General features: G+C 45.6%; 2 protein-coding genes, 1 long non-coding RNA gene and 1 other non-coding gene across 7 annotated transcripts; all 4 read left to right on the top strand.

Annotated features, from left to right (window-relative positions):
* Positions 1-14,228: 14,228 nt before the first annotated feature.
* LOC126497676 (uncharacterized) lies at positions 14,229-23,075 on the top strand. 2 transcript variants are annotated; one of them, XR_007590663.1, is made up of 5 exons: positions 14,229-14,456; positions 15,491-15,726; positions 19,347-19,413; positions 20,864-21,194; positions 21,838-23,075. It is a non-coding gene; the product is annotated as an uncharacterized lncRNA (long non-coding RNA). The 2 variants fall into 2 exon arrangements; XR_007590664.1 differs by lacking the exon at positions 19,347-19,413.
* Positions 23,076-28,382: 5,307 nt separating this feature from the next.
* On the top strand, positions 28,383-28,488 carry LOC126497861 (U6 spliceosomal RNA). Its single transcript, XR_007590702.1, has one exon. It is a non-coding gene; the product is annotated as a U6 spliceosomal RNA (small nuclear RNA).
* A 23,881-nt stretch (positions 28,489-52,369) lies between these two features.
* On the top strand, positions 52,370-61,298 carry Tagap (T cell activation RhoGTPase activating protein). The gene is made up of 10 exons (XM_050135942.1): positions 52,370-52,550; positions 53,260-53,341; positions 53,466-53,519; positions 53,852-53,918; positions 55,197-55,363; positions 55,857-56,018; positions 56,472-56,581; positions 57,847-58,042; positions 58,601-58,715; positions 59,347-61,298. The coding sequence occupies exons 2-10, from the start codon at positions 53,318-53,320 to the stop codon at positions 60,579-60,581; spliced, it is 2,130 nt and encodes a 709-aa protein (XP_049991899.1). The 5' UTR covers positions 52,370-52,550; positions 53,260-53,317; the 3' UTR covers positions 60,582-61,298.
* Positions 61,299-76,332: 15,034 nt separating this feature from the next.
* Rsph3 (radial spoke head 3) lies at positions 76,333-115,351 on the top strand. 3 transcript variants are annotated; one of them, XM_050135854.1, is made up of 9 exons: positions 76,335-77,073; positions 81,363-81,450; positions 87,362-87,503; positions 89,332-89,477; positions 90,108-90,311; positions 92,106-92,268; positions 93,612-93,698; positions 94,237-94,355; positions 115,192-115,351. In XM_050135854.1, exons 1-9 carry the CDS (start codon positions 76,544-76,546, stop codon positions 115,237-115,239), a joined length of 1,527 nt encoding a protein of 508 aa, XP_049991811.1. In that variant the 5' UTR covers positions 76,335-76,543; the 3' UTR covers positions 115,240-115,351. The 3 variants fall into 3 exon arrangements, with proteins under 3 accessions (XP_049991810.1, XP_049991811.1, XP_049991812.1); XM_050135855.1 differs by lacking the exon at positions 115,192-115,351 and adding an exon at positions 113,876-113,894; XM_050135853.1 differs by lacking the exon at positions 115,192-115,351 and having other exon boundaries at positions 76,333-77,073; positions 94,237-94,704.
* Positions 115,352-132,667: the final 17,316 nt, after the last annotated feature.

Below are 132,667 nucleotides of genomic sequence, written 5' to 3'. Positions count from 1 at the left end.
TATTATGTATACAATATTCTGTCTGTGTGTATGTCTGCAGGCCAGAAGAGGGCACCAGATCTCATTACAGGTGGTTGTGAGCCACCATGTGGTTGCTGGGAATTGAACTCAGAACCTTTGGAAGAACAGGCAATGCTCTTAACCACTGAGCCATCTCTCCAGCCCCCTGCACCTTTCTTGATAACTGAATTTTGTGTTTCTTGAGCCTGAATGTTGCAGATGACAACATGGCCAGAGAAGCGGAAAGGTTGGACGTGTGAAACAATCATCCTAGTGTTCAAACTTTCAAAGGATCTGGGGTCTCTGTCAATGCTACACGTGTGTCACAAACTGTTTTGAGGATCCCCTCCCTGGGGAGACACTAATAACAGTCATGTCCCCATCCACAGCCACGTCCACCTCCACCCTCCTCACAAGGGTCTAACCACACTCCAAAGTACGATTCCACCAAAGTCCAGTTCCACCAAAGTCCAGTTCCACCAAAGTCCAATTCCACCAAAGTCCAATTCCACCAAAGTCCGCTCTGTTGCTAAGAAGTAGTCTGGGCTTCCTCACAGAGCACAGGTGAAGAACCTACTGCAGCCACTGAGAATTCTCCACCCAGCAGGGGCGATGCTTTCTTATGGCCACATGGATGGAGCCCCTCCCCCAGCCTAAAGGTTCTACCAACTGCCAAGATCACAGTGCCACTTGTGATTAAAGCAGAATTGCACACCAGTTGCATGGAGGAGCGGTTGGCCTCTCAGGTGAGAGCCAGTGACTCTCCCCTCCTGGGAGGGAATGTCAACGGTCAATGTGCTGGAGTCTTCAAGCTGCACAGCTGGTAAGCTAACACCGCAGCAGGGGAGAGGCGAATTGAGAAGTCCAGTGACTTCGAAGAAGTCACGCGACATTTAAATTATCTATCCAGCTGTTGCTTCTGGAGGTGGGACTCAGTGCCTGGACCCGTAGCCAAGCTCGGACCCACCAAGCATCAGGTGCAGTTTATAGACGGTAGAGGCCCACAGGAGCCTCTCACCTTTAAAGATGCCTGAGAAGAAGCCTGTCTTGCCTGGTGGTTCACTTTGAGCAGACACAGTGCTCTGAGACAGCATCCAAGCACAAAGTTCTTCAGACTTGGACTCACGGAACTGAAGCTGAAGGCCTTAAGTGTCCTCTGGCTTAAACCCAACTGTACTGGCTGGTTTTGTGTGTCAACTTGACACAGGGAGAGTCATCAGAGAAGAAGGAGCCTCAGCTGAGGAAATGCCTCTGTGAGATCCAGCTGTAAGACTTTTTCTCGATTAGTGATCAGTGACGGAGGGGCCCAGTCCATCGTGGGTGATGCCATCCCTGGGCTGCTGGTCCTGGGTTCTATAAGAAAGAAGGCTGAGCAAGCCATGGTGAGCAAGCCAATAAGCACACCCTTCTGTGGCCTCTGCATCAGCTCCTACCTCCAGGTTTCCCTGTTTGAGTTCCTGCCCTGACTTCCTTCAGTGATGGACTGTGATGTGGAAGTGTAAGCTAAATAAACCCTTCCTCCCCAACTTGCTTTTTGGCCGTACTGTTTCTATGCAGCAATAGAAACCCTGACTAAAACACCAACCAAATGGCATCCCTGCATCTCCTGGAGGAGAGGGTGGTGCCATTATGCTTTTAAAAAAAATTGCTCCAAACCCAATAGCTCCCCAGCTTCAGGGACCACACCACCCAGATGTCAGTGGTGACCTTTAGTGCCATTTAATGGGTCTGTGTGAATCACATTAGCCTTATCTTTGAATCCTGACCCCAATTAGCTGAGATTTGGCTTTGTAGTTGTACCTAATGGTCCGACTTCAGCACCGCCAGTCCAACAATCCACTTCAGGGACCCTGCTGTGTGCCGGGCACAGCAACTGATACTAGAGAGGTACAAACGCTTATGACAAGGGCCCGCATTGAGACGTGTTCCCGTATAGAGACAGGTGAGCAGGTCATCGCAGGACAAGGAGATGGGTGTTAGAAACGGGATGGGTGCTGGGAAAGCTAAGAGTGAGGTGCCAGGTGAGCCCTGGGAAGTCTGAGAGGCTCCGGCTGGCAGTGGATTGAGTTGGGTTCCGATACCACAATCAGAGTCGGCCACTATAGACGGGGGTGCTCCGAGTAGAGAGGTGCCTGTCCTAAAAACCATGACACTTTAAAGAACAGCGGGAGAGGCCATCTGACTTGGTGAGGCTCCTGAGGAGGATGAAGACATCCCCACTTTGGAGGCAACATTTTACATAGTCATGAGATTCCTATAAAAATGGGAAAGCTTAAAATATGAAGTGTGGCATATTTGAGAGTCAGTTAAAAACAAACACACACTCTCTGCCCTTCTGCCCTGCCAGCATCCTATCCAGGGCATCTCAGCCCACGAAAATCAGGTGTCTCAAAACCAGATGAAAGTCTGCTGCCTCCACTGGAGCCTGCCCCTCCCTCCCCAGTTGGCTTCTCTTCCAATGCACAGCACATCTTTTCCACCCAAGAGTGAAATGTCATAGTTCTCAACCCGCCTATGCCCAGCGTCCATACAGCCTAGACCCACACCGACTCCTGTGCAGGCGCCTAGGGCTTGTTTCCTGTTGCTCACGAGTGTGTGGGTGTCTTCTAGCCCAGAGGTATTTTCCCTGAGCCAACTCACCCCCTAGCGATTAGGGTCTGCAAATAGAACATTCCATCTGGCCTTAACACAAGTGGGAGGCTCACTGGGGGTCAATGTGCACAGCTCAACAACTGGTTACAGACATGTTAGATTCGGTGTGCAGTGCAGGCTGAGTCTAGTCCTGCACTTCATCCCTTCTGCCGCCCGCTTCTCTGGGCTTCTTTGCTGTCTAAACAAAGTCCAAAGATTTCTGTCCCATTCTAGAGAAGGATGAAAACTAAAATCAGGTAAGGCACGAGGGCAGAAGTGCTTTGAACTCTGAATCTTCTAAAATCCCATGCATCATTCTTTTTACAGGAAATCATATGACAGAATAGGTAGCTTCTTGGGGCAGCTTCAATACAAGATCAAAATATGAGCAGTAACAAATTTCCAAGCTAGACCCAGCTGAGAGTGTCCATCATCATTTACGGTAACGTGAATGCATTCGCCTTTGCGGTGGCCAGACAAATACCCAAGGGAAACCACTGAAAAGAATCAAAGATTTGTTTTGGCTCCCAGTCTCAGAGGGTTCAGTCTGTGGTCAGCTGGATCTATTGCTCTCAGGCCTGTGAGGCAAGAGCATCATGGCCAAGGGGAGAGGGACAAGGGACAGGGAAAAGATGCTCCTCAAAGACATCCCCCCCCAATGACAATCCTTTTCAAGGACTCGCCTCTCAATAATGTCATGAAGTTAGAAGTCCACTGAGGAAGTCAGAGTAGCATAGTGACTGCCTCCACCAGCTAGAAACCAAGCCCTCGGCACCTGAGTCTTTGGGGGACACTTTATATTGAAGCTACAGCATGCATTATAGAATTTCAAAACAGAGAGAGTAGGACCTTCCGCCTCCCATATACTGTGGGGTGAAAGTCCAGATGAATCTGGTTCTCTGACTGGCACACGGCAGGTGTTCATCTGTCCAAGAGCATTCCGATATTGGAAAGGCTGTGACAAGAAAAGCAAACCCAGCCGGGCGGTGGTGGTGCACGCCTTTAATCCCAGCACTCGGGAGGCAGAGGCAGGCGGATCTCTGTGAGTTCGAGACCAGCCTGGTCTACAGAGCTAGTTCCAGGACAGGCTCCAAAGCCACAGAGAAACCCTGTCTCGAAAAACCAAAAAAAAAAAAAAAAAAAAAAAAAGAAAAGCAAACCCAGACAGGTCACATGGCACAGCTGCTCACTGAGTTGCTCTAGGGTCACTAGGCCAGGACCTGGGCGGATTCCTGCCATTCTCTTGGTTCCCCCGCCAATTGGTCCCCCCATCCTTACACAGTTTACTTGCTTGGCTTCAAGCTGACCACGATGGGAAGAGAGGAATGGCCCTGGAAATGAACGGCACTGTTTTCATGTGTGACAGAGAAGACAGGCAAGCAGGACAAGGAGGTAAATAGGTTTGCAAAAGGTCTGGAGATGGAAGTGGGACATGTGGAGAAGGGAAAGCCCCAGCAGACAGATTCTGGCTCCAGACCTTCCTTCCCCTTGATGGCTGTGGGGTCAGCAGGCTGGTTAGCATCACTTAGTCTCTTGTTACTTCATCCATCCATGAACGGGCCTAATACTATGGGAGTGAAAAGGAAAGAGAGTGAAGGGGTTAGCTTGGCGCATGCCCAGCCGCTTACAGGAAATTTAGCCCTCTGAAGGCAGAGCAAAGTTGACCCTTAGGTCGAGGTAGAACTTAAAAATGATCCAGGTTTGAATGATCATGCCTACACCTCCAGTTACAGGAGAGGCTGATGCTGAGGATCAGAAACTCATGGCCTGACTAGAATGAGTTCAAGACCAGCCTGAGCACTAAGAGGGATCCTGTCTCAAAAAAAAAAAAAAAAAACCATTAACACAGGGCTGGAGTGTAGCTCATTGGTAGAGCTCTTGTCTAGCATGTGTGAGGTTCAAAAAATGAGTGTGTAATCACACGCATACACACACACACACACAGAGAGAGAGAGAGAGAGAGAGAGAGAGAGAGAGAGAGAGAGAGAGAGAGATCGTTTGAAAACAGATGTAAGAGAGAAAGATCCAGCCAAGTTCAGAGCCTCCGAACCTATTTCAACCAGAGGCTCTGAAATCTAAAATTGAACTTTGGAGAGCTGAGGGCACCATGCTTTCCACAGAGGGTCTCCAATGCAGGGAACCCCAAACCTTGCAGAACACTAGAGCTATACTTGTATGACCTCCAGTCCTAGCCACCAAAGAGGAGGAGCTTTCCACTTGGTCTCCAGACAACCGAAGTCAGTTCTAAATTGCTTTTTTCTTTTGGCCAAGACACCTGGCCCTCAGAACCTGGCACACTGAATCACTGTTACTTCCTTTATGCCAGACCCGCAGTGGGACGAGGGGAGTCCAGATGTCCTGGGTACCTCCCGGAAGACCTCTGCTCCCCTGTAGGCCTGCAACCCTGCCGCGGGCACCTCTAGCACCTGCCTCTGCCTCTCCCTCTCCCGCGCCTTCCCAAAGTCCACACAGTCCGGGCGCTGGCCACGCACCGAATCGTTTCCCATGTTTTGAGAGAACGACCCGGCTGCCCCACTGCCGCTGGAAACTCAGTCCTCGCGGAGAGACCAAGGGCGAAGTTGTTTCCGCACAGCAGGTGTTTGCTACGTCACACGTTCCCTACTTCAATGACTTTTAAAATTTCCCCTCCGGTGACAGTACCCGGGCCTTTGTTGTGAACCACGGTTAACACAGGGTGCTGGGTTTGGGGTTTTCTTTTTTTCTTTTCGTTTTTCTTTTGGTGACATCACTCGCTTTAGGTCCCTGTGTGTGACAGAAAAGTAAATCCCCGGTGAGTACCCAGCTCTGCCGGGATCTCAGAGGAATGAAGAGAAAGGGGTAGAGGAGGGCTTGGGGGACGGGGAAGAAACGAGAGGGGCTAGAAGAGAGGAAGGGTAGCGCCCTCCCGGCTGTTCAGCAAGCACCATGCAGAGCAAAGCGCCCGAGGGAGGAAGTCCTCCTTGTCACCTTTTTCCTTTCCCTTCCGCTCTCCTGGGTGGAGCTTTCTGGTTATACGTACTCTCCCCACCGCGGTGGATACAAATCTGGCGAGTGTACCTCTATCTGTCACCCTCTGTTTGGTTCATAACCTCCCATAGAAACACTCAGCTATTTGACCAGAATCGCCAGCAGCCCCATGTCTGCTGGTTTTTTTTTTTTTTTCCCCGTATTCTTTATCATCACAGGAGGCTGGAATCAGCTGGACCAGGGGTTGAAGTTTGCCCCATCACTAACTTTGTGTTTAAGTGGGTACTTAAGGTGACACCATTGGCACTGGATGGAGTTTCGGCTTATTGGCTTTGTAAACAATTGATAAGAACACTGGGCCCAAATTCCTCCTTGTGCTTTTGGGTGTAGGGAAACTTCTACCAGCTCCCATGGTTAGGTTAGGTGTCATGGCGGGCTCTGAGGAGTGCAATGAAAAGGCCAATCATCCCTCCCTAGTGGGGAGCCCTCAGATACAAACAAATAACCAGTTATTTTCCCCAGATGAATCTGGAAAAGCAGAAGGCCACTGCAGTCAGAGCAGGGGGTTCTAGTCCCCATGCTCCGTGCTTTGACTCCAAATTTAGCCAATAAAGGCAAGCTTCTATATGAATGCCGTCAGCACCCATCCCTCTGCTTTCTGCTACAGCTTTACGATGCAAGCCGAGCGTGCTAGAATGCATTCCTGCCCATCAGTTTAATCTCTTAAAATGTGCTCCGTGACCCCGGGCTAAGCATGCCCAAAAATGTGTCCACTGTCTTCTTAACAACCCTACACTGGGTTTGCTCAAGAATGTGCTCCTTAAGTGAGCAGGCTCAGGAATGGACCAACCCCAGTGAGAGGATGTCAAAGTGCCTGCTTTGGAGGGTGTCCTGCTCTTGCCTGCTGCGTGGAATAAATCCCCCCCCCACACACACACACATACACACACTCTTCAGGCTCGGGCTTGAGCTTATCTGGACTTCACACTCACCGCTGTCCCCCGCTACGGCTCCCCAGCTCCCCCCTTGGTGGCTCAGTAACCTTCAGCAAGTGCTGACGGCCTCAGCCACAGCCGCCCAGGCTTTCCTCTGGCTTGTGTCATTTATGGACAGCGCTGGGTGCTGAGGGAGTGGGAGGTGTCTGGTGGGTGGAAAGGCCAGAGGACAGAGTTTTGGAGAGAGCGGTAAAGCCGTCGCTGGGGGCCAGTGCAAAGACTCGCAATGGAAGCAATTATCAGTGTTTGCTTTTTAGATAATAGGAATGTGTCCTTAAGACCCAACACACCCGTCTATGAAGCTTTTGTTTGTGAAAGATTTGCCTCAGTTTTGTTTTCTTTAGGACAGAAGAGCTTCTGGAGTAACAAGACAGTGGGTAGCCATCCCTACTTCCCTTCCTTAGACACGCGCGTGTGCGCGCGCGCAACTACACACGCACACACAAACTCTCACACATGATTATGGACACAGAGGCATGCGCTCACAAGCGTGCAAGCTCACAGACATCCTACCTGCTGGCATGGCCTGCCTCTACCAGATATGAATATAAAATCTGTAATCGAATCTGCGAACAGCAGAAGCTAAGAAATCCTGGACCACGAGGACTGAACCTGGAGTCAGCTCATGAATGACAGCCACTAGAACGTGGCAGATAGCATTAGCTCTGTGTGGCCACTGAGGAGGAAGCGTGGCAGAAAGCCACTGAGAGAGAGAGTCATTCATTCAGAATTCACAGCAGGCTAACGCTGGCCTTTTTAATCTTTCAGGGAAACTTTAAATTAATTAATTAAATTAATTAAATGGATAAGTGTGTCTCAGCCTTCATCTTCCCGATTGAGAGCCTGTCTGGGGAAGGCTTGGGTCAGCTCCCTGTTGCCTCTGTTTACCTCAGAGTGTGATGTGAACAGTCATATGTGGACGGTACGCAGAAGTTTTAGGAAAGTATTGACTTTAGTTAAGTCTCATGTTATGGCATTCAGAACCCCAAATCCCTTCCTGGAAAGCACACTAGAAAGCTTCAATTCCATTAAACACACACACACACACACACACACACACACGAAAGCGTCTCTATTCCACTAAAAAGTATGTGTGCAAGCCCCACTCCAAGAAACCCTTAGCATGGACTTGAGGAGCATTTTTCACCTGTTCAAGGCGGGTTCAGCAAGGCTTGCTTTGCTCTGCTTTGAAGTCTGCGCTGGGAGAACACAGTGTATGGTCCAGCCTCTGGGACAGCAGATAAAACCATGCAGCAGGTAATGCCTGCCCACGCCACCTCCTTGCCTCTCTTCCTCCCTGAGAACCTAAAGACCTGAAGGAAACGAACATCAGTCTCATAACCCGAGCCACCTCTCCTGGGATTCCGTCGACCTTTCAGATAGAAGCGTGGCCTTATAGGATGTGTTTCAACATGAGAAGGGCAGCGGTGGGGGGGGGGGGGGGGGGGGNGGGGGGGGGGGGGGGGGGGGGGGGGGGGGGGGGGGATGGACATGGGGCTATAAATGCAGCCAGGGGCCATGGAATTCAACAGAGACACATGGGAATTGGGGTTTAGGTGACAATCAGTGCCAAATGCAGCCCAGAGCTGGGGAGAAGAACCGTTATGTACAGATGATGCGACCGAGGGGAGGGGGGCCTGAAGCTATAAAACCTGAGTTTTATAGAAAGAAGAGTATTTACATATTTTTAATACTTTCATGCAGTTTCCCTTGAAAAGTTCTAATTTAAGCTCAGTGGGAAATGTGCCACTGTTTAGAGACTTCTCACACCTACCCACCAGGATTCTTCTTTGAAGATACTTAGAGATTTCAAAGAATTCAGAACCTCTCTGGCCCCCTCCTCTGTATCCCAGCCAGGATGTGTTGTTTTCAGTGTGCTGAGAAAGCCCCGGGGAGACAAGCGGCTGCTGGGGAAATCCTGCCCCTGTGAAAGTGACAGGGCCCCTAGGCTGCTCGTCATCCGTCCCCAGAACACAGGGCAGCTCGCGGCTGAAGTGTACTTGGCCGAGTGCTCACCGCCCGAACATGGGAGCACTCAAGTCAAAGGGAGAGGAGGGAGGGAGAGCAGGATGCTGGGGAGAAAAGGCTCAGTGTGGAACTGGGCAGCCGCTGTCAGTAGTGAACCAAGGAGACGTCCCCAGACCGAGCCATGCAGCCTTGCGAGGCAGTGTGCCAGCATTCCCTTGTGTACTGTGTCAGTGTGTGTGTGTGCTGGGATTCATGTGTGTGTGTATGTAGACTATGTATGTGGAGGTCAGAGGATGACCAGTACCAGCCCACACTTTCTACGTTGTTTGAGGCATGGTCTCTGGCCTGAGAGCTTCCAAAGGTTCTCAGAACTGCTACCATGTCCTCATAGAAGTGCCTTACCCACAGAGTCATCTCCCCAGACCCCTTATTCGAAGTGTGTGTGCGTGTGTGTATGCATGTATATGTGTGTATGTGTATGCGTGTATATGTGTGTACATGTGTGTGTGCGTGTGTGTATGCATGTATGTGTGTGTGTGCATGTGTGTCAAACTACTGTGTATTAAACTACTGTGTATTTAGGAAATTTATCTAGTTCATCCAATCTTAAGGTAAAGTAGAATGTTATACTGTTTCTTCTTGCTACTGGGGCTGCCTGGGATGTAGAAACTTCTCCTCCTGTGACCAGATCTTCCACAAAGAATGAATAAATAACAGAACAGTGAGTTAAAGCTACATATACTGTTGGTGGTGCTCCATATGCCGTCAGTGGTGCTCCTCCATATGCCGTCAGTGGTGCTCCATATGCCGTCAGTGGTGCTCCATATACCGTCAGTGATGCTCCATATACCGTCAGTGGTGCTCCATATACCGTCAGTGATGCTCCGTATACCGTCAGTGGTGCTCCATATACCGTCAGTGGTGCTCCATATACCATCTGTGGTGCTCCATATACCATCAGTGGTGCTCCAAGGTTCTCCAGCTACTCACCTGTAATGTGGATAACACGGGCTTTCTAAAGGATTGGAGCGAGGATTGATAGAATCATTACACACAGTGCTTGGAGTGGGGTGCCATGTAGGGCTTTTGTACGGAATGGAGACAGGTTCTGTTGTGCTTTCCAGGAAGCCGCGGGGCCCTGTGTGTCATAACACAAAAAGGCCAGGGTGGAGAAGCCTCAGTCTCCTCTGCTAGCCTGAATTTAAAATTATTAGCTCGTCACAACTGGTGTGAGTTAGGGTTCTGTCTGCTCCACCCTGGCTGAGTCAGGGACCAAGCTTGGGGTGGGTCTATAAAATAACAGAAATTTTGACAGACAACAGGAGCCATGAGTCTGGCTTCAGAAAGACAGACAGACAGTGTGTGTCTGGCTAAACTGTTACATGTTTGGAAATATAACCGCTTTATCTAATTTTAAGTTGAATTTTCTATTATATGTTTTAAAGCTATACATGGAAACATTCAGATTTGCAATACAGTGAGAAAGAACTATTCTCAAGCGTCACTGTGACTACAGCTCACAGGTGAGAAGCTTCACTGGGTGACCTCAGCTCACAAGTAAGACGCTTCACTGAGTGACTACAGCTCACAGGTGAGAAGCTTTATTGCGTCATTACAAGCTCACAGGTTCAATTGTTTTAAGAATATGGAAAAAGACACATGAAGCTATTTTTAGACCTATATGAAAAGAATCTAAAACAGCCCTAAAATTCCTTGACAGGACTGTCAAACCCTTTGCCTCTGTGGCCAAAGGAAGTGTTTCAGTTGCTTTTTACTACAAATAATATGAGATACAAAGACGCATGTTGTAACTTTCCCCAGTGGTTTTGAAATATCCTCTTACCCCTGAGGCAATAACCAGTCACATTGATGACACCTGTCCTGAGAACTGAGGGCCCTTGGTGAGCCGAAGTCAGGGGCCTGTGTTTCAGAAGCCAATAGAGATTCCCAGAAAGCATGAGAACAATATTAACCCCGGCACAAAGGTGTCTGAGCACAGGTCGTGAGCATCTATGCACCCAGCTCTGATGCTGACCCCCGCTGAGTCTGTTGTGAATTTACTATATTTTAATCACCAAACCCATTGAAGGGACTTCTAAGGTTAAGGCCTTCATTTAATGACATTAATTTTGCTCTGGAAAAAAAAAATGCCAAAATTCACGTTTTAGAATAAAATGGTCACGATGTCAGCATAGTTCTTTAAAATTCAAACCATAGGAATGCACTGCTCACACTTTCTGTGAATGTAAATGGACGTGTTCAGGCCAGTGTGAATTGGGTGCAGATGGAGCCAGGCATCTTCTTTCTCCAGTTGACCTAACCTGCCTTTCTCATTTTACAAAGGCTGTCAGCTCAAACAGCAAGGATTTGAACATTAGCCTCACTTGCTGCTGTTGGCTAAAACACCAGGTGCCTGTTTACTCCCCAATTTAGGTGACCGATCCCTATTACAGACTTATTCAAAGTGTTCCAGAAGAAATCCCAGCGCTTCCCAGGAAGTAGCCTGAAGGAGCATCACAACTTAAAATGTTTCTGCTTTGTGTGAGACCCCTGTACACATCCTTTTACTTCCTTCAGTTCCAGTGAAACCAGGTCAGAAGTGAGATACCATCCCTCTGCTGCTGATCCCACAGAAGGGAGGAGAAACAAACACTATGGTCAGATTCATTAGAGCAAGCATTTTTATTTGTATACACTAACTGTCTCTCCCTAAATGTGGGGTTTAAGAGATTAACATCGGATGGGGATGGGGAGAGAATGGTTTTATAGGTCAGGAGTATCAGGTTTCGGAATGGGGGGTTTGGCAGGCAAACAGGCAGGGTTACAGGAGCAGAACACAAACATAGCAAGTTGGTCACAACAACCTCCTGAAACAAAGGCATGGTTACAAGGCGGTCATAAAACCTATTGAAACAAAGGCATGGTTGCCATTTCCTGGAACAGGCAGAACAGAACCATTGGTAGTTAAGGTTATAGGTGGGGCATAGCCCACTCTTTGAGAAATAAATTTAATCACAAACAGGAATGAGCCTAGTTTATGATGTCTTTACCTAAGATGGAGGCAGGTTGGTTCATCATCTGCCACAATCCAATCTTAGAAGCAAGTCAGCCAGCTTCATCCACACTAAAGGGAGAAAAACTAAGATTTAACTTTGAAGAGAAACCAGCAGAATGAGAGAGGAAAGGAAAGGAGAGGAGAGGAGAGGAGAGGAGAAGAGAGGAGAGGAGAGGAGGGGAGGGGAGGGGAGGGGAGGGGAGGGGAGAGGAGGGGAGGGGAGGGGAGGGGAGACTAGGGCTGAGACCCAGGACGCCTCAACAGTGTCACTGAGTTGGTGGCCTGAGTTTGGCAAACTCGTGGGAAAGCGCAGGTTCAGGAACTTGTATCTGCACGTGTTCTGGTGTGAAGGACCCAGGAAGGCTTCGATTCCTTCGTGAACTCTCTGGGTCTCTGCCATTAGATGATGGTGCTGGTCACGCAAGCGACTGCCGATTCATCTGGTCTAGAGGTATTCCGTGGGCATTTGTCTACCAGGCACTGTTCTTAGCACTCGTGATGAGAAAAAGAATCTTGTGCATATAGCGCTTACCTTGTAGCGTGGAGAAACAATAGGCATAATAAATCATTTAGCATACCAGAAGCTGCTATGTGCTGAGCAGCAGGGAAGGAAGTTGGGTAAGAACTGGCAGCTGCCGCAATATTAAGCAAAACCTACACCAAGGGCAGAGGCCCAAAGTATGGGGTGTGCCTGGAATGTTGTGGGAGCAGCAAACAACAAGTGGGCAGAAAGAGAAAATAAGAGCAAGAAGGTGGGAGCTGAGGTCAGCAGGGACCAGATGTCAGACCAAACCCGGCCTGCTCTGGCCTGTCGATTTTGTTGAGTGAGCTAGGAAGTCACCGAAAAAGGTACAGAGACAAGTTGTTCTGGTTTGCATGGCTACCCACAGTCCAGGGCTCATGGAGACGCCAAGGGCAGAGAGGAGGATTGTGGGATGAGAAATTCAGGAAAGCAGCCTGGGAAGTTGCTGCTAGAGGTGGTGACCTGGATTCTGAGGAACATCATCTGGAGGGGATGACCACCGGCTGAAATAGAGTGGGCTTCTGGAGAGAAGGGGACATCCGGGAGGATGAGAATGACGGAGGTTAAGGACTCTGGAACTCTGAGATCGGCAGTTTGGCTTTGGATGGGTTGTCCGGTGATGATGTCAGGCTTCTTAGAGAAATACCTCAGTATGTGCTGTCCTGTGGCAAGGGAAAGATTAGGCCCGTCAGCAGCCTTGTCGAAGGATGAACTCAGGTTCATCTTGGGCTATCACAGGAAGTAAAAAATTGGCATTAAGTAGAATTATTCAGTCTTAAGAAAATTTTCTTGATGTTGCCGTCTTAATGGAAAGGGGAATCTCCATCCACAGGAGAAGATTCTCGTGACCGTGCTGATGAATGCTGATAAGAGAGGAGCGATGGGTTTAAGATTGCTCATGCAATCATAGCGCTTCTCATCGGAGTGGTGTCCTGCAGTCGCTATCTGAAAGCATGGGCTGAATCTATCCACAGAGACTGTCAGCTGTGGGGATCTGCTCACGACTTGGGGGTGCTGAGCAAGTAGGTGCCAGCCCCGGGAATCAGCCTGAAGCCATCTCCACTATTATTCTGTAGAACCCCATCCACTGGCGAGTCCCAAGCCTGAAAAATTTGAAGTCAGTTAAGGAAGCAAGGTAGGGCTCAGAAGGATGGAGACTAGGAACAAAAGTCCATGTTTGTGAGGCAGTATAGTGCCCTGCTTCTGAGGCCTGCACGTGGAATCCCTATAGTGTGATCCTGTGCTCCATACTAGGGCAGTCAGCTCAAGTCACAGAATGACCTAGAACAAACCATCCCGGAGCTCAGTAACTTTCAGGAATAAGCCATGAGCCTTGTGTTTTTCTAGGTGTCCACCTCGGGAAATGATGGCCACACACAGCTCAACAGTGTCTCTCATTCTCCAGGGTCAGAAGGACAGCTAAGGAATATGTTGTAGGATTTAGCCTTTTGTTTGGGAACTGTTTCTAAATTTTTGGTTTTGTGTCCTGAGGATGGAACACGCGTGGAGGCCCAAAAATGTGAGCCTATTTCCACCTTGTCTGAAGGTCAGAGAGTTTTAACTTGTTCAAAGTTGTTGACAAGTGTGGCTGTACACCCTGAGCTTAGGTGTGGATACTTGGTCTCTTTGACATTAAGATGGCCCAGACAGGTAGATCCACTCCACCCTGACCACTGGTCAGGATATTCAAGCTTACTTCTGCTCCTTTTGAAATAGGAGGTTTGACCTTGGGAGTGGCTGCCTTTGGCTACGTGATCTAGGGTGGGTTCACTGCCTAAACAACAGAATGCTAATGACTTGACGTCTCAAAGTATTGAAGCAAATAACTGTTCCTGCTGTCCTTTGTGTCCTGTTAAAGCAGTCTTTTGTCTTCTTCCCCCTGTGGTTTTGGGGTGTAAAAGTGTGTGGAAGGTTAAAAGCAGGGGGAGTTCAGTACTCACTGGAACTCCCTCCCGACACTATCCTCTGCTTCTGTTTTACTATTTTCATGCACGTGTCGTGCCTTTACTAACTTTTCTAGTCCCCATGCCCCTCCTCTGGTAAGAGGTATTTTTGTTGACTCTGGTCTCCCACAAACACACACTTGACCTTGTACACACTAAAGGTGTTTTATCACTGAGCCACCCCGTGTGTGGCTCAGTGATAAAATTACACTGTGATCAATTACACTGTATCAATTACTCAGTGATCAATTACACTGTATTTCCCGTGTGTCAGCTGGCTCAAAGTCGAGAGTCTGAGAAGGACACCATGTCCACCAGAACCAAGAGTGTGGCTGTGTGGTCCGACCACAGAGGACTGAAAACTGCAGCAGCAGGTAAACTGAGCACAAGTGCTATTGCAGTTATTGCTTTTATTGAGGACACTAGGAGAAGGTCAGCTTGTCTGGTATCTACCAATGTCAAGTGGAAAGAATGAGAGATTCAAAGCCAAACAAACAGGCCTCGGAATCCGGGTTCTTACACAGAGTTATAGACGGGGTCTAGACGAGAGCCCATGTGATCCAGAGGAGAAATATGACAGGTTAGAAACGGACCAAGAAAAGGCCAGAGACAGAAGCAGCTGGAGCCAGCCTTAGACGAATCCTACCCAAGTTCTATCTTGTTCCGTCTCTATAGATCCTGTAGCTGCAAACCGTAGGGCATGCTAGCTCTTCTCAAGAACAGAGTCGTAACAGACATGTTATATCCCCAAGTGGAGACATTATTCCTCTCCCAAATCTTTTCCAAAATCCCATAGGTTATCAATTTTTTGCCTTTTTCTTTATAATAATAAATGTCTGTGTTTTCAAATGGTTTGCCCCAAAGGATGCAAAAATTATAGCCTTTATACATACAAATATGTTTTAAATATACTGTACCATTTTACATTGAGAGTTCCTTGTTAGAAGATTTCCTATAATATATTGAGCTTGTTTAAATATATTTTGAAGTAGATTTTTCAAATTTATGGAACTGTAAAGTTTTTTTTTAATTTTACAATTTGTAAAATTTGCTTGATTTTGAGATGTTATTTTGTCCAAAGCTAAAAATCTATACCATTTGCATATCTAAGACGGGAATTAGTTTTAGTTATTCCAGATAGTAATCAATTTTGCATTCAACGTTAATAGTAAAATCAGTATAATTGGTTTTCATATTTTGAATAATGATGCAATTGCTCATAATCAACAGTGAGACGATGTGTCTGATTAGGATAAATGAAAAAAGTGATTCCTATTTAAGATTTTTGACCTCTAGGTTTTAAAATTAAATTTCAAACCCATAGTGGTTTGAGCAACATTTCTGAAAATGTCAGAGAAATCCAAGCAACCATTTTCTATCAATCTGTTTCTTATCCTGACCAAATCAGATCCAAAATAGACAGAAGGATTGCAAAACAGTAACTCAAACACGAGCCCGTGAAAGGAGATGCGGCCATCACATTCGAGCCCAGGAACAGATGGAGTTTCGGCCTTTGCAAAGATGACACAGTACCCTGCCTTTCGTAGGAACACCAGGGCTATCATGTCCCATGTCCCTGCTGCCCCTCATCCTGGTTCACGGCACAGCTTCCGCTCCATTTTTATCCAGCCGCAGATAATGGAAGTAAGAATTTTATATTGCCTATAAAAGCCTTTAAATATAATTGTGATTGCTTGTGGTAACTTGGTAGGTAAAAGGGTTGAGACCAAAGGCTTTTGTTTCATTCCTGCAACCCAAATAGAGGGAAAGAGTGGACTCCTGAAAGTTGTCTTCTGATCCCAATACGGTGTACACTCTCATACACAAACACACACACACATACACACACACACTTTTAAATTAAATGACAAATACAGTATTAAGTATGATTATGGCAAAAATTCCAAACATATTAACAGTAAATATACTGTTTTGTATACTTTGCTACTAAACAAAAAAGTGGCTGTGTTATATAATATCACATGTTTTTTGATGCAGTGATTAAGGGGCCACAATAATGGCTCAGCAGGGAAGGGCATTTGCCACTAAACATGCCAATCAAATTTTGAATCTCAGGACACACACAGTAGGAGGGAACCGACTCCTGCAAGCCGTCCTCTGGCCTCCACGTATGTTCCATGGCATGCATGCTCATACCCACACACACTCAGGTACACAAACACACAAAGAATGATTAAGTAAATACGTTTCCAAAACGTAAAAGTACAATGCTTACAAAATAAGGATCAACAATGCATGAATCCATCACTTAACAAAAATATATAGACAAGAGCAGTTGAAATACATTGAAAAAAGAAATTTAACATCAGGGAATGTAAAAAGAAATTTAAAATCAAGAAATGTAAAATTAAGAATGTAGCTAACAGTGGGCACAGGAGACCGCTTCCTACGTATAACATCAGCAGCACAGACAGTAAGGGCCTCATTGAATAAATGGGACCTCATGAGACTGAGAAGCTTCTGTAAAGCAAAGGACACTGTCGCTAAGACAGAAAGGCAACCCACTGACTGGGAGAAGATCTTCACCAACCCCGCAACTGACAAAGGTCTGATCTCCAAAATATATAAAGAACTTAAGAAACTAGACTGTAAAAGGCTAATCAACCCAATTATAAAATGGGGCACTGAGCTGAACAGAGATCTCTCAACAGAAGAAGTTCAAATGGCCAAAAGACACCTAAGGTCATGCTCAACTTCCTTAGCGATCAGGGAAATGCAAATCAAGACAACTTTAAGATACCATCTTACACCTGTCAGAATGGCTAAAATCAAAAACACCAATGATAGCCTATGCTGGAGAGGTTGTGGAGAAAGGGGTACACTTATCCATTGCTGGTGGGAATGCAAACTTGTACAACCACTCTGGAAAGCAGTGTGGCGGTTTCTCAGAAAATTTGGGATCAACCTACCCATGGACCCAGCAATACCACTCTTGGGAATATACCCAAGAGAGGCCTTATCATGCAACAAAAATATATGCTCTACTATGTTCATAGCAGCATTGTTTGTAATAGCCAGAACCTGGAAACAACCTAGATGCCCCTCAATTGAAGAATGGATGAAGAAAGTATGGAATATATACATATTAGAGTACTACTCAGCAGTAAAAAACAAGGACTTCTTGAAGTTTGCAGGCAAATGGATGGAAATAGAAAACACTATCCTGAGTGAGGTAAGCCAGACCCAAAAAGAGGAACATGGGATGTTCTCACTCATATTTGGTTTCTAGCCATAAATAAAGGACATTGAGCCTACAATTCGGGTTCTTAGAGAAGCTAAAGAAGAAGGAGAACCCAAAGAAAAACATATAGGCATCCTCCTGAATATTAACCTTCATCAGGCGATGAAAGGAGACAGAGACAGAGACCCACATTGGAGCACCGGACTGAAATCTCAAGGTCCAAATCAGGAGCAGAAGGAGAGCGAACATGAGCAAGGAACTCAGGACCGCGAGGGGTGCACCCACACACTGAGACAATGGAGATGCTCTATCGGGAACTCACCAAGGCCAGCTGACCTGGGTCTGAAAAAGCCTGGGTTAAAACCGGTCTCACTGAACATAGCGGACAATGAGGACTACTGAGACATCAAGAACAATGGCAATGGGTCTTTGATCCTACTGCATGTAGTGGCTTTGTGGGAGCCTAGGCAGTTTGGATGCTCACCTTACGAGACCTGGACGGAGGAGGGTTTTCCTCGGACTTCCCACGGGACGGAGAGCCCTGATTGCTCTTTGGGCTGACGAGGGAGGGGGAATGGATTGGGGGAGGGGGAGGGAAAGGGGAGGCGGAGGTGGGGAAGAGACTGAAATATTTAATAAATAAATAAAGAAAGAAAGAAAAAAAAAGAAAGAAAGAATGTAGCTAACATATTCTTCTGCCAATCAATAAATAAAAGATTTAATTTGAAATCACTTTTGAAATAGTAATATATTCAAGAAAAATTTCGAGACCTTTATAAAAAGCCTGGTGAGCTGGGTTTGACCCCCTGAACCCGCGTAAAGGTGGAAGGAGAGGCCCAACTCCACAGAGCTGTCCCCTGACCTCCACACAGTGCCATGGTACATGTAACCTCATACAATAAATAAAATGTGAAGTAAATTTAAAAAAAAAAAAGGAGCCTTGATTAAATGTGAAACAAGGACTTGACTAGGAGAGAACCGGATCACGTCCGTGGTCAAGGAAGCTTGATTGCCAATCTGTCCCTTCACGGGGCACTGCAGTTCTGTGCAGATCAGAACCCTCCGGTGGCTTTTTAATCAAGATGGTTATTAAGTTCTTCGATGTGCTAAAATGCCCAAGGGTAGCCTCTGAAGATAAACAGAGCAAGACAGGCCTGCCACCTCCACCGGCCACAACAAAATGCAAAACACAGAAATCTTACGACAGCCGTCTTCCAGTCCTAGCGTTATGGGCGACGGCTGATTTCCTTACAGTCTTGCTTTCTTAAGTCATTCGCGCTCTGAAAAGGGGAAACACATAAATAGATGCAGTAAAATGAGACGTGGAGGGAAAGAAACTAAAGGAAGATCCATGTTTTCAATCACTTAGCCAGTGGTTCTCAACCTGTGGGTCTCAATCCCTTCAACAAACTTGTCTCCAAAAAAACTTACATTACAATTCATAACAGTAGCAAAATTGCAGTTATGAAGTAGCATTAAAAGTAATTTTTTAATTTGGGAGTGACCACAACGTGTTGAGAACCACTGACTCCAACAGTTACAATGTAACAACAGGCGCCCCTCACTAGGACACTGTGTGTGACTCTATGACCAGTCATAAGGTGAACTTCCCGCAGACTCTCTGGTCATGTTCTGCATCGCTTCAGCCTGTATTTCCGCACACACAGAGATACATAGACAGATATGGATATCTATAGTATCAACAGATTTCACACAGAGATACACATAGAAATACGGATTTCAGTTTTATCATTTTCACTGAAGTAAAACATTGCCATAGCTGAATTAGGAGTCCAAATGAGGCTCGTTTACCCTTCACATACAATGTTGTTTTAATGTCAGAAATCCTTTGTAGGGCTGTTTATTTTCACGGTACTGTGGATAGAGTCCTAGGCTCCCCGTATGTCAGGTAAGTACCCCACCACTGGGCTACTCCAGCACCAAAACTCTATTTTTAAAGTATTTGACAGTTAAGCACAAGTGGGACATTCTGTTTTCCAGGCCTGTTCTCGGAATCAACAGGTCCGTTACTAAAAACCTTCCATTGTATCCTCTTTTCCAGGAGAGATGAGACTTCTGGCCTGGGGGGCTGGACAGTGTCCACTAGTGATGGCGTGGCAGGGTTTGGGGTGAGTATGACCTTCAGGGGCGGTTTCCAAGCCTTCTGGTGAGGGATTTTTATTGCTGAGCTCGGTGGGCTCGGACACTTCTCCTTTGCTGTGACACGAGGTTACCTGATCTCCCTTACAAGAAACCAGTAAATATTTAATGGCAACGTGTCAAGTTGCTTTATTTTCCTTAACTGTTAGTTTAAAGACTGAAATGCATCTAGGCTTGGTAGCAAACACACGTTGTAGTCACCGCACCGAGAGGTGAAGGAGGGGCAGCCGGAGGCCAAGGCTTCCTGCGCTGGGTGCACAGCAAGCTTTACATGAGACCGTGTCTCAATAAAATAAAATATAAAATTTAAAACTGGAACGAAGTGGACTTCAGAAGAGTAAAGGGTGCACCTCCAAATCCCTGCACACCTTCCTCCTCCACATATTTCCTGGCCCCTGGGCTTCTTTTCACGGTGACACCAATTGTAAAGATGATGCAGACTCCTGGAACTTCAGGCCCTGGTAACAGGAGGGACCCGATGTTGGGTCTGTCCAAGGGCTCCTCTTTAGTTCTCTCTGCTTCGGTTTGTGCTGTTTGTCTGAGGTCACAGTCGAACAATAGGAATCAGTTGCAGTAAAACAAATAAGACAAAAACTCCTTTAGATTCTTTCTTGCCTTGGGTGGATGGTATAAGAATGACCCAAAGAGCCAGCAGAGAGGAACCATTTGTTTCTCTAGACCTGGGGTAAGATTTTGCTGTCTTTTCTGTAGCAGGGAAAGCCCCTGGGGACACAGCTTCTGGCCACTCACTTTCTCCTTTTGGTGGATGTGGCAGCTACATTAGCCCATAATCAGCAAAGGACCGCCTCCAATGTGCACAGAAAGGCCAAAGAGGGCTAGAGTTTAGGAGTGGGCGGAGGATGTGGGGAGGGTTTAGGGTTAAGGTTCCTGAAGGCTTAGTGTCTCACTGTTAAGAGAGGTCCCTAAAATAAACCCCTATCAGGTCTTTTTAGAACACTGTTCTTAGTGGGTGCTTGGTGCAATCTCTCTCCAGAATGCAGATCCGTCTCTGGAGAGGAACCCAGTGGGCAGCTTCCCAGGACTGCCATGTGCTCCCCAGAGCTCCCCAAGCCTTTCTGTGTAACTTTGCGTTGTGGATTGGTGACACAGCAGAGTAGACTTACTAGCCTGTGTTGACTCTGTCCCAGGCACAGCCCTGTCGTTTTTCCATTATTTAAATCATTAGGTTCTCATAACAGCCTGACTTTGTAGTTTCTGCCTCAATTTGAGGATGGGAAAATGTATGCTTGCACTGGACTAGGTTCTCTTGATGGAACTAACGAAAATAAAGTTGCAAAAAAAAAAATTAAGGTAAAAGAAATCACAAAACAGTTGGTACCAAGAGGCCGTAACTCAATCTTACCAAAATATTCAAATTAAGAAAAGCATTTATGTCTCTTTCTTCCCCACATTTTGTAGCACGTGTGTACACAAGGCATCATTAAATTCTTGACAGTTCAAAAGTACCAGTAGAGATTTCATCCTTCAGTTGACCAGAGTGATATTTCTTCAGTTTGGGTCTGTCTGTTTTTATTAAATGCCGAAGGCATTTTATCTTTGGCCAAACTCTGAGCCCCAGATCACTGCACCCTGCAACAAGGGGAGTTGCTCAGCCCATGGATGAGAAGAGCTGAAACACAGAAGGAAAAGGAGACGCCATCTGGACCCCTGAGCCCGGTGGTCTCTGGCGCAACTTCCAGCTTTCCCCACTATGGCTTGTATGTGGACTCGCTCTACCTGCGGATTTATGGTAAGAGAAGATCAATGTAAATGAAAAGTAGGGGTAAAATGTAGGAACTAAAACTCCCCTCCATCCCCTCTCCTTGCACAACAGCCATCGAGAGAACTCACCTGACCTTCTTTCCCCCAAACTACCTGATGACCAAGATCACATCATTGTATCCCTGTCAGGCCGTCCACTCCTAGGCACAGTTAGCATCTGTGGGGACTCACTCATGCCCAAGCCAGCTCACTCCCTATATTACCACAAAGACCCGCTACCCTAAGTCTGCCCCTCTCCTCACCTCATTGCATCCCTCTGAGCCGTCATCATGCAAAAGCTCACTTAAACACCAAGATGCCACATCTTCTCCACAAAGCCCAGCAGCTGTGTATTGGGCTGAGGGTACTACTGCCGTTTGCCTGTGCTTTTCTCGTTGTACACAGCAGCGGGACTCGCTGAGGGTCAGTTCCAAGCCCTGCTCATGCCGATGCCCCTTCCAGGAGTCACGTGGCTCTCTTACTCCTTCTCGTGAGACTCTGTTTGCTCTTTGAGGGTTCACTTGACTGTGTCATTGCACTAAGATCTGCACCAGCTGTTGTGGGCACAGTGGTGGTCCTCTCCAAGTCCCCATGGCCTCAACCTCACTCTTTATAACTACATTATCCCACAGGTGTCTCCAGAACAGGGCAAACTCGTGCTCTGGGATTCCCACAAGCAGAAGCCCTACCAAGCTTCGCTGAATTAGACGAACCCGCGCTAGCCAACAGTGATGGTCCGTGCCAATGAAATGGCCACTTCAGCCAGAGATTTCCAGATGACTGCAGACAGCACCACCATGAGAACAGACTGGTGACTCAGCCAAGCCTGGATCCCGTCCTAGCTGCTGCCAAGCCATCTTAAACCATTGGACGCCAGCTTCCTCCTCTAAAATGCTCTGGTGACAACAGGACCCTTGCGTCACAGTGGTCAGAAGGGTGAACAAGTCAACACTGGAAAATACACATGACAGTCCAGGCAATGGAAATGCCTCCAAACGACCAAGTGTTTAAAAACCCAAAGGGCCTAGATCCACTGAAAGGTGGTTTTATTATTTCCTTTTTTCTTCCATTGATCTCTTACAAATCAAAATCCAATTTCATAAGTGTTTTCTCGTTTCAGCGGAGGACTCCATTGTCTACTTCCCAGGACAAGAGGGCAGTCTGTGCTCCGTTAGGAGGTGGACAGCTAAGGATGAGTGAGCCCTGCAATCAAAGGCCTGGAAAACCCATGATTTACCACGGAAACCGTGACAGACCTTCTTGTTGACACCCAGCCCACCCAACCTCCCCCTCTCTCCGTTAGGCCCCCCGAGCCCCTCAGAGTGGAAGCACAGAGGCCAGGTGCTGCTGGAAGCCCACTCTATGGTTTGACTTCACCTTCCTCCCACTTGTCTGAGTGGGCTGTGCCACAATTACTCAAGGGCCGTGGAGGGCAGGGGAACTACAGGCCTTGGCACCTTCTGACTGTCCCCTGAGTCCCCGGTGAACATTATACCCGAGGCTAAGATATTCCAGGCAATGAAGCTCACTTCTCATCTGAGCACGGGAATTGTTTCTGAGAGCAAAAGACCCTGAAGCAGGCCCATTGTCCCCAGCAGCCACTTCCTTTAAGAAGCTGCTCTCTGTCCTGTCTTAAAGAGGTTCACCGTGCTCTAGTAGCTGTGGACCCAAGGAAGCCTTTTTTTAAAAACCAAAGAAAGGTTTGAAATTTTTAATAAACTTTATTTTTAAAACTTACCAATAAATTTAAAAAAATTACACACCAAAGGTAGCCAGACCCAGTCTACATAAACCAGTGAACTTCTATAAAATTAGAATAGGCATTTAGAATGGAATCTACATTGCTTCATTTTAAATTTTACACTTTCAGTTTCAGATTTATTTTATGCACTTATTCACCTTCGAAATCAATGACAAGAATACATGACCTTGTCTGATGCTGTACATTCTAAGTCCATCATTTTTCTCCATATTTTTTAACTGTGTGCTTCTTTAAAGCTGAGTAGTATTCATGTGTATGTGTGTGTTACATAGTTTTACATTTTATAAAATAAAATTATACAAATATATAAAATATATGCATAACAAATTTTCATTATTCATTTATTTGTTGGTGGGCAACGAGGGTGACTCCAACCCTTTGCTACAGCGAATAAAGCACCAGCAAACAGGGCATACAGATATCTCTGTGGGGGCGTGAGGTTTTCTGGATATGTGCCTGGAGGTCGGATGGCTGGATCATATGGCATTGTTTTTAGAACTCTGCAAACTGATTTTGCAATGACTATGTTAATCTCCCTCTGCCATCAGAGTTCTTCTCTCTCCACATCCTCTCCAGTGTCTGTTGTCAGATTTCCTGATGGTAGCTGTTCTAACTGGGGTGCGGTGCTAGCTCATACGAGTTTTAATTTATGTTTCCTGCTAGCTAGGGATAGCAAACACTTCTAAAAACTAGTTATTGGCCATCTGTGCTTTTTCTTTTATTCTTTCTTTTCAATTCTCTCTTTTTTTCTTTTTGAGAGTCATTTATTCAGTTTATTTTCCTATTTGTTAGTTGGCAGTTTTACTTCTTTGGTATTCAATTTCCACAATTCTTTGCAAATTCTGAATATCTGCCCCTCATCTGCAGGGTAGCAGTAAAGATTTTTTTCCCATTCTCTGGCCTGTCTGTTAACTCGGATGTTTCTTTTGTTGAACAGCAGTGGCCATAGCTTTGCCCTTTTATTTACAGAAAAGCCTTGAAATAAGAAATTATTGTGCAGAATATTGACCAACTGGCAGCAGAATCATCTTGCTCATTCAGCTTCAAACTTCTGGACATGAGTCTGCATTCTGAGCATGGCTCCAATGCTCCGTTAGCTGTGCTGACCAGGAAGTCCCCATTGGTTGCTTTGGGAACAGAGCGTGTGCCTGCTGCTTGTGTGAGATGAGATGCTGCCTGGCCATGAACACCTTACTGGATGCTGCCTGGCCATGAACACCTTACTGGTCAGTATCTCGTCTCACACAAGCAGAAGGCATTCACTCTGTTGCCAAGGCAACATGAGGTGGATGTAGAGGCAGGTTGGGAAAGAACAGATGTCTTGTGCTAGGCTAGCCCAGTGTTCACCAGGAAGTGTTCAGTCTCCTAGAAAAGAGGACATGTGCAGACTATGCCACCCCTTACAATGATGAGTTATTTGGAACATCTTTCCAAATCCCAACAAATGGTCCAGTTATGAGCCTGGGGTACTGAGACTGGAGAAACCAGTACAACGCATTCAAACATTTCAAAATCTAAAATCCTCCAAAATCCAAAACTGCAAGATGCCCCAGCGGAAAGTTACACCCACCTCAGGTGATTAAGTTGGCAGCTGCTGTCTGGTTTTGGTAAATAAAGTTTTACTGAAACACAGTCACATCTGGTTTGTTGACACTCAGCCTGTGGTTGAGTGGTGTGGCATCATTAAGCCAAAAATATTCACTGTGTGGTCTTTTACACAGAGTTGTTGGCTCCTAATCTTAGAAAACTCCAGAAAACAGACTAGATAAAAGCCAGTCTGAGCCAACAGTAACGATCCCACTTCTGTAGACAGGTGTGGGTGCAGGGGGATAGAAGTGAGTCCGGAATCGGTCTGCCCATGCCAACCCGAAGGGGAATCAATCTAAAAGGTTTTGGTCCCCCCCAAATCCAGTGAGCCTCCAAACTCTACTCATTATACGCTTTATGTGAGCTGGTCTGTAATTAGTTATAGTCTTTATTCTTTTGTAGTTATAGATTTAACTACAAAAAAGGCAAAGACCTAGTTTGGGAAGGCCATCTCATCTGTAGACAGGAGATACCAGCTTCAGCGGTTCTCACCCTTCCTAATGCTGCGACCCTATAACACAGTTCCTCTAGTTGTGGGGACTCCCAACCCTAAAATTATTTTCATGGCTACTTCATAAATTTGATTTTGTTACTGTTACAAATCATAAATATCTGATAAGTAGGCTATATGATAGGGGACCATGTGAAGGGGCCTTTCGATCCCCAAAGGAGTTGCGGTCCATAGGTTGAGAACCACTCACTGGTTTAGGGAGTAGTGATCTCCTAGAGCAGACTTTTACCAGCTGAGTAAGGCTGGGATTCAGTTTGGTCCCAGCAAAGCCACCTTGCAAACTCTGACATGATGAACAGATGTTGGTTTCTCGTGGGGCTGGGGAGGGGAGATGTGAAATTTCAGATTCACGTTGTGAGGTTTCAAAGGGGGCTTACAGGAAAGCCGGGGAGGAGTCTGTGCGCGCTCATAAATCAACACATTGCAGAACAGTGGCATGGTGTTCACAAAACAACCGAGTGTCAAAGGGGCTTAAAGTTCAAGGCTGAAATGATGAGAGAAGTGGAGGGGGCGATGAGAGCGGTGTAAGAAGGACACCAAGATTATGAAAAGGGAGCCAGACCAGGGCAAAGGAAAAAAGCCAGTGTTCCCAGATGGGACTGCGGAGGGAGCAGAACGGCGGCTCCGCCCCATCATGTGTCTCGCGGTCTCTGGCACGTGTTACTTCTTTCCTCTGGACTTTCCTCCCACCCCAGCCAACCTCACCCAACCAATCCACCGTTCTTGCTGCGGAGTCTTCAGAACACCTTTGCAGGGAGGTCTTCATGGCCACCTAATCTAACATCTCTTGACTAACCCGTGGGTGGGTGACAGGAAGAGGCTGCTCGAGCTAGTGGCCCCTGGGCATCCCCACACCGGTGCTGCCCAGGCCAGGGCTGTTTTTGTTTTTTATTCACAAATGCATTTGTGGATTTGTGATGCAGAATTGAAACATCCATAGACTTAAATGTGCATAGTCAGAATCAAGGTCTTCCTATCTTGGGGAGAGCTGCCTAGGAAGCTTGAATGTTAGCAGACACTTTGTAATGACCCGTCGTGTGATGCCACCTTGCACAACACCCTGGGGACACACAGCAGGTGTTCATTGGTGTTGACTGAACAAAGGAAGGTGGGCCAATCTCAGCAAAACTTTGCAGAACTTTAGGGGCTGCCTGGAGGAGTCCCTACTGCTATTGGAGTTTTGCTGGCCAAATCCCAGAAGTGATATTGCCAAAAGTCTGTGGCTAGAAAAAGACCAGGAGCTGGACACTCTGTCCCCTACACTGTGTGTGCTTAACTACTGTGTAGCATGGCCTGGCCCACAGTTCTGTTCAATACTGTGAACAGAGATCCTCCTGTCTTCACAATAGCTTGAGCCTTCAAAGGGTTGTAGTATACTCAAGGATTAACTCCAGCTGTTGTTAATATGAACTTTTGTTTAGTCAGACCTGAGATGTGGGAACTTTTTTATTTACACGTTCTTCATTGGATTCACCTATTTCTTGGTTTAAAAATTAAAAGGGGGGGGACCAAAAAACAAAACTCAGCCAGATGGTGGAGGGGCACGTCTTTAATCCCAGCACTTGGGAAGCAGAGGCAGGTGGATCTTTGAGTTTGAGGCCAGCCTGGTCTATAGAGCGAGTTCCAAGACAGCCAGGGCTACATAGAGAAACCCTACTTGAAAAAAAGAAAAAACAAAAGTAAAACAAAACCATAACACACATCAGTATGGTTCGTGCTACTCCACGCCTAAAACTAAAAAGCAAAATTGCTCTTCTCTAAGTGGTGAGGCATTTCCGGAGGACACAGGGATGGTACTCTACCAAAGCATATCTCATTAGAAACACCCTTACCGTGGGCTATTTGTTTATTTGCTGTGTTGTTTATTGCTCTATCATTTCTCTTCACAACCCTTGGAATACCTCTGCTGTTGCTGACCCTTGCAGCAAGTCTGCAGAGACACCTAGGAGTCTTGCACTTGCCAGGGGTCAGTTGTGTAGATCTACCCAGTCCTTGCTATGGAGCCTGGCTCTGTCCAGGGTTCACTCCCGCTCCTTAGCCTATGTGCTTCAGGAAAATCCAAGTCACCCTCTGCTTGATTTAGGCTGAGCGTGGTTCATCTAGAGATCACACACACACACACACACACACACACACACACACACACACTGTAATTGAGTCAGAAACAGACATGTGACTCCATTCTGACCACTGAAATGCCAGGAAAGGTCTCTTTTAAATCTATGTGTGTCCAGGTGCCCGCATATCCAGGATGCTGGATCTCCAGGAGGTGGAGCTCAGGCAGTTGTGAACTGCATCATGTGGATGCTGGGAGCAGAAGTTGGGTCCTCTGGAAAAGCAGCAAGTGTCCTTAACTGTTGAGCCCTCTCTCCAGCCCCCAGGAAGGGATTCTCAGTGTTTGGGGGACTACCAAATCTCTCTGTGGGAATAGTCCCATAAGAAACAACATGAATGGCTTCCCATGGTTACACCACTGGCAGCCGGCTCATCTGCAGGAAGCTGTAGCTGAGAGCTTCATCGTGATTCTTACAGTCTCGGCATTGTGCAGTGTCAAACGCTGCAGCAAACACGAAGGCTCCCCACATTTTCGTCTCCCTGCCAAAACTGAATGGCTCGGTGGCAAGTGTGTGGTCTCCAGGAAGGTAGAAGAAGGCGTGAGCATCATGGGAGCCATGTGCCATTTGGGACCCAGAAGCCACACAACCAGCAGAAAGACTCACTCCTGACTGTAAAAATCTCTGGCATTTTTTACTTGCGTGCTTCTTGACTACCAGGCCATTGCTTCTGTGGCTCAGGCCCATCCTGATTTGCTCACCATTCCCCCCCCCCCCGCTACTTCTTCCTTTTCTCCCCTCTCCCCGCAAGTCATGTTGGACAACAGTTAAGTTTAAGACTATGAATGAAAACTAAATAAGAATTGTTTTAAAACCAATAAAATGAGTGGATTTCTCTACGTGTTGGTTAACTGGCATACATAGAAGAAGATTGCTTAAAAATCAGGATTTAATAGAAGGATGTAATAGACAATGATATAAAAAAAAACCTCTCCAGGGACCGGAGAGGTGGCTGGGTGGCTAAGAATGAGTACTGGAGGCTGGAGAGATGGCTCAGAAGTTGAGAATACTGGCTGTTCTTCCAGAGGATCTGAGTCCAATTCCCAACACCCAAAAGTTGGCTCACACCCATCTGTAACTTCAGCTCCAAGCGATCTAACACCCTCTTCTGGCTTCTACTGATGCCAGGCTTGCACAACCATACATGTAGGCAAAACACCCACACACATAAAAAGAATTTTTTAAAAAGAAATGTGGGTACTGGTGCTTGCTTCGACAGCACATACACTAAAATTAAAATGATACAGAAAAAAATAGCATGTCCCTGTGCAAGGATTACATGCAAATTCATGAAGCATTCCATATTTTTATTGGTATATAAAATAAAAAAGATTATTTTAAAATTTTTTTAAAATTAAAAAATGTATACTGTTCTGGCCAAGGACTGGAGCTCAGTTTCCAGCAGCTCATAGTCCCCTTATAACTACAGGTCTGGGAAGATCAGATGCTTCTGGTCTCCTCAGATACCTGCACACACACACACACACACTTAGAAATAAATCTCAAACATAGAAGAGTCCAGAAGGAAGTTAAAGCATTCAACTTGTGGAAGGAAAAACATGGCAATGTTAACCACCTTTAGGATTTCTCAGAAAAACAAGGTTGAGTAAGAAAATACAATAGAATGTATGTTCCCACGTTCTAATAAGAGGTCAAAGACATAGTTGAAATGACATAAAAATTATCAGTGCCATATGAGTCAGAAAAGGAAATGAAGCTGAGCGGTGGTGGCGCACGCCTTTAATCCCAGCACTCGAGAGGCAGAGGCAGGAGGATCTCTGTGAGTTCGAGGCCAGCCTGGTCTACAAGAGCTAGTTCCAGGACAGGAACCAAAAAGCTACGGAGAAACCCTGTCTCGAAAAATCCAAAAGAAAAAAAAAGGAAAGGAAATGAAAAGAATCCAAGTGAAGGTGTGCTGCTGAGGGCAGTTCACACAGGCTGGTCCTCAGGGAGCACACGATCTCTGCAGAGATCACGCAGGCTGATATATGGTGAGAACATGATCTCTGCAGTTACAGTTGAAGAAAGGAACTAAGTGAGGTATCATGGATGTGACCACAGGAAGCAGCCAGCTCACCTGGCCTTGGAGGACGAAAAGAAGAAACTGCCCTTCTTAACAGCTGGGATGAGAACCTTACAGGGATTCTGCGCATATATGGGAAGCAGCTCCCTTGGCTGAAAGCCTGGCAGTCAGAAGATGCCAGATGGTAGGAGCTGAGGATGGCCGAGGCAGTGTGACCAGATGGTAGGAGCTGAGGATGGCCGAGGCAGTGTGACCAGATGGTAGGAGCTGAGGGTGCCGAGGCGGTGTGACTAGAGTGATTTTGAGAACTTTGAACAAAACTGCATACTGCTATTGGATGAAGAAAACATTCCTCAGGTTGTGGAAATACAACATCCCAACAGTTCAACAGTTACCGTTGTAATTTCCTAGGACATAGTCCGCCATTATGGAGTCACCGTTCCTCAGATTTAGGCAGTCTCGTTTGGATCCAATACTACCTTACAACTAAACCCAAAAGTCATCTCTGGCAGTATTTGTTCTAAGAAATGAAGAGAAAAGAAGAAATGTGTTACAGACGGGCTTTGCGCTCGTGTCCACACATGCTGTGAACATGTGAGGTGTACTCCATAGTCTTCCCTCTGAGACCAGTCGTGAGGCTGTTCTGTGGTTAACACTAGTAACTTCCTCCATGGGCGTTCTGTGTCCTCTGCCCCCAGTGTGTCCTCAGCTTTCTGGTTTTCTCCACGCAGCGACTCCTTCCTCAGCTCCTCTGGGATCTAGATCCTCAATGGCCCTGCCTCTCTTCTCGCAATGGTTTTTGCTTTCACGTTCATAAGATAGGAAGTTAGGAGGGACAGCCCAGAGACTCCCCTGGGGTCCAGGCGGGCGTCTTTTGCTCTCAATATGTGGCAATAGCTCAATTTCCTCTTGTGACTGATCACATGACCTGCCCCATGCAGGAGGCAATCCCCTTCTTCCACGGATATGAGTGATCCCACAGGGTGAACTCCCCGTCTCCCAGTCAATGGGGACACACTGGAGTCCCTCCTGAAACATCTCTCCCTTCAAATCAAGGTTTTTTGAAGGAATTTGGGTTCAAGACAAGAGGAAACAGACGTTCTTCAAGGTGCTGTTAGGACCAACACTCAGACTGACGACCCAGTAATACTAGCCACACTGTGAATAGTGGCTCCATCGCCTGAGGAACAACATTGTCCTCTCTGAGCATCATGGGTGTAGAGGAGACGTCCGGGTTGCACTATCCTCTGCCCACGGCTATAAAAGGGTGTCTTTCCAGAAGAGCAATGTTGTACTTTCCAGGAGCATGTGAGAACTGTCATCCTGGTATTGTGAACTGGGAGGGGGTGGGGCAGTTGAAGCTGCAGGCAGCACCCTGAGTCTGTGTGATTTCGTAACCATCTGTGTGGGGGCAAGGAGTCTGTGACACCAGGGAGGGCAGGCGCTGTACCACCGCATATACTGTGCAGAGTCCTCTCCAGAACCGGCTGTGCTCCACCCCCCTACCCTGGTCCATCACTCTCCTCCTCCTTGATTCCATGTTTTAAAGAACATGTACAGACGGTGGCTGCAAAACAAGGACGTGGTTTTTCATGCGGTTCCTGGAGCTCCTGCCATTATTTTATGATCATATTTCACAGCTCATGTGTTCATATTCTGCTTTTGCAAAGATAAAAACAAAGACTAAAAAAAGCAGTTTAAAATGGATTGGGGGGGTGAGCCTATATCCCTGAAGAGAAAACATTAGTCATCCCTTGAAAATCAAAACACCATGGCATCTTACTGGGCAGAAGTGTCCTTTGTTCTGCTTGCTACTGAGCTGGTAGAAAAGGAGGAAAGCATACACCTGCCTTGTAGTCTACAGAGCTCCCCAAAATAAACTGCACAGGTGTTCCCAATCACACACTAACACCAGCAAATCTGACATACCCAGGCTGCAGTTCCCCTTCAGTAGGAGGTGTGTAAAAACCCTCCGTGAAGACATCCAGAAGCACAATGGGATGGTGTCTGAGGTTACTGAAGAGGGCGGGGACATTCTGAACATTGAAAACATTATTTAAATTTTCAGAACGTAGGAGGGGGCTTTCAGTGGCACTGGAGTTTTGAGTAAAAATACTGTGCCTGCCCTTTTGCTTTTGACAGACCATGTGCAAGACGCCAGCCCTGGCCTCTCTGAGCATCCTGGGTAGAGAGATGACATCCAGGTCCTGCAGTCAAGGAGGATGAGTGTGGGGTGGGGCGGGGGAAGGGGGGAGCTGTGTTATTTGTGGAGGGTGTGCGGCACCAGGCATGTCAGCCTCAGAGACAAAAAAATGTGCCTGAAAGAACACTGCCCTTCTAACAGTCTCTGGGCCCTTGCTGTACTCCAACCGACCCTCACAAAGATAAAATTTAGAGGAGGGACTTCCTTTCAAGTAACCGTCTGCGATAGCACGGTATGGGTGCCCTTTATGGAACTAAATTGCCACAATGGCACGGGCTTCGGGGAAACATGTGGAGACCTCATCTGCACGTAGGTGATGAGCTGCCTTGAATCTCAGCAGTCTAAATAATCCAATTTCCCTGGTCCCGGCGTGAGAGGGGAGAATGGAATGCAGCCATAGTTCTTGTTTATTGTTTCAGGAGAAAATTGCTGTTATAAATACATAGACTTAGGACTGACAGGTCAGCCTGCCCTAAAACATAAGTGGACTTTTGCTAGGCTGCGATGGAATCTCTTTAGTTAGTCCTTAGGAGAAGTGTTAGAATGACCTGCCCCACCCTGCCTTCTCCCTCAGCCTCCACAGCTCCCAAAACCCACCAGAGTCCCCCCGGGCCTGTGTTTGCTGCTTGGTACCGTAGCCAAATGCCTCGGGATACCGAGATGTTTTGAAAACATGCCGAGGCTCAATGGGATTTATGATCCCTTGTTTTGCACTCCCTGCCTATTTCATTTCTCTTGCTCAGCCCTGATCCAGTCAGACAGATAAGGCGGTCCTCCCCTCCTAAATCCAGGGATGATGGAGGCCATCCCCCACTCTGGCTCGCCGCAGCGTCTCCACCCCTAGTCAAAGCTACAGTTGTTTTCAGGTCAAAGTTCTCAAGCCGAGTTGAAACCAGGCACCTCGTAGAGAAGGAGAGCTTGGGGAAAGCCAAAAGCACCCTGCTGCTGGGCGGGAGGACTCCGGTGCTTTCGAGTGGAGATCCTATTATGGCGACTGGTAGTGGTCGCGGGTTCACAGGGAAACTTTCAAGTTTGTCCTGTCACTAAGGAATGTTTCAAACCTTCTTTGTACTCTCAAGTCCTTATTCTTCCTTCAAAGCTCCTGATAAATCCTCATGCCTCTAAACTACCTGTTATTAAGTGCCTCTGCGGGCCTGGTACTAATGCTCTTCTTTTGATCTATTAAATTACGGTTTTTGTTTAGAGCCACAACAAAGCCAGTGAGTTCCTCAGTAAAAGGCGGTGTCCTTTCACTGACTTTTGATGCTTTCAGACAGAAAGTAACGGAGAAAATAACAACCCTTGTTTATTATTGTTGCTTTCGTAATAAAAACACTTGGCCGCAAGTCCTCACTGGGATAGGGTCAGGGGTGGGTGCTGCTCTCTTTCAACTCTACGATAGATGCTCTGTCATTGAAGCAACGTCCACTCTCAGCCAGGGTCCTCCTCCACCTGGAACTGGGAGCCTGGTACAAATGGGTCATCTGTGGCCGTGTTAAAGTCAAAGCCACTGTCACCAGGGGCTTCACACTTGCAGAAGCTGCTACTTCCTGCTGTCTGATAACTGAATAGACCACGTGTCATGTGGCAGAACAGAGGGAATAAAAGAGATGTAGGGGCCAAGCTCCTAAATTGGAACTTGTCAGGCATTGCTGTGAAACACTATTTGTACACCATAAATATGTATTGCTCTCATTGTTAATAAAAAGCTGATTTCCAATGGCTAGGCAGGATTTGGGGGGCAGAGAGAATGCTGGGAAGAAGGACAGAATCAGAGAAGTCATCAGAAGTCACAGAGGAAGCAAGACATGCTGGAGGACAGCTAAAGCCACAAGTTTCATGGTAATACATAGATTAATAGAAATGGGCTAATTTAAGTTGCAAGAGCAAGTTAATAATAAGCCTAAGTTATTGGCTGAGCATTTGTAATTAATATTAAGTCTCTGAGTGGTTATTTGGGAGTGGATCCCAGGAACAGAAAAAACTCCACCTACAGGGCATCTTATAAGGTTATTGGCTCAACTTGGAATTCCACTGCTGTACCCAAACTGAAAACTCCAGCAGTCAAGCAAGACTCTAGACTTGACATTCTTGTTCTATGTGATGTGGAAGGAAAAGAAAATAGAATGAAGTCTTGTCCTTTGCAGCAAACGGTTGGAGATGGGGGTTACGACATTGAGATATAGTAAATCTGAATGTAATTCACTGTGAGTTCCAGAACCCAGACAATAACAGTTTGATATCCCTGAGAAGGGTTTCATGTTTGAATAAGGTACAACTTTCCCTTTAGGCATACTTGTGACCATGTAGCCAGTGAGTGAATGGGGAAGGTCTCACTCGACGTGGCAGAGCAGACACACACACACCTACAAAGTAGGGGCCGGAGGAGGGTGGACTTTGCAGCCCTTAAATATGTCCAAAGTGTGGCTGAGGTGTCTGGGATCTCATCTAGGAGCCCAGGGTCACAAAGCTGGCTCCTAAGGACCCTGCAGCCACAGATCCAGAGCTGGAAGGAGACGTGGGTGGTTTTAGGTGACGTCTCCTCACTTGCTACAGGGGTCAAGAAGATGTTTTGTGTTTTGTCCTTAACGTAGGTGGCTGTGATCCTAAAACAACCTCACAGAATCAGCCCGTGGTGCAGGTAAGAGCTAGAATAAATTACCTGTGACACATCCTCCTGGCAGAAAGGACTCAGAACAAGTCCATATACTGTGATGCTAATAGCTGCAGCCCCTCGGCACTGTGTCCCCCCACACTGCTGTGAGCACATAAGACACAAGTCACCTACTTCCTTACTGGCACAGATGCCCTGGCATTACGTGAGGTATGTCTTTCAAAGCAGGTGGCACTGACGTATCTTCTGTTTCCAGAAATGTTTCCTTTGGGTTGCAACATCTGGTTTCTCATATCACTGTGGGGAGCCCCACTAGGGGACCGAGAGATCTCCCGGAATATCCCTTCACATTGGCAGAGGACGGCTATGCCCAGATGGTTATAACAGAACCATCTAGGAGCCTTCTTGGTTCACCTGGGATCTGTTTCTGAAGGCTGGCCAGGATGAGCAGCATGGGCTTCCCTTCATGCCCCATCCCAGGCTTATGCTGAGGAGCAAATGCAAGCCAGTCTACAAAGCCCTGATCAGGGAAGCCCACCTATAGGGAGGTACCAGCAGTGGCAGAAAGAGAACAGCCCAGGCCTGAGGAGTCTCTTCTGGACTCCTGACAGTGAGTGCCTCTTTCACTAAGTAGTTATTCTTTTCAAAAGCGCTGCCCCCCCCATCAGCACCCCTCCAAAAAGTATAGCATAGCTACAAGGACCCAAATGCACACTGTGATGTCACCTTAGAAGAGCTGCGATGTCAGCCTCAGCAAGTTCTACTTTATCCTAAAGCTACTATGACATATTCACCCCTGATGCCCTGAAAGTCAGCAAGGGCAATAAAGAAGAGCCAAAGATCAACAATTACTCGGTGCCTTCGGGAATACTGGGGATGGGAATAGCTCAGTCCGACCATCGGACAATACCATCCGTGCTTACGGTGAAAGCATGGGGACCTAGATTCTATCTGCAGAGACCACATTTAAAAAGAGAGATGTAAAACCCCGTGGTGGTGGTGCACAGCTTTAATCCAGCACTCAGGATGCAGAGGCAGGTGGACCGCTGAGTTCAAGACCAGTTTGGTCTTCAGAGTGAGTTCCAAGACAGCCGGGACTACATAGAAAAACCCTGTCCCACCCCCACCCCCCCTCCCAAACTAAACCAAACAAATAAAAATAACAATACAAGAAATAGATATGGTAGAGCACATTTTTGGCAACAGGCAGACCCCTGAATCTCACCAGCCTGCCAGCTTGGCCTACTTGGTGACTTCTAAACCAGCGAGAGACCCTGTCTTCAAAAAAATAAACCCACAAAGTGGCCAACACCAAAGCAATACCACCAACAAAACTGGTCTCTGATCTCCATATGCCTGTTCACACGGGTGTAAGGAACAGTGTTATCTTAGCACATGAGAAATACACTTCCTTTGCCACCGTCCCTAGAGAGATACATTCGCAAGACCGAGCCATCTGCCCTTACCCGTCCTTGCTGACCAGATAATACTGCATGGCTAGAAATTCGGTGCCTGGTTTTCTTGTCACCCATTTGTGCTCTTGCTTTTAGGGTTTGTTAGTTTCTTCTTTAAATCTCACATTGAGTCAGCATGAGTTAACTCTGTCGTGGGCATTTCCATCACTAGGCACTGAGCTCCTTAGCAACAGCCAAAGACGGGACTTTTTGCTTAATGCTGTTTATCCTTCTTTGACATGAGACTTGCATGACAAGTGAAATTCCTGTAAAGGTATTTTGTTTTCAATAATATTCTGCTTTTTTTCACTTGCCCATAACTTTCTGAAAATTCTATTTTGGTTGAATTTTTCTCTAAATTGTTTTCGGCATAGCTTACTTTGTTTATTGCTAGAAAGGGGTAAGAGCATGGGAAATCCCATTGATAACCTCTGAGTGTGAATTTTTTAAGACTATGAAGTATTTGGTCTTATTACTTTCGTAGTCATTACTTTTGAGGACTCTGGGGTAGATCTCTTAAGCACTGACTCTCACTGCTGTAACTCCCTTAGAAGTTTCAGGTATATCAATGGAAGGCATTTTTAAGATATTCACCAAGTTCTTAAAAAAATAGATATTCCTAAGAGATTGGCTTGGGTTTCCTTGGCTCCTAGGTGGTTAAAACCCTTTTTGGTTGATTCTAAAGTTCAAACATCACTCAGAGGTGTCCTACGATACAATCACTCCAGTGTTCAAATAAAAAAAAAAAAACTACCATGGTCTGGAGCTTGCAGAAGGAAAACAAATTCTTACCAGTGATAGTGATCATTTTCTTCCTGCTAAGAGAAGAGTCCAGCTTGTTAGTATCTGAGTCCACAGCTCTATGGGTCTAGTGGCACAAGCTGGAAAACCCATCTACCCAGGAGGCTAGGGCTACAGACTAAGTTCAAAGACAATTTTTTAAAGGAGCCAAGTGATGTGGGATTTCCCTCTCTATGCTGTGAATATCATTGTTTAATAAATACTTTGGGCCTTTAGCAGAGCTATAGCGGAACAGAGCTAGTTGGGGAAAACTAAACTGAATGCTGGGAGAAGGGAAGTGGAGTCAGGGAGAAGCCATGTAGCCCTGCTGAACACAGACACCAGAACTTTACCCGGTAAGCCACAGCTATGTGGTGGATACACAGAGTAATAGAAATGGATTAAATTGATATGTAAGAGTTAGCCAATAAGAAGCAAGAGCTAATGGGCCAAGCAGTGATTTAAATAATAAAGTTTCTGTGTGATTATTTCAGTTCTGGGGAACTGGAACAAACAAGCCCTCCTCCTGCAACAGCCAAGAGCGTGGCTCAGTAACAGAGCATTTGTCTATTCTGTGTGACATCCTGCATTTCGTCCTGAATATCAGAATGATGGGGATGAAGAAGAGGAGGAGGGAGAAAGGAAGGGGGAGGGGAGAGGGGAGGGAGGAGGAGTGGAGAGGAGGAGAGGAAGTAGAGAGGGAGACAGGGAGTGGGGAGGAGGAGTCTGGAAGGAGAGAAGGAGAGGGGAGGGAGGAGGGAGAGGTAGTGGAGAGAAAGAAAGGTAGGGGAAGAGAGGAAAGGAGACAGGGAGTGGAGATGGAGGGGAGGGAGAGAGGAAGAGAGGGAGGGAAGGGGGAGATGGGAAGGGGAGAGGCAAGAAGAGAGAGGGAGAGGAGAGGGAAGAGGATGAGGAGGAAGGAAGAGGGAGGGAAGGAGGGAGTGGAAGGGTACAGAGAGCAATGTAAAGGAGATTTAACTCAGACTTTCAATCCATACCACTCAATCCAGTGTCCCCAGTAACTATGGTTCCCTCACTTGCTGCTCCTCAGGGAGAGACTGGCTATTCGCTGTTATAACAGCAAGGGGTGTCCCTGCCCAGCATTAGATAAGGAACATCTCTTCCTTCTTCTGGCTATCAGTAAACAGGAGTAACACCAGGAAAGTAGCCACTTCCTTGGTTCTGTGGCCACCTTTTCCCTTCATTCAGAGTCTCTACTTCTCCCATGAAACTTTTCTAAGCTGTCCCTCTCCTGAGACAGCCAGGGTAACACTCTACCCTCTAGTCACACAGAGAAGTGTGGCTTCCAAGACAGGCCACAGAGAAACCAGACTCATGACCACACAGGAGAGAGACTCTCCCTTCCTTTCTGGGCAGGACTTGATGGCCTGAATTATGATGTATACCAGAAACCAGAAGAGGATTCTGTTCCTCTTCCTGATTGACTCCACCTATTGGAGTGAGCCCATCTGATGACGTGTCCTCACCGAGAGCTGCAGAGGGGTGCCAGGTGTGTCTTGTATTCACACATGTCCCCTGCAGGAACCCATGTGCTCAGCAAGGCTCTGCTGAATGCCAGTGGATGCTGGGGGCCATGGGGATGGGGTGGTTGTGCTGGTTTTAATGAGATGCAGATGGGCAAACCTCAGTGTGAGCCACCTTTGGGGCTTCATTCCTAGCCTCCTTTGCAGGTCGGAGTGTCTAAAACTCAGAGTGAAATGTTTTGTTCACCGTAAAAGTTTAGTGTGTTAGCTGTGAAATTCTTACATAATCTTGTACCAATTCCTACAGAGTAGATTCTTATACCTGTAATAAATATGGGGGGGGACAAGTTAGTTTCATCTCTCCATTGAATTTGGCTATGAATAAAAAAATAAAAGACTTCCAGAGACCAGTGCAGAAAACTATGTTAGGCTTCTTAGGAGAGATTCAAAGGTGCTCTCTGCCCCTGAGCTCCACAGATTTCTTCATTGCCTCAGAAGAGCCCTGGGCTCCAGTGTGATGTGGTATCCCAGATACAGCTCTAGTGTAGGAGGAAGGGGATTCCTATGAGGGAATACAAGAGCTAAAATGTGCAAATCTTTATGCCCAGGGGTCACTGCAGAGGCACCAACAAGATCTAGGGCTCTTCTTTCTTTGCTCTTTTCCAAACTCACCACAGCCAACCAAAGCAACCGTGTGAAAGAAGGTGAGCTAACAGGAAGTTAAACCTGAGAGGGAGGAAGGTCTCCCATGGGGGACTCTTATGAGGAATAGCAATATTTAATATTTAACTCATCTTGTGCTGGCTTCCATGGCAGGGGGGTGGGGATGAGGGGTGAGAGATGCGGCTCAAGGTTGATAGGATTTGCTCCATCTGCCTGGTGGTTTCTTTTGACAATTCCACTTCAGAATTGTGGTGTTAGCATCGTTTCACTGCTTCTTCCTGGCCAGAGTTTTTACATTTTTTAAACCCTACTTCTTTTCTCTAGAAGGGCATCATCTTCTGCTCCAGTAGCCCCAGCCCTTCTTGGGGTAGCTATGGGAAGTCCCCCTCATCCTGGCTTCTGAGACTTCTTCCACTGTGGAAGCTGAGCAGAGCTCGTGCTGAGGACAGGACCGCTGTCTCTGACTCCTCTCTGGAATAGGCTGCATCACTCTTGTTTGAGTTTGTAAACTAACATGTCTCTTTGAACTTGGGAAAATGTCTCGAACTTCTGCCCTTGAATAGCCAACTTATCTACAGAATTCCCCTTCAGTTAGGAAGTAGGTTGTGTTTTTTTTGGTCCGTCTGGTCGTTTGACTTTTTATTTGAAATGCTTCCAATGAGAGAAAAAAGGAACCTAGTGACTTTCATTTCATAAAGGAGAAGTCCTGTTGGCTGATCACATCAGGGAGAAAATTTTTAAAATGAGGAGAAAAGAGCCGCCAAAAAAATGTAATTTCCCTTTTGACGGTTATTTCCAAACACAGCCTGAGCAATCATACTAGAGAAAGTGGGAATTCCGCCCCAGCTATTTACTCAGAAGAGCTGAGCTCCGTGCCTCTCCTTCGCTTTGCCTCAACACCACTTTGCTTAAACACGTTTAGTTAAGGCCACTCACAGCATGCCTTCCCACCCCCACACCCGCAGCTCCCAGCAGCTTTCTCAAACATCTATCTCTAAGGACTAGGTTCAAAAGCTACTGTCTCTCTCAAAAGACACATACTTGCCTTTTCGTTTCATCTGTTAAAACATAGGGTTACCCAGAGGTCAGAGACCTGAAGTACTTCGGGTCAACTAGAGACTTGTGTAACCAGGGGCTGAATGGTGCTCTCCTTCAGAAGTCCAGTCCTTCAGCGACACTGAGAGACAAGACCTTTAGAAGGGTTAGAGAAGCTGATGCCCATACAGAAGGACATTTGGAGAAAGAGACACTGGAAATGTAGGCACACAGAGAGGTCACAGAAAGAAGGCACCAGAGGACAGAGTATTAAAAAATCAAATCTGTCAACATCTTGATCATGTCTACGGTCTAGAACTGTGGGGTCAAATTTCTGTTATTTTAACCATTTGTGTCCATTGATTTTCTTTTCGTGATTATTTGTTATGATGGGACCTAGAAAATTCTACCCCTGACCCTGTGTGTGTGTGTTAGAGAGAGAGAGAGAGAGAGAGAGAGAGAGAGAGAGAGAGAGAGAGAGAGAGAGAGAGAGAGAAACTGGATAAGTGGTCACAAGACAAAGCCTTCTTTCCAAATCTATCCTAGAGCAATGCCTGGTTCTGGAGCCCGATGGAAGCCCCTTGTCTATAATGTGTGGAATCTCACCCTCCACTCCTCCACTCTCAGGGGTGTGGTGATAACACGGGGAGCCTCTTCACTCCACAGAGCTCACAGGAATACAGCCATTCTCCCTACGGTGAAGGACACTGGACATTTCCTAAGCTGAGCTGAAGTCCCCTGGCTCAGATGCAGATGTGCCTGTCAACAGCAGCCAACAGTTTAGGAACTAGGATGGCATGACTGGGACATGGCCGACATTCCTCCATGGGAGCCATGTTCTCCAGCCTCCTTGGGCACCTCACACACTGTGAAGACTCAAGAAGTATTTACTGATCCCCACAAATAATATGAAACTGACTCCCAGGCATCCCAGATCAGCCCTCGCCGCCACAGGAAGTCACTCTTTCTGGAGTTTGTGACGTCCTATGCAGAGCTCTGACTCCAGTGGGCTTTTGTATCCTGAAAACCCCCTTCTGTGTTGCTTGTACCCATCAATTCTTTTCACACCCATCAATGGTAGAGTTTTATTTAACGTCTCTACCATCTATTCTAGGGTTTATTATCCTTTCCTTACTGCATGGGGGTCGGGGTGCTGTGAGGAGGCAGAGTCTCACTTTGTAGCTCAGGTTGGCCTCAAATTTACAGTCCAACTGCCTCTGCTTTGAAAGTGCTGAGCTGCAGTCTTGCTCCTGTGTGCCCAGAGATCACCATCTTGAAAACACTTTAAAACGCACAAGGGAGGGAGACTGGAAAGATGGCTCCCTAGGGAAGGATGCTTGCTACCAAGCCTGACCACCTGAGCTGGGTCCTGGGAACCTGTATGGCAGAAGGAGGGAATCAGCTCCTGCAAGTTGTCCTCTGACCTCTATATGCACATACACATTAATAATATATAAATTCCCCCGGCCCCCAAAAAATGCTGGTAGATGGTGGCGCATGCCTTTAATCCCAGCACTCGGGAGGCAGAAGCAGACAGATCTTTGTGAGTTCAAGGCCAGCCTGGTCTACAAGAGCTAGTTCCAGGACAGGCTCCAAAGCCACAGAGAAACCCTGTCTCAAAAGACTAAAATAAATGAATAAATCAACGTGTTCACGGTGCACTGTGAGAAAGACTATCAGTGACTCAATAAGCTATTTTAAAATACAGCTGTGTGGCTGAGGTGGGGGAGAAACTGGTCACTTCAACTCGCTTGCAATGCTTTTCAACACTAGTTTGGTGGTCGGTGCGCAAACGTGACAATGATATAGAGTCCATCTGTGTTGCGGGCCTCTGCCAATGAATCACAACCACCTGGAGATTGGGTCGGTGCAGACAATGCCAAGCGTCTGTTTGGTCTGGACTCCTGAGTCATCATGGCAGGCTCTGTGGGTTTCATGTGGGCTTACACAGACGAGTCTTTGAGATGCGACTCCAGGATGGCCTGACAAGCATCTAAGAGCTGGAGCCGGCTTCATGCAGGGCTGCCTGACTCCCCAACCCTCAGAAAGAGAGACTGGGGTTCTCACATGTTGTCTTGGGGCTGTCTCAAAGACAACAAAAGTAGGAACTGTGAGGGCTACTGGAGGCCTGGGCTGCAGGCCTACACGAAGCTCGGTCTGTTACATCCTACAAGTCATGAGACCAAGTAGCTTCAAGGGTTAGGGAAGTAAACCCTGTCTCTTGATAGGAGCAGCTGCAAAAATAGTGACCACATCCAATCAACCACAGGATTGCAGCAGAATCGGCCCTTCTGTGTTCTCATTTTATGAGCCAAGAAAGGGCTGGGGTGAGCTGGGGAAGTGGTGCCTCCCTCTGAGCTGCTGTGCTCTTTGGTGGAGAGAAACTGAAACCTTTATCTTTTCCAGTAAGAAATGACCAACTGGTCCTTAGCTTGCCCAGTGCCCATGGCTACAGCAGGAAAGAATCCAGGCACAAAACTGCCAGGTCAGCTTACCCAGAAACTGTTTCCAAGTCACTGGTCACCAAGCCTTGGCTGCCTACTGGGTTTCTTTGCAGAGTGCGGGTTGTGGTGTAGCCTGGTGGAGGATGGCTTGCCTAGGATAGGCAAGATCATGTTCCACCCCTGACACCACAAGAGATCCTGATGTCTGGACCCATCTTTATAAATTCTGACTTTACGTCCTGTGTAGCAAGGGCACCAGTTTTTGTTTGTTTTGCTTTTCCCCAAAGCTCTAAAACCCAGCAAGGAAACTCAAGAATGAATGAATGATGTCTAAATCGCCTTTGCTCGTTCGGCATGACAGAGCCCACTAACAACTAATGCCTCATCTACCGGGCCATCCGGTCTTCTGGATGCACTTAGTACCTGTGGTGAAAACCCAATGTGACACGCACAGTGTCCTTGTGGGTAATATTAAGGAAGCTCGCCTTCCGGTGTCCGGGGAAGCTGAATGACATTTGTGGCAAGCCGAGAGCTGAATGAGGGGTAGCACCTTGGTCATAGGTGACTCAGGCTCAGAACACACTGGCACAACTTGAACTCACTTGGTTTCCTTAACCCAGGGCAACTAGGAGTGAGTCATTAGCAGGAGAATACCATATTTATTTTAGGGAAGAAAAGATGAAGCTGACCAAGTCCACTTAAGCAGATCTTGGACTCCAAGTGAGCCAGGCAGAGGATATCTGTGTTTGGTCACCAAGCAAATGTCCGGGTGCTTGTTCCTAGAAGCTTGCAGGGTCCCTGGGGAATAACTTCCGTGTGGTCACCTGGGAAAACAGGTTGACACTGGGGAACAGAAATGAGTTTAAATGCTCCATAAAAGCAGAAGTCCGTCTTCTGCCAGGGAACCTGTGTCTTTGCTCATTCTCAAACTGAGCATTTGTGAACTCCTGACAGGACTCTTGGGACCCAAGTCCCAGAGTCAGAATGAGTTCCTCCATTTCAAAGGCCTGCAGTCTAATTTTGGAAACAGGACATAAGTATGAAACCGGCAACGAACAGGGGAATAACCAAGCAAGCAAACTACTTAACTCCCCAAAACACTAGCAAAACACACTGGAGTAGTCCTTCAAGTGCAGCTCTAACAGCTAGCTGCAGCAGGCTTCCCAGACAGAAACATTCCCAGGCCCACCCCGAGCCTGCCGAAATGAAAGCTGTGGAGTGAGGCCTCTGTTGGTGTTTCATGGAGCCCCCTCACCCGCCCGGGAGGTTGCCACACACACACAGCATTTGAACAGCCCTGCATGACAGATTTGAAGCCTTCACACAGGACACGACTTAGAGAAATGGTGTCTGTGGGGCTAGAGAGATGGCTCAGCGGGTAAAGTTCTTGCTTTACAAGTGTGAGGGCTTGAGTTTGGACCCCTAGCATTTACATAAAAAGCTAAATGGAGGGGCCTGGAGAGATGACTCAGAGGTTAAGAGCATTGCCTGCTCTTCCAAAGGTCCTGAGTTCAATTCTCAGCAACCACATGGTGGCTCACAACCATCTGTAATCGGGTCTGGTGCCCTCTTCTGGCCTGCAGGCATACACACAGAATATTGTATACATAGTAAATAAGTAAATATTTTTTTTTAAAAAAAAAAAAGCTAAATGGAAGAAAAGAAAAAGAAAACAAAAGGAAAAAAGAGGGAAAAAAAAGAAAATTTCTTAGTCTTAAAAAAAAATCCTTGACGAAACAAAAGGAAAACCATCAGTGAAGTACATGCACGTGTAATCCACCACTGAGGACCTCAGGGGCTTGTTGGCCAGTCATTCTAGACAAATTCATACATACAAGATTCAGAGAAAGGGAGCATGTCTCAAAAAATAAGGTGGGGAATAATTGAAGACAGATAATGGTGACCTCTGGCCTCCATGTTCCTGCAGGAACACACACACATACATGCATGCACGCACACATACACATACATGCACACATGCACACATACACACACATACACTCACACAATTTTTAAAGAAAAGGCATGTGCTTGTAGGATATCTGCACACTGTGTGAAAATGTATTGCTGTGATTGGTGTAATAAAAAGCTGAGCAGCCAATAGCTAGGCAGGAGAGAATAGGCGGGACTTAGAGACAGAGAGATAAATTAGGAGGAACCTAGGTGTGGATTTCACAAGCACACTCAGAGCAAATCAGATGTGTCATGCTAAAAAGAGGTAACCAAGCCACATGATAAAACATAGACTAACAAAATATGGTTTAATTAAGTTATAAGAGATGGTTGGGGGAAAGTCTATGCTAAGGCCAAGCTTTCATAATTAATAATAAGTCTCCAAGCCATCATTTGCTGCTGGTTGTCCAAAGATAGACCAACAAGAAAGCTTGTTACATTGCAGAATATCTGTTTGCACTGTGAAGATACGTCTTTGCCAAGATACTGTCTGACTGGTTTAAAGAGCCAAACAGTTGATTGCTAGGCAGGAAGAAGTTAGGCGGGACTCCTGGGGACAGTGGGGACTCTGGGAAGAAAGGCAGGGTCACCAACCGTAGGCAGAGAAAGCAGTACAAGGACTCCAGGGAGACGCTGAAGAGGGGGAACCTAGTACAGAGCACAGATTAATAGAAGCAAGTCAACTTAAATTGTAAGAGCTACTTGGAGAAAAGTCTAGGTTAAGACCAAGCTTTCATGATTAATAGTAAGTCTCTGTGTCGTTACTTGGGGCTGGGGGTAGAAAAGGAAGTCCAGCTACATTTGCTCATGGTTTCCAGTCAGCATCTGACAAGGAGAGATGTGAGGTCACACAGCTATGTCTAACGATTCCAAGAGCTTCCTATGCAATTTTATGCCCCAAAGTCAGGAGGAGTCTTGTTTCTTCTTCTTGAATTCTGTTTCTGTAGAGAGACCAGGAGTAGTGGGTCCCAAAGATCACAACTGGGGCCTCCTCTCTGCCATTCCAGGATGACCCTGGCAGGAGCGAGCTGAACATTGAAGTGTGGGGGTCACTCCCACAGACAGTCTCCAGGTGCCCTCGCCCTGGGATCATCCCTCCGGGGCCACTGTGTGAGGCTATTGCCTACTGTCTGCTTGTGGGAGACACTCACCAGCCCCAACTCCCTGCGAAGTAACCACTTAGTGACTGCCTACGCCACCTAATCCCTGGCTCTGCCACCAGAGCCCATTGTTAAGGTTTCCCAAGTAAGAGTCAGACCTTAAGAAAGGAACTATATGTTCAGAATAAAATACTTTAAAATTTTAAGTAGGGGCCTGGGCATGATGGTACACCCCTTTAATCCCAGCTCTTGGAGGCAGAAGCAGTTGGAGCTCTGTGAATTCGAGGTCAGCCTGGAGTACATAGTGAGTTCCAGGATAGCCAGGACTTTGTATTGAAACTCTGCCCCCCCCCCCAACAAAAAAAAATAGAAAGAAAAGAAAAGAAATAAATAAACCTTTAAATAGTTTAAATAGTAAGATAAGACCACTGGGTGAGCCCTCCCCTGCCCCCATGCACCCCCACACCAGGACAAAAGAATTAAGTACTAAGAAAAACAAAGCAAAAACCTTAAACTAGACTACAGTAAACATCTCCAAAAGGACGGACAAATCAAACTTGTTTCCTCAGTTTCTACAATTTTCATCCAGACTTTTACAAAGGCCACATCTGAATTTAGCTACTAACAAAAAAGCTCACTTGCCAGTTTTGCTAGTGCTTTGGTCTTGTTTTTCTTCAAAAACTTACTCAGTTACACCCTAAGAGTTGGAGCTCCAGGTTGCTGTGGTAACCTTTCTGCCACTGTGCTATCTTTGCTCACATATTTTTCAGGTCCAAATGGGCTCAGAAATCTTTTCGGGGGGGGGGGATCCTTTGGCTCCTCCAGTGATAAATGCTGTGAATTGAAGCCCCGCCAGTGGCACTGTGGAAGTCTGAGACAGCAACAATGCAGATCCTAATCGCCTCCTTGCAGGATGTTTTATTTCTAATTCTTCATGGGGATCCCAATAACCAAGAAAGGCAATTTGCAAGAATCATTTTGTCCTAACCTTTCTTGGATTTCAAGCCGGCTTTCTGAATACACAGAGTTCCTCAAATATTATTTTATAGTGAGGCCATTTTATATTCTGACACAAAGATAAATTAATTATAGCAAAATCTGAGGTGAGAATTTAAATTACCTGCCCCGGCACTGCAGAAACATAGGCGGTTGTAGGTGCAGGGCATGCTTCTGCAAGGTGCGGCAATGATGTGCATTCCTCAAGGGATTCTGGGGTCCTAGCAAACCTCAGAGAAGTTTAGGGAATCCTTGTTTGATAAAATCTGCCTGGGGCAGCCTTTTTCCTACCAAGAACAAGAGAGGGAGGAAGGAGACAGGATGGGGGAGGGATAGGAGAGAGAGAGAGAGAGAGAGAGATTGTAAACTTTGTTTATTCTGGCCCAGACTGAGCTGCTGTACCCTGCCTGCTCATCAACTGTCCTAGATCCTAGAAGGTTCTTAGCAGACATGCAGATAAGAATTCACCATATAAGGAAACTCAGGGAGGCCAGGATATTAGGCAGCCTCCTGAATCCCAAGTTCTCACTTAAAGCTGAGAACCAAACCCCACATGGGACAGAGGACTGATCTCCAAAAATACAAAGAACTCAAGAAATTGGTCATCAAAAGAACGAATAATGCAATAAAAAAATGGGTATGGATCTAAATAGAGAATTCTCAACAGAAGAATCTAAAATGGCTGAAAGACACGTAAGGAAATGTTCAACATCCTTACCTATCAGGAGAATGCAAATCAAAACAACTCTACACTTCCATTTCACACCTGTAAGGATGGCCAAAATCAAAAACATTGATGATGACTTATGCTAAAAAGGATGTGGGATAAAGGGAACACTCCTGCATTGCTGGTGATAGTGCAAACTGGTACAGCCACTTTGGACATCAGTATGGCAATTTCTCAGAAAATTAGGAAACAACCTTACTCAAGACCCAGTAATACCACTTTTGGGTATATACCCAAAGGATGTTCAATTGTACCACAAGGACATGTGCTCAACTATATTCATAGTAGCATTGCTTGTCATGACCAGAACCTGGAAACAACCTAAATGTTCCTCAACCAAAGAATGGATAAGGAAAATGTGGTACATTTACACAATGGAGTCCTTCACAGAAGATAAAAACAATGACATCTTGAAGTCTGCAGACAAATGAATGGATCTAGAAAACATCATATTGAGTGAGGTAACCCAGATCCAGAAAGACAATTATCATATGTACTCACTCATAAGTGGCTTTTAGACATAAAACAAAGAAAAACCAGCCTACAATTTACAATCCCAGAGAACCTAGACAACAAAAAGGACCCTAAGAGAGACATACATGGATCGAACTACATAGGAAGTAGAAAAAGACAAGATCTCCTTAGTAAACTGGGAGCGTGAGGGTCATGGGAAGGGTAGAGGGAAAGGGGGAAGAAAGGGACAGGAGCGGAGAAAAATGTATAGTTCAATAAAAACAATAAACAAACAAATAAATAAATGCAAAAGTCAAAAACAAACCCTGAAAGAAAAAAATCCTGTAGAAAAAAAATAAAAGCTGAGAACCAAGCCCCAGCCTGGCTCAGGACCCATGAGGATGATCAGGCTGTGTTGCTTCCTAGCAACCTCAGACCTTAATCCTAAGTCTTGATTCCCAGGCTCTTCCTTCTCATGTAATAAGGGTGTCCCCAGAACTGCAGGGTGTCTGAACTTACCGTGTCAGGAACTTAGTACTAAAGAGTCCAAATAGAGCCCATGGGGACAGAATAGCTGCAATTCCTGCCACTGACTCTGGTGTCTGAAACCCACATGTGACAAGCAGCCCCCCTTGCTCACCACTTATAGGTTAAGGCTCAGATCTTAACCATGGCTGTTCACAGACAATTGCTAATGGTAAGGACAAGGGGCAAAGACTGGCCTTTACCTTGACCAGAAGCCACTCCAGCAGCCTTTGCTTTATTGTGTAAATAGCTTTCTCCATGAAACAAAGATAGTGAGGGAATTGTGTGTGTGTGTGTGTTTATACGTGTGTGCATATTCACTGGTGTGGACATATGGTCACATGGATGTGAAGAGCAGAGGTCAACCTGGAGGTCATTCCTCGGGCTACACCCCACGTCGCTTTTGAGACAAGGTCTATTGCTGACTTGGAACATGACTATTCAGCTAAACCAGCTGATGGTAAGCCCCAAGAATTGCCCATCTCCCCCTTCCGGGCTAGGATTATAAGCACGTGCCATCTCACCTGGCTTTTTTATATGGGTTCCGGGATATTCGTGTTTACACAAGCACTTTACCAACTGAGCCATCTCCCCAGCCAGACAATTTTTAATCTTGGAAAATTCACGGTGAGCTCACAATGCGCTCATTTCTCCAAAGTCTTAGTAGGAAAGTAGTGACGTGCGGTATGACTGCAGAATGGAAAACAGTATTCTGGATGTGTCCAGGGATAAAGTGACCACCATTGCCTGCTTCCTAGAGGCTGTCCAAGGGGGACGAGCAGGGAAGGGTCCTCTGTGGAAGAGATGGAACTTCAGCTAGGTTCTGGGCCACGGTGGGTTTTCCCCCAGGCGGATGCTGGACTGAGCCGCACATCGGCTTACCAGATGCAGAGGACTGGAAGAAGATTTTGGTGAGCAGCTGAAGGCTGCCGGCACATGAGAGGAGGTGGGACAGGTCACAGGGGAGGCTGGCTTCCCCTTCAAAATAACCCATAGCTTGAACTTTCGAGATGATGAACCTATCGGTCAGTTTGTAGGTAGCTAAGCAGGGGCGTGGTGCTGGAGGCTTGAAGGAAACTGAACTCTTTGAGAAAGCAGGAATTTGTGCAGAGAGCTGTTGATGAGAAGAAGGAATAAGAAGACAGGGACCCGAGCGCCTAAGGCAGTGGTTCTCCACCTTCCTCGTGCTGTGACCCTTTAACACAGCTCCACGCGGTGTAGTGATCCCAACCATAAAATTATGTTTGCTGCTACTTTGTAACTGTAATTTTGCTACTGCTATGAATCATACTGTAGCCATCTAATCCGCAGGATCTCTTATATGAGATCCCTGTGAGAGGGTCATTCTCACCCTCCACCCCCCACAAAGGGGTCACAACCCAAAGGTTGAGAACCACTGCCCTAGGTGGTCCTAGGGGAGAAAAAGATCTCTGCTCAGAACAAGAAGACTAAGCAGTAAGTCGGTGCTTCCCAGGAAGGCAGGGCAAACAGTTCCGCGGTAAGTGATTCACAAAGTCCTGCACACCACAGGCAAGACAGAAGTGGTCACCGAGACTGGAAGCTGGAAAAGGAACGAAAGGACTTCCCCAAAACTCACACACACACACACCGCAGTGTGTGAGGCACGGGCCCTACAGCAGAGCCTTCGGTCCTTACAGACTGGCCGCAGTGAGAGCAGAGCTGGGTCTCCGGAGCAGAGCTGGGGCTCCGGAGCTGACTGGAACCAGGAAGCAGGTGATGAGAGTCCTGGAATTAGAAGCTTGATTACAAGTATGGTTCTCATTGTGGTTTTCTTCAGCCTGACCCTGTAGAAGCCATCTGGGTTCCTTCTCATCAACTGAAGACAAAAGTTTGTCATGCAGGAGGATATGAGTTTGCTCTTCAAAGAAGTGGGCTGGAGAAAGAAGATGTATTAAATAATAACCATCACCCTAAAACAGATCATTTCATCCTTGAAAAGACAGAGCTGGAGAGATGGCTCAGTGGTTAAGAGCCCTGGCTGCTCTTGCAGAGGACATGGGTTCAGTTTCCCGCATCTGCACGGAGGCTTACAAAAATCTGTAACTCTAGTTGCAGGGACTCTGACCCCCTCTCTGTAGGCACCAGGCACACACATACATGGTGCAATACATACATGAAGGCAAAACACCTATACACATAAGATATGAATAAAACAGTTGATCTTAAAAAAATAAAGACAAGAATACTTCTACATCTCATACTGTCTGTACAGATAGTTCTACTGCTAAGAAAGCTGCCACCGATGTTATCGTAAGAGTTTCCAAATCAGGGGGAAGTCTTGTCTTCCACGGACAGCTCTGTTTCCAACTCCGCTCCCACTGCATGGCATCTGGGTAGCGCCACACCGAGGACAGAATATTTCTACAGTGCCACAGCAGACCATCTGCCATTGGCGCCTCTCTAACGGTCCCACAAATGTGTCTATTAATTAGACTCTGACTGTTAAGAGTTTCAGGGGCGCCAGTATTGACGCATGCCTTACCTCTGGGTTCCATTATCAACAGTTGGGTCCTATAAAATCAACATGTTTCTGCTTTAGAAGCATGAGGTCCCAGCTTACTCTTTTATATTGCCGTGGCTACTGCTGTACTTTAGCCCTAATTGCTCAACATCTCCCTTAGTTGGTCCATGGAAAGTTATCGATATTTGACAAATTTGTCAGTGTGGAGGTCTGGAAGATGACTCAGTTGGTAATGGCCTGCTGCACAGATACGGATAACTGAGTTTAGATTCCCAACACCATGGAAAGGCCAGCATGGCAGCATGCTCCTGTAACCCTGGTGACGGGCAGAGGATGGGCATGGGGCTCTGTCCCAAAAGTAAGATAAAAGAGGGGAAGAAACCTAACTGTGGCCTCCATAAGCACACCTGAGCACACATACATGTCATATGCACAACACATGCATGCCATATGCACAACACATACATGTCATATGCACAACACATGCATGCCCACACAAACCTACAGATGTAGCTATTTCTGCGGCTCACCAAACCACTGACAGTGTGGCTTGCATTTTAGTTATTATTAGTGAAAATGACAAATGGGGGCTCTGAAGTTTCAGGATTGTGCCTGTTCTAAATCAGACTCCCTGCTAGGTAAGTGTTCCTCACGAGGACCCCTGACTTGTCTGTAGAAATTAATAAGCCGGATATAGGCAACTTGCCTTCGCTCACAATTGAACCGCTTGAAGAGTTACCCTGAGAGAAAGCGTCGGCACATTTGGGGCTCCGGATCAGAAGGCACATTCCAGCACAGTGTGCTGATATCTACGTGCAGCGAGGTACTTGAAGATACCCAAAGAGTATATGGCGCCCGTAAAGGTGAAAAGTATGACTTAGCAAACCCACGTCTTAACGTCTGAACTACGCGCAGAGTTCACGGTAATGCCGAGAATGAGAGCTGATGACCTCAAGGACAGTGTTTGCACAAAGGCGCTGAAGTCTTTCCACTCAAGGAGAGTTGAGATATATCCCTTTGGGTGATAACACAGACGCGGAATTAAGACGAAATGCCTTGGGAAGTAGGTTCCATCTTCACATCGCCAATAGGCCTCTGTCTGGTGAGGAGAGCCGGCTTTGGTCAGAGTAGCAGAGTCCTTGACGCGGAAGAACACCAAGAGCGATCCTGACCAGGGGTGTAGCTGGGGGCAGAACATGTTCTGAGGGGCAGGTTTCAATCTCCAGCACCGAAACGTGACAACCAACCTGGACAATTGGAACCTGCAGAGCCAAACATCAAAGCCATAGTCCCGAGGTGCAATGCGGGCCGATGTCCACACGGGACGTGACGTGGTCTCAAAGCAGAGGAGTGATGTAACAGAGGATGGCGGCTTGCCGGGCCACTTTTACGTGCAATGTAACTTACAGCATTTGCTTCTCCACCATTTCTTTCTGTTAAACTTGCCAGAGGGGCCACAATATTGACGGACACGTGACCCTTTACTCCACTTTCCAAAATGACCGATCCAAATGAACGCAGCTGTGCCAGGATAGCTCCCTCTGGCTGTATTTCGCAGTAAACATAGAGCTGTGTGCCGGGCGATGGTGGCGCACGCCTTTAATCCCAGCACTCGGGAGGCAGAGGCAGGCGGATCTCTGTGAGTTCGAGACCAGCCTGGTCTACAGAGCTAGTTCCAGGACAGGCTCCAAAGCCACAGAGAAACCTTGTCTTGAAAAACCAAAAAAAAAAAAATATAGAGCTGTGGTTCTCTACATGAGAAATAAATATAACTCTCAGTGAGCATTTCCCCTAATTCCAAAGAAACTGAAGTAGCTTTTGAGGGTGATGATTTTTCAAAGAGGGAAAGCCATTCCTTGGTCTCTGTTCTGCTTTAGAGTAACACCCTGCGTCTAGATGTGCCATTAGCATCCGAGGACGGAGAGGGCGGTGAGTGAAAAGGGAGACAAAGGGATAGACAAAGCAGGGAAGGGGGGGCGAGATAACCGCTTTTGAAAATAAAATGTTTACCCGGAGAACGACAACATTTCTCACACACGCACACCACCTTCGGCACGAATCAAAGCCTCTCTCTTATGAGCACTATGTCATGTTTTCCACCCCCTAGGAGTTTGTAGAAATTTTTACTTTGAAATGGGGAGGGAGGGGGTGCGGAAAGAACCCTCGCCGCCCTAAAAGGAATGAGGAAGTGAGAGCTGTGCAGTGTCTGGCTGGCTCCGTCGGTGTGACAGCCCGTGATGCTCCTTCCGGCCCCAGTCATATTCTAAGTTTCCACCTGCCCGCCCCCGCCACATATAACGCGAGGCACTTGAGCCCGAGGGCTCCAGTGTCTTGTCTCTGTGGGTGGATTCCAAGGGTCGGGGTGTCATGCTGTGCCTCCTGCCGTCCACAGTTCTCTGCGGGTAGAAGAATTTCTGGCTACAGACCCTCCCGGGGTAAGTACTGTAGAGTGACAGGCCAGTACACAAACCGCCTTGAGGGTCCTGGGTCTTGGGTCCCGAAGGTTATACGTCACCGGGAAAGCTCTGCCGAGGAACATGTGTTGTCTTAGCAGGGCTCTGGATGCAGAATGCTCGGCTGTCCTGTGACAGCTGCAATCTGGGGCTTCAGGAATTCTGTCAATGTTGGATTTAGTTTCTGTATACTGTAACTATCATTTCAGAAATAAATTTCTTTCTAACTTGGGTTAGATTGGAGTGCAGAGCATTTAATATAGGACGTAGGAGCACTAAAAAAAAAAGCGTTGTTATAGTTGCATTCAGACACTCCTGGTAGGAATATAACAACAGACAACGAAGTTTCAGAGTACTAGAGACAGCTGGCTTAAGGAATTTAGAAATATGTTTCTCAGATGCTGTTCTTAATAATAGGTGACATCTAATAAGAAAGAGTGATTTTTATCTTGTTTCATGGAAACGTAGGAAATTTTATTTCATTTGGATAAAAAGTGCAAATGGAAAACTGGATGGGATTCTCACGCTGTCTCTTAGTGGGAGGCTGGCTTCAAATGGAACCTTTGCTAGGCAGTAGCTTTAAGCTCACGACTTTTTGTTTTTGGTTTTTGTTCTTGTGTTCGGCAATCTGACTCTGAAATTTGACTGGTTATTGTATTTTGTAACTCTTTTCCTTTATGATATATTGTAGACAGAATCGGAGCCTCGCACTGGTGAAATTCCCCCTTGGACTGTCAGCCCCAACTCCAATGAAGTTGACAAGCAGTCTCGAGGTGCGTGAGTCCCCCACGCTCGTTTATCCAGCTTGTCCACACAGGAGAGCTGTTAAAGCAAAGACACTGATCCGTAGGTTCTGATACAGGAGGCCTTCTCTCATGCTGCTTCCCTCTCTTTCAGTCAAAACCACTTAATGCCAATGACATGGAGACCTTAATTGAATGTCAGTCAGAGGTAAGAAAGGAATGTCTTTAACGTTTTATTTGCACTGTGTTTGTTGAATGTTTGGGCTGTTTGTCAGTGTAAAGTGAACATCAGCTTAGAAATGAAACACATGTATTGAGCTCTTCTACAATAACGTGGACTAAAAGGCCACCTGTGTATCCGTGGAGAGGGAGGGTGTGTCCATGGAGGGGGGCTGTGTGTCCGTGGAGAGGGGCTGTGTGTCAGTGGAGGGGGGCTGTGTGTCCGTGGAGAGGGGCTGTGTGTCAGTGGAGGGGGGCTGTGTGTCCGTGGAGAGGGTCTGTGTGTCCCAGGTCGCTATTTTAACTTGAACACATTTCCAGGGCGATATCAAGGCTCATCCGCTGCTGACATCGTGTGAGAGTGAAGACAGCATTTGCCAGCTAATTGGTGAGTTTTGAAAACATACCGCTCTCTTCTGTGGGCCTAGCTAGCGCGCTCTCGGTTTGCAAAACCACAGGGCTTTTACTTTACTAGGAATTTGTTTTCTAAGAGTTCCGAGAGACCGCAGAACATTAACCCTTGACTCCAGCAGCGGGTGCTGCAGGAGGGAGCCGGTCTGCAGCTGGTGTCCAGCTCCACAGGGGATTTCCAAGCAGGCTGGCCAGCCTCTGGCCTTGTAAACCTTGAGGATGGAAGCGTGCACATATTGGAGAAACACACGCTGCTCTTCCTGCCGCTTGCTTCCCTCTTTAGTAGGGATGGCATCTAAGAGTCCCTGAGGCAATTGCTGATCTCAAACCCCAAAGCATCAGGCACTCACTGTTATTGTCTTTTATAGTGTATTTTATACGATGTGCATCAGATCTGATCACCACCCCCCCCCAAAGTATCAGTATGGGCCTCATTCTCCTTGTCTGTCTTACACTTGCCAGGACAAAATATGTGAAAATAAATGCCCGTTGTTTAGGAAATACAGCTTTAAAATTAGAAGTTGGGAAAAGGGATCTTGGGTCCTTTAAAATTAGAAGTGGGGACTTTTGAGTTCCGATACCCATTGCACATAAGTTTTATGTCTATTAGAAGGGTCAAATGTTTGGTAAAGCATCAAGTCTGGGGTGGCCGCCTCTCTGGAGAACCACATATTAGCTTCTGAAACCTGCAGACTGGGGGACTGCAAGATTGCCTGGGTGATGTAGCCCCCTCTAGTGGTGGCTAACTGATAAGACGGAGGTGACCAGGCAGCCCTGCTCAGAACCTTCAAAAGGATCTTGAACAAGACACTTGCTCTTTTTGTACATTTCACATTCGAAGAAATAATTTAAAATAATACCCATTAATCAAAATATTCTTTGTAGTTATTAGTAACAATACATTAAAATGGGCGGCTTTGATGTACATGGTTAAATTTTGCTGGTTTTCTGTAGCTGATAGCTGTGAAGCTAGAAACAGGAAAGGTGGGGCTTTGAGGAACTCTGACTGCTGATGTTTAGGGACTGGTTGCTCTGGAAACAGGGTAGTTGTTTGGGGTTAATTTTTCTAGATTGAGGGTTATGCCCTTGGCCTTCTCAAGTTTTCAACAGTTTTGTTTTGAATTTGTTTTGTGTGTGTGTGTGTGTGTGTGTGTGTGACACGTTATAGATAGAATTACGAGGCCAACACCACCTATGTCTTGGCTTATTATTAACACTGTTTCTTCTCTTTACCTCCTCGCTGCCTTGGCTACAGAAGTTAAGAAGAGAAAGAAAGTGTTGTCCTGGCCCTCTCTCATAAGAAAGCTCTCTCCTTCATCCGACTTCTCTGGATCATTGGAACCAGAGCTAAAAGTGCCACTGTTTGACCAACGCTTGTCAGTCATCTGTGGGGAAAATGACACACTCCCCAGACCCATCCAGGTAGGATAAACCTGCTTCCCTTTTTTGTGGGACCTAAAAAGGCTTTGGGAACTCTGGACATGGTGGAACTCTGTCTTTTGAGGCCTCCCCCTGCTTCCCAGTGCAGCAGGGGAGCCGGCTGCCTGCTGTTACCCACCAGTGTGCAGTGTTACCCCACAGAGTGGTTTGTAGGGTGGAGACGGTGGAACGTTTGTAACTTCTAAAAGCTCTGCCGAGAGGGAGAGAAGGTGCTTGTGGGAAAGCTAGTGTCTCTACGAGAACATCTGAGAGGGGAAAGGGGGCCCACAGTACTTTTCAAATGTGCAAAATTAGTGGTTTCACAATTGACCGCCTCGGAGAAAAATGAGTAAAGGGGCATGCTTGGCAGCGCTGGCCTCGGTAGCTTGTGAAGGCTCTCCTGTGACAGAGCCTACGGACCGGTGTCCGTGCTTTAACAGCGCCAGTGCGTGTGTCTCCGAGTGACCGTTTTCTGCTGTTGTGTCTGCTCCCCCAGGACATCCTCGCCATCCTCTGCCTTAAAGGCCCCTCAACGGAAGGAATATTCAGGAAAGCTGCCAGCGAGAAAGCCCGCAAGGAGCTGAAGGAGGAGCTTAACTGCGGGGGCGTGGTGAATCTGGAGCAGCTGCCGGTGCACCTCCTGGCTGTGGTCTTCAAGGTGAGCCTGCTGCTTTTGCATCAGATGCCCTTTGGGGGGGGGGGGCGACAAACCCATCCGGAAACCAGCACCCTGCAGGCAAAGTCAGCTGATCTGAGAGTTTAGTCTTTCCTCAGTTAAACTTTTTAATTATTCACATAAGCACCCCTATTTCGGTGGTCCCAGGTTTCAACAGAAAGGGTGGCATGTAGTTCTCTCAAAACATTATTTGATTGCCCCACGGCCACGTCCATTGATAAATCTGGAGAGTTCACCTACCTCTGGACAGTGCGCCTTATTATGCTGGTTACTGGGAGGTTCCTGAGTACAGTGTGAGCTTGGAAGGGGCCCTAAAGGAAGCAATACAGGGATGTGACTGGCGAACAAGGGCGCCTGGCGGAAGTGGGACACAAGAAGACAAAAGACTCACTGCACCAGCACAGACAGGAAAACACACCCCCTTTCTTCCTCCAGGACTTCCTCCGAGGAATCCCCCTGAAGCTACTATCCTGTGACCTCTTTGAGGAGTGGATGGGCGCCCTGGAGAAGCCAAACGAGGAGGACAGAATCGAGGCCCTAAAGCAGTAAGTCCTCAGTCTCCATCCTTCCTCCTCCGCAGCCTGTGCAAGAGCTTTGGGATTCTTGTCTCACAGAGACCTTGAGGTCCAGGGAATCTGAGTGCTTATGTGCTCCCATCACAGACTCCAGAAGCCCTGGGCATTTATAGGATGTAATTCTACCCAAACAAGAAAAAGACTTTATTAAAAAAAAAAAAAAAAAAAAAGGAAAATTCAGTACTCATAGAACCCAAGATAGGAGGGAACCTAAACGCAGGTGTAGTTTTAAAGGCACAGAAAAAAACTCAGAGCTGTGAAGGCTTTACCACAGGCTAGGCAGCCACGGTTCTCTCAGATACCTTTATGGCCCAGCAGAGCAACTTGGAAGGGATTGTTTTGTTTCTTATGGCTAACAAAAAAGGGGGGGGGGGAGGAAAAGAAAGAATTCCAATAGTTGGCAGAAATCACATTTAAAATCAAAAGTGTGACCTCTGCATAACTGGAGTCCCAAATGCCTTCTGTCAGTGTCAGAACCTTAACCACATCCTGAGAAAGCCCACCACTGTGCAAGAGTTGTCCCCTACACCCAAATATTTGTCATTATTATTTACCAAAAGGAGGATAGTTTCTGTCCACCCTTACCCCAGAATTCTAACATTTTCATAATAAATTTCTACTTGGATATAAAACTCTTTCAAGAAACTAACACTAAGAAATGAAAAGATCCATGTGTTGGACTCACTTTATTTTTTGAAATACCAAAATGTAATGAAACAATCTATTTTTTTATCACTAGAACAATGTTTGTATTTCAGTACTGCCTGACTCTAATTTTAAAAACACGCTTTTATAGACTGGTTGATTCTATCTAAAGATTTCTCAGAACGATATAAAAATGGGTGGTCTTGCTCTAAAAATTAAAGTCCAAAGAAGTAAGAGAAAATCAGTCTCATGGGGCTCAAAACAGGAAGAATTCTGACACAGTAATTTGACAAAACTGTTTCAAATGCAAAGCGGATTGTGGCGGTTATAAGGGCATTGCTCCCCAAGCAGCAGCTCCATATCTCTATGGATAAGAGAGAAAGCTCCTAGCAGAGTCCCAGTTACCACAATCTTGCGGTTTACTGGCCCCATCAATGTCAGCTGCTGCTGCAAGAGGGTGACTGAGCATTTCACAATGTCCCTTTGGGAAATGCACCTTTCTCATTTTAAAGGAAGTCCGGTTTGGGTAGAACCTCCTGAGAGGTCAGGTTAAAGCCATGTGAAAGCCTTCATCCCTCAACCTTTTCTAGGGTTGCAGATCGCCTCCCCCGGCCCAACCTTCTCCTGCTCAGACACTTGGTCTACGTGCTGCACCTGATCAGCAAGAACGCTGAGGTCAACAAGATGGACTCTAGCAACCTCGCCATCTGCATCGGGCCCAACATGCTCGCTCTGAAGAATGACCAAACCCTGTCCTTCCAGGCCCAGAAGGACCTGAACAATAAGGTGCGTCCTGCCTCTGTATGAGGAAGTCCCTGGCCATGAGTCTGCCCTCTACAAAAGCTGAGCACTGAAATGCTTCAGATTGGAGTTTCTCAAAGTGACTCAGGGCCCACAGTGGACGTCCCAACTGCGGGATATTTCTCATGGACCCACTCTCTTAGATAGCATTTCCTGGAGTGAAATACGTGTATCCTCTGTTGTCCTGGGAGACGGGCCAGAGCACTCACTTCACAGCACTAACTCCCTGGCTAGAAAAAACACTTTGTTCTTTTTCTCCTGGGTATCACATTCTGCCTGTTCAACTAGAAAGCCAAACTTAAATGAAAACTTCTGTTACTTCAAAGTAATTTTAAAAAATTAAAAAAATGTATACCTGAAGAAAAACATAGAATAATAAAGGGTGTTATTGCCACCAACCCAATGTGCTCTTCCGGCACATACATGTACCTAGTTCTATTTCTGTCACTTCCCTAGTAGTTGACCCCGATACACCCTCATTCTTTTCTACCTTCTCTTTTATGAACGTATTTAAGCTGACAAACTGCTTTTGTTTTCTCACAGGTTAAGACATTGGTGGAATTCCTCATTGACAACTGCTTTGAAATATTTGGGGAGAACATTCCAACACATTCCCGCATCACTTCTGATGACTCTCTGGAGCACACAGACAGTTCAGGTACAGAACATTCTGTCACTGATTGTGCTTCTGGGGAGAAGCCCATGCCGGTCCTCAATGCAGGGATGAAAAGCATCCCTGGTATTAGAAGCAGGATTTGCTTTCACAAATCAGAAGTCTGGAAGAAAGTCGTTAACCGTGGGGGCCTTGCTCTTAAATTCACCTCCTCACGCCGAACTCTTTCTCATCAGTCTGGAACTTTCTCCTTCCTATTCTAAGGCACGAATAACTCTTGATTCTACTTAATAAACTTTAGTTATGGGGTTGGAGTAAGGACGTTCCAGCTCTACAATGGAATGTGAGTCCACTAAAATGGAAATTGGTCCAATACAAGAGCTACCCAAAGGATCAAGCTTATGAATTCAGATCAATAAGCCTTAAAGAATATTGCCATCTTCCTTTCCTGATAACTCTTTCCCTTCCTCCTCCCTCCATCTCATTTTCTATTTCTTTATCATTTAAAGATCATTTTAGATAGAGACAAAGTTTCAATGTAATCAATGTATTGACAGTCAAGCTCCAGTGTACTCCACCAAATCGCCATGGGGATAATCTCTAGAGTAGCCTATAATAAATACTGTTGCTAAAAGACCCTGGACACAATGTTCATTTCTGCCTTAACTTTTCCCAGATGTGTCGACTCTGCAGAATGACTCAGCTTATGACAGCAATGACCCAGATGTGGAGCCCATGAGTGCCATCCCCTCTCCCAGCAGGCAGCTGGAGGGACCCACTGGCCTGGATAACCGGGGCCCACAGGACACCTGTGAGTCAGGCTCAGAGCCCATTGTTAGCATGGTAGCCAGGTTGAAAGGCTCCATTGGCCAGCAAGACAGGCGATTCTCTGAACCCAACATGTCACTCTCACAAGAGTCTCTCATGAGTCAAATGACAAAACAAAAGCTCACCAAGAGTGAGGATAACTGCACCATGCCCCAGGAAGCCTCTTGTTTTGAGGGTGATGAGGCTGAAGATCCATTTACAGAGGAAGTCTTCCCAGCAGTTGAAGGCAAGCCCAAGAGACCAGTGGATTTAAGGATAAAGAACTTGACCCAAGGTTTAGCATCACCACAGGGACTGGGACCCAAAGTTTTCTCCAGAGTCTCTCCAAGTAAATCTTTGGACAGCTCACCCGTGCCTTCTCCTTCCTGTCCCAAAAGAAGCTTCTTCACCAGACACCAGAGTTTCACCACAAAGACAGACAAGGTCAAACCCCAGAGAGAAATGAGAAAGCACTCCATGTCATTTTCCTTTGCCTCTCAGAAGAAAGTGCTGCCCTGGACCTCCAGCACTGGCTCTGAGAAACCCAAAGACTTTTCTAGAGACCAAATCAAGAAGGGTTTGAGGAAAGAAAGCCAGCTTGCTGGCAGAATCATCCAGGAAAATGAGTCAGAAATCCAAAGGCAAACAGCTCTGGGCTTCAGCTTGTCTAGAACCTGGGCACTCTCAGTGGATAACGTGTTCCAGCTAGTGGATGTGAGGAAGCCAGGAAGCCCACCATCGTACGAAGAAGCCATTCATCACCAGACATCCGGACTCACAGCCTGCAGCGGCCAGACGGTGGGCAGTATGAGAGCGAGGATGCTCAAAGGGAACGCAGCTCTGCCTCCTCTGCCTTCTTGCCTTGGAGGTGACCACAGTGAAGGGACACCTGATGGACACAGATCCTCTCCCATGACTGAGCACTGGAAACAGAGTCAGACTGTCTGTGTCTCTGTGGAAACTCAGGGGAGATCTGAGCTGCACCGATTGAGGACTGTGTCTGAATCCACGCAGAAGGCTACGTTGGACTGTCTCAGGCGACGACACAGCCACATGGTCTTTGAGTTTGACCAACTCCAATGTGCTAAAGAATCCTACATTTAGGAAAGGAGACCTTGCATGGCTAACTGGTGGTGTGTGTGTGAATATAGACTGTATATAAAACTGCTGGTCAGTTCTACTTCCCAAAGTCACGAATAAGCTCATTCAGAATGTCATGTAGAGCTCTCCTCTGTGAGGCTGGCTCACACAGCGACACACCAGATTGTGTGTATCTGGGTTTGTGCAATACATAGTAAATGTATAAAATGTACTATAGACACGGTATTAGATGAAAAGGGTGTCTACACACATCCTGCATGCATGTATCTGCGCACTTTCTATATATTGCTGTTTTTGCCCCGAGGTGTATGTTTCTATTGGTTAGAAAAATCTTTACTTTTCTTGATTACCTCAGATGTCTTGCCAACGTCCACATCTTCCGGGAGCTGCATGAAATGTCTGAACCTCGGGTAGGTTTGTTTTCTAGACAGGCTCTTGACAACTCTCCAGCACAGTAGAAGGAAGCAGCCAGGAAGAGACTGCGCTGTGTGGGAGCTGTCAGCAGCTGGGAAGGTATATCAGTGACCTAATGGAATGCGGGTGGAGTGGGGGAAACGCATTCCGTCGGTATTAACGCGGGCAGAGCACTCTGAGCTTCTGCTCAGTAGTGTCTCGTGCAACAGTGTGGAGGAGCGTGGTGTTGTATGCACTGGGGGTCATGCAGAAAACTTCAGGGCAGTTGTCACCGCAATAAACCGCCTTCCTCCTGTTCACTCTTTGCTGCTGTTGTCTCTTTTCCCCCATACATCTAGAACGTTATCCACACTCTGGTGCATTCAGCCAGCATCTCTTCACCATAGTCTCATTGTTCCAGGTCGTCGCACACCTGGGGGAGCTTGTGTCTCTGTTCTCTGGGGATTTGAGACACTTTTTTTCAGCAAACAGTTACTCAGGGGACAAGAAAAACTATAAGGCACAGGATAGTCTGGAATGTAATGCTTCCCATTTGTAGCAAATGAGACGTTCCAGTGTCCTTACACAGCTCATGCTTGTGATGCTCAACTTCCTTTATTATCAGCAATCATGAGAATGAATGTTTGTTAGAATTTTACTACTCAATGACAAAGTTATTTACCCAAACTTTTTTGGAGTCCTGGGCTCCAATCTTCCTAATGTTGTCCATTTTTATGACTCTGTGTGCACTCATAAAAGAGGCCTAGCTCTTCCTCAGAGATGACTTGCTGAGACTTTGGTTAGCCATGTTATAAACTGTTCAAGCAACATTAACCTTTAAAATGCTCTATTAAAAGCTCGGCAGTGATGGTACACACCTTTATTTCCAGAATTTGGGAGGCAGAGGCAGGTAGACCTCTGAGTTAGAGGCCAAGCTGGTCCACAGAATGAGTTCCAAGACAGTTAGAGATACACAGACAAATCCTAGCTGTTGCTCTGCAGAGGATCTGGGTTCAGTTCCCCGCACCCATCTGACTCCTCACAACCATCTGTCATTCCAGTGCCAGGAGATCCGATCCCTCTCCTGACTTCCAGGCAAGCATGTGGTGAACATGTAGATAAAACATAATATATAAAATAAAAAATAAAATCCTTTTTAATGCTCTATTAAGCACCAATAATAAATCAATATCAAAGGGCAGGACGTCCACCTCTGACTGGTAAGTAAATAAAAGTAACCTCTTCTCAGAGCTGAAAACTAACAGAGGTATGATGTTAGTACCTACCACATGCCAGGCACTAGGCCGAGTCTTTCAGTATTAGGATACAATTATCTTCCACCAGGTTCCTAGTGGATACATAGGTACGTGGATAGATAGGATGGATAGATAGATAGATAGATAGATAGATAGATAGATAGATAGATAGATAGATAGATGATAGATAGATAGATAGATAGATAGAGATAGATAGGAGTGTGTGTGTGTGTGTGTGTGTGTGTGTGTGTGTGTATCAAGCAGTACCAGAATGTGAAACCTTACTGCCTTAGCCTGCTAAGCCCTGGGATTAGTCACAATGGCTCTCAGTGACTTGCTCATAAGAATCAGAGCACTGCCTCCAGTAGCTAACCAAGATGACAAATCAGCAAGTTTTAAACATATTCCCACTTGACTAGTGACTCAGCCTCCGTGTGACCCTTCCTGAATCCCCTATCCTCCTCAAATATCCTTCGATTCATTCATTTATTTAAGACAGGGTTTCTCTGTGTGGCCTGGAACTCACTGTGTACACAGAGCAAACCTCAAGCTCACAGAAACCCCCTGCTTCTGCTTCCTAAGTGCTGGTATCAAAGACAAGGACCATCACGCCTGGCTAAGTGCAGTTCACTGTCAGATACCTATGGCTCCTGGCAGGAAAGCGCCGGCCATTCCTGTTGATGGCGTTGACTAAGGAGAAGGCACGGTGACCGTTTCAGATATTACACTTCACGGCACCCACTTGTTTCCACACGGGCCCTGATGCTTCCAAACTGGATTTCCTAATTCTCTTTCCAAGTATGTTCACTGTGGAGGCAGAGGTGCTGAAAGAGCAGAAACGCACTGTCTCTGGTCCTGGAGACTGGAATTTGGAGACCGAGGTGTTGGCAAGATCCACTCCATGCTCCTCTTTGACAAAGATGGCCATCCTTGTGTTTCTTCATGAGAAATTTTCTCTCCTCCTATGAAGAGGGGACGGGAGGAAAGGTGACAGACAATATGTACTGTAATCATTTCCAAAGACACATTCTGTTCCGGGACTTAAACAGACTGAATCTTCCCTAGATCTGTTGCCTCAGGAAAATTGATCAAATTTGGGCACTTTTGCTAGAGGCAAAAACAATTACTTAAAACTTAAACCCACTGGACACAGCACAATGGCAGGCCCCACCGCAGTTCACCTGCAACACTAATACACTAAGCCATGGCTAATGCGATCTCACTGGGAGAGCTGCCAATGTATGTTTTCTCCCTGAACTGTCAACCGTGCAGGAAGCCACATCAGATAGGATCTCAAATAGTTGAAGAGTCTTCATTAATTGAATTATGTGGTTTTTAACTCTTCATTTGCAAAAGGAGAAATACTAAGGAGGCCAAAGTGTGTATAGTTTACTAGAGATGAAAATGAATCACTTTTAGCAAAATCTTAAATGTAAACTGATACATTTGGTACGGGAACCAGAGAGATGGTCTAGGAAGTAAAGGTGCTTGTGGCACAAGCATGAGGAGCTGAATTCAGATCTAGCACACACACCAAAAGCTGGCTGTGGCTCCATATGCCTGTGACCTGGATCTGCAGGGAGCAGAGACAGGAGGACATGGGGGTTATTCGGTTTGTTCTCTGGGTTCTGCTGCTCACTAGAACACAGTAAATTGATCTAAATATCGTCTTTTAGAATCTCAGTCAGCACAAATCAAGAGAACTGAAGAAAAGGCAAATGGAAGGAAAGTGACCTTGACTTATTTTAGGCCCTGTTGGAGGAAACAGGTAAGACAGCTGCTCAGACAGACCCAACCCACAGGACGGAGCAGAGGCTGCTCAGACAGACCCCAGCCCACAGGATGGAGCAGAGGCAAGGCATCCAGCACATGGTGCTGACAGTTCAAACAGTGGGGAACACAAAGGCATTTCATGAATGGCTTGAGATGAATGGTTCTCCGAGGAAAACAATCCAAACACTGGAACAGTATCTTGTGCAAGCCAGACTTAATTCTAGAAGGGCAGAAGATTTAAGCATGGGAAGTGAGAAAAAAGTCAGAGTTCTAGAATAAGTAAGAAAAACTTCTTAGATAACCTCAGAACAGAGTGGGCCTTTACAACATGATTTAAAATCTAAAGATACAGCACATAAGAAGCTAAAACCTAAAAACCAAAAATATCAGTAAAATACTGTAAGCCAAATAAAAACTGATGAAGGGTTTGTACCTTGTCTTAGCAGAATAAGGAAGTGTCCATAATATACAGTCCTATCCCATGATAAGGGAAATGACAGGCAAGTCTGTGCTCTAGCACTGAGCCACACCTCCATCCCTTAAGCCCATTCTGACCTTAAAAAGTATAATTAGGGGAAAATGATCATTCTTTCATTAATTAATAAGTACAAATCTAGAAATTTCAGTGTTCTGTACCACTGATGAAAAGGGGAAATTTGTTCTCCACTTCTGTTAGAAACTGATGCTGGGATAAGATTGAGCATGGCATGTATGCATATGACAGCAAAGACCCAGGGCCCAGGGACAGGGACAGCTCGAGACAGGTTTCCTGAAACCATACTCATCGTTGTTCTCTCCATCGTATTTAACTTCATATGATCACAGCTAGAACTTTTTTATTCAAAGTGTGTGAGACTTAACATCTGTGCTTGCCATCTGACCTTGAATTAGCTTCCATTCTTTTATTTTATGATTGCTGCAAGATCCCCAGCGGGCCACAGAGCAGCTAGTCCCAGGCAGAGACGGCTGCAGGACCCTGGAGCAGTTGCAAGATCCCTTGCAGGCTGGTCCCAGTGAGGTGGGCGGGTGTGAGCAGGCAGCAAGTAGAAGGCACATGGGCAGACACATTGTACAGAATAGAATTGGATATTTATTACTTAGAGGAGAGAGGAAGAAAGAGAAGAAGAAGAGAGAGTCAGAGAAGGGTCAGAGAGAGAGAGAGAGAGAGAGAGAGAGAGAGAGAGAGAGAGAGAGAGAACACACCAAGAGGGGACAGTGAGAATCTAAGATGGTGAGAGGAGGGCAGGGGTCTCCAGGAGTGGGTGTGGCTTGTCACTTAAAGAGATGAAAACCATAACAGTAACTGCAACACAAATATCAAAGATAGCCTCGTGCAGTAGTGCACACTTTTAATTCCAGCACTGGAGAAGTAGAGACAGGCAGATAGATCTCTGTGAGTTCAAGGCCATCCTAGTCTACACAGTGCATCCCAGGTCAGCAAGGCTTGCAGAGAAATACCCTGTCTTAAAAGAAAGCAAAACAAATATCAAATATAATATTTTAACAATTTAGCATTTAAATAATTTCAAAATGATAAAATTTTCCTTTAGAGAAAAATATCATTTTATAAGATTGTTTAATTAAATAGCAATTACTAAAAGAACTGCTGTTAATGCTGTTTCTGTATATGTGTGTGAGCATATGCCTTCCATGGAGGTCAGAAGATCATGTCTGAACCCTTGTGACCTCCCAACATGGAAGTGCCGGGAACTGAACTCAGCTCCTCTGTAAATGCAGCCCATGCTCTTAACTGCTGAACCCTCTCCAGCCCTAAAAACATCAAATTTCAATTAATCTAATTTTTAAACCTCCAAAGAACTAGGCAAAATATATAGAAAACAAACATATTAAAATTAATTAGCTAAGAACTGGATGGTGGTGGTGCACACCTGTATTCCCAGCACTTGGGAGGTAGAAGCAGGCAGATCTCTGAGTTCAAGGAAGCCTGGTCTACAGAGTAAGTTCCAAAATAGCCAGAGCTGTTACACAGAGAAACGCTGTCTTGAGAAAAAAAAAAAAAAAAGTAACTAGTCAAATGCTGACAGATCTATACACTAATTTAAAAAAAATGTTAACTCCATAGTTCTGGGCATTGTTAGATACTCCTAATTCTTAATTTTAGTCTAGTTCCATAATTTTAAAAGCTCCAAAAACAAACAAAACAAAAATTTTGCCTTTTTTTTTATTTTGCAAAAGGTGTTAGGAAGTGATGCATTCAAAGAGCTTGGTTCACATTTCAAAATGATACATACCATTTACCTTTCTCTTTTAACACATAGCTCCTGTACATCACTCAAACTGATGGTCTTTAGTTAGGGAAGGAAAGGGGAGATGAGGAAGCTGTTTTAAAATGTTGAAACCATTCATAAAGACTTAAGCATTCTGGGGTAGTATTCTGACGTCAGTGTTTGGGGCCAGCCTGGGGATCTGGATGGCAAAGGTCAATTCTCAGACATTTACTTTCCGCCTTGTTCCTTCTGCTCCTTTGTTTCCACCTGCTATGCACACCACTGTGGTCTAATCTGAAGGAAAACAGTCTGGAGTAAGACCTAAATCTAGTTCTTGCATGTGTGTGTTGGCTATTTAGGAATTATACAAACCGTTTCCCAATTTCCTTATAACTTTTTTTCTACAAGTAATAAACTGCAGCAGGTACTTCATATATTCTGGAACTTTATGTATTCTACAAATTTTTTGGTTCTTAAGATTTTGTCCCAATAAGTAGTTTATTTATTTATCATGTCACTGTGGGGGTGATCTTTGAGGTTTCAAAAGCCCCTATCATTCCCACTTAGCGCTCTCTCTCTCTCTCTCTCTCTCTCTCTCTCTCTCTCTCTCTCTCTCTCTGCCTTGTGGATCAGTTTTAAGCTCTCAGATACTGCTCCAGTGCCATGCCTGCTGCCTGCCATGCTGGTCATGAGTCAGGAACTCTCATCCTCTGGAACTGTGAGCCCCAAAATAAATGTTTCTACATTGCCTTGGCCAGGTTGTCTTAGCACAGATAAAGAAAAATGTAAATAAAACATTCCTTGTGTCTTGCTTCAGTGTCTTTGCTCAAAACTGAGGGCTGTGGATGTATTCAGTGATGAAACAAGGCACCGCAGGAGCAAGGCCCTAGGGCTCAATCCCCAGCAGCCTTCACACCAAAAATAAACAACTGGCTTTAGAGCTACAGGTCTCCTAGGGACTGTCTTCTCTTTCTTTGGTCCACGTAACCATCTTGCTGACACTACACTGTGCCAACACTGGATCTTAACAGGAATTCCTGAAACCGTGCCACTGCCTTCTCCTTCTCCTTGACTAGTCTAAGTCCTTTTCTCCTTACGTATGTTCAGTTGTGTGCCACTATCTAGGAAGGTTCTACTTTTTTGTCTCAGACAAGGTATCCTGCAGCCCTGGCTGCTTCAGAAGTCATGATACAGCCAAGGATGACTTTGAACTTCTGGTCTCAGACAAGGTATCCTGCAGCCCTGGCTGCTTCAGAAGTCATGATACAGCCAAGGATGACTTTGAACTTCTGGTCTTGTCTCTATCTCCAAAGTACGAATCACACAGTCCTGTGTCACCACAGCCAGTGTTATGGGATGCTGGGATCAAACCCAGGGCTTGTACCCACAAGGCCAGCACTCTGCCAACTGAGCTACAACCCTCAGTATAATATCTAAAAACTTTGATTGAAGTTTAATCAAGTTTGTAGAGAGCTGCGTGGAACTGCGCCTTAAAGATGGCGCTGGCTTCCGCCCTCTGCGATCCCGAAAGCCAGTGCTCTTAGTGAAAAACAACACCATGTATGGCTGAGGCCGGACCCTTGCTATCATCACCCGAAGATCGCAAGGTCGTGACAGACGGTGGCCCGTACGGGGATCGCTTCTTTTCTCTCCGTGGAGCTCAGAACTTGCTGCAGTCAAGGGGTGCACCAGACAGTCCCCAGGTAAGTCTGGGGATCCGCGACAAAAAGCGGGTTTTCCGCTCTCGCGGTAGAAGAAGGGAGAATGGGAGTAAGAGGGCCGCCACTAGAGCGGACGGTTTAAAGAAAGTATAGCCACGACCAAAGTGGACGGTTTAAAAATGAAATTAAAGGAAGAATGGGATTTTAGAATGGGCGCTTCAACATCACACCTGATTTTTCTGGCTCTTAACGAGCTGTTAAGGAGCGCATTGGAGAGGTTTTTGACTGAATGTGACACAATTGCCCCTTGGTTTGCCGTCTCTGGCAATCTTAATGTGTCATCCTGGGACAAGCCTGGTAGAGATCTAGATTTTGCCACTGAACAAGGTACGCTAAGGAAGGGAGGTATATTCATTTGGTTTGAGTTGCCGAGGCCCCCAGAATTTGCAGTGGAGTGTGAGCAGCTGCGGCTCCAAGGCCAAGGAGCTCTAGGCGGCTCCAAGGCCAAGCAGCAGAGCACTGAGGGTCTGCAAAGCGTACAAACCCCAGGACCTTCCTTGAGGACCAACAAGGCCAGAACAATAGGCCACTCCCAGCGTGGGCCTCAGGGCGTAGAAGCCTGCAGCACAACCGCAGTAAGATCTGTTGACCTGGACCTCTGTCCTAGCCCGGGCAACCGGTGGGACCGCTCAGCCACACCACCACCTTACAGCTCGGTGGGGAGGAGCCTCCGCCTCTCCTGTCACTGGCACCCGAGTGACTGAAAATGGCAGTAAGAACACAATATCCCCGCTCAGCAGGAAGTAGCCAGAGAGATTGACAACGCCCAAATTCCCTAAAACATAGTTTAAGCGGGGCCCCTTCAGAGCAGAAGCAGGATCANGAGGGGGGCCCTTCAGAGCAGAAGCAGGATCAGCTGGGTTGCTAGGGAAGCTAAAGAGGTGCACGAGGGAAAAGGTGTCTTCCATGCAGCACTCAGCTGACAGGAATAAATGAGCCACGGGAGTATGGCAGCTGGGGTATGTTAGAGGACTGCTGAAGGAACAGTGGTTTCTAACTGCTCCTGGGGTCATGGCAAAGCCACTCCTAACGACAGGAGCAGGCAGAGGAAAGCCAGGGAGGGGAAAGCAAGATTGCCTCCCCTTCCTCTCCTCTGTGCTGGCCCCTCTGCTACCAGTTCTGACTGCCCGTGCTGCTGCCGCAAGCACAGCAGCAGCTGTGACAATTGGCTCAGCTTGGCTGTGAATGGAAGTATCTGGGGCTGTGTGTGATATGAAAAATTTAAAGAATTGTCTAGCTGTCTTTTAGGTAATTGGTCTAGTGAATTCGAACAACAACTGGAAAAGTTGTGGGTGGCAATGGTGACTGCAGATTCCACACGCCTGGATACCGGCATGGCAAAAGAACTATCTTCCTGGATCACTCCATGGATCATCTGAGGGAGTGGGCGGGAATAAGAGCCCTGGCAAGCTTAATGGTGCTTGCCTCCCTGGTGTGCCTGTGGTGCATCTGTCACATAAGGGTTTCACAGCATTGCAATGCAGTTAGATGTGAGTGAGCACAGGATGCGAGGCTTGTGCACTGCACTTGAGGTACGCATACATCAACCTCAAGAAGAACAAGTCTAAGTACATGTGGGTTGGTGTCTATCTCCCACCTCTATGAAAAGGACACCGGACAGATGTAATGTTCTCTGGTTGGATGACATCCGGAAAGACATTAGCACATGTCCCTTTCTAACAGAGATCAGACCTCTACTCTTGCCTGTTGCTTTGTAAAACAAAAAGGGGGAACTGTAGAGAGCTGCTTGGAACCCGCGCCTTAAAGATGGCGAGGGCGGACCTCTGCGATCCCAAAAGCCAGTGCTCTCAGTGAAAAACACCATACATGGCTGAGGCCGGATCACTTGATGATCACAAGCTGCTTGCGTGAGTGTGGACCAATGAACGGCGCCCACATGGCTATCCAGGGTTGGTTGCCCATGCCTACTTAAGGGCTGGGAGAGGCTTGCCCCGGGGAGAGAGAGAGAGAGATCTTCGATTGTCAAAAGTCCTGAATAAAACTACAGTAAGAAGAGCTCCGGTGTCGCGCGTCATCCTTGCGGGTCGAGGGTGGTCGTGACAAAGTTCATATATCAACTGGGAGAGTTGGTACCTCAAAATTGTTGAGTCTTCCACTCCATGAAAATAATATATCTTCCCACTCACTTAGGTCCTTTAAAAAATAAATGGTTCTGGAAACTGAACCTAAGTCCTCTTGCATGTGAGGCAATTGATCTAACAATGAACTATACCAGAGCTCTCATTTAGCCATTTTAGGATTTCACTCAGCAATTTTCTGTGGTTTTCCATATCCAGCAAACATTTACATATAAATCTCTCTAATCTCCAGGAGTGACAAGACATTTTGGAAAAGAATGACCTCTTCTGCAGGTATGAACAGTCAGACGCTGTGGGTACAAACAGTCAGACGCTATGGGTATGAACAGTCGGACGTTGTGGATCTGAACAGTCAGACGCTGTGGGTATGAACAGTCAGACATCGGTCTCCACTAACCAGACCTGAAACCATTCTAGAAACTATTTGTCTAAAATTCCAAGTAACAGAAGGGATCTCGTAGATGCAAATTAGCACCTGTGACAATTCTTCGGCAAGAAGAGCTAGATCTAGAAAGAGCAGCCCAGAAGTTTAAAAAAGGATCTCTCCAGAGCAAGATGCACAATTTTACTTTTCTTTTTGCTACTAGGATCTGCTCTAAATTTTGCTAACTAGACAAACAATCCCTATCTTTAATAGAGTTCTTGAACAACCTTTCTTAGTACAAGTCCCCAAAGGAAGAGAACTCAGCTGTATACATCTCAGTGCGCCCTGAGTTATGGGGATGCTCTCTGCCTGCTAAAGACTGAGACACTGAGTTATAACGAAGTTATACTTAGGACCAATAGAATGCAAGTGCCATACCATATTATGTATCATTTCCAATCTCAATGAAAATCCTGTAACATTTTGCTACAAATACTCAAACAAAAATAACTGGAATCATTGGAAACAAAACTAACTGGAAACCATCAGATAGATGCCCTATCCCTAATGGTAGAGCCCTCACTGTGTGTGTTCCTGAAGAGAAGCCGGCAACATTCTAGGCTGGACTCTGATACATTGCCTTCGGTAATAAGCCTGTTCTAGTTTACAAACTGAAATGTTTTTAAAGTCACAGAATAATCCCACCAGTGAAGCTTACATTTGATCAGGTATTAAGACAAAGAAACCCATGCCCTTAAATTAAAATTTCACAAATCTTAAACTACTTTCATTTCTCTTGCCCACATTTCCTGTGTTCTTAAATGGTGGCACACATTTTAGGGCTGTCTCGAGATGGCATGTAGGGGAAGAAGAATGAAATCACAGAGTTATAGACCCTATCATAACTGGTCAATTAAAAAATACATTCAGGTCTCAGATCTGACATTTGACAAAAATAACTCTCATTTTCAAGAATAGAAAGTGTCAGGGGGTTTTATATCTTCTTATAAGAAATTTCCATCCACTGGATGTAAATTTTACTTTTCATTCAAAAACACAACATGTTTTGTTACTGAAAACTTCCCAAGAAGGGAGCTATTCTACACACTCTGAGTCACGGTTTTGCTCTGACTGGGAGTCTGTGCTCCCTCAGGCTCTTACTAGAGAGAATTTCTGAAACCGTTAGATCAAAAGGAAATGATCGGAACATCATCTCTGCTTCTCAGGTCTATAGGAAACCGAGAAGCAGTGTGTCTCCAGTTCTGGGTATTACCGCCAGATTCAAAGAACCACCACCATACAGAGCACTGTCAACCTGAAAGCCGGGCTCCTTCAGGCCAGAATGAGGTGCTAAGGCCCCAATGTTTACATGATTCTGGAGTTTCTCTATAGGAAAAAGAAAAGCTTGCCAATACAAATTAAAGCACAAACACAGATGCTTATCTAGGATGAAAACTCAAATTGTGAATTATGAACTTAAGAGACTGGCAAATGCACACAAATCCCCCCGCACAGGGGACATCTTCATCAGCTGCCCGACAGGCTTCTCTAATGCCCCTTTTCTGTGTGCTCTAACTAAAGGGCACTTTAAGTCCCTTCTTCCTAACACAGCTTTTTCTTGCAGCTAGGTACTAAGTCGGGGCTCCTTTCAACATGACAAGTGCAGAGGAAATTTATTTGCTTTAGCTTTTCAAGTTGGTAATAACATGGAGATGTTTAGGACCACCAATGTAGAAAAATCTCTCACATGTTTTTCATACGGGAGCTAGAAAATCTAGGAAAGCTCTCCACAGATCAGTCTGCTGCCTGTCTGCCTTTCGTGTCTTTGGCACCCTGCGAGCCACCTACACGACGTGTGCCCATGAACTTCAGAATTAGCAGACCCAAGCCAGAACTCTGGGCTCCCATTCCCTCCAGCAGATGGCTGTAGCTCACTGAATCGTGTGATCGCGGTGTTACTTCACGTTAGCCGAAACCATGGTGGGCATTCTGTATCCATCTACTCCCCATTCCCACATCTGATCCTTTACTAAAGGTTCTAATTCCATTCTGCTGCAATGACAAACTAACCCAAAAAAGAAAAATGACCACAAGATCTTAGGGTACGAAAGGGTTTATTTCATCTTACAGGTTGGCCCATCATCGGGGGAGTTGGGGCCGGAAACCAAGCAGGAACTTGAATCAGAAACCTTGGAGGAATGCTGCTTGCTGGCTGGGTTATAGAGCCATGCTTAGATAGCTTCCCTTTCTCCTCTGACTATGGAGGAGTTATCCATCCTGCTTGTGCAAAAGGGGCCACCTCTTACCTCTATCATCCTGCCAGTTCTTCCCCTCCTGTTCCACATCCTCCATACCCTCAGTCATCCCTATAGGCACATACAACATCGATTTTACCGTTAAAAACTGAAACTTTCTCTTGGTCCAATTCATCTGTCTACTGGACCATTTCCCTTCCTTAATGGCAACCCTGACTAGTCCCAGGTTGACTCCTCCAGCTCCCTCTGAACCCTCAATTAGCTGAGCTTTCTTGTCCATGACTGCACAGACCAACTCCTTCCCTCTTGCCGGTGTCCTTACTTTGGTTGACCTGTGGACATTAGAAATTGTGGTCCTTCCCTCTCCTTCACTTTCCTCCCTTGTTTCCTAGGTAACCAGACTTTCTGCATTCTTCGATCTCTCTGGCCACTCCTATTCAGTCTCCTTTGCAGGTTTTTCCTCGGCGCCCTGACTTGTATTGGGAGAGGCCAGGGGCCTGTTCTTTCTCTACACTCCTTTAATAACCTTATCAAGGTTTACAACTCTAAATACCAGCTGTCTGCATTGTGTCAGAAATCCCTCTCTGCTCTCGCCCAGTCCACAGGAACTCTACGCTCTCTGCCACCATCCGCTTAGTCAGTCCCCCTCAGATGACACATGCGCACCTCTGTCTTGAGGAGTTTCCAACGACCACCCCTAAACCTGCTCTGCTCTCGAGCTTCCTGTAAATGTCAACTCATTTTTCCAGTCACTCTGGCCCACAGCCTGAGTGGCCTTTACCTGTGACTCCCAAACAGAATAATCATTCTTCAGGAATAATTATAAAAGTTTTTTTTAAAAAATGCAGAAAATTTTATCAATCCAACTTCACAGAAACTGTACAAGTGGCTTAAAGGTGCTAGAGAGTGGTTGGTGTGGTCAAGATGAAAAGGACAGGGTCCCAGGTAGAATGGGAATACAGAAAATAGTACACAACTGTTGTTTTCCCTCCTCAGAGCATTTAAGTAAAGAACAAGGCCATGACCTAGAGGCTTCAGGAGTCTTTCCAGTATGGGGAGAGAAAAACTACAGTTGAGAACAACGGCCAAGACTTGACGGGAGCAGGCACAGAGAGATGCAGAGAGTGTGGTGAGGAGAGCCTGACATTCGCTTGGCTTTTAGTGGAGTTATCTACTGAACTCTACACTAGAGAGGCACTAGCAAGCCAGAAACACAGAAGCTACTCGATGGCCTGAGAGCTTCATAGACCTCTCAACAATCTCACGAAGCTGGAAAAGAAATATATATTTAGTCCAAGTTCATCCAGAAGTAGGGACCTGCTGAACATCCTTGGCTTTCTTAAGGGCAGAAAGATCTATGCTTTAGGGTAACAGCAGCTAGGAAAACACAACAGAACAACAAAATGCAGATCTCTGCATCCTCTCCTGCGCTGTCAACTACAGTAAAATCAATGCTTAAGCTGGGGGAGTGCTTCAGTTGCTAGAGCGCTTGCTTCCCCAGCTAGCATGCTGTGGTCCTCAGCATCAAAATAAGTAATCAGTTTAATCCCCTCTGGAGAAAGATCATGCCAGCCAGGGCATCTGGGCAAGTTTTTCTGCACACTGTGCAGTGTTTCCCCGCATCCTTCAGAGTCGTAAATCTCTTGAGGTGTGGGGATCTCCTGCTAGGTCTCCCTGCCCATGCTTCATGGCAGCCTTCTCCCAGTGAAGGAACTGGAGTGCTGTGGTTCTCTTTAATCACATGGTCAAATTTCTGCTCAAAACTCTTCAGGACTTTTAAGCCTGGAGTAAAGCCCAGGCTTTCACACTGACGGCCAGTGAGACACCAATCTGGTTACTGACTTGGTCTCCCCTCCGCTTTCCTCCTCCACCCACTCTTAGTCCTTAGCCTTGTCTTCGAACACGCCTGATGTCAGAACTCTGTTCTCGTTGCTTCCGTTATCTGGAATGCTCTGCTGGTCTCGTTTCCCTGTCTCACTCCCTTCTCATCTTTGCTGGAATGCCACTGCCTCGGCATCCTTCCAAGGCCTTCTCTAACCAGCCTACATCCCTGTCTCCCTAGACCTAGCCTTCAGTGGTTCTTTTTTATGCTTAGTTCTTATACAAATTTTATTTCCTTGTCTTAGTTTTATGATTATCTGCTAAAATACAGATTCCACAAAGGCAAGAATGTTAACTTTTGTCATTGTTTTTCACTTCTATACCTCTCATTGGCAATGACCAGTGCGTGGCATACAGCGGACACTCAAAATCCTTCAACCAAATCATTGCATTCCAGACTATCCAAGGCAATCACAGAACGCAGACATCTAGTACTGTCAACTGAAAGAGACTACACAAAAGATTTTATTACCACAAATAAATGCTACTATAACCAAAAAAGTAAACCAGATTGTACTGGGCGTCATACAAAGAGAACCAGACCGAGGACACAAACTAACAGAACTTTCGGTAGCTATCATATTATCCATAAATCCCAGCTATGCCTGGGATGGCACCATTGGTTACTCACTCAGTGTGCAATCCTCCCTATGTAAGCAACCAACCTGTTCCTCCTTCCTCCTGGAAGATAGTACACTGAAACCCCAATTATCATTCTCTCTGAACTTGTGTGAAACGATTCTTCACTGTTTCTGTTTGCAATTGGCTTCCCGCTCCAAGGGGGCAAAAGCATCTGATAAGCTGTCCAACATTTGTATGAAATAATGCCAACGTTTCTTTAGTTGTTTCTACAAATGATCTATACAAACCGTTCTGGATTTCTACATCTCAGACCTTTGAGCCTTTGATCACAAACACTTTTTAATTTACTAGTGTGCGAGTGTATGGGGTGTGTGTGTGTGAAGCTCAGACAACAACTGTCAGGAACTGGATCTCTCCTGTGGGTTCTGGGGCTCAAACTCAGACCAACAAGCTTGCTTTTAGCCCCATCCGAGCCATTCTAAAGGTTCCTTTTACCAGAGGCTAAAACCTTAGCATGATATTCGCGCGCTTCAGTGCCACTTTCTCAAAAGTTTCCTCCTACTCAGTCAGATTGAAGGTCTACAGCAGTGTGTCTATAGCACTTACTACAACCTTTAATGGTACTAACTACACAATGGTGATTGTCTACTTTAAACTGTAGACTACGTTTACCAGGTACAGTTCTAACTACCAAAGCTTCATTCATGCTTTTAATCCTTACAAATCCAAAGGGATAAATTCTATTACTCCCATTTTGTGGATTAGAAAAGTAGAGCATGCACGGACAAAATTTACAATTTGCCCGCGTGCTGCTGGGCTAGTCCACTGCAGAAGCTCCATTAGAGCCTGGACAGCGATGAGCTGCATTGAAAGTGTAGCTGCAAACCCAAGTAATTAACCACAAGGGATGCATACACTTCACAAACAAAATTCTTAACCTCTCTAGCTCTGAAACGAATCCTAAAACGGTCCACTCTTGGGCGCCTGGGGCCGGAAAGATGAAAGCGTAAGGAGAACCCTGTTTCATCAATAACCTGCCCAGCCCTTTCCCAGAATTAGGTGGCTAACGAGGGGTCCAAGTCGCCCCGGGAGCCCAGGGGTCCTCTAACGTGCTGGCCCAGAGCGCTGAGTGGAGACGGCAGGTACGGAATTCACGCTAGGGAGCGGAGGAGGAGCTGGGAAACCGGAGACAGCCCGCCTCCGCCTGGCCCCAGCGCGTAACAGAGCTGCGAGCCCGACTGCCCAGGGCGTGTCACCGCCGGGGAGCAGGAAGCGCTGCGGCGTGGCAGGGCAAGAATCAACGGAGGACGCCCCTCAAAGAGCAAGAGCACGTGGGCCTGCGAGGATGGCGCGGACAGCAGCCCCGCCAGACGGCGCCCCGCAGCCGCTCCAGTGGCCGCCGCCAACACCTCCATGGAGCCCCGGCCGGTCAAGAAGCAGTCAATGCGCAGGCGCGTCCGCGGACCAGCAGGTGGGCGGGGTCACGAGCCGGAAGTGGCCTTTCCTACGGGCCCCTCCGGAAACCCAGCTGGCCGGAACTGCCTGGAGTTTCTGCCTCCAGGCGGAACCTCTCGTTGCTCGGCAACCGGTGCGGGTGCCGCAGACTCGCTCCACGCTACCCGGAGCAAGCATAGAGTAGCGGCTCCCTGTTGCGCGGGCCCGCCTGCGTGGCGCCCGCTTCCCCGAGAGCCGCGTCCCCGCGCGTCGCGGCATCCCTGCCCTTGGCACTATTTACACGTCTCCGGTTCCCACGACTCCTTAACTCCCACCTGCCACAGAGCCCACCTCCACCGAAGGGGAGGTGGTTCGACTCCCGACATGGCGTCGGCGATGACAGACCGCAATCCTCGCGCGGCCGAGGCCTCCGGCACCTACACCTACACCAGCAGGCCCCGGGCCGTGCCTTGCCAGCGCCGCCGCTACCGGGACAGCCTGTTGCAGCCGTGAGTGACCAAAGTAGCTCCTGTCTGGTCTCCGCTTTGCATCCCATCTGTTTTCCCTTGACTACACGCAGTCAAAACCCCCTGCCCTAAAATAACACAACTATGTGGTTAAACTGAAGCACAGCTGGCCAGAGTCATGACGTGAACACGAATGGTTATAGACAGCCACCACCAAACACCACACGAGGCATATTAATCCACAGTTCTGCCAAGTTGGTTTCATCCCTCCATCATGCAGACTGGGAAAGTGAAGCACAGAGAAGTACATGGATAGCAAGTACCAAATGAAAGAGCCAACCACATACAGCTCTTTCCACCCCAGTCTGGGTGGATTAGCCTTCCATGCAGGACCACAAAACATATTGCTACTCTAGTGAATATTTGCTGAATTCAGGCCTGTATATGTAATAAAGACCATGGAGTTTATAGTTCTCTTGGAGTTCTTTCCGTAAGCTTCAAGTTTTGGAATAGCAGGATTTAAGAGCGAGAGATTTATGGAAGCAGGCATCTCTGTACCTTTTGTTCACCTTGGACCTTGCCTGCCACACAGGAAGTTCTCAGTGTAAGCTGAATTTTAACTCTGGGCCAGGCCTGGCACAAACCTGTTATCCTAGCTCACTCAGAAATAGATCAGTAGGATGGCTGAGTTGTTTCTTATAGTTAGTTGATTTTTATGTTGAAATAGTGTGTTTACTAATAGATCAGTGTATCAAAGTAATGCAGAAATGCAAAGTAAAGTGTTTCATGAAAGTAGTTAACAAACCAGAACACGGAGACCCGTACCACAGGAATGGTTACCTTCCATGATACCCTTATAAAGAATATATTGAGGTGACTGCCATTAGCTAAAATATGTAAACATGTCCAAAGAATGAATGTCTTTAGGTCAGTCTGCCTCTGTTCTACAAGGTTCTTAGTCTAATCTTGTTCAGAAGTTTCTCTGTTGACCCTAGTAAGTAACTCCAGACAACACATGTCTAGACTGGTTAACAGTGTGTCAAAAGGGAGTCAAGGTTACGGATTATCTTGATGGGTATATGACTGGGCTGAATCCCAGTTTTATAATTAGCTATAAGAAAATCTCATTCTACTCTCAGAGTAACTTAAAACTTTCAGATTAAGCCAACCCTGATGTGATTCAAGGGCACCTGCCTTTTTGTAGCACAATAAATTGTAGAACTGAAAGAAACCACTAGAGTACAAGTTTTCTCCTTTTCAAACCAGAAGTTTTAGTAGTTTGTGCATCCCTAATCTGGAAATGTGGAACTTTTTTTATGGATGAGTGCTCTTAACGCCTGGGGGACTGGGACGCCCTCTAGAGGCTGGAAAAGGCAGCAGAACACTCTCCCTGTTGTCTCCAGATGGGTATTATAGGACTCCAGAGTTCTCAGAGAAGAAATGTGTGCTGACTAATACCCATGAGACATGTCTGACCTTTCTCCTTAGCCAGTGACCCAGCAAGAGAGCTTCTCTTCCCATGCCCCAAACCAAAAAAGCTGCCAAACTCAAGTCCCTCCTCGTTATTGCCTGCACATTTCTCTGTCTGTTTCCCCAGACTCCCTCTTCCTCTCAATGCTGCTTCCTGTCAACTAGTTGCTGGCGCTGCCTCTTGACCTAAGGTTTTATTTAATTAACACAAACTTGGGGTTCACAGTGTGAACAAATAGCCCACAACACAGACGGATTTATGTAACTTTTTAATTCAGATTTAAAGACATCCCTGCATGAGAATTGTTCCCGTTTATTAAATGCAGCGGTGGTGCCAGGTAGCCCTCGCAACAGCTCCAGGAAGTAGGTGGCATTACTTTCATTTCCCAAGGGGCAAACCATATTATCAGTTTTGTATGCATTTTTCTCTACTTCTTTCCAGGCTCACATATTTATATTCAAATTCATTGCTTCTTATTTGTGGATAAACAAATTCTTCTCTTTGTGTGTGTGTGTGTGTCTCTCTCTCTCTCTCTTTCTCTCTGTGTATGTGTGTGTGTGCATGCACGCACGCATGCTAGTGAACTTTCTCTCATTGACGACCAGGGATCAGGAACACTATCAGAGGAGGGAGAGGACTTATTTCAGCTCCCACTTGCAGAGTTTTTGGTACATGGTCATTTGGCTCCATGTTTTTGGAGGTGAGGCAGAGAATCATGGTGGGAAGGGTGTGAGGGAACAGAAATGCTCACGTCATGGCAACCAGAAAGAAGAGGAGAAAATGACAGGGAAGATCCCGAGCCAGGATTCCCTCTTCAGTGTCACACTCCTAAGTGACGTCACTTCATCCAATTAAACCCAGCTGTCTGTAAGTCCACCTCTCCATAGTCTGCAAGGATGAACCCACCAATAGCCTAAATTATTGGGTCAGAGAGCTCCTGGTCTAATCACCCCGGGAAATCCTCACAGACACCTACAACTTTGTTTTACTGGTCTCCTAGGTATCTGCCAAGCCAGTCAATCAAGATGAACCATTACAGTTTATTTCATGGCAACAGTAACATACACAGGTCTGAGCCTCCTCTGCCCTCTTAGTAATTGGAATGCTCAGTTGTCTTCCATGGCGCTGTGATAATGCCGAGTGTGGGTGTAACCGTCACTGCTAAAACTTTGCACTATTGATAGATACTCGGTTTGCTTCCAGCTTTTGCTACAAAGAATGAGGTTTGACAAACAACTGTGTGTGCTAGGCCTTTTACTTCCGGGAGGTAGGTTCTTAGGAATGTGATTGTTAAGGCATACATTTACTTAATGTGAATGAATACAATGTACCTGTCCTCCAAGAATATTTAAACCTGTACATTGCATCCATATCAACCGTCGGTGTCATGGAGCTCGTTGTTTCGACAGTGTTAACCCAGTATCTTCCCTTATTGTGATTAGCGGTAGGAGGCATTAGCCAGTTCGGAACCGCTGCTCTTCTAAAATGCCACTGGTCTCAGTGGACATAGAATAAATTGAGAAGAAATTTTGTTCTGTTCAGCTAAAAGAGGACTTTTGGCTGTCCAGGTAAAAGACAGGGATGTCAATTGAGCAACAGATGGTGTAAGACTGGGGCATGGAGTCAGAAATCCCTGCTAGCTGTAGGGATGGAGAAGAGAATGTGGTCATGCATGACTCCCAGCGTTCTCGAGTCAGTCACAACTGTGGTCATTGGAACCGGTTAGTCAAATAGAAAACACTTGAAGTAATAAGCTGGCAGGGGAGAGGACTAGCTCATGTTGGAACTGCCTTCTAGACATCTTAGTAAGGTGTCTCTAGGCAACTGGATATGCCTGGAGTTGAGAGTACGGAACTAAAAAGAAAATAAAACTGCCATGTGGGTTATGAGTGAAGCTTTGCTGGGGGACAGAAAGTTGAGCCCTTAGGAAGTCTAGCTAAGTAGCCGGGAAACAGCTCTGGAAGCAGTGCACAGGGCTAGAAGAGAGAGCCATCCCGTGCAGGAGCTGGCACAACCTGAGACCAAGTAACGCGGACAGGAAAACATGCCCGTGTGTTCAAGAGAGGCTTCAGTCTGCAGCAGCTTAGCCCACGCGGTCAGCTCTGATAGCGTGTGGGGGTGTAGGCTGAGGGTGGGCCTCACAGCTATGGACAGCCATGCACTAACAGCCTCGAGGGCCAGCCATGGGGCTGTGCTCTGCACGCTCATTCCGGCTCCTGATATTCAAATTGGCTGACATTTCAGCATCACCTTTAGCTTGGAAGAACAGGGCAAGGTCTGACTTTCCTTCTAAAACCTGGTCTGTTACTAAATGCACATTTCAGTCCCTGAGCGAGACTTTTCACATTTGCTGAACAGTCTTCAGTGTTTACAGACTGAGCCCAGCTCTGTGTCTTACTAGGAGGGGAATGTGGGCAGGTTCTTTTCCATTTTTCTCCTGTTAATTAGGAATATTAGTTCCCAAAATAAAATCATTGTTAGCAATAAATAAAATTTATAAGGTCCAGCCATATAGTAACTGTTATATAAATGATAGCTGTCTGTCTATGTTATGACTGTACTACAGTTTCTTTTATACATTTTAAATATTTTTATTTTCTATGTACACGTGTTTTATCTGCATGCATGTGTGTGTGTCAGATACTAGAGACACAGGGTCCCATGAAACTGGAATTACAGATGGTTGTCAGATGCCACGTAAGTGCTGGGAACCAAATCCAAGTCGTCTGGAAGAGCAAGTGCTCTTATCTGCCATCTCTCCCAGATTCTACAAGATATGTTTAATCTTAATTCTATTGAAATAGTTTCACTTAATGGATTCAAATATTATACCATTCACTTAGAATTTTCTGTTTTACAGAGCTGACGAACCTTTGAATTATGGAAACATAATGTATGACAGAAGGGTGATCCGAGGCAACACCTATGCACTCCCCACGGGACAGGTGGTAAGCAGTCTGAGCGGTGTCCTCATCTCTTCCTCTGTTGTAACAGACACTGAGAGCAGACGTAGTTAGAGAAGGAAAAGTTTACACTTCCTTATATGCCCTACACTTTGGGTAGCAACCCAGCATTCAGGACAGTCAGGACAGGAGCTCAATCTTACACAGCCTAGGGTTGGTGCCTCCCACAGTGGGCTCGGCCCCCACATCAGTCATTAGCTCATTCGTCAAAACAGCCTTGCACAGACCAGGCCCCAGGCAAATCCAATCTGGGTAGTTTCTCAGTTGAGCTTCTCTCTTCCCAGCTGACTCTGGTTCGTGTCAGGTTGGCACTAAACACTAATGAGGACAGTTGTCTAACACAGCTTCCTTGTTATCTGTGCTCAAGGATCAGTTGTATGTTTGTGTCAAATTTTGATCTGTTACCTAAAATATTTGTAAAACAAAATTAAAAATAACTTGAAGAGTAAATTTTTTTTAAAATACATAGAAGCTGGAGGTGTGGGTCATGATAGAGTAATTGTTCATCATGTGCAAGGCCCTCAGTTCAATCTCCAACACTGCACCCTGAAGTATGTATGCATGCATATGCATATAGTATGTGTGTATGTATGTGCATAGATATGTGGGTCTAGTGGTACATGCAGGAGCTAGAGGGGAAAGGAGTTACTGTTTGGGGGTCTAGAGTTGGAGTTCCAGAAGGGCCACAGTGAGGTATGAGGTAGGTAGTAGAAGACAGCACAGGTTGGTGCCCTGCTTTTTTCTGAGTGCTGGTAACAAAACCAGTGTGGAGCTAAATGTATTATCTAATAGTAATAAGGAGGAACAATATGGTAACAGTAGGTGCTGTGGCCCTTCCTGCCCCGCCACATCCAAACACCAGCATCAGCAGAGCTATGCCCCACCCAGTACCTTTAAGTAGAGCCTAGCAGGGAGTTAGACTCCCATTCCCTCCAAACATGTACCTACTGCAAAATGAATGACTTCCTACTGAAAAGATTAAGTAGTACCTGAAGTCCCACAACATAGAGTTCCAAATCTCCAACAAAAAAAAGTTACTCATTGCCAGGCAGGGGCAGTGCACACCTTTTATTCCAGCACTCAGGAGGCAGAGACAGGCAGATCTCTGAGTCAAGGCCAACCTGGGCTACAGAGTGAGTTCTAGGACAGGTTCCAACGCTATACAGAAAAACCCTGTCTAGAAAAAAAAGTTACTCATTATAAAAACCAGGAATAGTCTCTTATGAGATAAAGCAATCACGATGACAATACATGAGACTCAGATGTAGAAATTATAAAGTGTAGGAAATGTAAAGCAGTCAAAATTATCTTGACCAGAAGTGAAAAATTATGAATATTTTATACAAACAAATAAGCAACTTGGCAGAGAAATAGAGAATATAAAAATGGACCAAATGGGAACTATAGAACTGAAAACTAAAGCAGAGTAAAACACTCACTGGACTGTCAGTAGTGCATCGGAGACGACACGGGAAGAAATTAGTGACTCGGAAGAAAGTAAATCACATGGGGGAAAGCTATTTGAATAATTAGTGCATGAAAAGTCTACAAACTTAATGACAGACTTAAGAGTCAAGAGATCCAGGGCACGGTAAACCCCAAGGAGAAGTCAAGTGCATGCCAAGCCTCATCAAAATCTAACTTAGGAAAACTGAATAGGAAGGAGAGAAATGGTGGGGACAACATCACTGCTGTTCTGCTAGCAGGTTCCCACCGGGAGCTTTTATTGGCCCGTGTCCAGCCATTCGTTCGGGCTCAAGACATTCATTCCAGGAGGTCATGCTATGGTCAGAGGTGATCACTCTGCATTCAAAGCGAACATTTGAATCTCCCTTATAAAGGCAGCAGGAAGACAGATGCTTGGCTGACTAGGAGGAGCTATGTCTTAGTTGACCAGTGATGTGGGAGTGATTTCTTATTAATAAAGAAACTGCCTAGGCCCCTTGATAGGCCCACCCTTAGGTGGGTGGAGAAAACAGAAGAGAATTCTGGGAGAAAGAAGCTGAGTGAGGAGTCGCCATGATTCTCCCACTCCAGACAGACACAGGTTAAGATCCTCCCTGGTAAGCCAGCTCGTGGGCTACACAGAATATTAGAAATGGGTTAGAACAATATGTAAAAGCTAGCCAATAAGAAGCTGGAACTTATGGGCCAGGCAGTGTTTGAAAGAATACAGTTTCCGTGTAATTATTTCTGGGCATAAGCTAGCCATGCGGGCAGCCGGGTGCCGGGTTTGCAGCCTCGCCGCTCCTAATTCAACAGACCAGTGGTCACTGGAAGGAGCAATTTTAGATGGGATATATTATTGAAAACATGTAAGAGAAACTGAGCCCGGAACGTTAGACATTTTAAAACTAGATGCCAGGGAGATGCACCTCAGCAATAGAGTATTTGACTAACATGCATGGGGCTGTGGATTTGATTCCTAGGTTTGAAAAACAAAAATAGATGCCAACATTGTAAGTTGCTATGTTGTAACTTATTATGTAAGGACTATGCCCATAGAAATTCAAGAAAAAATGCAGAGAATTTCAAAACAATAAACAAATAGAAAACAAAAATGACAGCCTACACCCTATCATGTGATATGATCTTATCAATGATTTTGTTAAACATAAATGGTCTGAATGAAGTAGTTAGAAGTTAGCAGAGATTATAAACATAATCCAACTACATTCTATGTGTAAGGAAAATCTTTTTAATTGCAATTAGGTCCAAAGTAAAATTATGGAAGAAGATACAGTATGCAAACATTAATTCTATATAAAGACTTCTATTTTTAGTTATACGTATGTGTGCGAGTGTGTACATGGGTGCAGGTGCCCTAGAAGGTCAGCGGCATCAGGTGCTAGGGTAAAGGTGCTTGTGAGCTGCCTGAGAGAGATGCACAGATACACCATTTGATTGGACAGTTTTACTCAAGATATCAAAAATACAAAGCAGAAAAATAGTATTAAAAACTATGAAAGGGAAACAACTCACCTACAAAAGCAGACATATCAGAAAAACATCACAGCCCTAACGGCCAGGAAGCATGGAGGGTAGAGTTTAAACCCTGGAAGAAAATAACTACAGCCAAGGCCACTGTCCCCAGGAAACCCATCACTAGAGTGATGAGGAAATGAGCCATGTGAGGACACTCCAGCACGTCAGAAGATACCTAGAGCACTGTCCTCAGTGGAGGAAGAATGTCTCAGTTCCCAGAGCACATGGTGACTCTCACAGAGTCACAGAGAGCTAGGAAGGAGTCCATCAAGTCCAGCACAGTAAACGAGAAAACCTATAGTAATTTATAAAAACCTAAAACCAACACAGCAGCCAATAAAGTCACAAATACTAGCAAACATCCCTCAATAACCTCATATGTAAATGGATTCAACTCACCAGTAAAGAGTACTGGCTGATTAGATTGGAAAAAAAAAAAAAAAAAAAAACAAGTTCCAGCTATCTGTTACTTCCAAGAGACAGCTCACGGGTCATAGACCATGAACCAAAGGATGGGAGTCAATTTAGATAGAAGCCAAAAATCAGTTGGCATAGGTAGTTTTTCTGGCAGGTGATAAAGTAGACTACTTCAGAATGAGCTAGAAGAGATGAAGACCACTGTGCATTAGTAAAGGGGACAGTTCACCAAGACATAACAGTCGTAAATGCAAATGTGTGTGCTCCAAACAAAAGCAATACTAACACGGAGAAGACCTGCTGCAGTAATAGAAGGGGGCCTCGGTGCCCCACTCTCTCCAAACTAGAAGTCAACAGACTTCAGGGTTAACTGTGCCATGGATCAAATGGGCCTAATGTTGACAGAATATTCCATCTAACAAAGGAGCACACACCCCCTCAGCAGCTCCTAGAACCGTCTCTAAAAGAGACCACTTTCTAGGTTGCAAAGAAAGGACTAAGCCAGGCAGTAGTGGCATACACCTTTAATCCCATCATTCAGTAGGCAGAGGCAGGGAGATCTCTGTGAGTTTGAGACTAGCCTGAGCTATAGAGCAAGTTCCAAGACAGGACAAAGCTACACAGAAAAACAAAACAAACAAAAAAAAAAGTAAGGACTAAATGGAGTCACTGCCAAATTGTATCAAACCTTGAAGAAGAATTTCAGTTCTTAACAGTACTGAAATTTCTGTGGAATCACCACAGACCCTAAAATACCAAAGCAATTCTATACACAAAGGGCAGAGCACTTAGGGAGGCTGAGGCTAACCTGAGCTACATAGGGAGATCTTGTCTCAAAGAAACTGAGGGGAAGAAATCAAATGGATCATGGATTTAAATGTGAAATATAAAACTTGTAGGAGAAAACCTCAATAACCTTGGGAAGAGTGCAGGGATTGCATGACCTGGGAGGGTAGCACGCACAGAAACGAAGCTGGACTGATGAAAAGCCTCATACGGATGTATAAGGGCAAGCTACGAAACAGACAACATCCTATTTCAACAGACAAGCTGCACATCTGACCAGTGTCTTATACTGAAAATATGTAATTCTCAGAGCTTGAAAGCTAAAAGCTATGCAAACCAAATAGAACCTGTCAAAAGTTGAGAGCAGAGGAAGATACTGATGACAAGCCCATCAAAAGATGCTCAGCATTAGCCATGGGAAAATGAAATTTTAAGCTATTGTGATATACTTAATATACACTTATTCCAACACTAACATTTAGAAATTGGCAATAAGGGCTTCAAGGGTACATAGCAAATGGAAAGAAATATTCAAACCTACAGTTGCGTCTGTGTGTATCAAATAGACATGGAAAGTTACCTTTGCACATAATTCTGTGTAGGAACATTCAGAGCTACTTCATGTGTAGTGTAAAGAAGCCGAAAGTGTATTCTAAATGGTTTTCTATCCCATTAGGTAAATGTTTAAAATCAAACTGGTGTGTTCATTCAGCCAATTTGTACTACTCAGTGAAGGCAGAGTTGGGGGTGGAATACTGGAGAGGCCCAGGAGTTAAGGGGACCTGACTTTGGTTCCTAGTGCCGATGTTGGGAGACTCATAACTACTTGTAACTCCAGCTCCAGGGGATCCAGGGCCCTCTTATAAACTCCTAGTCTATGAACCCACATATGCGCATAATTAAAAATAAAAATATCTTTAGACAAAAAGGGGTAAGTAGTTAGGTTATTGGGACATGGTACAGCCTAGATGACTCTCAGGGAAGTGCTTAGTAAAAGCAAGTCACACTCAAGAAGTTATCTGCTGTAGAATTCCTTATGTATAACATTTAAAAACATTTTTATATAACTAATAGGATTTTCTGTATTCCCAACTCAAAAAAATTACACACATGCTTGTTGTGATCATCTGATCACTGAACATTGTATATGTGTGTTGAAATGTCACACTGTGACCTGTAAATAAATACAATTGCTTTATGTTGACTAAAAATAAAAACATGGGGGTCAGGAGATGTTCAGTCAGGTTTTCTTTTCATAATTGTCTTGACTTAAAACGGACAGTATTTTCAGCCTCTAGTCAGCTTTTTTGTTGACTTGAAGAAGCTTTCTTTGGACCCAGGATGTTTTCTCTTTGAACTGATAAAAATTTTAAGGGAAATCTATTCAATTGAATTCAGATTTTAAAAAGTCCTACTAGTTTTTGATTTCTTATCTACCAAAGTTTACTGTAACAGAATAAATGCATCCGTTTTACTAGGCACCAGAGGTTGCTTGAGGAAAACCAGGTGATTAGCTAGAACTCTACACCCATGTGTCCCAGTGTGGATTTGCTGTTAGCTTGGCATCACCTGACCACACCCCCAGTCACCAGGAGGCATCAGCTGACACATGCTTTGGTGCTAGCCGAGGAGTGCTTTGTCAGTGGCAGCGGCTGCCTGCTCTGAGAACTGATGTCTGGTGTTTCTAAGCCTTATCTGTCCCTCTCAGCCCGGACAGCCTGATCCTCTAGAGCTTCAGCGACAACAGCAGGCCAGGAGGAGGGCTCTTGCCAGAAAGCGAGCCCAAGAGCAGCTCAGACCGCGAACACCTGAGCCCGTGGAGGGCAGAAAGCACGTGGATGTGCAGACAGGTACCTGACCATGCCGCAGGCATCATGGCTCACAAGCTGTTCCAGTCAGTCCACTGTAACTTACCTTTTCTTTCCTTTCTATTATTTATGGATCTCCTGTGTGTATCTGTCTCTCCCCAGAAATATGGTAGGGAAGTCTGTTCAGGAAGCAGCTACATAGAACACATGTTATAATGTTGAGAGAGCTAGAAGTAGGGATTTGGACTTGATAAGAGTTTCCTAACTACTAATTCTCTCAGCCCTTCCCTCATATTATATGGCTGTCTTAGTTAAGGTTACCCCTGTTGTGATGAAACACCATGACAAAAGCAAGTTGGGAGAAAAGGGTTTATTTGATTTATACTTCCACGTGTCAGTTCACCACTGAAAGAAGTCAGGACAGGAACTCAAACAGGGTTGGAACCTGTAGACAGGAGCTGATGCAGAGGCCACGGAGGGGTGCTGCTTACTGGCTTGCTTCCAGTGGCTTGTTCAACCTGCTTTCCACCAGCCCACAGATGGTCTCACCCACAATGGGCTGGACCCTCCCCTATCAATCACTAATTAAGAAAATGCCCTACAGGCTCGCCTACAGCGGGTCTTATGGAGGCATTTTGTTAATTGAGGTTCCCCTCCTCTCAGGTGCCTGTGTCAAGTTGACAAAATTAGCCAGCACAATTTCAGAGTAGCATTATTACTCACAACCCAACTTAAGTCACTTTTCATCAAGACTGATGAGAGCTTTGCAGCTCTGTGTGGACATTTGACTTGTCTGTCTGAAAGGTGACCCCACTCGGGTGTAGTCATCTGCCTGTCACACCGCCTCTCTCTCCCTTGCTCTCCATGGCTTTGCACATTAGGTGCCCTAAAGCAGGCTCCAGGGTTTACTGCTTTGTGCACTCTGCTGGACAAAGCATTTCCTGTTGACAGACCTTGGTAAGCTGACAGTACTTGGTGTTTTCCATAGACTAATGTGACTTGAGATTCGTCTACCTAGTGAAGACCATGAGCAGATTCACCAAGGTTCTTTCTGGAGTAAAAGCAAAAAGAATAAACTTCCCCCTGCCCTTGAGCCAAGCCTAGAATGAGTGAGTGCCAATGATTAGCCATCTTTGTGATTCTAACAACTAAGGCTTAGTCTTGGTCCTTGATGTGTCAAAAGCTATAAATGTGACCAACACAAAACTGTAAACTCAAAACATGAAAGGTTTTACTAATTTTTTTTGTACCTCGATTGTGCTGTCTCAAGCATTCACTTTGTAGATGCCACAGAAGACTGGACACATAATATTCATGTGATCTGAATATAAGTGATCCAGCCCCTACTTCTTATTTACTGTTGCCTCTGGCTCTTTACCTATGATTTTCTTATGTTAAAAAAGAGTCTATGTGGCAAGTAACTTTGATCTTTTTACACATGAGAAACTTAGGACAGAGCGCTCTATCTTGGTTGGATCCTGTGTTCAGTGTTCAAGTCTTCCTTTGGTACCACATTGCCCTGCCTCATCAAGTTATAAACATGGCATTTATTTATTAAAGAGTCTATTTCTAAACTGTGCATAGAGAGAATACCAAAGAGCAGTTTGATTTGATGCATGATTCTTCAAACCCCAGGCACGTGACACAAGATTATAGCAAATCTTGTATTTACTAGAGATGCAGTCTCTTACTGTGGATCCTGGGTTGGCCTAAAATGTAGCTCCTCCTGCTTCAGCCTCCTAAGTGCTGGGGTAGCAGTTATGTGCCCCCGTGCCTGATAACTTCTATTTGTTGACATTTCACAAACATGGGAATGTCTTAAATAAAGCATAGTTAATTGTGAACCCACAGTACATAATGTTCTCCCTAGAATTATACCTTGAAGAGATTGCTGACCGCATAGTTGAAGTCGACATGGAATGCCAGACGGATGCATTTCTGGACAGACCACCAACACCGCTCTTCATTCCTGCCAAAACTGGCAAAGATGTGGCCACCCAGATACTAGAAGGAGAGGTACAGTACATCCTCCTGGCTTCCCTCTTTCTTCAAAGAGGACATACAGTTAGGACATAAGTCACTTGTGGAATGCATAACTTTTATGAAGGGATTAGATGTTTAAAAATTCTGAATGGCATTTTCATCTCCATGTAGAATGCATGAATAGGTCAGTTAATGGAATAAAAAGTAATGACTACATGAATAATGGAGTAGAGAAGTGCAAGGAGTTTCTTTTGTTGTCATTAAAGGTAGAAGACAAAGTTAGCTTTCAGTCACTGCATAGAAAGCTCTGATGTTCGACATGAATCACTTCAGATGTGTGCTATTCTTGGTCCTGAGTCAGTAAATGTTTAGCAGAAAAAAACAGACCATGAAAGACGGGGACGTTTCCCTTTAGTTTCAGAGTTCTGTCCTAAAATCATTGAGAGTTGGAGTTCATACTGATAAATGTAGATTTTTTATTATTTTAACTTAGTAGAGTTTTGCCTATAATCAGAAGACGCTGCTGTGTGCCTTGTAGGGCTGCTTTGAAAGTGCAGACCCAGAGGCTGTGCGAGCCTGGCACACAGACCGCACAGCCATCTCCTGCTGGCATTTTCCCTGCGTTCTCTCACACATTTGTGTTTGCTTTCTTCTGTGTTTAAGCTCTTTGACTTTGACCTTGAAGTCAAACCGCTGTTACAAGTTCTCGTGGGGAAGACGATTGAACAGGCCCTCCTGGAAGTCATGGAAGAGGAGGAGCTGGCCAATCTGCGAGCCAATCAGTATGCATACGAAGAAATACGCAACGTGGAGCTGGCTGAAGTTCAGCGATTGGAAGAGCAAGAGAGACGGCACCGAGAAGAGAAGGTAGAGCTGCCTGCCTGCCTGCCTGCCTGCCTGCCTGCCTGCCTGCCTGCCTGCCTGCCTGCCTGCCTGCCTGGCTCTCTTACTTCCTCTCTCATTTCTTTGGGAATGGACCCAAGGCCTTCCATCTTTTATATATGGTACCCGAAGCTGATTGTTAGTCTTTTGGCCACTTAATTCATTACATTCAAGCTTACATAAAGCTGGTGGTCTTTTTAAATACATGTGAAGAAGATCTACAATATTTGTTGCTCAGATCTCTCTTGTAGATCATAAATCTCTCATTGTTGACTTACGTTGTAAATTCCACCTTCTATTAATCTACCTTAGTCAGCTTCCAATGAAGTGCAGGTCCTATATTACATGTGTTCAAGCTGGATGGCGCTCTTAAATATCAAGAGCTTCAGAGGAGCGCTAGAAAGGAATACCTTGATTTGCCATCATCCAGCAGCAGAGAGATGAAAGGAAGGAAAGAGGTTTGTGGGGGTAATCAGCAGAGATCTGCAGAGAGCGCTAAGTCTGTCTCCCGGTGGCCAGGCTCTGGTTTCCAAAGTATCTTTTATGAATCTTCAGTAAGAAAAGTTGTATAACTCATTTTAATATTTAACAGAAAAATCTATATTTAATCATATTTAAAGGTCTTTCTGGTATTAACAGTGGCTGTTACCCTTTCTTATGTACTGAAACAAGGCATAGTGCCAGAGTACTTAAACCAATGAGAATGATTTCCCAAAGAGCCCAAATTACTGTCAAGAAAAGTACGTTTGCTGGGAAATTATACTCAATACTTAATCAACTGGATTTTGTATCTTCTTCCAAAATTACTAATTATTTATATGAAGAACATAGGACTCATAGTAAGGCATGTTCCTGTGCATATCTTTGCTTGCATATATAAAATAGACACTTTCTGCAGAAACTACATTGAAATAACAAAATTATCAATATGTATATATGTATATGTGTATATATACATATGGGAAAACTCTAGAACATAAGTCATCTAGATTTGTATATGTTTTTAAACCTTGAAAATAGAGTATTTAAAAATATGTTAATGCTCCCACTTTTATATAGGCACATTGAAAAGCATTCTTTAGCTTTGTAGATGTGATATGACCTAAAGGAGACAGCCACACACAGCACAGCAAGCTTCATGACCTTCCAAGTCATTTCAGCTTTATTAATTCAAAGAGGTACTAGGCATTTACTGGGTAAAAGGCGATTATCTCTCCTGAGGAAGTCTCTGCACCCTTAGCAGGAGACATAGCCTCACTCCTGGTACTAAACATAAGTCAAACAATTGGCTGGTGTTCTTTGATGGAAGACTCATAAAGATAAAATTTCTCATTTGTACTACTTTATGATGTTACTAATAAAAGAGCATGTCATTATCTATCATAGTTGTTTTAGACAAGGTCTTCCTGTATAACCCAGGAGAGCATTTAACTCACCATTCTGTCCTGCCTCAGTCTCCCAGGTACAGGGATTAAAGGCATGTACCACTACGTCCAGCTGCCATTATCTTTTTAATAGCATGCATACAGTTAAGTGTAGAAGTTAATTTACTTGAACATGGGTCAGGAGATGCATTTTTCCTTAGGTTCCTTTATGTCTCCATAAGCTCAATGCCCACCGGATGCTCAAACATTCTACAGCACAGTGGGTCCTTGCAGACATCTTGCTGAGCACTTTTGACAGCTGTAGACTCTTCCACATACCTGGCCACATTTCTCCAGTGCTTGGGAGGATGAAATGGTCAGATGGCCACATGCAATGACATCTTTCTCTTCACAGGAACGCCGTAAGAGACAGCAGTGGGAAATCATACATAAGCACAACGAGACGTCACAGAAGATCTCAGCTCGTGCGTTTGCGCAGCGGTACCTGGCTGACCTCCTCCCGTCTGTCTTTGACAGTCTCAGGAACAGTGGCTACTTTTATGATCCAATTGAAAGAGGTCTGTGGAGATTTTTGTTATATTGACTGTTACACCAGGAATAGTCTTACTGCTTCAAATTTATTTTATATGTATGATCACTGCCCTAACAGGCCAGCCTCAAACTCATGATCCTCCTTTTCCTCCTGAGTGCTGGAAGCACAGGTGTGTGCCACTATGCACGGCCTGAGGAATTTCAGTACAGTACAGATCCATACAGAGTTGTTTGACTCCATTGTTTCTGGGCCTCTGTGGGAAATCAAAGCTGTTCCAGTAAACAAAACTGGCCTGGTGGTGGTGGCAGCGGCGGCGCACGCCTTTAATCCTAGCACCTGGGAGGCATAGGCAGGTAGATCTCTGTGAGTTCGAAGCCAGCCTGGTCTACAAGATCTAGCTCCAGGACAGACTCCAAAGCAACAGAGAAACCCTGTCTCAAAAAAACAAAACAAAAAAACCCAAACAACAAATAACAACCAAGAAAAACCAACAACAACAAAAACAGTAAACAAAAGGGGTGTGGTCCCAGCATGCCCTTCAAGAGCACACACTTCCTCAGGTAGGCCCCCCCCCCCCCCCCCCCCCCCCAGCACACCATCAGTGAGAACTGTGAGCTTTGGGAAAATAGTTAAGATCCAAGCTGTAGAGCAGACTTCTTCCTATTGGTCACAGAAAACAGTAGTGCTTGTTTTTGTTTTGTTTTGTTTTTGTCTGTTACATAGTTTAAAGCTTGAAAATAAAAATCTTGCCTGAGATATGTCATATATAATAACAAATACTGTATTCTATCATCTCTATTATCATCCTATTAAATAGATGCCTAAAAACCAACTTGAAACTTTGAGTGTGATTTAATGGGCAGTCTTGTTAAAATGCTTAACACAGAGAACTTCCCACTGAGGCTGGAGCAAAGTTCCTACGAATAGAATTGCTTAGTCTCCACCGCAGCAGAAGTGTTTCCTAGACAGCCCCTTCCCAGAGCCCCTTTCAGCTGATCAGGCTCCATTGGCTCCAATCTCAAGGGACGAAGTCTCTTTCCCAGCAATGCTCGTGCTCAGGCTTTGTCCCACTTCAGCAAAGGTTTCCCAGATCAGCATCTTCTCTCTGCCCTCCCTCCTTCACCTATCTCAGATTGTGCTTGTGGGCCCAACTGTATTTTGACTCTGGAAAACCTCATGATTTGTAAAATACCATTTCTACTGCAGTAGAAGGGAAGTTGAGCAGAGCATATGTAGAGAATACGGCAAACGTGATGCTGTGTGAGTCAATTTAATGTTTTATGTTGAGAAGATGGTGCTGCTGATCATTACACTGGGGAAGACATACTAATGATTTGCAGAAATGTTTAATGAAATTCTTTATTGCAGACATTGAAATAGGATTCCTTCCATGGCTAATGAATCAAGTTGAAAAAACCATGGAGCACAGCATGGTGGGAAGAACCGTGCTTGACAGTAAGTTATTTTATATAAGAGTTGTTCCTAAACTTCTCAGTGGGGAAGAATAAGTGAGGAAGGAACATTAGTGTTGGTGGTGCTTCTTAAACTTGGTTAATCAGTTGTACTGAAACAAGGGTGCAGTTTCCACCCTCTGTAATTTCATCATGGAATATTTTGTTGTTGCTTTGTACTTGGTAAAGACGAAAGGACATAACTTGTTCAGTGCATTAATTGACAGTTGTATATGCTAAATTTATAAAGGCTATGGGAAGGGGGAAAGGCCTGAGTGGTACTTTCTACTCATTTTTGGGCGGTGGTAGCACACACATTTAATTCCGTAGTCAGGAGGCAGAGGCAGGTGGATCTCTGTGAGTTCGAGGCCAGCCTGATCTACAAAGTGAGTTCCAGGACAACCAAGGCTACACAGAGAAATCCTGTCTTGAAAAAAACAAAAACAAAACAGCAAACAAAAATAAAACCAAACAAAAAAAGATAGCTTCTACTTATCTAAAAGGAAAGTATGGAAACTCATAATGACCTCTGAACCTTTCAGTGTTGATCCGTGAAGTGGTGGAAAGAAGGCTAAATAATTACGAGAAAAAGGAAGACACGCAGCCCTCTATGAGGTCGGATGATGTGTATAGTGGTCCTGACACAATGACAGATCCCTCGGTGAGTTTAGAATTACAGGAGTCAACCTTATCCCCCACCCAGAAGCCACCTTTAGAAAGAGACTCCTTACAGAAAATGCCATCCCAAGAAAGGAAGCCTGTGGAAGAAGGGGCGCTCTTTTGGCAGAATGACCAAACAGAAGTAAAGGAGTCTTTAGGGGAGGATCTGTCACAACCAGAAGAATCGTGGGAGTCAGGAAGCCAGTCAGCGGCTGGTCAGTAGTGATATGGTCAGGTACAGGTGCGTGTGATCCCAGACTTTAGAGACTATGTGACATGTGTCCACCACGTCATCTTGTCTAACTGGCTGAACAAATCAATTACGATAAAAATAAAACTAATAAAAGAGACCCTTTTTCATTTATTTAACAGAATATCCAAAGACCATACTGTCATACTCATAAGACTCTTCTAATCACTGGTTTCCATTACTGTCCTGTATAACTAGTAGGTGTATCTTTTCTTAATCCTCCTCATTCTGTGAATTAATTCCTTCTTGGTAAGTCTAATATCTCATGTTCGTTAATGCTGCTGTCAGTCATTAAGCTTGTCTTCTTTGCAGGAAACTACCCCCACGCACTTTGTGAAGAATCCCTGTGTGTTCCTCAAGGCTGAGGTGCATCCTCCCTGTGAGGAGCAAAAATCCAGTCCTTGTTTATGTAAAATGAACCCCCACCCCCTCCAGCTTCAGTATTTAACAAGGCTTACTGACTGCTCTCGACTGCTTTCATTCTTGCTTTCCCCTCGCATTTCGTCTGTAGAAAAAGTCCAGGCAGCACCAGTAAAATCGAAGGCCGTCTCTCCCTCCACACACAGTCTCTGCTGCCGGCTGGCTGGAAGTGCCCAGGCCTTCATTGTGTGGATTGTTTAGGTCATGTTTCAACATTAGAGAGTCCAGGCTTTTGCTCTGTAGCAATAAATGTGTTGTTCGCATTTTAGTCTTTTCTAAATACTATGTCTTCTTTTCATACTAGTTTATATAAATTGCCTGTCTCTTTAAAATGTGGCTGTAGTGCACATAGGGAAGTCACACTCAGCTCTTAGCTCATGAGCACCACTCCCTGCAGTAGTGAAAAGCACAATTACTTCATCATAGTCTTAACTACTACTGGCAATGGCTGAAGCCCTATGAGTCATCAGGCAGTCAGGCATTGGTCAAACCTTAAAATGCTGGAGTAGATAGAATCTGCAGTCCTTTGAAACGGTGTGACTCATTTACATTTGCACTGTAATTTCTGTAGACCAGTGCAAGGAAGCATATGTGATTACAAATATGAAATGAGTGTCCCCAGTTGCCTGTGTATTATCACAATACCGTCTAAGCCTCATGGAAACTTCCAGAATCGTGTGATCATGTTTATATTTCCATCTTCCTTTAGTTTAGTCAGCTGTGGACATGATCGAGCATCTGCTGTGTGTTAGGCCCCAAGCAGGAGGTACAGACCATAGAGGTGACAGTCTAACACGTGATAAAAGTGAGGACCCAGAGTTAGGACTGTGGAGTGATTCGCCATTGCCACAGGGGACAAGTGTAGGGAGCTACAGGGCTGCCTGCCACCAGAGCCTGAGCCACTTCCTCCTCTGCCCTTGTGAGGCACTTGTTACCCAGTGCTGGCTACTTCAGCCACATGAAACAGTCTTGGTTGTCATCCTAAAATTTGTAGCATGCTGATTTTGGCAAAAAGACCAAAAAAACTTTGATTAAGTTTGTGGCTAATTATTAAATTATTTTAATTAAATTTAATAAATTTAATTGTAAATTATTTTTAAATGAAATTTAAAATTAGTGTTAACATATCTTCAGCTTTCTTAAACTGAATTTAAAGCTGATTACTTTCTGCAATTGTTACTATCCTTTATAAAATCTAGTTCATTCAACATTTTGCAACAATTTGTTGCCAATTTCATTAGAATTACTTATACCTCCCACTATCTTTTATCTCCCTCCCACCCCTGCCAACCCTGTCCTCATCTCTACAAAAAGCTCTGTTTTGTTTTATGACACACTGAGTTTAACTAGGCTTGTCTGTGTGCTCATGGGTTTGGAACTCCATTGGAGCCTGCTGGGCTCACCAATGGGTGTAGCTGAACAATGGGTACAATGACTCCCCTTCTCCCAGCGTCTGTCAGTAGCCAATAGTTAGGGGACCCATGACCCCCTCTTCTTTTTATGACTGTTGACAGGGCTAGTGTGCAGCTGTAAGTTCAGGATTACAGTAGCTGTGCTGTAGTCAGAAGATGCTTTTCATAGCCCCTGTCTGTCTTCTGGCTCTCACAGTCTTTCTGCCCTCTCTTCTATAGTGGCTCTTCAGGGGAGGCATAAAATACCTGTGTAGGGCTGACCTCCCGACCATCAGCTATTCTCAGCACTTGAGTAACCATTGAAGCATGGTTAATAAAAACTCAGAGACAGAAATTGGGGTTCTACCTGAGGGTCAGAGAGGCAAAACAGCCAGCTACTGCTCTTACCTCGACCTCAGGTAAGGTCGCGGTCAATGGAGATCCTCTTTCCAGGAATCTCAGCGTGAGCCTGAGACTGAGAGCTGTCTCCTCCTGTTTTATAATCCTCTCGTTCTTGGATTAATAGCATGCACCACTATGGCCTGGTTTCTATGATAAACTAGTGTGGCTGCTGGGATTAAAGGTGTGTCTCATTGCTGCCTGGTCTCTAAGACTGGCCAGTGTGGCTGTTTTACTTTTCTGATCCTCAGGCAAGCTTTACTATTAAAATGCAAATGAAATGCCATGGGTTTCTTTACCCACTGCCAAGAGAGACTTCTCTGATAAAGCTAAGACTACCCTTTATCTTGTCTGCAGATAACAAAGTGCTTTAGAAAACAGATTAAGCTGTGCCAATTTAACTAAACAGTAATCAGTCCCTGTTAGGGCTTAGACTTCCTCAGCCATGTGCTTTGACCATTTTTCAGATATGTGCTAGACATACAATGTATGTTGTATAATTCCATGACTTGTTGAAATGCGTGTAAATCCAGAGACCTCACACTGAGATGGGTTTAGCCTTGTCCCAGACTGCTCCACCCTAAAGAGACAAAGGTAAGTGAGAAGTCAGGTATTGTACCGGAGAGAAAAAGAAACCATTATTATTATCTGGAAGCAAGAATTTTTTCCATTTTTATTTACTTATTATGTATATACAGTGTTCTACCTGCATATGTCCCTGCAGGCCAGAAGAGGGCACCAACTCTCATTGCAGTGGTTGTAAGCCACCATGTAGGTGCTGGGAGTTGAACTCAGGACCTCTGGAAGAGCAGTTAGTGCTCTTAACCTCTGAGCCATCTCTCCAACCCCTGGTAACAAGAGTTTTAAGTGAAAAATTTTGCGTTTTCATCAAGTTTATGCAGCGTTCCTTCAGGCATTTACAGGTCGTTGTGAAAATGTGTGTCTGAAGACTCACCACAACCACAAGCAGCTGCACAGATGGCTGGATGTGCAGACACCTTCATCTCCATCTGTTCACCACCATCTGGTCATGCTCTTCCCTGAATCTGTCCTTCCTGCTGTCTCAGCTAGCACTGAGATGACAGGGAAGTGATGGACGTGTGACCAGCATGCAGAGATTGCAATCTTGGCATTGATTTCCATATTACCAAACAGACCAAAGCTAGATGAACCATGTGAGGGGGGCTAATGTGGCCTGCAAGTCCCTCCAAAACCTTGCAGGGTGCAAACTGGCCCAAGCCAGACCTTCTGGGCTGGAACCTGCACCTGCAAGGAACCAACCCTCACCTCCGAGGAGGGCTTTCCTTTGTAAAACTGGGAAAAGAACTCATTTATTGGCGGTTATTAAATTTTTAAATTATGTAGAAGAAGAGCATTTGAAGCATGTGATTTCTTTTAAAGTCACAATGAGGGGTCATTTGGGAAAGGGGTCTTTTTATACTAGATCAAAATGTTAATGGGACCTATGTCTTCTACCCCAGCAAAGGTTCATTTTCTTATGTTGGCAATAACATCAAACACATCAGCCAGTTTTATCTAATTTTGATTACATATGTTCTGCCCACTAAACAAAGTGTGACATATTATTCTTTACTCTTTTGTTTGTATGTATTTATAGCTAACTAGCCTTGGCCTTTTTCCTTACCGTATCTAATGTGAAGGCACTCTGCGAAGGCCTGAGCTGGCTTCATCTGCCATTGATGGAACCAAAGCCAATATGTCCTTTCTAAACAGTACTGCCCAGATCTAACCAGAGTCTGGCAATTTTAACTCATTGCTGAAAGTCGAGTTCAAAACAAGTATTTGTCAGTGTAGTGATGCATGGTTTAGAAAATAAACTTTAGAGTATATTAATAATCATATTTGCCACTAGGGGTCAGTAAAGCCCTGTGTCAAAGTGAACTTGAGCTCAACTTCGTGTGTAATTTAATGGCCATCAGAAAGCTTGGTATGCACATAAATTTCATTGTGTATTTGTGCCACATTATTCAGCCCTAGAGAGGAATGGAATCCTCGCACCGGTAGGAAAAGGGGTATAGCTGTTGTTATTGTTATGTTGAGCAAAATAAGACAGACTCAGAAAGACAGGTGCCAAATTTTTCTCTTACATGTAGACTTTAGCTTTAAATTTGTGTGTGTATAGATGTGTTTGTGTGGCTGTGTGTGTATCTGTGTGTGTGGCTGTGTGTGTCTGTGTGTGTATCTGTGTGTGTGGCTGTCTCTGTGTGTATCTGTGTGTGTGGCTGTGTGTGTCTGTGTGTGTAGCTATGTGTGTATCTGTGTGTGGCTATGTAAGGTAGGAAAGGAACTGAGGGGTGGGGACGTGGTGTAAGGAAGGTGGGGGTGAGGAAAGAGCGATTGATGTGAGGTGAAAGGAGAAGAGAGAAGGGGAGAGAGGGACCAGGAGGAGAGTGTGGGAAGGGGAGTGTGAGTAAGGACCATGTATAATGACATAGATGTTAGAAATGTCAATGTTTTGTGTGCTGACTCAGTAACTTGTGGAAAGCATGTAAAAATGTATCGCAGTCCTTGGAGGTCCAGACTCCCTCTGAGTAGTTATCTTGCTTCAACATTGTCTGCCTGCTTTGTTGGGGTGCCAGACCCTTAAAATGGTTATTTTAGATTGGGCGTCTGCACTCACTACCTTCAGTCTTCACCTCAGTCTGGATACTTAAGAGACACGTCTTATCCGCTACTTTTTTCCCCCTCCAAAACAGGGTTTCTCTGTGTAGTTTTGGAGCCTGTCCTGGAACTTGCTCTGTAGACCAGGCTGGCCTCAAACTCACAGAGATCCACCTGTCTCTGCCTCCCGAGTGCTGGGATTAAAGGCATGCGCCACCAATATCCAGCTAGCTACTCTTTTTAATTACCACCTCCGCCTGTGAGGTCAGAGGGTCACTCTGGGAGTCAGTTGTCCCCTTTCACCATGAGCATCCTAGGTCGAATGTATAGTGCCAGCACCGTCGCATGCTAAGTGGCCTCATGGCCCTAACCTTGCTTTATCCACTGTAAAAATGTGGGAGCTTTACTTCATGAGCTAGGAACAGTCTGTCTCCCCAGCCCAGGCAGTGTAAATGCCTTGTCAATGACTTGCTCTCAACATTTGTCTTTGGGAGTGTTTGTTTACCAAAACTAAAGCTATCCCAGAGGCAGGTAACGGCAACTGCCACCAAGCCTGACACTCAAGTTCAAGCTTGGGGACCCACAGAGTAGGAGCACAGGGATGACTCCTGGGAGTTGTCACCTGACCTCTACATAGGTTCTGTTGCATTGCTAACTTGGGTTGTCATGGAGCATGACTAGGGCAGGGGGCAGAACTTTCTTATCACACAGCACGGTCGTACACCCCAGGAAGTGTCTCTTTTCCCTAAGCATTCCCTGGGTGAACTGCCGTTCTAGACTGTCCTCATAGGCACTGCTTTCCAACCTCTCATCACCTGCTCTGCAGCTGCTACTGTGAGCTTCCGTTGACTCGGGTTCCTCCCGTGTCCTTGCTCATCTGCTGTTGCAGCTGTGACCTAACATGCTAAGGAGCACATAGGACTCTTAACCCCATGATTTAGATAGCACCAGTAAACACCGTCTATTTCCAGTACATACAAACACATCTTCTAGAGCAGTGAACACTGTCTATCTCCAGTACACACACACACACATCTTCTAGAACAGTGCTTCTCAACCTGTGAGGTCAAACAGCCCTTTCACGGGGATCTCCTAAGACCACTGGAAAACACAGATATTTATTTTACAATTGATAACAGAAGCAAAATTGCAATTATTGGGTGCCAACAAAACTAATTTTATGGCTGGGGTCATCACAATATGAGGAACTGTATTAAGGGGCACAGCACTAGAAAGGCTGGGAGCACTGTTTTAGAACACAGGGAGAGAGAGGGTCCGAATGATTCTGAGTAACTGCAGCACCACAGAGTCCACACACCACAGAGTGCCTTGAACCCTGATGTCTACTCTTAACATATACTAACCATTTTAATTTTGGTAAATAACTCCACAGCAAGTTAAAGGTGGCATATGAAAATGAAAAAAAAATTAATGTCCTTGGCAATGCTTAAGCATGCATGGGCAACCCATATATGGTGGTTCTGTTGAACTTGTCTATGTTAGGTTTCATGGTCTAAGTTGATGAGAGAAACCGACCAGGTCTCTTCCTCAAAGGTGACATATAAGGTTACCTTATTGCTATGAGAATACCCATAGAGCTAATAGTCATAAGAGAAAAGGCATAGAAAGATGTCTCCTAAAGTATAGCAGTCTAGGCTAAAATAAAACATTCTTCGGTTCATCCTAAACATACCATTATGTTAAGGGACAGTCCAGGAATTAGCTTATATAGAAGGGAACACACCACCACCTCAAATGGTAGAATAAGGGACTTCTCAAAACTGCTCCTCCACAAAAGCAGTAGGGGAAGCAGGCAAGAATTACCCAGATCAGCGTGTTTGAAAGTCTGGACTTTAAACAAAGACTTGCAGCAACAAAACCTGCTTGTTATTGGAAGCAGCAGCTCTCAGAACAGCAAGCTCCATGGCATTTGTCCTGTCTCAGTCTTGTTTCACTCCATGGCCATGGAGACCAGTGGACTCATGCCATAGCCGCTAACACAAGAAGTAGCCTCGCAGCCACTGAAGGGAGCAAAATAGGCTCAATGTCCCTCAAAGCCACATTCCAAAGACACTTGTCACTATTTGACTTCGGGTCAGCTCCCTGGAAGAGCTCATCATTAGGGCCTGACTTTATTTGATTTGACTCAGAGTTTGCTTATTAACAAAGGTCCTAACACCAGGACATTGTTGTTCAATAGTTTAGACCAGGAGTGAGTGTGACATTTACCTAAGATGGAGACAGCAGCAGGAGAGGAAGAGGAGGATAAAGAACAGGTGGATGTGAAGGCCATGGGGAGCTTTGAAACCCGTAAATTCCTGGGAATCTGTTTGTAGGGTGACAGTGTGCATGCCCAGGGAAGACTTGAGATGACATGGATCACTCATCTCTGACTGACCTTGATACAAGTAGGAATTGAAGACAGACCCCAACCCATACAGAGCCTCTCAGCAAAGGGTGGAAGACAGTGATTCACTCAAGTCTCTAGGGTCAGCCAGACAGCGTGGTGGGCAAAGCCACTTGCACCAAGACCCACATAGAGGAGGGAGAATACTGACCCCAGAATGTTGTCTTCTGGCCTTCCTTAGGCACAGTAGCATGTACCCTGCCCCCACACAAAATTTTTTTTAAAGAAACATTGTTAATATATATTCTAATTGCTGACCCACTAACTTTACTCAATAGACTAGTGGTCGGAGATGACACAGAAGAGAATTTAACAGTATTTTTGCAGGAAGGCTATTATAATATAAATAAAATATAATATAAAAACCACAACAAAAACTCAAAGTAGAAGTAGAACAAGAATCTATCTTCTATTTACTCAAAATGTCCAGTACTTACCCCAAAAAAATCACAAAACATACAAAAATCAGAAAGTATATTGAGCAATCTGCAGAAGCTGTGTGAGAAAGTCCAGATTTTCAGATTACCAGAAAAAAAATACTTGAGTCATCTACATGTTCAAAGAGCTGAAGAAAACAAAAATGTCCAGAGCTGAAGTTTGAGCCTGCGGTCTCATCAAATAGCAAAATCAGTGGGCAGTCAGAAGCAGTGGCGCTGGAGAGATGGCTCAGCGGTAAGAACACTTGCTGCTCTTCAGAGGAACACGGTTCAGGACCTAGTCATTGCATGATGGCTCACAATAGTCTGCAGCACCAATCCCAGGGGATCTGACACTGTCTTCTGGCCTCTTCAGACACCAGGCACATATGTGGTGCACAGACAGAAATCTAAGCAAAACATCCATATACAGAAAGTAAAAATGAAATCTTTAAAAAAAAAATAGGAGTCAAAACCAAGAAGAACCAAGTGGGAATTCTGATGTTCAAAGAGTACAGTACAGTTACTGAAATGAAAACCTCTTTCCAGGACTTCCAAAGCAAGTTTAGTCTTCAGAAGAAAGAATCCTGGAAACAAATTAAGTCACATAAAATAAATCCACTCTGAGGAACAGGGGCAAAGATGAGTGAAGGAAAACAAAACGAGCTTTGAAGATTTGTACAAAGTTGTCAGACATACCAAGGTGTGCACAGAGCCCCAGAAATCTGTGAAAAGCCATCTCAGGCATACCAGAGTGTGCACAAAGCCTCGAAGACCTGTGCAAACCTGTCAGGCATAGCAGAATGTGCACAAAGCCCTGGAGACCTGTGCAAAGCTGTCAGGCATAGCAGGGTGTGCACAGAGGCCTGGAGACCTGTGCAAAGCCATCCCAGGCATAGCAGGAAATGCACAGAGCCCTGGAGACTTGTGCAAAGCTGTCAGGTGTGCCAGGATGTGCACAGGGAATACCAGATGGAAAGAAGAGAAAGAGTCCAGAAGAGGATTTGAAGACACATGACTAAAAAATAACACATGGTGGAAGATACTGGGTTTCCACATCCAAGAGACTCAGTGAACTCTCCAGAGAATAAAGACATCTACACGGGATGTGCCGAAGCCTTCCAAGAGAACAAGGAACTCACGGCGGTAGCAGGACAAACATGATCCATCATGTGCATGTGTTCTCAGATTAGCAACTGACTTTACAACATACGGACACTGTGGGGGTCAGAAGGCAGTGAGACACTTCAAAATGATCAAAAACTAAGGCATTTCCAGAGAGCAAAAAACTAATCAGTCTCAACACACCTCATAGACTCATTGTACACAAAAGAGCTATGATGAGTAACTCTATCATACAGGAACTACTAAATGCTGAAGGGAAAGATAATAACTCAGATCACACAAATAAAGAGCATCAACAAAAACATATATATTATAAAAATTGAAAAAAAAGGCAGGCAGTGGTTGTGCACACCTTTAATCCCAGCACTCGGGAGGCAGAGGCAGGCAGATCTCTGTGAGTTTGAGGACAGCCTGGTCTACAATTGCTAGTTCCAGGACAGGCTTCAAAGTTGTTAGACAGAGAAACCCTGTCTCCAAAAACACACACACACACACACACACAGAGAGAGAGAGAGAGAGAGAGAGAGAGAGAGAGAGAGAGAGAGAGAGAGAGAGAGAGAGAAACTGCATCACAGTGGTCATTATAAAACTACCAGCCGGCTCCTAATGTATCAAGATGTAATTTTCAGATGAGCGATACAAAGGCAGAGAAATGGGATGATACTAGAGGGAAATGTTCTTATACTGTTAAAATTAAGCCTGTAGTAATGAAGTAGATTACATTCAATTAAAAAGTGAACTGTAATCCCCAAAGCAGCCACTAAGAAAATAACTTTTAAAGAGAATAATAAAAAGGAACAAAAGTATTATATTGTGTAGTTGAAGACATGCATTTAAAGCAAAAATGGGGTAATAATGGAGGAATAGAAGCACAAAAATACTTAAGACCTGTGAGAAAAAGGACAAAAAGGCAGAGGATGTCTTATAAGCAATTACATTAAATGGTTTAAACACCCAGTGGTCAGAAGGCAAAAGCTAGCAGAGTATAAACTAATATGGTCCAACCATCTACAGTCTGCAAGAGCCACAACTTAACACAGTTGGGGAGTCTCTGTTTAAGGTGCGCCTAGGAAAGCCCGGGATTCAACGACACAAATAAGCTGAAAGTAAAAGTATGGAAATCAAGACGAAAACTGAAGCCACACCAGAGCTGGAGAGGCTCTTGCTGGCAAGACATAGCCCACACTCAGACCCCGCTGCTGGGACAGACATGGGCAGCAGTTACTCGGTGCACATGCTTATTTGGGTTACAGTTTTAGGGGTTTTAGTCTACAGTCACGTGAGTCCATTGTGTGGACCTGAAGTGAGATGTGGTAAATAGCAGAGAACACAGGCTTCTCACCTCATGGCTGCCAGGAAAACCAGAGAGAAGAGGAGAAGGATCTTAGAACTAGACCACGCCCCTCCAAGGCATGCCTTCCCGTGATGTACTCCTTCCAATGAAGGGCCCCTCCGAAAGTTTCTAGCACCTCCTTAAAGAGCACTTCCAGCTCCTGGAGAGCAGGCCTTCTGCATGGCCTGTGCTGAACTGAATAGTCAGCCACAGCATCGACTTGAAGACTAAGAGTAACGAGAAAGAAACCATCTGAGGATGCTAATTCTTCCATGAGGAAAGCACAACACTTAAAATGTGTTTGCACCTATGAGTGTGTGAGAATTAAACTCTCAAATCCGAGAATGAGAATTGTCAAACACCTTTCTTTTTGTCACTGAAGTTTTTTTATCTTTCACTACCTTCAGATTTTTATTTTTACCCCTACTCTGAACAGTGGATAATATAACTTGGCGGAAGATCAAGAAGTGTCTGGTGTGAACTCCTTTATGAACTAATAACCTTTGATATCATCGAGCACACCCCTCAACCACAGAGCATGTGCAGCGTTTCCCGGACTATATTAAAGATGCAAGACAAAGATAAATGCCGGCAAAGGAGGGAAAGGGAGCCCTCGCGCACTGTTGCTGAGATGGTAAACTGCAGCAGACACCATGGAAAGAGTATGTGGATCCTTAGAACAAATGGAACTACTGATAAGCCAGCAATCAGACACTCAGTATTCACAGCACTGCTCACAGGAGACAAGATGCCAAGCCAGCCTAGGGGGCCACTGATGGACGGACGGACTTTTAAAATAGGATGTAGATGTATAGAATGCTGTAGTATGCAGCCAAACAGATTCTGCCGTTTGTAGCAACGTGGGTGGTATGGAGACACCACGTTACATGAAACCAGGCACAGAAAGATGCATACACGTCTTCATGATCTAGAAGCTGAATTTTTAATCTAAATATAGAAACCCTCGGAGTGGTTACTGGAGGGTGGGAAGGATAAAGGGGCAGAAGAAAAAAGTTAGCTATTGAGCACAAAGCTACAGCTGTTTAGTGTTCTAAGCAGAGCACAGTTGGGAGATTATAGATTGTAACAGATCATTAGACATTTGTAAATAAAGGAGTGTGCAAATAATAAAATATTTATTTAAAAAATAAGTGAAAGGAAGTTAAAGGCTTCCAACAGAAATGTGTGACAAACGTGAGGATATAGAAATGCTAATTATTAATTTGATCATTACAGATCACATACATATATCAGTTATCACACCACCTCCCATAAGTATGTAATTAAATATGTCAATAAACTCAACTTACCTGTCATAGAAAAAAAAAAAGAAAACATATTCTAAAGAGAAAACTGCATCCTAGGCCAAGATGTACCAGCTCCTGGAGCTAGCAATGGCAGCTTTTAAACATGTCTGTAAAATGTCTCTGATGAAGTAAAGCAAAAATGAAGTCAAGAATAAAATATCTCAGGGTTGAATTACCAATGGGTATTCTGGAGCTGAGAAACAGTCCCAACCTCCCATTTGTGCGCTAAACAAACTGAGCTCAAGTGTAGCTACTCCGCGAAGCCTTCTCGGGGCTCCAGCATCCAGCAGCCCACACGTTGCTCACGGGAAGGAGGAAAACTCATGAAGAAAAGAGTAGATGCAAGGACAGTTCCCCTCTGTGCACAGTCAGTGACTGACTGTGGCTGAGCAGAGCTGGCCTTAGTGATTCCAGGAGAGGGACACTGGTCCTGCAGCCTTCAGTGGACACAACCTACCACAGATAGAAGTACCATGCCTTCTTTGGCATAGTCAGGTCTTGGGACAACGAAGCTTATTGCTATAGCTGTATAACATAGGTGGGTCAAGGTTTCCAGCAGAAGGATTTGCTTCACTGTCTTAAGCCCTTGGCTACAGAGGCTGGACCCTTGTGATCACAGGCCACGAGGCCAGCCCCATCTCTGGAAGGCCTATCTGCCGGAGACAGGTTCGGGATAAGTCCACTCTGACCTACGTCCAGCCCCACATCCAAAGCGTGCCTCGTTCCTAGACGTCCCATCATCTAGGCCTTCGTAGATCTAAAGCAGCACTACCAGGCAGACCATGGGCCACAGGGCCTGTTCCATCAACTGACTCTAATTGTTACCCGTGGGTCCAACTCCGTGACTTGCGGGTGTCCTGTTTCACATTTGGTTTCCTATTGATGGTCACCCACAGTGGCCACTTCCTTTACTTTTTGTCACACAGCTCAGAGAGCTAGCCTCAAGTTATGTGACCTTCAGAGCCACACAGAAACTAGTACTCACAAGGTTCCCAACAAGACTTGATTTTCTGTGTCATAGTCTTAAAGTTCTTCATCTTGAGGCAAGGGCTCTGTTCTCATTTGGCATAGAGCACCTCAAATGGTGTATTCAGGCCTGTCCAGCCTTCTTCCATGTTCCTGGATTTTCCCCCTCATCACTCATGTTGACCCTATTCAACACGGCAGGGTAGACACACCCATGACTGGCCCTGCGTTTGAAGTAGCCTTGTCATCAAGAACTGCCACGGCCAGTCCAGTTCACTTGACATCAGTGACTCGGGAGTCTAACAAACCATTGGCCAAGCATAGCTGAGAATGGCTTCATTATGGTCAACTCAGTTATACAGAACCAAGAATGAAACCACTTGTAGAATGGAGGGGTCTTCTATATTCTTCCAGAATATTCTGCCATCACAATGGAGGTTGCTTGGTCATAGAGGGCCCGCGGAATGACCATGTATAATCACAAGAAGCAGTCGGTAGCCATTCTCCCGTTAGTGGACACTACCGTGTCACTGAAGCTGAACACAGCTGGCTTCTCAGAGACCCTGAGAATGGGCTGTCGCAGAGCATTCTTGGATAGCATCTTGACAGGATGAGTGTGGCCTGCTCAGTTTCAGGGCCTGCAGTCCACGCCCAGCAGGCAGACAGTCTGTCATGTTCCACAATGTTATGGGCATTTACAGCCAGTGTTCACCAGTTTCACTAACCTGTGAGGCCCTTGAGGTACATTGTGTGTGAATTCTCAGCATCCACAGGGATCTACAATATTTGTTGACTGAATAAATGAAAGGAGGGTTAGCCAGGTGATGCTGACCTTAGTGTGGCCAGACTTCAATCCTATCAAGCCCAGTTCATTTGTTTCCTGTGTTTTTCTAGCCCGTTGACTTGCAGTTGGGTGCCTGGCTTACTTCATTTCACAAGTCTCATGTTTAGCTGCTCAAATGACCTTTCTGTTCACTTACTGTTTCATAGAATGCGTAATTCTGTCATGTCAGCCTGGTTTTCAAGTCTTTCCAATGACCAATTCTCCCCGAATCTGTTTTCCGCTTCTTTCTGGGATGGGTCACTAACACATTATTTCAGGGACTGGGGATGCGGCTCAGTCAGCAGAGTCCTTGCGTAGCAGGCCTTAGCCCTGGGTTTCACCCCCCTCCCCCACACACACTGGATAAAGTGGGCGGAGTAGAAGATCAGAAGTCCAAGGTCACCCTCCTCTACTTAATGAGCTATATGAGACCTCACCTCAATACTAAAACTATGACTACTAACAATTTATTTTAGAGATTACTCACATCTTAAAATTCTTCAAAGATAATTTTCGGTTATCACGTGCCTTCCTTTTTAGTCACCTTGCTGGGATGAGCCAAGTTGCTCCGTGCTGTAAAGGAGCCTGCGTACCACTGCTGGGTTCTCCGTCCCTTGCGGTAGGCTCCAGGTGTTTAGGTGGGACTTCCTTCTCGAAAGAAGCAGGGTCCCAGAGGCCAAGCAGCATGTGGCCATGTGCTTCCTGCTGCCTGACCTACAAGAAGGCACTGGCTTCCCGAGGCAGCAGGGGAGGAGACGGAAGAGCAGGGTGCAGCCTGTACGGGAGGTGCTGTGTGTGCACCATGTTCAGGCAGCAGAGGCTGCGAGGGCAGTGCTCCAGAGTCTGACCTAAGCTCCCACAGTTGGGGCTAACTGCCCTTGAGCAGGTTTATTGCAAAGCACACAGTGCTTGCTGGCCAACAGTAAACAATGCGTTTAGATACTAGGTAAGGAGTACTAGCCGCCGTGGTCCAGCAGCCACTACACAGCTACCTCCTGTTTCCCACAGTCCCTGCTGGCCTGGGCACCTCTCAGAAACCAGCTTGGGCACTACGGCGGAGCAGGCTGCTGTGCCAAATGGTCAGCCGTGCTGCAGCACCCAGTTAGTTCAGCAGCGCTGGTAGCCAAAGGGGCAGAGCAGTGTTCTTCCCATTGGTGTATGGCATCGAAAGAACCTCAGCCAGCCCCCACCAGGAGCCAAGGCTCGGGATGCCAAAAGACACAGAGCTGTGCTTGGGCACTGCACAGAACACTGGCAAGTGCCGAACAAGCCTCACCCTGCCCTGCCTTCTGCCACTGCAGGCTGACAGCGCCTCCCCACAGGAGGGGTAGTACAAGGCAGGAACTTCCAACAGTTCCCTTTGAGAGGAAGCAGCAAGGTTGTGCGGTCACCACCTCTGGCCCTCTGGCTTCTGAGACATCAGAAGCAACAGGCATCTACAACAAGGTGGAAAGAAAAAGCAGCCCGCACCTGCCTGCAGCTAGCTGATGGAGAAGTGGGGGGTTCCAGCCACAGGAGAGGTGGGGGTTCCTATTTATTTATTTTACATTATAGTTTTGTTTTGTTTTGTTTTGTTTTGTTTTTTTTTTTTTGTAATCAGGGTTTCTCTGTAGCTTTGGAACCTCTTCTGGAACTCTCTGTAGACCAGGCTGGCCTTGAGCTCACAGTGATCCACCTGCCTCGGCCTCCTGAGTGCCACCACCGCCCAGCTATTTTATGTAATTTTTAAACACCCAAAAAAGTTGTGGGCTCTGGCCAGGACTTCATCTAAGAGGAAAAAGGGAGCAGCTCTCCAGGTTTTTCATTGCTGCCAGCCCCCTTCTCCAGTCCAGCCTGTCGGGTAAAGTGACCACACCGTGTAGAGCTGAGTGTGCTGTTAGCCAGCGACCAAAGCCAAATTCTTGCACTGACATCTGTTGTTCGGCTCTTTGTTTCCAGTCATTTATCTTCTCTAAACATAACGTGAAGGGAGGGCAAACAGACGCTCGTAGAGCACTGAGTTTTTAAACAGACAAGGCCACCAAGCTGCCACTCTACCACAGCCAATTTTAGCACTTGGCAGCCAACAGCATCCCAACAGGTCCTTTAAATTTATATCAGAAGCCATTGTGACCCATGGGAGGAACAAAGTGTGGCTTCTTCTCCTTTGCACTGACGCCTTTAGGAAGGTTCCATAGATGCTTAGACACTTCCCTGTGTGACAGGAACTTGGAGCATTCTGTACAATGCTGAATTGAGTTCACTTATGATAGCTGTGAGAGTGTATTATTTGTCTTTGTAGAACTACATCTGGTTATGTTGTTTTTGAAAATTGTATGGAACATTCATAGCCTGAGGTTTCATAGCTAGAAATGAAGGTAACTGAGGCTCTCCAAGAACAAATGATACTTTAAGATTTAAGATCTGACAGCTAAGCATAAGAGAATTATATTAAAACAGTCATGAGCCCAGAGATGCAGGACAGGCAACCACCGTGCCGCGATTGGCAGTCACATCATAAAAATCCAATACTGGTGTGCAAACATGGCATCCACCAGGGTCATAGCGCTATCCTGCATTATCCAGACAATGAAGTCATAAAACACTATGGTTTTATCTGTCTGTATAAGGTCTAGGAATACGCCAGTATTATCTCTGATGGGTTATTCAGACCATTCTAGTACATTGTGTATGGTTAGAAAATGCTAATTTTGGGTGGCACACCCCAGGCCTTTAATCCCAGCACTCAGGAGGCAGAAGTAGGCGGGTCTCTGTGAGTTCAAGGTCAGCTGGATCTTCAAGAGCTAGTTCCAAGACAGCTAGGGTTGTTATATAGGGTTGTCTCAAAAAAAAAAAAAAAAAAGAAAAAGAAAATGCTAGTTTTAATCATAGGAATTACTGTCTAGTTACCAGTAGACCTAAGCAATTTAAGGATTGCTTGGTTAGTCTGCTATACACCTACACGAATCCATTTGATGGCTTGCACTTGTCAAATGATTAGGTGGAGAAATATCAATTCTTTCAAAGGATTTTCTACTTCATGGAGACTAATTGGAAATGTATGCGGGCTAAAATGACTTTTACCTCAGCCTCATCCTGAGCTGTGGGAAAGATTGTTTTGTTCTTGTGTAGACTGACATTTTCTGGCGACAAGTAGGGCAGACCTTGAGCAGGAAATGGTGCCATGCTTAAATTTTTTAAAGATAACTTTAGCAAATCTGTAAAATTTGGAGAAGAATAGAAATAAGAAGGTTAAGTGCTAATATTCAATTGTTAAGACAAAGGAGGAAGGCTTTACGAGGGTGGTACTGAATGCTAGGGCCAGACACACAGCTGGGAGGGATGAGGATGTCTGTCTGTGAGACAGGACCGGGAGGACAAGCTAAGTTCTGGTGAAGAAACTGGACTCCAAACTCAGTCTGATTTTGCGTTCCTGAATGGAATTTGACAGCGTGGCATCTGACTTACCAGGCCATTCCTGGAGTGGCATTTGACAGTGTGGCTTCTGACTTACTAGGCGTCCCGGGCAGTGAAACAGGTGCCTCTCAAATGGCCTTGCAGTTCCAGGGACAGAAAGCAAACACTGGTTATTTTCTGCTTTAAAGATTTTTTTCCCTAAAAATCTCTGTGTCAGAGCAAAGGCTCATCGTGTGCAAATGCTGTCCTTGGTGTCACAGATGTGGTTTTGTGTGTTTGCCTCAACTGGGCACTACCCCTCTGGTTTCAGAGATGATGGCGTGATCAAAATGGACCTGACCTCCACCCTCAATGGTATGCATACCCTAGACTCTGACACTTGGGACAGCCATTGGGAACCCCTACTGTGAGTAGAGACAGTAGAAGATTAAAGAATAGGGCACCCCTGGCAGTAACAACGGCAATCGCTTTCAGGGCAGGGAAGACAGCAGCTGCCATCTTGGAGTCAGGAGGGTTTGAGTTGTGTTGTTGGGGTTTCTGTCCTGCCTGGTTTCCACTGCCGTTTCCACAGCCCCCAAAGAAATCACACAGAGGTCTACATTAGTTATAAACTGATTGGCCCGTTAGCTCAAGCTTATTAACTCTTATAACTTACATTAGCCCACTATTCTAGTCTATGCTAGCCACGTGGCTTGGTACCTTATTCAGTGAGGCAGTCACATCTTACTTCTTCTGTGGCTGGGTCATGACTGCGGATCAAGCTTTCCTCTTCCCAGAGAGTTTTGCAGGAACACTCCATAGATGCGGACGTAAACTACTCAGTGACAAATGTCTGGGCAAGAGATACTGGATTGGTCCAGGGACATTGAGCCATGAAGGAGAGAAGGGAAGGAAATGAAGCCTCAGAGGCTGGAAGAATGGAGACATCTGCAGGAGACAGCCTTAGAAGACAGTGAAAGGATGCCGTGCAGGGTGGGAAGAGGAGCCAGGGAAGGAGCAGATGACCTAATCAACAGAGGGCCTAATCAGAAGAACAGGAGGAGTGTAGCGGATCTTTCTCTGTCCCACCAGCCAGTTCCCAAATCACCACACAGAGACTTATTAATGATGAAAGCTCAGCTGACACCTTAGGCTTGTTTCTAACTAGCTCTTATAACTTAAATTAACCCGTTCCTATTAATTTACGTGTGGCCACGTGCTCATGGCTTGTTACCTCATCTCCTACACGTCTTACTTCCTCTGCATCTGACTGGCGACTCCACCTTCTTCCCAGCATCTCTCTGCACTGCAAATCCTGCCTAGCTATTGGTCATTTAGCTTTTTATTAAACCAATCACAGTGAAATATCTTCACACAGTGTAAAGGAATAGTCCACAACAAACAGGGACCAAGGAGGTGGACTGGCAGGTAGGACATTGCTCTTAAGGACTCTGTCAGAGTTCCTTTAGGCCATGTTTTATGATAAATTGTAAAACAAGCACATAAAAGTCAGATTTTATAAAGGAGATATATAAATATTTATGTTTAGAAATCACATGAGACATGTGGTTTATGAATAAAAATATAAAATTTATAAATACAAAGTATTATACAGACATATATGTCCCACACATATAAGTGCTTCATGAAAGAATCACTGTATCGTGTCACATTGTGAGAGCCAAAATGATATTCTGACATAGATAAAAGGAGAGTTATAGTTTCCCTGAATGCATGTCAGTTTCATCGAGAAGTCCGTAGTGGCTGGGTTTTTGGTTTATTTAGCACGCACTCTATTTAGTCTGTTATTTAGGTTAGAGCTGTCACTTTGTTTTTATGCCCACAACTCCCCCAAAGAAGAAATGGCTGTGGTTGGTAAAATGACAGTGTCCCTCAAAGCTGTCTACTGTGATCCCTGGAATCTGTGACTGTGAGTGCTCATGGCAGAGGAGACTTTGTGAAGAGATAGTGTTACAGCTTTGGAGCAGAAAGGGGACCCTAGATTGTGCAGACAGACTCCGTGTGGCTTTTCCTCATTTCTATGTCAGGATATCTAACGAAGCAATTTAAAAAAGGATGAATCTGGGTTACAGTTTAAGAGATACATTCCATTATAGTGGGAAAGGCGTGGTGGCAGGAGAGGAAGCCCACCGGTCACACTGCATCTGAAGGCAGTGGGCCACCAGCAGTAAGAGTCAAGCATTTGTGTGTGCAGAGAAATATGGAAGGCTGCCAAGTGTGGGCAGAAAGCCTGCTCAGTTCTCACTGCGGCCTCCCAAGTGCCCATACATCAGGGTAGAGGGATATCCCATCATCCCCCTCTATACACAAGGGAAACTGAGGCTATCATTGGCCCAAGCTCAGAGAACTAACCACTCGGAGGTAAGGCCAGAGTGCCCACCTTACAGCCGGCTCCAGCCCTTCCCTACTGAGCTGAGCAGCAGTGATCAACTCACAGCAACTATCTATGTGAATTAGGGAGACAGGAAATTTATCTAGAGAAATTGTGTTAATGTTAATTTTGCTCATGCTTACAAGTGACATCTGAGCCATGGGTTTCCAGATTCCCCACAGTGCTACTTTGTGGACCATATGCAGACAGAACAGAATGTCAGGTGGACCACGTTTGACATTTAGACGCGACTATGTTCACGTGTTTCACACGGGATTTATTGTCTCCATGTTAGTGAAGAAATGGAGCAGGAGCTTACACACATAGACTTCCCAGGATGTCAAGAGAGCAGCTTGTCCAGAAGTGTGGCTATTGGTGGGACAAGAGTTCGAGGCCAACCTGGTCTACATGGTGAGTTCCAGGACAGCCAGAGCTGTATAGTGAGACCCGCCTCAAAAGAAAAAAGAAAAGTGGCTCTTGTTTGCTTGTGTAGTATTTTTAAATAAAATGTCCCTGGCTCTAATGAACATTTATCATTTTAAACATGTGGATGTTCATATATGCATGTGTGTCTGTGTGCGCGCCTATGTGTGTGCCTGTGGAGACCAGAAGAAGACATTGAGAATTTTCCTTGATTGATCTCCACTTCATTTACCGAGGCCGGGTCTCTCACTGAACCCAGACATAGCAGCTACTCTAGCTCATCGCTTACCCTGGGGCCCCGGGTCTCTGCCTCCTCAGCACTAGAATTGTAGGCAAGTTGCAAGGCTCACTTGGTTTCTAGGTGAAAGCCAGAGATCCAGACTAAGTCCGCACATTGGCACATAGTCTCTTTCTCCAGCCAGCTGCTCCCCCCCCCCCACTTCAAACCTTCTGGAGTCTCGCTGTCCGGTTTTCAATCAATAAAGGCAACCGAGTTTACCTGAAATAACTCACCTACTTCCAGTCACGGTATAAATAAGGCAGGCAGGCAGACAGACAGACAGACAAACCAACCTTATTTCCTCTAAGGAGAAAAACGTAGAATTTGCAAATTATGTGTGATGGACTAATACATCATGGAAAGGACTCATCAATATGTAAATTTATTTCTAGCATTTTTCACTTCTTGTGTGTCCCTGCTGTAATATTATCCCTAACAAAGCCGTAATGCATGGAATGTTAATACGAACTATCATAAAGTGTACAATAACTTTAGAAGGTCCACTCATTACCTCATCAGAGCTGCTCATAGTCATTCATAATATATAAGTTACCTTTTTGTTTCCAGATTTGGCTTTTCAAGAGGGGTCTTGTTATATAGCCCAGTTGGCTTAGACCTCATCATCCTCACGCCTCAGTCTCCCAGACCCTGGCTTTACAGGCGTATGTCACCACAGCAGGCTGAGTCTGCTGTGCTAACATCCCTTCAACCTTTAGACAAAGGAAGCATTGTGTGTTTCTTTCTGCTGGAGTGTATCCCCATGTCTACTTGTATTGAACTCTTGGCTGGACGCCAGTATCTGAGAAGTGGGATTCATGGGAAATCACATTACCTGGCTCCTGTCTTAGCTTTCTTCAACACATGACTGATCTTCATTAATTCATATATTGTGTATCTGTGTCTTACAGGGGTACAAATTTTTCCAAGGCCAACCTTCACCCTGGATATCAAGATAACTTTCACAGCAGCCTTAGGAACCAGTGGCTCATTTTTAATGGCAGGGCGAGGGAAAAATGAAGATGTGAAGGGTTTGTTTTTTCTTTTGTGGTTAATTTATTACCTATTGTAGATTATTCATTAAAATATTTTTAAGACATCATCTAGTACTTGCTGTCTCTTCCATCCTCCCCACCACTGTGCCCCCTGCCTTGACTGCCAGCACATAGGCACACGAGTGACCCAAGCACACTGCACAGGAAGCTGGCCTTGTGCAACACCCTAGTGCCACTAAGGACTTCATGCTGAAGAAGGGGTCTACGATTGCCAATGGCCCCGACCCTTTCAGAGTCACGCCCTGAAACGGCGGGGCTTCCTTCCAGTAAATCCCCTTTCCATTCACAATACTTGCGGATTTGGTTTCTGGAACTTGAAACCACACCATCTTAGCAAATCACCAGTGGATCACCCCAAAGCTAGAATGGATGTGGGAGGGAAAGAAGTGCGGGGAATAAAGAAATCTTCTGGGAGAGTGATGTCATGCTGGATGCTGACAGCCGATTAATGGTCCCTTCTCCCGCCCACCAGTGTCTCCCCAGGCAGAAAGATTAGTGATCCTTTCTGACTAGTCTAGCCTTAGCTCAAATATACTCTCTCGGGCTGGTTGTACTTTCATGGCTTATGTACTAACACAGCCTGACCGTATGTCAAAGGGATTCTTTCTTAGTAAGGTGTCTATTCTGGAGATGTAGCTCAGTTGGGAAGGTTCATGTCTAGAAGGAGTGAAGCCTGGGTTCAATCCCCAGTGATGCATAAACCAAACCCAGTGGTTCATGCATTCCAGCACTTGGGAAGTAGAATGTGGGGGACTGGGAGCTCAATGTCATCCTCAGCTATGGTGATAATTCTCTGGTTTCTGCAGTCATGTACGCAGACACAGGAGGGTTGGTCCTTTGGTGTGCTGTGCCAATGGTCACAAAACCATGATGCTGCGTCTTTTTCCCACTGCAGGCAAAGGGCAGATGACTTCCCACTATTCAAATACTTGCTCATATTTGCCAGCTAAAATGATGGGTTTGAACATTCCATCCAAAATATATTGATTTTAGCTGGGCATGGTGGAATACACCTTAATTTCAGTATTACAAGGGTTGTTGAGGCAGGAGGATCTCCATGAGTTCAAAGGCTAGCCTGAACAACATAGCAAACATATGTTTAAAATGAACTGTTAGAATCCTGAATTTTCACAAATTATGGTTCAATGATTATAATAGTTCTCTACGCCCACTAAATCAGGTTTGTACCAGCTCTCTCTATCTATTCAGTCATAAGAAGGTGGGCTGAAGGGATGGTGCAATGGTTAAGAGCATTTGTTGCTCTTCCAGAGGACCCAAGTGCAATTTCCAGAACTCAAGTTAGGATACATCATTAATTTTTTTAAAATTTTAAGTAAATGCCATTTTAATTTTAATTTAGCATATAAAGTATTAGGTGTCATGGTGGAATTTTAAAACATAATTTCTTTCTGTTGACCCTTCTGCCTTTTCTTCTTTAAGCTCCTGACACCCCTTGTTCTTCCACCCATCACATGCTCTTATCCATTTTTATGTCACAGATGCTTTATTACCCACTCTCTGGTTCTATCTCTCACACACACACACACACACACACACACTCATACACACATGCACACATACACACTCACATGCACATAAACATACACACACACACTCACGCACACACACTGTCAAAACTAAGGTTTGCATTTGGGAGAGTACATGTGACTTGTCTTTTTAAATCTGAGTCGCCTCACTTAAAATAATATTATCAAGATCCATCCACTTTCGTATAATTTCATAAATTTATTTTTCTTTATGGCAAATGAACTCACATTGTATAGATCGTGTAGACCACAATTGAATTAATCTGCTGATGGACATCTAGGCTGGTTCCATTTCTTCACTACCATGACCATAGAAGTGATAAACATGAATGGCCAAGCATCCCTAGGGATACAGAGGCCCGAAGTCCTTTGGGTGTGTCCACAGGAACAGAACAGCTGCATCACATACATGGTTGCTCTACTTCTTTACCCACCACAAAACACTGAAGATGTAAGAAGGGAACAGTTTCTCTTGCCTCGCAATCTGAAGGTAGAGTTCATCGCAGCAAGGAAATGGTGGCAGCATCTGCAGTCAGAAAGAGACGAATGTTGATCACTCACTTTCTGGGACTAAATCATGTGATGCCCCCCACATTCAGTGTGGGTCTCCCCACCTCAGTTCAGCATCTCTGGAGATGCTCTCACAGACATGCCAAGACGTTTATATCCCAGGTTATCCTAACCCTCATGAGGCTGACGGTAAAGATTAGCCATCACGCCATATTACAGTTTTCAGCTGGCCTCTTCTACTCAGAAAAGTTAGAGTTTCACTCACATTTTCCCAGGCACAATAACTCATTCTGCTCATTGCTAGATAAGATTCCATTCCACTGATGAACTTGACTCCGCAGCTGAGGGACACTATTGCTACAGCCTGAACTTTTGTGTTCCCCCGAAAGGCAAACTTGGAACCTGGTACCCAGTGTGCTGGTATGAAGAAAGAGAACTCTATGGACAACGACTGTCGCAAGAGTTCCTGCACTCATGAATGAGATCTTCGCCTTCATAAAAAGTCTTCAACAAGCTCCCTGTCCCCTTCTGCCATGTTTGGGGGAAGTAATAAGCTGTCATTTGCTGAGCAAAAAGCAATCCCTTACCAGCCAACAAACAAAAACTAGACAACAAAATCACCTTGGATTCCTCGGTCTCGAGAAGTATGAGCAATTCATACCTGTCCCATATAAACTATCCAGTCTAAGGATGCTGCTATCGCCACCCGAACAGACTACGATCATCTGGCCTTATGACCCAGTATTTACTAGAGAGATATGAGCTTCTTAATCCTGTTAATCAAGCTAGTAAAACAGGGATGATGATTCATTTCCTCTCACATCTGAACCGTGGGCCGGCACCAAGGGTGGCACAACACTCCTAGAAGTGCTTCATACCAGAACACTGGCAGGAGGCTCCCGCATCCGTAAGAATTCCCTGGGAAGAAACAAACCATCTTGTGGGTCACAAAGCCTCACCTAGCTATGGTGTGAATTCCTGTGAATTATTTTTTCTTTTAAAGCATCGTAGTTCCTAAAGGGGAAAGCAAGTGATAGCTGACGGATGATAGATAGATGATAGATAGATAGATAGATAGATAGATAGATAGATAGATAGATAGATAGACACATACATATATACATACATAGATGATAGAAAACAGAAGATAGATAGATGATAGATAGATAGATAGATAGATAGATAGATAGATAGATAGATAGATAGATAGATAGATGATAGATAGATAGATAGANGATAGATAGATAGATAGATAGATAGATAGATAGATAGATGATAGATAGATAGATAGATAGATAGATAGATGATAGATAGATGATAGATAGATAGATAGATAGATAGATAGATAGATAGATAGATAGAAGGAAGGAAGACAGGAAGACAAACAGATAGGGTTTCTATTGGTGTGATGAAGCACCATGACGAAAGCATTTGGGAAGGAAAGGGTTTATTTTACTCACAGTTCCATGTAACAGTTCATCATCTCAGCATTGAGAACTCACACAGGGCAGGAACCTGGAGGCAGGAGCTGATGCAGAGGCCATGGAAGGTGCTGCTTACTGGTTTGCTCTCATGGCTTGTTCAGCCTGCTTTCTTACAGAACCAAGGACCACCAGCCCAGGGATAGCCCCACCCATAATGGACAGGACCCCCTCCTATCAAACACTAATTAAGAAAATGCTCTATAGACTCACCTACAGCTCGATCTTATGGAGGCATTTTCTCAATTGAGGGTCCCTCCTTTCAGATAACTAGCTTGTGTGTCAAGTTGACATAAGACTGGCCAGCACAGATAGGTAGGTAGGTAGGTAGATAGATGATGGATGGATAGATAGATAGATAGATAGATAGATAGATAGATAGATAGTCGATAGATACATACATAGAGAGAGATAGATAGTCGATAGATACACAGATAGATAGATAGATAGATAGATAGATAGATAGATAGATAGATAGATAGATAGAGCTGGGCATTGTGCTCATGCCTCTAACCCAGTCCTTGGATGGTATACGTAGAGGATCAGGAATTCAAGGTCATCTTTGGCTACACAGCAGCTTTGAGGACCATATGAGCTATAAGAGGCCTTGCTTCAAATAAAAGATACATTCTTCTATATATATATGATATATATACACACATATGTACATAGAGATTACACAAACATCTCTTGGTATCCATGAAGAACTGGTTCCAGGACCCTATGAAAATATTAAAACCCCATTACCCTCAAATCCTTAAGTAACATGGTCGAGTGTTTTCATGACCTCCACGTCCTGCCATCTATATTGTCAACTCTAGACAGCCTGATATGCCAAATTATTTACAAACAACAAATCAACAGTTCCACCGCACCGTTTAGGGAATAACGAAAAGTACAAAAGCTGTGAAAGTTCCGTGCCGATGCAAGCCTTAAAAACAGTTTCTCTCCTTGCCTGGTGGAATCTACCACCAGAGAAGCCACACCGAGGGAAGGCCAAGTCTACGTGGACGTGTGTATGGGGCGGGGCAGTGGGGAGATCTTGCTTTATGAGATTCTTATCAAGAAATTGCTGACAAAGTTCACATGAAAAAGCCCTTGGCAAGTTTGAATGATTGTCCTGCACTAACCACTCAGCCTGCATAACTAGCCCAGGGTCAAGCTCCGTACTGCAGTCCACAGAGCAATGGGTAATTGAATGGTCTTCTATAATAAAGGAGTCATCAGAAACTATTTCTGTTTCTAAGACTGATCCATATGCTAGCAGCCACAGCCAGCCACGCCCACATGATCCTCAAGCAAAAGCCGGCAAATTCCCCATTTACTTCTGACCTAAGATGGACTTTCTTTTTCTCTAATTAATTAATTTATTTACATTTTACATACCAATCCCAGTTTCCCCTCCCTCCTCTCCTCCAGCTTTCCCCACCCTCCACTCACTCCTCAGGGAGGGTAAGGCCTCCCCTGGGATATCTACTAAGTCTGTCCTATCACTTTGTTGAGGCAGGACCACTGCCTTCCCTCCCGTGCGTAGGCTGAGCAAGGTATGTCTCCATAGAGAATGGGCTCCACAATGTCAGTTCATGCATTAGAGTTAGATCCTGACCCCACCACCAGTGGCCCCATATACTGCCCAAGCCACACCACTGTCGTCTGTATTCAGGTCCTATGCAGTTTCCCCATTTGTCAGACCAGAGTCAGTGATGTCCCAGTAGCTCGGGTAAGTGATTCTGTGGGTTTCCCCATCATGGTCTTGAACCCTTTGTTTGTATTATCACTCCTCCTCCACTTTGTTTGTACTCCGGGAGCTCGGCCCAGGGGTTAGTTGTGGATCGCTGCATCTGCTTCCGTCTGTTTCAGTAATACGGTTCTAGCTTTTCTGGGGTTGTGGACTGTAGGCTGGTTATCCTTTGCTTTATGTCTAGTATCCACTGATGAGTAAGTACATACTATATTTGTCTTTCTGGGTCTGAGTTACCTTACTTAGGATGGTCCTTTCTAGTTCCATTCCTTTCTAGTTCCATTCATTTATCTGCTAATTTAAAGATGTCATTGATTTTACCGCTGAGTAGTGTGTAAATGTACCACTTTTCTTTATCTGTTCTTTGGTTAAGGGACATCTAGGTGGCTTCCAGGTTCTGGTTATTACGAATAATGCTGCTATGAACATAGCTGAGCACAGGCCCTTGTGATGTAAGATGGACTTTCTTAACAAGGCTCCAATGAGCAAAGCCACAGAAGCCTCTGCTCTCTAGACAAGAATAGAAATGGAGATGAGGGAGAAAGAAGGGATGAGGAGGAGGAGGAAGGAAAGAAGGAATGGAAGAGACAAAAGAATAGAAGGGGAGAGTAGAAAAGGTTTCAAACTGTTCCTCCTCTATCTGTTTCTTTGGGTAAAGAATTTAATTTAGGCCCAGTGCGGTGGCACACACCTTCAATCCCAGCAGAGGCAGGTAGATTTCTGTGAGTTTCAGGCTATCCTGACCTACATAGAGTTCCAGGATAGGAAGAGCTATGTAATAGAAAGAAGAAGAAGAAAGAGAAAAAGGAGGAGGAGGAAGAGGAGGAATAAGAAGAAGAGGAGGAGGAGGAGGAGAATTCAATTTTAAAAGAGCTGAAGTTTTGATCACTCTGTCTACATCTAAAGTGGTAGGGTTGGCTGGAGAACTGCTTAGAAGCTATCCATGCTAGCGAGATTTAGACCACACATCAGCCCCTTGTGCAGCATCTGAAACAGTTAAGGAGAACGTTCTCACTGAAGACCATCAGGTTTCTCCCATGGAACTTCTGGGCAACCTCATAAGTTCCCTTCCTGATCTAGTATTCTAGTATTCTGCTACCCTACATAAGAGTGGACTCTGCAAGGATGGTCCCTCTAAAGGTGACACTTGTTCAGTTTTCAACCTTTAACCCACGTAAAGAATACAGTATCAAATTTATGTGGTACTTCAGGAGCTGCCCATATCTGGAGCTGTTGGCTTCCTCTGTGTGCCCTGTAGCCTGTGCAGTGTCTACTGCCATGGAGGACTCAACAACCAGAAGGCTGTTTAATGAGCGGCTGAAGATGCTCTGGGATGGATAAATGGATGGGTGGATGCATGGATGGATGGATGGATGGATGGATGGATGGATGGATGCATGGATGGATGGATGGATGCATGCATGCATGCATGGATGGATGGATACATGGATGGATGGATGGATGCATGCATGCATGGATGGACGGATGAATGGATGCATGCGTGACTGCATGGATGCATGATGGGTGGATGGTTTCTGGACCTAAAATCAAGAACATATCAGAAACACAGTATGGGCTAATTGAGACTCAAGAATAAAAGACTGCTAGACACAAATGAAAGGGACCTAGGGGAGTTTGGCTGAGGGACCACAGTGCAGCTTCTATGTCACAGCTACTCTGGTAAGGCCCCAAAACTCTTGACCTCTTTTTTTCTTTTCTTTCCTTTTTCCATTTTCCTGTGTGTGCTGTACACATGGATGTGTTTAAATAGAAGAATTAGGACGGGAGCAAAAAGTGTGTCCAACTAAGCCTTCCGAGGCATGGCCCTCACGTGGCTGTCAGCTCCAGCTGAGGAAAGTGATCAGATAAGAAGCTGATGACCAGTCCTTGGCACATGCCTGCAATTTCAGAACCTAGGAGCAGGAGTCAAAGTCCCCAAGTTCAGAGTGAGTTCAAGGCCAGCCCGGGCTGCCTCCAAAAAACGCTCATCTATTAGCCATTGCCCATAGCAACAGAGACCAACCTGATCCTACAAGATGTTTGCTCTGGATTGCACCAGACCCATCATAAGTCGTCCTTCTGCCTGCCTGTAAGGCCTTGCTGCTCCTGGACTCCAGGGTGACTGCAGGTTTAGGGAGACAATTTAACTCTGTGTCTTCAGCCTTCACGGAGGACAAGATCATTAGTTAAGGAAACAGATCCGTCTTGTGACCAGCACGCCTGTGCAAAGTCAAGCAGGAGTCTGACCCAGGGTAAAGCAGACACACATAAAATACAGGCAGCGAGGCCACGCTTGCATCCTGCTTCTAGTGATCTTGTGGGTCCAAATGAGGACTCCGTGCTTTTTATCCAAAGCAGCTTCCAAGTGCCTGGTACTTAGACAGAGAACGTGGTCTGTTGTGAGTAAGCCCTGCATTATCCATGTGCCTATATTTGATGGAGGAGGGTCATCTGTCTATTTGTTACTCTCATTGGTTAATAAAGAACCTGCTTGGCCTTTGATAGGACAGCAGCTTAGATAGGTGCAGTAGACAGAACAGAATGCTGGGAGAAAGAAGCAGATTCAAGCAGATGCTATGGCTCTCCTCTCCGAGATGGATGTAGGCTAGAATCTTCCCAGTAAGACACCACCTTGTGGTGCTACACTCATTAATAGAAATGGGTTAATCAAGATGTGAGAGTTAGCCAAGAAGAGGCTGAAACTAATGGGCCAAGCAGTGTTTAAAAGAATACAGTTTCCGTGTAATTATTTCAGGTATAAAGCTAGCTGGGTGGTGGGAACACAGCCCGCCGCTCCATATTTCTACATATATTGTAGGCAGAGACTGCTCGTTTGTTTCCCGGACACCCAGATCCAAATAATAACACAGAAACCATACTAAGTACAACACTGTTTGGTCAATAGCTCGGCATACTTCTAGATAACTCTTACATATTAAATTAACCCATTTCTATTAATCTGTGTATGACGGTGAAGCCTATGGGTAATATTCTGGCTGGCGTCTTTCTCCTTTGGTGATTACATGGTGTCTCCTTGACTCTGTCTATTCTTTATAACTCTTTCAGCCTGGCTATATTCTGCCCTGCCATAGGCCAAAGCAGCTTTATTCATTAACCAATAAGAGCATCAGATACACAAAAGGACATTCTACATCACTATATGAATAGCAAGTGTCTTAGTCAGGGTTACCATTGCTGTGATCAAACACCATGACCAAAGCTTGGGGAGGGAAGGGCATGTTTGGTTTTTACTTCCACATCACTGTTCCTCACAGAAGGAAGTCAGGACAGGAACTCAAACACAGCAGGAACCTGGAGGCAGGATCTGATGCAGAGGTTATGAAGGGGAGCTGCTTACTGCTTTGTTCAATCCCCTTTCTTATCCCATTCTTACAGAACCCAGGGCCACCAGCCCAGGGATGGCCTCACCCACAATGGTCTGAGCCTCCATCAATCGCTGATTAAGAAAATGCTCTACAGCCAGATCTTATGGAGGCATTTTTTTCATTTGAGGCTCCCTCCTTTTAGATGACTCTAGCTTGTGTCAAATTGACATGAAACTAGCCAGGACACCAAGGTACTGCCAGGTCTAGCATAGGGCTGGGCCCACAATAAACACTCAGGGTGTAGCATGGATCAATGAGCACATTCCGAGCGGCAAGATCACTGCATGGATGGAAAGAGTGATTAGTGTCCAACCTACTCTGCATCTTTTGTGGTGCAAAATTGCTGTATGTTTTGAAAACAGAGTTTTATGTGACCCTCACACTGAGAACTGTGCCAGTGTCTGCCCAGAAAGGCAGCCAGACAGTTGGAGCTGTCACCCAGGTTGTGCCAAGCCAGCTCTGCCACCTGAGTCATTGTTGCTAGTCCAGTTTCCGGCCTCTGGCTGCCTATGCTCCCCACTTTGGAAAGGACTATCTTCCACATAGGGCATTTGTGGGGTGAAATAGGTCAGCAGGCAGACAGCAGCTAGAACAGGGCCTCCTGCGGAGGTAGGGTGTTTGCTTGTGCTGGTGTAGAGCCCTGGGACCTGCTGAAACCTGGTGAAAGGATAATGCTGCCCCAGTAACGCAGGCAGGCAGGCAGCTTGGTGCCCTCAGCAGTTACCCAAATGGCTTTGCTTTTTGTCATCCCCCAAATATCAACAGGACAGTGGCTCCAATGACTTGCAAAGGTGTTTACAGTCATAGTCCTTCCTGCAGGAGGCTGATGCCGTGAAAATGATCAACTCTCCTTTCCCCTATACCATCTAAAACAACAACAACAACAACAAAACAAAACTGCTTTGTCTATTTGAGTGTGGGGAGCGTGCGTGTGGAGTCAGCTCTTTTTCTTCATCGTGTGGGTCCCAGGGATCGAACTCAGGTGACAGGCTTGGTGGCAAGTGTCCTCATCCTCTGAGCCATCTCATTGGCCCCTACCTGAGGTGAATCATCTTAGCAAAAGCTAACACCTGACTGTTGACACAAATACACAATATGGTTCTCACCTCAGAGGAAACAGAGATGGCGTACTCTAGAGCCAATTATGAGTGGCCACCGTCCAGGAAAACTCCCATTGCTCCAAACACCATGTTCTACGGTAGTAACAACTTCATAAAGGGTTGTTGGTATTACCATTGTTCTAGAAGCCCTAAGACAGCTTTCTTAGAGTTTAAAAGAACAGTCCATGAGACTTTCCTGATGGGATTACCTGAGCAGCCGCTAGTTCACTGGGTTCCTCCTTGGTTTTGTTTTGTGACTTGTTTATTTGGTTTGGTTTTTTGTCTGTTTGTTTTTTGTTGTTGGGGTTTTCTTGGTTGTTGTTGCTGCTGCTGCTGCTGCTGCTGCTGCTGCTGCTGCTGCTGCTGCTGCTGCTGCTGTTGCTGTTGTTTTATTCCAAGACTGGATTTAAGAGTGTGAACCCAAGGTCTGCTTTTAAACATTGTTGATGGCTCTTGGAGTGGTTAATCAATGTGAGGCCCCTCCAAAATGGCTTCTAGACAGGAAGAGGAAAAAGAAATGATCCATCAATGTTTATGCTAAAACAAGAGTGGGCCTGTCTTTCTTGGTTGCAGGTCGGCACTATAGTGTTGAAATTGAGCCAAGATCATGGTACGCTATACCTGGGCTCATGAAGTTTTTATAGTAACAGAACAAAGAAAGTCATAACTCAAGATACTTTTCAAATACATTAGTGGAAACCTCAGAAAGGCAGGTTATAGCAAGTTGAGAAATCTCTGCCATAGGTTTGATCTGCTACCCAACGACATCCTTAGCTTTTGAATTTGTGGGAGCTAGTCGGCGTCTCATATGTTCACACGTCCCTCAAGGGTTTATGTGATGTGAGGTCAGACACACATGGGCAATGAACTAAGGGAGCTGCAGGTAGCCCAAGGGGGTCTGGCTCTATATCTAACAATCCAGTTCTCCATAGTCTCCAAATTCTAATTGGTCAATCAGCTTTATAGAAGAATCCTCATTGTAGATGTGTTTTGTGTCAACTCGACACAAGCTAGAGTCATCAGAGAGGAAGGAGCTTCACTTAAGGAAATGCCTCCATGAGATCCAGCTGTAAGGTTTTTTTCTCAATTAGTGATCAATGGGGGAGAGTCCAGCCATTGTGGGTGGTGCCATCCTGGGCTGGTTATCCTGGGTTCTATAAGAAAGCAACATGAGCAAGTCGGGGAAAACAAGCAAGGGAGCAGCACTCCTCCATGGCCTCTGCATCTGCTCCTGCCTCCAGGTTTGTGTCCTGCTTGAGTTACTGTCCTGAATTCCTTCAATGATGAAAAGCAATGTGGAAGTGTAAGCCAAATAAATCTTTCCTCCCTAACATGCTTTTTGGTTATGGTGTTTCATTGCAGCAATAGTAACCCTGAATAAAATAATGTGGCTCTTCTTCTTCCTCCTCCTCCTCCTCTTCCTCCTCTTCTTCCTCTTCTTTATCCTCCTCTTTTGTTTCTCTGGAAGCTTGAGTTCAAATGGACAAGGATTCACCAAAGAAACCCTTGTAAAGATCCATCTGGGTCAAATCTCTCCCCCTCCCTTGGCCTCATTGCACGTGCCACACTTCTCTGTCTCTCACTGCCCCAAGCAAGGTCAGTGTCAGGATGGAGTCCCTTATGGAGGAGCTAAAATCTCCCTTCTCGGATTGGAACCCAATGGAGCAAGGACTGTGTCCTCCGGGTCCAGGAGCCAGCCTGCCCACCCCCTCAGCCTGCTCCGTCACAGAAGGGGGAGACCAGTAGTCTCAGCAGAAACCTGTTCTTTAAACCAAGGGCTTCTTCAAGTAGATTTGTGTGGAAAAGAAAGCACTTCAGCCCCACCCACCCACCCCACCACCAGCGGGCAGGAGAAGGACCTGTACTGACTGTCTGGCTGCCCCTGGAGCTGTAGAAAAGATGGAATTCCCCAGACCTGCAAGCACAGCAACTGGGCAATCCACCTCACCAAGATTGCTCAGTAAAACCAAACATAAAGCTGGAAACCAATTTCTTTAAACAGTTTTTAAAAGATCTGATCGATATTCATGGGGAAGAAAAAGTAAATTCCTATTCCTCTTCCTCTCTTTTTTCTACACACACACACACACACACACACACACACACACGCCCACACACATGCACAGATGCACACTTTCTATAACAGAAAACTAAGTAGAGAAATCCTTTATTTTATCATTTTATTTTTTTAGATAGGTCTCATATAGCTTACAGTGGTCTTGAACTATTTAGCTAAAGATAATCTTCAACTTTTGATCCTTTCTCTGCCTCTACAATACTGGGGTCGCAGGCATGGACCACCACACCAGTTTATGCAATGCTAGAAATCTAGCCGAGGAAACCACACACAATGATTAAGGGCTCTACATCTCCAGCCCCAGGACCCTATTGTCAGTAGAGAAATTTCCAAGCAGAAACCCTTTATTCCTCACTCCTGCGTTCTCTCAGAAGCCCTGGGGTCATCGTGATGAGACACATGGCAGCCATGTCCAGCCTGGTGTCCTCAGAGTCACCTTCTGAGCCACAGGACTGTCCATACTCAGCAGCCTGCTCAATGCTTGGACTGCAGAGAAGAAGTACCTTCCAGCATGCATCAAGAAGGAGAGAGGAGCAGCTGTGCATTACAGTGCAGAGGTGGAGAGGCGGCCCCACCCGAATCCTAACGTGATCTGACACTAACACATCTGGAGAGCCTGATTAATAGCTAACCGGCTCACACTGGGGGAAAGTGGAATTTTCCATCAGACTGGCTAACACTATCTGATGCCAGTGAGCTGTAATGAAGCTGAAAACTCAAGAGAGTGTAGGGAAGGAAGGCTAAGTGGGAAGGGGCAGAGGGCACATGGCACAACACAATTATTAGCATCCTGATGGCGCACATCACTAACAGGCATCAGCCGACATCTTTGAAACCCAGAATTCATGAAAGCAGGGCGTTCTCCGCCTTGATGGGACCACTCCATGTGAGAAGAATAGCACAGAGCACGAGAGCAACCGCCCTCAAACTCACTTCCAAGAAACCTTTCCAAGGCCTCGATGTAAACAGCTGGACCATCATTCAAGACCCATCCGCTCAGCCCTCTGGAAACAAGACTCCTCGGGAGAAATGTTCCCCTGCGCCATGGACAGGATGCAGTGTTCTGGACCTCATTTATTTTCCATATACACAGCCCTTTTTGAGAACTGTGTGCTTAGTATACACTACTGACAAACGCCACGGTGGCATTGTTTCCATCCCAGAAGGTTCTAACAGTGCAAAGGAAGTTCAGGATAACAAGCTCCTAATAGGGGCTGGAGTGAAGGCTTGGCAATCAGGAGAACGGGCTGCTCTTGTGAGGACCTGGGTTTGGTTCCCACTGCCCACAGGGCGGTTCATAACCACCTGTAATTCCAGTTCCAGAGGGATTCTGAAGTCCCTTTCCAGACTCTGCAGGAACTGTATACACATGGAACACATGCATACATGCAAGCAAACACTCATACACATAAAACAAAATTTAAAAGAAAAAAAAACTCATAATAAAATGTCCTCTGCTTCCAAGTCCTAAATGCAGGCAAGGAAAAAGGATGCTGTAAAAACATCATTAAATTCTATTTTAAGGACCTGGAGTCAGGGGAAGAGGACGTATTAAACCAAATGGGAACAATAAAACCCAGTGGGTTGGACAGCATAAGCTGGCGATGCATCTGTACAAAGAAGCCAGACTGTATAGTTTCCTAAATTCTGTCTTCGTGGGAGAAAGCAGCATAGTGGCCAAAAGCCTAGAATGCACGCCAAGGGCAAAGGCTCACAAAGGGGAAGACAATCTTTACATGGTGACTTTGACTCCGTCTTCAGAGTCCTCAGGCTTGCGGACCAGGTCCCACCTGGAGGCACTAAGCACACACGTGTTCTGACAAACAGAGATGCTGGGGACATTTTCCGCCCCTCTCCACCTTCTCCCCTGCCCCCCCTTCTACTTCCCTTCTCCCTTTCTATACTAAGTAAATATGATTTAGCCCGAGCTATGTTTTAGGTAGAGATCAGTGAGCCTTCTGTCACTGCAATAAAACATCAAGATCAAGATCAACCTGAGGGAGGAAGGAAGGAAGGAAGGAAGGAAGGAAGGAAGGAAGGAAGGAAGGAAGGAAGGAAGGAAGGAAGGAAGGGTCTGTTGCAGCTCATGGTCACAGCTGTCACCCAGGGAAGTAGGGCAGGGGCTCAAAGCAGGAAGCTGGAGGCAGGAACTGGAATAGAAGATGGAGGAACTCTGTGTACTGGCTTGCTCCCCACAGCTTGTTTAGGCTGCTTTCTTATATAACCCAGGATCACCTGCCCAGGAACAGCGCCACCCACACGGGTCTGGGACTTCTCACACCAATCACTCATCAAGAAGATGCCCCACAGACCCACCCACAGGCCAATCTGATGGAGGCAGTGCCTCTTCCCAGGTGACTCCAGCTCATCTCAAGGTGACTGACACTGACCAGCACAGTGGTTTCCCCTATATATACCCTTTCAGATTCAAAGCAGGTGCTCCTGGGCCCGTTTAATTCAGAGACCTTGAGGAAGGGCCTGTGACAGTGGCCCTGGTAAAGACGACTCATACCATTCCTTTCCTGACTAGACCACTGCTAAGATCAGAGCCAAGGAGTCTAGGGTTTCAGATATCAGACAGGACTGGTGACTCTGTGGGTCTAAATGAAAAAAGAGATAAAAGGGGCAGGAGAGGACACGGCTGCTTCTAGGTCTGGTGGAGGAAAGTCCACTGTAGATGAAAGGGAAGCACAGGTAAGGGCGGAGCCGTCTGGAGAGTTCAGAGTGGACACACCAGGCTGAGACAGGCCCTGTGGGGAGAGGAGAGGGAACCGGGGCAGCAGCTGGAAGCCAAAAGTACAGAAGGGACAGGTAACCAAAATGCCTCTGGGGGAAGGGCAGCCCAGCCCCTAGGCTGGAGGGTTCAGGGTAGAGGGCTGGGTTTGCCAGTCCTGCTCTATAACAGGTAGGGACTGAGGGCCGCTGGGAAAACCTGAAGGTCAGGTCCACTCTGATATGTTAAACAGGAACCTCAATCCTTTGCTAGGGTTTGAAACTTAACAACACTGAGACTATGCAGGCACACAGCACATATTCACACACATACACACTCACACACACATACATACACACTCACACACTCACACATGTACAAACACACTCACACATGTACACACACACTCTCACACACATACACACACGCACTCTCACATACATACACACTCACACACTCTCACACACATACACACTCACACACATACACACTCTCACACAGACATACATACACACATACACACTCACACACATACATACACACATGTACATACACACTCACACACATACATACACACATGTACATACACACTCACACACATACACACATACATACACACTCTCACACACACACATGTACATACACACTCATACACACATACACACACACATATTTAATCCAATGCTCTGACCATCCCAGGTTCACATTCCCAAAGGCCCATGAGTAGGTTGCTAATGTTGCTTCACAGTGTTGTAATTTATAATAAAATAATTCCACACTAGCCCAGAATGGAGTATAATAAAGGTTTATTTATTTAGGAGTAGATTCACAGAATTGGTAGTGAGCTGCAGTCGTCTGCATGAGCGGGAAACTGGAACCAAATCCAGCAGCCAAGTGCCCCCCCCCACCCCCACCCCATGCAGGTTTCCCCAGCTTCATTTATAGTACATAAAACCACACCCAAAGTGGGCTGGTATCTTAAAGGCTATTGGCTGGAGGGGTTCCCACAGCACCACAGAACAAGTTCCCAAGTCTTCTCTGCTGCCGACTAGAACCAGAGACACTTCACAAACCTGCACTACCAACCTGTTCCTATAGAGGTGAATTTGGCAGGCCTTGATGGAAGCCTTAAGGGTTTGGCTGCCTCCGGGGATCAAGAAAAGGAATGACTATCTTTTCCCTTATGGTAAAACAAAGTGTTTTAACAACGTCTCTTGTCACTCATACCTAGGCTCGGATGGCGACCACGACCTTCCCTGGCAGGCTGCAACTGCTCTGTCAGTGTAGAAGAAACAATGAAGGCTCTTCAGAGTCCTCAGGACTTCTGCAACATTGGGGAGGACACTGGTCTCAAGTCCAATCGCAGGAACAGTGGAGAATTGTGCCTAGCGCTGATGGTTCTCAATGGATGGGAGTAATTCTGACTACACTGAAGAGTCTGGAATTCAGAATAACAGTCTGGATATTGATCCGGTGTTGTGGGGGAGGGAGGATGAGGGGTTTACTTAGAATGATTGATTATCAACTGGCAGTTGATTCTGGCTAAACTGACCTAAAAAGGTTCTTGCTAAATCTAAGCACTTGGACATATCTAGTTGGAGGAGCCTGGCTAGTGTTCGGCCAGGAAGGAATCTCTGTCACACACCATAGCAGCAAACCATTCTTCCTCACCTGGCTCTGGGGGCTGAGCCGAGAAGGAGAGAGGAAGAGAGGGGAATGGATAGAGTAGAAACCAGCACCGTTTCTCTCAGTAACCATCATGGATTCTACCCTCAGTCAACACAAGCAAGATTCCCCTCACCCTCTCCGCAGCACTTACAGTCCTCTGGGGTGCAGGAGCTCAGAACACAGGAGAGGCGAGATGGGCAGTCAGTAGAATGAGAAGTGATTGACAGTAACACTAGCTAGCATACATCAAGCATGTTCTCTGTGGAATGTTCCACGTGAATCACTTTGTAAATATTGACCTGTAGAATCCTCCCCCAGCAGAGCAGGTTCTGGGGTTTGGGCATGTCCCTCACTCCAGGCCTCCACGACATGACCAGTAACACTGGGATTCGAACCTGTCTCTGTGAATGCCAGAACACAAGGAGAGAATAACAGAGGAAGGGAAATAGAAGTCAGAGAGAGAACAGGAAAAACCCGGTGACCCTGGTACCCACTAAAGACCAGTCTAGGTAGACGCAGACCTGAGCTCTGTCTACAGAACAGAAGACGGAGCCTCGGAGGGGCTGGAAGATGACAGCAAAGGTGCCATCTCACGGAAGCCTGGTGGCCCAAGTTAAACTGTATCATGGAGAGAAATGTAGGTCCATGCAGGAAGAGGAGGATGGACACCTCCGCTAGGAAGCCTGACTGCACAACTGGAGCCAACCGAAACAAATGCTTTGATGTGGAATTTCACTGTAGGGCCAAATAGAAAGAGGAAAGCCACCAGGAGCCCAGACTGGGAGTCCTCTTCCCACGAGATGTAGCAGACGTCACCGGGCATGAACTATGCTTCCCAAATCTGCCAATCTGCCTCTTCTCCAGAGCCCCTCCCGCAGTATCCTTAGAACAAAGGCCACACTGTTGGTGCTCTTGAAGTCCCCTAACTGCCGCCAACAGGCTGAAGCGCATTTGCAAGTATAATCTGACCAGCCGTGTGCAGCAACTCTGAGGAGACAAAGCGCGCCCTGTGACCACCGCTTTGGGGTTCCTGGGCCCCCACGGACTGCAGTCACCACACTCTGCACTGCTCCCGTGACTCCCACAGGCTGCCGACAACATGATGTATG

Source organism: Alexandromys fortis, unplaced genomic scaffold (assembly GCF_014885135.2).
Source record: "Alexandromys fortis isolate MF-2015 unplaced genomic scaffold, M_Fortis_MF-2015_v1.1 scaffold_23, whole genome shotgun sequence".
NCBI lineage: Eukaryota > Metazoa > Chordata > Mammalia > Rodentia > Cricetidae > Alexandromys > Alexandromys fortis.
The sequence above is the reverse complement of the archived record's forward strand: the minus strand, read 5'-3'. Positions and strand labels throughout refer to the sequence as shown.

Excerpts from the sequence above, each read along its gene's own strand:
- Rsph3 (XM_050135853.1), top strand. The coding sequence starts at position 76,544 with ATGGAGCCCCGGCCGGTCAAGAAGCAGTCAATGCGCAGGCGCGTCCGC. Across the intron at positions 81,451-87,361 it reads CACTCCCCACGGGACAGGTG|CCCGGACAGCCTGATCCTCT; the intron begins GTAAGCAGTCTG and ends TGTCCCTCTCAG. Across the intron at positions 89,478-90,107 it reads CCCAGATACTAGAAGGAGAG|CTCTTTGACTTTGACCTTGA; the intron begins GTACAGTACATC and ends TCTGTGTTTAAG.
- Tagap (XM_050135942.1), top strand. The coding sequence starts at position 53,318 with ATGAAGTTGACAAGCAGTCTCGAG. Across the intron at positions 55,364-55,856 it reads CACTCCCCAGACCCATCCAG|GACATCCTCGCCATCCTCTG; the intron begins GTAGGATAAACC and ends CTGCTCCCCCAG. Across the intron at positions 56,019-56,471 it reads TCCTGGCTGTGGTCTTCAAG|GACTTCCTCCGAGGAATCCC; the intron begins GTGAGCCTGCTG and ends TTCTTCCTCCAG.